The sequence below is a fragment of the Rana temporaria genome, chromosome 10, assembly GCF_905171775.1.
Source record: "Rana temporaria chromosome 10, aRanTem1.1, whole genome shotgun sequence".
Taxonomy (NCBI): Eukaryota; Metazoa; Chordata; class Amphibia; order Anura; family Ranidae; genus Rana; species Rana temporaria.
In genome coordinates, this window is record NC_053498.1 from 10,532,685 (window position 1) to 10,676,863 (window position 144,179).

A 144,179-nucleotide genomic window follows, 5' to 3' on the forward strand; every position below is an offset into this window, starting at 1 on the left:
GGTGTGAACCAGGCCTGATTGACAATTACGCTGTCATGCAACACTGTATCCTATGCAGTGTTGCCTGCAATGATCAGAATACAAAAAATTCCATATAGCAGGCATTTAAAGTGTAACAGTTCTGTTAACTTAAAGCGGAGCTCCACCCTAAAGTGGAACTCGCGCTGATCGGAACCCTCCCCCCCTCCGGTGTCACATTTGACACCTTTCAGGGGGGAGGGGGGTGCAGATACCTGTCTAAAGACAGGTATTTGCACCCACTTCCGGCCCAGCATTCACGGGCAAAAGACGGGCATTGCATCACATCCCATCACCCCCCCGTTGTGTGCTGGGAACACTCCGCTCCCAGCACACAGCGGGAGCCAATCGGCGGGCACAGAGCGACTCGCGCATGCGCCATAGGGAACCAGGCAGTGAAGCCGGAGCGCTTCACTTCCTGGTTCCCTCACAGTGGATGGCGGGGGGGGCAGCAGAGTGACGAGCGATCGCTCGTCCTCTGCTGCGCACGGCGCTGGACTCCAGGACAGGTAAGTGTCCTAATATTAAAAGTCAGCAGCTGCAGTATTTGTAGCTGCTGGCTTTTAATTATTTTTTTTGGCCGCACATCCGCTTTAAGACCAACAAAAATAAATAAAAAAAATAATACGCTCTATACATTGCTTAGGTTTTAGAAAACTTTGTTTTTGTTGCAAATTCTTACCTTTTCCACTCTGAAGATGTTGGTTATGTCTTTTCTCAACCTTGATTCCTGAATGGGAGGTTCTGCCCTCATTGTTCCCACCTGGAGCAATCTGCAGGGTCTGTAATCCTTAACCACTTCAGCCCCGGAAGAATTTACCAGAGCATTTTTTTTTTTTGCGATTCGGCACTGCGTCACTTTAACTGACAATTGCGCGGTCGTGCAATGTTTCACCCAAACAAAATTTACGCCCTTTTTTCCCCACAAATAGAGCTTTCTTTTGGTGGTATTTGATCACCTCTGCAGTTTTTATTTTTTGCGCTATAAACAAAAAAAGACCAATTGTTTTTTTTTTAAAAATGCTATTTTCTTTGCTATAATAAATAACCCCCAAAAATATATAAAAAAATTAATTTTTTCCCCTCTAGCGTTTTATAGCTTCAGGCTTTAGGCTACAAAACGCTCAGGTGTGAATGCAGCCTAAATGTCACTGGCGGGGGATCACTGAAGGGGTTAAACACTAGGGGGGGGCGATCAAGGGGTTTAGTGTGTTCCCCCAGTGTTCTAACTGTAGGGGGGGGATGGGCTCACTAGGACATGACAGAGATCACTGCTCCCGATGACAGGGAACAGTAGATCCATGTCATGTCACTAGGCAGAACAGGGAAATGCCTTTACATCGAATCGTCCGCGGGACCCGCAGACACGTGCCGTGGCGTGCGCGCCCACTAGCCTTCAATGACGGAGGGACGTACGGGTACGCCCATTTGCGCACATGCTAAGCACCAAGGGAGATTGTAATTGTCAGATTCTGCCTCGCTATTACGGGGCGGGTTGTGGGTGTTTTGAAACCTTTTGTGTGTATTTTAACCCGCCCTTAGACACAGCTAAAAAAAACGCCATGTAACACACTCAAGCCGCCGTTCAACAGACAGAAAACACGCCGTTCAATACAGCCGAAACCCGCCGCGCAACAGAATCTGACACTTTCATTCTCTCTCGGCGGTTAGCAGATTGTCAGATACTGCCTCCAACGATCTGCGCATGCACTGTGTTGACGTCATGCCAGCGGATCAACATATCAGCCGGAGTGACGCTGCGTACTGCGCATGTGCAGACCCTTTTTTTCGACGGAGGGCATTTCTCAATAGACCGCTGGCTTGGGAGCGAGCCCGCACGAGTGCCCCATTAGCAGTTTGCTATGGGGGCACTCGGCAGGGGGGGGGGGGAAGCAGCCTCAGGCGGGGACCCGAGAAGAGGAGGATTGGGGCTGCTCTGTGCAAAACCATTACACAGAGCAGGTAAGTTAACATGATTGTTATTTTAATTAAAAAAATGAGCCTTTAAAATCACTTTAGATTGGATGCATCTTGCTTTTGAATCTATAATCTCAGAGAGAGATTGGAGACTGAGGAAATTATTCCTTCTGCCTGCAGCATACTGATGGCATTATCTCAGCCTCAGTTTTTTTTTTTTATGTTTATGCTGTTGCTGTATTTAAAATTAAATGGAAAAAAATAATACAAATTTGAATCCGCCTGATGACACAGCCCAGCCATTTTTCCATCCGCAACTGAAATATTGGTTGTGGTGAGACGGAGCTGAAGGTGGCAAAAAGCCGTGAATGTCCCTTTCTGAGCGTTGTTTCTCTTTGTGTCGGTCGGCGTGGCGCTCTCATTTCACAGTGAATTGATCTTCCTCCTGGCATGAAAGCTCCGCGTCCAGATCCTTTCTTCCATCACTCAGCTGCACTTTGCTGCCTCTTATGTTTGCTCTTCTATTTTTACATCTGATACGGAGGTCAGCCTGCGCTCAGGACTCCGAGCTCAGCCTACCGATAAGAGGACGAGCCCGACAACCCCAAACCAGCGGCTGAACCGACCGGGATGAAGGGACAATCAGGGATAGTAAAGGGAACCTGTCTTCAGATATATATAAATATATAAAAGTCTTTTTAACCACTTAAAGGGGTTGTAAAGGTAATTTCCCCCCCCCCCTAAATATCTTCCTTTCCCTTAGTGCAGTCCTCCTTCACTTACCTCATCTTTCCATTTTGCTTTTAAATGTCCTTATTTCTTCTGAGAAATCCTCACTTCCTGTTCTTCTGTCTGTAACTCCACACAGTAATGCCAGGCTTTCTCCCTGGTGTGGAGTGTCGTGCTCGCCCCCTCCCTTGGACTGCAGGAGAGTCAGGACGCCCACCAACACACAGCTCCTTTCTCTATCTGCAACGTAGAGAGCGTCCAGACTCTCCTGTAGTCCAAGGGGAAAAAAAACACTTTTTTTTAATAAAAAAAAAAAAGACAACAGTAAATTTAGCCCAAGTTTTTTTTTTTTATAATGTGAAAGACGATGTTACAACGAGTAAATTGATACCCAACATAATTTTATATATTTTGGGGGATATTTATTATAGCAAAAAGTAAAAAATATTGCATTTGTTTCAAAATTGTCGCTCTATTTTTGTTTATAGCGCAAAAAATATAAACCGCAGAGGTGATCAAATACCACCAAATGAAAGCTCTATTTGTGGGAAAAAAAGAACGGCAATTTTGTTTGGGAGCCACGTCGCACGGCCGCGCAATTGTCAGTTAAAGCGACGCAGTGCCGAATCGCAAAAACTGTCCGGGTCCTTTACCTGCCTAAAGGTCCGGGTCTTAAGTGGTTAAAAAAAAACAAAAAAAAACACATTGGCCCGGATTCACATAAATATTTATGCCGGCGTAGCGTATCTTTTTTACGCTACACCGACGCAGCACAGAGAGGCAAGCACTGGATTCACAAAGCCAGTGCTGCCAAATCTGTGCTGGGTTTCTTAGGCGCAAGTCGTCGTAAGTGGAAGTGGGCGTGAGCCATGCTAATGAGGCGTGACCCCATGCAAATGATGGGCCGAGCGCCAGATAGATACGAATAACGAACGGCGCATGCGCCGCCCCTTGGACGCATTCCCAGTGCGCATGCTTAGAATAATGTCGGAACGAATGCCTAAGGCCTTGTACACACGAGGAGACATGTCCGCTGAAAGCGGTCCGCGGACCGTTTTCATCCGACATGTCTGCTGGGAGCTTTTGGTCTGATGTGTGTACACACCATCAGACCAAAATCCCCGTGGACAGAGAACGCGGTGACGTAGAAGACACCGACGTTCTCTAACACGGAAGTTCAATGCTTCCATGCATGCGTCGAATCAATTCGACGCATGCGCGGGATTTCGGGATTATACGTCATAACCAGTGGACATGTCCGATGAGTCGTACTAACCATCGGACATGTTTCCAGCGGACAAGTTTCTTAGCATGCTAAGAAACTTTTGTCCGCTGGAAACCTGTCCGCTAGGCCGGAAAACTGTCCGCTAGGCCCTACACACGACAAAACATGTCCAATGAAACTGGTCCGTGGACCAGTTTCAGCGGACATGTTCGGTCGTGTGTACGGGGCCTAAGATACGACGGATCACTGCCTACAGCGTGAACGTAACCTACGCCCAGCCATATTCACGTACAACGTAAACAATGTAAAATCCGACGGCTTGTGTTCCCTGGTCCATACGTTTGCATGGGTTGCGCCTTATATATGGGGAATAACTTTACGCCGGATGTACGCCTTACGCGTACAAGTCGTAGCCTGCGTTGGATGGACGGACGGACGTTCGTGAATCAGCGTATATCTCCCTCATTTGCATATGTGAATAGAAAATCAATGGGAGCGGCAAATGCGCCCAGCGTAAATATGCGCCCACGATACGCCGGCGTAGGCAAGTTACATCGGTCGGATGAAGCCTATTTTTAGGCGTATCTTAGTTTGTGGGTCGGCGCATAGATACGACGGCGCACATTTGTACTTACGACGGCGGCACAAGTGCTTTGTGAATCCGGGCCTTTATCTCCCATGCCAGGAATTGAACCCACAGCCTCAGTTCTGCAAGAGAAGACTTCTAACTACTAAAGCATCACACTTTCATCATGCAGGTGATGGCGTCTCTTCTGCTATTCATTTGTGAACATTTTGCTGATTTCAGGGGAGTGAAGCGCAGATGTGTCCTGAAAAGAACAATGAGACAATGAAGATGAGTTTTATATTCCTTCTCTGTGAGTTATGACAGGAGCAGTTAGCGTGTCCTTTCATAATACCATCACACTAATTAATTTTCTATTTTCATTTTCAAAGCTTTGCTGCTGCACGGTCCAAGTCTCCCCTGACTGAGTCTAGACTCCGCGCCTCTTCCCTCCGCCCCCCCCCCCCAGCCTGCCGCTGGCATTTAGGATGAAATTATCCCCCAAACATCATAGGCTTAAAGGGGCTTTCCGCATTTAAATGACATTTTGGGTTGCCCTTGCTGTCCCGGAACTAGGGTGACCACGTGTCCCGGATTGCCCGGGACAGTCCCGCATTTTGCAGGTCTGTCCCGGGCACATTCATTCCAGGACAATACAGTGTCCCGCAATGAACCTGACACAGCCAACCCCCCCGGGCCAATCTGATGCTCCCAAAAAAGGCCGCCACATCACCGCTTTACACACTGACAGTACTTGTCCTGCCCGGGATTGCCTGGGGGAGCACAATCCCGCCCCCTGCTTGTGATTGAAGAAATCATAAATCCCGCCTCTTGTGTCCAATCACTGCGCTGTGATTCGTTACAGCAGAAGCTGATTTTTGGGAAGGGAGGGTGTCCCTGAATGGTAGTTTAAAAATGTGGTCACCCTACCCGGAACATCTGTTAATGCCTTGTTTTTATTTTATAGCAGGGTTTGCTCGGAATCTGGGAGCCAGCTAAAAAAGTTAGGAGCCAGAAAACGCGCCCCGTCCCGCCAAGCTCGTGCGCAGAAGCGAACGCATACGTGAGCAGCGCCCGTATATGTAAACGGTGTTCAAACCACACATGTGAGGTATCGTCGCGGTCGGTAGAGCGAGAGCAATAATTCTAGCCCTAGACCTCCTCTGTAACTCAAAACATGCGAGATGCCCCTGTTGAAGTCCCCTCGGATGAAATGCGTAGGGCTTTGGTACACCTACACTCCATATTGCTTTTGTCCATTTTTATTCGTTCAAGTGATCACTTTTATGTCATTTTTTACTTGGTTTTTATTATATTTTTTGACCTGCACCATTGGGATCCCTGTTTTCTTTTTCTTTGCATGTCCTGCTGGATCAAGTTTTTTGGGAGTTCCATCCTCGTTCCTCACTTTGTGAGTGTTGGTTCTTTTTATTTGCATTACCTGCCGGAAAGAAAAGAGCTATTACGGTTCTCCTGTCCATTCCTGCCATTTGGATTGCCATCTATCCAGTGAGAGGTTTCCAGCGAATGATCGTCGGGTTCCAGTGAGGTCAAGCTTGTGGCCCTTCTGAATCGCCAGACAAGCTTGGGAGCATTCCTGCCTGTACGATCTACTGTCGCTGGCGGTTAGATCCACCAGATCCGGTAAGGGTATTCCATTCATTTCATCTACTCCTAGTAGCGGGAAGGAATGCTGGTTCCATGATGATTCACGCAGCATCTATCTTCCTTTTTACGTTGATGGACACTGTTTCATATCACTTATATATTCACCTGTATGGACTTTTTTGTTCATTGCGTTTATTTGTTTTAGTTACTCAGTTGATTTTGAGTTCTTTATCACTAGTGCTACATTTATACCTACAACTCAAAACATGCAACCTGTAGAATTCTTTAAACGTCGCCTATGGAGATTTTAAAGGGTAAAAGTTTGTCGCCATTCCACGATCGGACGCAATTTTGAAGCGTGACATGTTGGGTATCAATTTACTCGGCGTAACATTATCTTTCACAATATAAAAAAAAATTGGGCTAACTTTACTGTTGTCTTGTTTTTTTAATTAAAAAAAAAAGTGCATTTTTTCCCAAAAAAGTGCGCTTGTAAGACCGCTGCGCAAATACGGTGTGACAGAAAGTATTGCAACGACCGCCATTTTATTCTCTAGGGTGTTAGAATAAAAAATATATATAATGTTTGGGGGTTCCAGTTAGAGGGAAGGAGATGGCAGTGAAAACACTGGGGAAGCTCCATTAGAATTGCTGGTTTACTCGTCATGCCAACGGCCACCACAAGATGGCGCCAGATCACAGAAGGAAGCTTAGGCCTGCAGAAGGCCGCAAAGCCGCTGCCTCAATTACCGCCGGAGCGGCCCGCCGCAATCGCGTGGCAGGGGAGGTGAGGGCGCACGGAGACACAGCTTTCTTCCCCGGGCCGCTAATTCTAGTCGCAATTGCGACCGGGCGCCCGGATTTTGTCAAACCCTGTTTTATAGCTTATTTGTATCCTACTATACTCCCTAGTATATGCATTATGGGAACATGCGGAACAAATTATTTTTGTTTTCATTGACTTCTATGGGGAAACTCGCTTTGATATGCGAGTGCTTTGGATTACGAGCATTCTCCTGGAACGCATTATGCTTCAAGTTCCCACCCCCCTCTCACTGCAGGGAATGTTTTAGGATGGGGCTAGTAAATATGCCATTTACCGGTGCCTTCCTTTTCTAAATGAACACACTCACTCACTGTTTTCATTCGTAGCATAACAAACTGTGGTTACTATACTTCAGTTTGTGAATGAACAGGAAGCCGTTCAGCACAGAGCACTTCCCATTTAGTGCAGCTGAGGATGCAGAGAAAGGCGTGTGTGTTTGAGCTTCCGGGTGCACACCTATGTTAAAATGCAATATAAGCCTTCAGGCCTATATTATGATGTACAGTGGAACCTCGGATTACGAGCATAATTCGTTCCAGGAGAATGCTCGTAATCCAAAGTACTCGTATATCAAAGCGAGTTTTCCCATTGAAATCAATGGAAAATAAAAAAATTAGTTCAGCATTGACTTCAATGGGATGGAATACCGAATGCGGGCAGAGGTGGGGGGCGCCAGAGAGCGCCGAAAATGGCCGAAAAGGCCCTGAGGACACTTTGGCACATTTCTTGCGCCCCCGTACCTCAGGCCAAATTAGGTACTGCAGGCCTATTTTTGGCTCTGCTCGGCTTCTGCGCCCCCGTTCCTAAGGCCTATGTTCGGCTCTGCTCGGCTCCTGCGCCCCCATACCTCAGGCCAAATGAGGTACTGCAGGCCAATGTTTGGCTTTTCTCGGCTCCTGCGCCCCGTACCTCAGGCCAAATGAGGTACTGCAGGCCTATTTTCGGCTTCTGCGCCCCGTACCTCAGGCCAAATGAGGTACTACAGGCCTATGTTCGGCTCTGCTTGGCTCCTGCGCCCCCGTACCTCAGGGCAAATAGGTACTGCAGGCCAATGTTTGGCTTTTCTCGGCTCCTGCGCCCCTGTACCTCAGGCCAAATGAGAGACTGCATGCCTATTTTCGGCTCTGCTCGGCTTCTGCATCCCCCGTTCCTCAGGCCTATGTTCGGCTCTGCTCGGCTCCTGCGCCCCCGTACTTCAGGCCAAATGAGGTACTGCAGGCAAATGTTTGGCTTTTCTCGGCTTCTGCGCCCCCGTACCTCAGGCCAAATGATGTACTGCAGGCCTATGTTTGGCTCTGCTCGGCTCCTGCCCCCCCGTACCTCAGGCCAAATAGGTACTGCAGGCCAATGTTTGGCTTTTCTCCGCTCCTGCGCCCCCGTACCTCAGGCCAAATGAGAGACTGAATGCCTATGTTCGGCTCTGTTCGGCTCCTGCGCCCCTGTACCTCAGGCCAAATGAGTTCAAAAAATAGGGAAGGGAAACAAAAAAGCACTCACATTTGCCAACATCCGAAATATTGAATAGAGGAGAGGTTACTGCTAGGGGCAGTGACAGGGCGGACTTTTAAGGCAAAAACAGGAACATAAGGTTTAGAAAAATATAGACTTTTAATTACAAAAATACAATAAAATACAGAAAATACAAAGTATACGTTCAAGTTCTTTTTCTAAACCTTATGTTCCTGTTTTTGCCTTAAAAGTCCGCCTTGTCACTGCCCCTAGCAGTAACCTCTCCTCTATTCAGGCCAAATGAGGTACTGCAGGCCAATCTTTGGCTTTTCTCGGCTCCTGCGCCCCAGTATCTCAGGCCAAATGAGGTACTGCAGGCCTATTTTCAGCTCTGCTCGGCTTCTGCCCCCCCCCCCCCCGTACCTCAGGCCAAATGAGGTACTGCAGGCCTATTTAGCTTGAATTCTGCTCGTCTCAGAACTTTTTTAAAAAAAAAAATGCTCGCAAATCAAAAGGCTCTCAAATCAAGTTACTCTTAAACCGAGGTTCCACTGTAGTAACAAAAATGTCGGCTCCTCAACTATTGAAAGGCCACTACATTGGGTACTTAAAGCGGAGTTCCACCTAAAAATGGACCTCCGCTTAACCCACTCCTCGCCCCCTTACATGCCACATTTGGCATGTCATTTTTTTGGGGGGGGAGTGGGGGCTTCAGGAGAAGGGGACTTCCTGTCCCACTTCCGCCGAGGGGCTGAAAAGGCGATTAGCTTAATCGCCTTTTCACAGCCCCTCCCTGTAGGCGAGCGCCTGTCCAATCGGACGGCGCCGCGCCGCTCGCGCATGCGCACTGCCACTCGCGCATGCGCAGTGGGTGCCCGGCCGTGAAGCCGAAAGCTGTCACTGCCGGGTGCCCACACTAAGAATGAAGAGGGGGGGGGCGAGGAGCGGAGCCCCGGCCGGCGCGTCGCTGGAGCCGTGGAGCAGGTAAGTGTCAGTTTATTAAAAGCCAGCAGCTACACTTTTTGTAGCTGCTGACTTTTAATAAACTTAAAAAAAAGGTGGAAAACCCCTTTAACCCTATTATACATTGCAGCCTTCAGCAGAGATTCGTGTGACAGAGTGACAACACAGCAGCACAGTTGGGAGACAGTTGTCACCACGTAACAGGAAGGACCTGAACAAAGACCTTCATGGCAGGATCACCAAGGATTTTTCTTTTTCCAGTTTTAAAATAAAAGCAATGGTGATTCTGTACTAACATACAGTATGAGATTTTAATGATTGGGTTTAGATCTACTTGAAGTTACAGAAGGGCTGCTTGACTACCAATTATAATTGCTACAGTGACTTTTTCTTTTCTTTCAAGATGTTCCTGCAGAAGAAATAGCGGCGATTAATGAAATCAGACCTCAGCCCCTGACAGCTCTGTGAGATGACCGCTCCTTTCCGCACTCACAAATTTGTTAGCCATCTGCCGAGGAATACATTATCCCACACGCCGCTGGTCCGGAGTCACCGATCAGAGCAATCTCTGCTTCTATTAGAGTTCCGAAAGCTTCGATACATGTGATAGGAAGAGTCCGTTCAACTGATACCAGAGGGGGAACTTTTCTTCTATCTCCTATTTTGTAAACGCTATAAATTTTGCGCAAACCAATCGATAAACACTTATTGCGATTTTTTTTTTTTTACCAAAAATAGGTAGAAGAATACGTATCGGCCTAAACTGAGAAAAAAAAATTATATCTTTTTTGGGGATATTTATTATAGCAAAAAGTTAAAAATATTGTTTTTTTTTTCAAAATTGTCGCTCTATTTTTGTTTAAAGCGCAAAAAATAAAAAACGCAGAGGTGATCAAATACCACCGAAAGAAATCTCTATTTGTGGAAAAAAAAGGACGCCAATTTTGTTTGGGAGCCACGTGCAATTGTCAGTTAAAGCGACGCAGTGCCGAATCGCAAAAACTGGCCAGGTCCTTTACCTGCATGAAGGTCCGGGTCTTAAGTGGTTAATACCACTTTATTTAGGCTTGCTAAAACAACATACAATGCAGCCACATTAGCTTTGGCTTTTTTATACACTTTGAGCTAGATTCAGGTAGCGTTTACGTCGGCGTATCTATAGATACGCCGCGTAAGTTGAAAGATGCGCCGTCGTATCTATGCGTGCCATTCTGGGAGCTAGATACGCCTGAATTACAGCTTCCCTCCGACCGACGTAAGTGTTAGTACGCCGTCGTATCTAGGGTGCATATTTACGCTGGCCGCTAGGGGCGCTTCCGTAGAATATGTAAATGAGCTCGATACCCCGATTCACGAACGTACTTGCGCCCGCTACGCCGTTTACGTAAGGCTTACGTCCGGCGTAACGTTACCCCTGCTATATGAGGCGCAGCCAATGTTAAGGTATGGACGTCGGAACAGCCGTCGAATTCTACGTCGTTTACGTAAGTGGTACATGAATGAATACGTTCACGTCGAAAGCATTGCGCCGACGTTTCTTAGGGAGTATATGCGACGTGATTCTGAGCATGCGCGCACATGCGCCGTACGACCGACAATTCATTTACATGTGGTCACGGCTAATTTACACGGAGCACGCCCCCTACCTGCCTATTTTGAATTAGGCGGGCTTACGCCGGCCTATTTACACTACGCCGGCGCAACGTACGGCGCCAGATCTTTCTGAATACAGTTCTGGGCTCCCTGATTTACGTTGGCGTAGCGCATATGAGATGCGCTACGCCGGCCAATAGGTACGCCGCTGTACCTGAATCTAGCTCTTTACCTTTTTTCACCTTTCCTCAGCGCAGACATCCAGCAATGTAAATCCGCCATATAGCTCAGACGCTGATGGAATCAGAATCTGCCTACATAGAGAAAAGAATACACTTGATAAGTAAGCAGCGCCTTCCACTGGGGAATTCTTCCCTCTTTCTGATTGACTTCTTCAATTGTCTGAGTGCCCGACACTTCGGTGAACAGTGGAACGTTCTCATAATCACGTTATGCTTGACAGCTGCGCCGGAATACGTATGAAGCCACATATGGATGAACCTCTGGGGTCCTCCGACGAAGACTCCAGAACCGCCATATGTCGCAGATTTGTGGAACTTCTCAGCTGAATCCGAAAAAAAAAAAAAATCAGAAAAAACAAACAAAGATCCAAATGAATCATCTGGAGCCAATGAGACGTGAAAGGCTTTAAAGCAAAATTTTATCTGTGGGTCCCCCCCCATCAATGTGCTAATGACATTTTTAAACAAAACCTTTCTGTTTTGATTTCATACCTTAAAGCGATATTAATCACTTAAACCCCGGACCATTTTGATGCTAAAGGAACGGGCCACTTTTTTTGCAAATCAGCACTGCGTCGCTTTAACTGACAATTGCGCGGTCGTGCGACGTGGTTCCCAAACTAATTTGGCGTCCTTTTTTTCCCACAAATAGAGCTTTCTTTTGGTGGTATTTGATCACCTCTGCGGTTTGAATTTTTTGAGCTATAAACAAAAATAGAGCGACAATTTTGAAAAAAAAAAATCAATATTTTTTACTATAATAAATATCCCCAAAAAATATATAATTTTTTTTCCCTCAGTTTAGACCCATACGTATTCTTCTACATATTTTTGGTTAAAAAAAATGCAATAAGCGTTTATTGATTGGTTTGCACAAAAGGTATCGCGTTATAGATTTGTGGTATTTTATTATTTATGGTTTTTACTAGTAATGGTGGAGATCAGCGATTTTTAGCGGGACAGCGACATTGCGGCGGACAGATCGGACACTTTTTTGAGACCGGTGACATTTATAAAGTGATCAGTGCTATAAATAGCCCCTGATTACTGTGTAAATGTTACTTGCAAGGAAGGGGATAACACTAGGGGGCGATCAAGGGGGTGCATGTGTTCCCTCAGAGTGTTCTAATTGTAGGGGGGGTGGGCTGCCAGGGACGTGACAGAGATCGCTTTTCTCAATCACTGGGAACAGCAGATCTCTGACATGTCTTCTGTCAGAACAGGGAATCGCCTTCTTTACAAAGGCAGTTCTGCCTCAGTAATAGGTGATCGCGGGTCGCCAGCAGACAAGTCTGCCCGACCCAGGGGCACGCTCCCGTAGCGTGTGCGAGCCCATCCGCTATTGCGCACGCGCGAGCCACTGTGCAGCTATTTTTTTTTTTAAGTAACAAACATGTTTTACTTAGACCCCTTTCACACTGAGGAGTTTTTCACAAATTAATTCACGAAACCGTTTTTTTCCCCAAAAAAAAGGTGTTTGAAAAATTATTGCGCAAATACCGTGCGAGATAAAAAGTTGCAATGACTGCCATTTTATTCCCTAGGGTGTCTGCTAAATAAACATATAGGTAGCTGGATTCACAAAGAGTTACGCCGGCGTATCAGTAGATACGCCGTCGTAACTCGGAATCTAAGTCGTCGTATGTTTAAGTGTATTCTCAAACTGAGATACACTTAAACCTAGCTAAGATACGACGGCCTGCGCCGTCGTTTCTTAGCTGTCTAGTTCCGCCGGCCGCTAGGGGCGTGAACGCTGATTTACGCCTAGAATGCGTAAATCAGCGAGATACGCCGATTCACAAACGTACGCTTGCCCGTCGCAGTAAAGATACGCCGTTTACGGAAGGTGAATCCCGTCGTGAAGTTAGTCTAACAAATAGCTGGCCTAGTCAATGTTAAGTATGGCCGTCGTTCCCGTGTCGAAATTTGAAAAATTTACGTCGTTTGCGTAAGTCGTCCGTGAATGGGGCTGGACGTAATTTACGTTCACGTCGAAACCAATACGTCCTTGCGGCGTACTTTGGAGCAATGCACACTGGGATATGTCCACGGACGGCGCATGCGCCGTTCGTAAAAAACGTAAATTTACGTCGGGTCACGAGTAATTTACATAAAACACGCCTCCCTCATCCTCATTTGAATTAGGCGCGCTTACGCCGGCCCATTGACGCTACGCCGCCGTAACTTAGGAGGCAAGTGCTTTGTGAATACAGCACTTGACTTACGGCGGCGTAGCGTATATGCGATATGCTACGCCGCCTCAAAAGTAAGCCGCCCTACCTGAAACCAGCTAATAGTGTTTGTGGGTTCTGAGTAATTTTCTAGCAAAAAAATTATGTAGGAGAGAAGTGCCAAAATAGGCCCGGTAATTTATAGTGCGAAACGAGTTGGATGTTTTACTCCCGTGTTGTGTGCTGTGACTTGTAGTGCATTTTTCCTTTTTTAAATAAAGACAACCATTAAGGTTTTTTGGAGTGCGGCTTTCCATATTTTCTTTCCATTTCAAACATAGTGTGCCGTGGCTACCCTTGGAACTGTGTGTATATATATATATATATATATATATATATATATATATATATATATAAATAAAATTAACCGACAGCTAGAAAATGGCAACAAACTGAATTGCGCGTTAAACATTAAAGCGCGCTCAGCTCAGGCAGAAAATCGATGGCACGATGAACAGAACCTACACAGGACGTCATGGAAAGTGAGTTATGACAGCGTTTCCGAATACATTGGCGAGAGGCGGCTCTGAACCCGCCAGCTGGCTCCTGGAGAATTCACGCGGCTGTCTATGAAACGCTGAAGGCTGTCTTCTGATATGTGCTGCTATGGATCCAGCGAAGGATTAAAATGAACTTTTTTTGAGGCCTTTCTATCGATCCGCCGGCGAGATGTTTGGAGTCTTCTTGTGTTTCCTTCTCTGTGGATCTATAGACACTTAGCAACCAAAACGGCAGGACTCTGCGAACACCTGAACGGGGCCCCGGCGATCGCTGCGCTCCATTGTCTGAGAAAACCGGGGCTGGTTTATTTATAGGATTTTACAAAAAAAAAAATGATATTCTTGTAGAATAAGAAGATTGTGATTGATGGACGATAGTAAAATGTCAACAGTATCATTTATCAAAAAATATCCACTTTTTTTAAAAGAAAAAGCCATTCAGTGACTTTGGGCCAGATTCTGGTACTTTTTCCGCGTCCATAGCGTAAGCCATTTACACTCCGCCGCCCCAACTTACTGGAGCAAATGCCGTATTCCTCAAGCACTTGCTCCGTAGTTTGCGGCGGCGTAGTGTAAAAGGCCCGGCGTATCCCCGCGTATTTCAAAGGGGGCGGCTTATATTTAAATTAAGCGCGTCCCCGTTCCGATCGAACTGCGCATGCGCCGGGCAAAAATAGCCCAGTGCGCATGCTCCAGTTCTCGGCGGAAAACGTCAATGACGCCGACGTGTGCGTCATTGGCGTAAAGTCGTATTCAAGAACGACTTACGAAAACGACGTACCCGACGGGAAAAGATGACGCGGACCCGACGCCATACTTAACATGGCATACGTGGGACTGGCGTAAGGTTACCCCTCATATAGCAGGGGTAACCTTACGCTTAGGCGACGAAGTAAGCGACGGTTACGCAACGCGATTTCGTTCGGGAATCGGCGTATCAGGCTCATTTGCATAAACAATTGAGTCCTGAACGTAAACGCCACCTAGCGGCCGGCGGCGAATTACATTTAAGATCCGACAGTGTAAGTGACTTACACATGTCGGATCCTCAGCGTATCTATGCGAAAATGATTCTAGGAATCACTCGCATAGATACGCGGGTCAAAAAACAGAGATACGACGGAGTTTCCTGAGTTACTCCGTCGTAACTCTTCTGAGAATATGGCCCTATGGCTTTAGATACACCCAGCGTGACCCTATTGCAGAGGCGGCTCTTTAATTAGGCAAATTAGGCGGTCGCCTAAGGCCTCGCACTCACAGGGGTCTTACGGCCTCACACCTAACTTACCCAATGCATTACCCGAGTTTTGAGGGACAGGGAACCTTAACGCTGCCGCTGCTGTGCTCAGACAGTGTTAAGAGCCCTGACCAGGGCTAAACTGGGAAAAAAATTTGGCCCTGGACTTAATCCAGACTGGCCCACTTTGACAGGTCTCTCCCATGGCGGCCGGACAACTTACCACCCCCCCCCCCCCCCGGCTACCCAAGCCCCCTCTCCCCCTTCACTAGCCACTAGCCGTTCTACTTTATTAGAGTAGAACGGCTGGTACTGGTACTCTTATAGGCAGTACCAGTGGGGAAGCTAGACATTATTTCACCCAGGGCAAAGAATCAGCTTGGTGCCCCCCCCCCCCCCCCTTATGGGACAAGATTAGGCAGAAGTGAGAAACTCCCAGGTCATAGCTGTTGAGTCAGCTGTCTGTCCCCTCCCCCATGCTCCTCTGTCGTTTTCCCTGCCCCTCTGGTCCTCCCCCTGCTTCTTTGTCCCCCCCAGGTAAACGCTGCGGGGAGGGAGAGGAGGTGAGAACTGCGGGAAGGGAGAGACAGAGGAGCGGAGGGGGGGGCGGTGGTCCGCTGTCACTGAAGCCGGCCCACTGAGATATCGGCCCACCGGGAAACTCCCTGTAGTCCCAATGGCCAGTCCATCCCTGGCCCTGACTGAGGAGAGGGGCCACCAGCGTCCCTAACAACCAGTGAATATCGGTGACACCATCCCTTGTGACGTCAATGACCCAGCATGCCCTCAGTCAATGAGGTCACAAGGGGGAGGTAGTTATTAAAAAGCAGGATCTGGGGGCCGCCTTGTTAAAGGGGGCTTCCAGATTCCGATAAGCCCCCTGCCCACAGACAACCACCGGCCAGAGTTGTAGGGAAGAGGCTCTTGTTCTTGAATTATTTTTCACATCATGGGTGTAAGAGGGGCCCCCATGTCAAGTTTTGCCTAGGGCCTCACAAAGCCTAGAGCCGCCTTTGCCCTATTGGCCCCCTTCCCCAAGGATCATGTGTTCCATACCATGCACTGATGACAGTCAATACATGTAATTTTTTGTTTTATTTCCTGTTTTTACATCTAAAAACCTTTTGGTTTTCTAAAGTCGTAATGAATAATACAATAGAAGAATATTTCATAAACTGACTAGATGTCCCAGTTGGATAATCTAGGGAAATTAACAGTTTCTCCTCCCCCCCCCTCCTTCCCTCGAGGGGAGAATCGAGCTGTCCCTCTGACAGGCGGCCTGCCTGGTTATTTGTTTATTCTGCATATTGGAAAATCCATTGGGGGGGGCGGGGGGTTGTTGATGCCATCAATAGCCTTTGTTTTGGCTGCAAAGGAATTAGGGAATTCTGCAGGAGAGATCAGAGTATTAGATTGAAATATAAAGGCTACACTGTTAAAATCGCAACGCATGCCACTTTACAGCCACTTCCTATCTTCACAGACTCCAGTAGGGTTGCCACCTGTCCAGGATTCACCCGGACAGTCCGGGTTTGGAATCCCGTGTCCGGGTTTCAGGTGGACTGAAACCCGGACACATTATTCAGACTGGGCTGTGGCTCCCCAAGTAACCAAGATAGTCACACACAAATCTGTTGCTGTGGGGGGCTGTCTGGGGGGGCAGGTTTGGCATCACTGGGAGGCAGGGCGATGATGTCAGTGAGAGCAATTTGGCCACACCCACTGTTCGCTGCAGGACGCTATGCACATCACAATACTATTGTCCTTGGGGCACCCAAAGGTGTCCCAGGCCGCTAAAGTGTTCGGGTTTGGCTTGAAAAAAAGGTGGCAACCCTAGACTCCAGCGATGGCGGCGTGGCATTTCTAAAAGCGGGTTTACAGTGGAACATGTCTGTGTGATTGGGTGTTAAAATGGCCACTTGTAATTTCTCTCAAAAGCTGGTGTTTTTCGGGGTGACAACACATAGCAACTGGGTGACAACACATAGCATCGTTGTCACCCCATAACAGGAAGTTCCCGAATAGGGACCCGTTAGGCAAGCTTATCAGGGGTTGTAAAGTCAGAAGGTTTTATGTCTTAAAGGGGTTGTAGAGGTACAATTTTTTTTTCCCTAAATAGCTTCCTTTATCTTAGTGCAGTCCTCCTTCACTTACCTCATCCTTGCATTTTGCTTTTAAATGTCCTTATTTCTTCTGAGAAATCCTCACTTCCTGTTCTTCTGTCTGTAACTCCACACAGTAATGCGAGGCTTTCTCCCTGGTGTGGAGTGTCGTGCTCGCCCCCTCCCTTAAAATAGAGGAGAGTCAGGACGCCCACTAACACACAGCTCTTTTCTCTATCTGCAACGTAGAGAGCGTCCTGACTCTCCTATAGTCCAAGGGAGGGGGGCGAGCACGACACTCCACACCAGGGAGAAAGCAGTCCTAATCTCCCCCCATAGGCTGCTTTAACTATTATTTATAGGCTGTTCTTCTTAAGAGGAGTTCCCCTTTAATCCTTTGAGACAAGATAACATCTTACTTGTAAAAGCTGGACCATTGATTAACTCTTCTTATTCCTGCTGAGGTGATAAGCTTATTGATTGTCTACACAGCAATACTGATTGTTCTACTTAGGGAAAGGGTCAGGGAAGCCATTGCCTATCACAGCTGACTTCCCTGCACAGCTCTGCGCTCCTCCGTTGCCCATCTCACAGAGGCAGTGCTAGTTCCTGTTCACAGCACGCTTTGCTGGCCCTGATTCTTTAGGCACTTAAGGCATGCAAAGGTGGCCTCTCAATCGACATTATTGTACATCATTTTAATAATAATAATAATTTTAGCATGCCTAGAGTGTTATTTTGCACACCTTAGTGAATTCTCTGCCTTAAAGTGGTTGTAAACCTATACCTAGATTCAGGTAGAGTTAGGAATCTAACTCGGAATCTGCGCCGACCTAAGTTTAAGTGTATTCTCAAACAGAGATACGCTTAAACCTATCTAAGATACGACGGCTTGCGCCGTCCTATCTTAGGGTGCAATATTTAGGCTAGCCGCTAGGTGGCACTTTCATTGCGATCGGCGTAGAATATGTAAAACACTAGATACGTCTATTCACGAACATACACCCGGCCGACGCAGTACAGATACGCCATTTCCGTGAGAGATAGGCCGCCTAAAGATAAAGATGCCCCCTAGGTGGCGTAGCCAATGTTAAAGTATAGCCGCCGTTCCCGCTTCGAAATTCGAAAATTTTATGTCGTTTGCGTAAGTTGCCCCTGAATAGGGATTTAAGTAATTTACGTCCACGTCGAAATCAATAGGACCGCGCGGCGTACTTAGCCGCAATGCACACTGGGAAATGTAGGCGGACGGCGCATGCGCCGTTCCAAAAAAACTTCAATCACGTCAGGTCAAAGCATATTATCATAAAACACGCCCCCTCAGCCTATTTTGAATTAGGCGCGCTTGCGCCCACCGCATTTACGCTATGCCGCCGTAAGTTAGGAGGCAAGTACTTTGAGAATACAGTACTTGCCTCTCTGACTTAAGGCGGCGTCGGGTAAATACGATATGCTACGCCGCCTTAAAGTTGCGGCGCTCTCTGTGAATCTACCTACTAGTTACACCATTTTTACCTACAGGTAAGCCTATAACAAGGCTTGCCTGTAGGTACTGGAAATATCTCCTAAACCTGCATGGTTTAGGACAGTGGTCTCCAAACTGTGGCCCGGGGGGCCAGATGCGGCCCTTTACTTGCCTTTATCAGGCCCTTGGGGCACTGGTCCTCTCACTGATACGAGATGCTATTTCTCTCCAATGATGGGGCACTATTTTTGGTACTGACACCAATGATGGGGCACTATTCCTCCCACTGACACCAATGATGGGACACTATTCCTCCCACTGACACCAATGATGGGACGCTATTCCTCCCACTGACACCAATGATGGGACACTATTCCTCCCACTGATACCAATGATGGGACACTATTACTCCCACTGATACCAATGATGGGACACTATTCCTCTCACTGAAACCAATGATGGGACACTATCCCTTCCACTGATACCAATGATGGGACACTATTCCTCCCACTGACACCAATGATGGGACACTATTCCTTCCACTGATACCAATGATGGGACACTATTCCTCCCACTGATACCAATGATGGGACACTATTCCTCCCACTGAAACCAATGATGGGACACTATTCCTCCCACTGATACCAATGATGGGACACTATTCCTCCCACTGACACCAATGATGGGACACTATTCCTTCCACTGATACCAATGATGGGACACTATTCCTCCCACTGACACCAATGATGGGACACTATTCCTCCCACTGATACCAATGATGGGACACTATTCCTCCCACTGACACCAATGATGGGACACTATTCCTCCCACTGATACCAATGATGGGACACTATTCCTCCCACTGACACCAATGATGGGACACTATTCCTTCCACTGATACCAATGATGGGACACTATTCCTCCCACTCCTCGGCGTAAGCCAGTGTAGGTGGAAGTGGGCGTGAGCCATGCTAATGAGACGTGACCCCATGCAAATGATGGGCCAAGCGTCATAGAAGTACTTAAAACGAACGGCGCATGCACCGTCCCGTGGACGCATCCCAGTGCGCATGCTCAGAATCACAACGGAACTACTCCCTAAGATATGACGGATCACTGCCTATGACGTGAACGTAACCTACGCCCAGCCCTATTCATGTACTACGTAAACGACGTAAAATACAACGGCTGTGTTCCCTGGTCCATACCTTTGCATGAGTTGCGCCTCCTATATGGGGAATAACTTTACGCCGGACGTACGACTTGCGCAAACCGCGTATATTATGCGCCAAGCGCAAGTACGTTTGTGAATCGGCGTATCTCCCTCATTTGCATATGTGCATAGAAAATCTATGGGAGCGGCAAATGCGCCCGGCGTAAATATGGGCCCACGATACGACGGCGTAGGCAAGTTAGGTCGGTCGTAGGAAGCCTATTTTCAGGCGTATCTAGTTTTGTGGGCAGGGCGCACAGATACGACGGCGCATAGTTACACTTACGCGGCGTATCTCGAGATACGTCGGCGTAAGTGCTTTGTGAACCCAGGCCTATAACTTTTGCGCAAACCAATCAATATATGCTTATTGCGATTTTTTTTTTTTTACCAAAAATAGGTAGAAGAATACGTATCGGCCTAAACTGAGGGGAAAAAAACGTTTTTTTATATATTTTTGGGGGATATTTATTATAGCAAAAAGTAAAAAATATTGCTTTTTTTTTTTTTTAATTGTCGCTCTTCTTTTGTTTATAGCGCAAAAAATAAAAACCGCAGAGGTGATCAAATACCACCAGAAGAAAGCTCTATTTGTGGGGAAAAAAGGACGTCAATTTTGTTTGGTTACCACGTCGCACGACCGCGCAATTGTCAGTTAAAACGTCGGAAAAAGTGCTCTGGTCAGGAAGGGGGTAAATCCTTCCAGGGCTGAAGTGGTTAAAAATACTATCACCCTTACCAAAAAAAGTGACCATAAACCTTTCAATGAACCAAAGTGCCAACCGTGGGCACCAATCTGCCCGGCGGCCCCAAATTCTTGGAGGCGGAAAAGGCAATCGATCGAACATTGTACCAGATAACCAGACTGTCGCTGTTTGGGGCAAATGCTGGCCCAAATGACACCATTAAGCGTCATTTCCAACTGTTCGCTGGCGCTCACGTGCGCTAATCGTGTGGTAATCTATGGCACGCTGGCTTCTTGCTGATATAATGCCTTCCAAAAATGCCAGTCTCCTGCTCCCCCTCCACCACACGCAGCACTGCCTCCTCAAGCCTTGGCTGGTCAGTAAATTCTGCCTTTCATCGCCAGCTGTCTGCTTTCGGCAGCGACTCGTTCGCCGCGTGGCTTTGCCGTCTCTTGTCCTCACCGCGCGCGTGCCATACCTCCCACCGATGTCCCATTTTTTTTTTTTCCTCGCATCTCCTGCTCCCCTCTGTCTCTGGTGGGCTCCTGTCCCTCTGCCCCTCCTCCTCCCTCTTTATAAAAACCCCATTGTGTGTGATGTGTGTGTCTTCCCAATCGCATGCTGCTCCAGTCCAGCATCCAAGCACTGATCTGCATATCTTTCCCTGCTGTCACTCCGCTTCCTCCTCCCAGTCACTCTCCTCCGGCTCTCATCCTCTGGAGCTCCATCCAGCAGCATCAGCACCATGCAGGACCGGGGACACTTCCAGGGTCATCTCTCTAAATAGCATCCCAGGTAAGAGACAACGCTACCCCAACTCTTGACAGCCTGGGGGACGTATCTGGGACATGGAGCTTTCTTGTTTTTTTTTCTAACAATTGAAAGGGACATTGAGCTTTCTGGTTGATATCTTTTGTCATTCAACTCATTCATCCTTGATATTGTCTCTAGTTGTCATTCTGAAAACGGAATTATGATTTGACAAAAAGAGTAGTAGAGACGCATGGAGCAAGGCACGAGCAAAGGGGAAACCTAAACTGAAATACGTCTGGGATAAACTCAGATCTGCAATAGATGAGTCGAAATGATTTATTAGAACAGTGTTTCTCAACTCCGACCCTCAAGGCGCCCCAACAGCTCATGTTTTCAGGATTTCCCTCGGATGAAACGGCTATTGCAAATCACCTGTGCAAAATAACGGAGAGCCTGAAAACATGACCTGTTGGGGCGCCTTGAAGACTGCAGTTGAGAAACACTGATTTAGAAAATAACTTAATTGTTTTATTAACTGTCCGTATTATTTTTATTCTTCAATTCTTCATTTGAGAGGTATGGACTCCAGAAAAAGAGAGATATAATTTTGCCCCTGTTCAGATCATTAGTAATGCCGCGTACACACGGTCGGAATTTCCAATGGAAAAAGTCAGATGGAATTTTTTCATCGGATATTCCGACCGTGTGTTTGCCCTATCATACTTTTTTTTCCGTCGGAATTAGAAAGAGAACATGTTCTCTCTTTTTTCGACGGAAAACATTTCCATCGGAAATTACGTTCGTCTGTATGGAATTCCGACGAAGAAAAAAACATGCATGCTCGGAAATAATTTGACGCATGCGCATTGAACTTCATTTTTCTAGGCTCGTCGTAGTGTTGTACGTCCTCTTGTTTTTGACGGTCGGAATTTGGTGTATACAAGAAAGCCTGAGCAGAAATCCATTGGAAAAAAACAGTAGAGTTTATCCCCGACAGAAAAAACAGCCGTGTGTACGCGGCAAAAGAACTCACCTGGAATATGCAGTTCAGTTTTGGGCACCAGTTCTCAAAAAGGATATCGGGGAACTGGAGAAAGTGCAGAGAAGGGCAACCAAACTGATAAGAGGCATGGAGGAGCTCAGCTATGAGGAAAGATTAGAGGAACTGAATTTATTCTCTCTTGAGAAGAGGAGATTAACCCTTTCACGTCGAGCGTACGCATATATGCGTCCTCGGCTTTCGGGGGTTATACCGGGATGATGCCCGCAGCTGCAGGCATCATCCCGGTACCGTTGTTTAGAGCCGACGATTGGCTATCCAGGCATAACAACCGATGTGGCTAAAAGCCGCTCGGTTGTTATGCCGGTGGAGCGGGAGGGGACATACCCCCCCTCCCGCCGCCTCTCGTCGTTCTGACCGGGCCTCCTGTCCCACCGGGAGACCCAATCCTCCATCCGGCACCTCCGGTGTCCATGACGTCACTTCCGGGTTTCTTGGCTGCCAATGGCGCCGGATTAAAAAAAAATACACAGAATTCAGAATTGCCGTTTTCGGTGATCTGAATACTTTGAAGTGCAGAGGAGGGATCGGGGGTCTTTTAGACCCCGATCCCTCCATAAAGAGTACCTGTCACCACCTATTACTGTCACAAGGGATGTTTACATCCGCGATCATCAGAGCGAGAGCAATAATTCTAGCACTAGACCTCCTCTGTAACTCTAACCTGGTAACCGTAAAAAAAAAGTTTAAAGCGTCGCCATTCCACGAGTGCGTGCAATTATAAAGCGTGACCTGTTTGGTATCTATTTACTCGGCGTAACATTATCTTTCACATTATAAAAAAAAAAATTGGGCTAACTTTACTTTTTCATTTTTTTTTTAATTCATGAAAGTACATTTTTCCCAAAAAGTTGCGTTTAAAACACTGATCAAGTTAAACAAGTGTTTTAAACGCAACTTTTTGGGAAAAATGTACTTTCATGAATTTAAAAAAAAAAATGAAAAAGTAAAGTTAGCCCAATTTTTTTTGTATAATGTGAAAGATAATGTTACGCCGAGTAAATACAAATACTGTCCGACATAAAATATTGCAACAATCGCCATTTTATTCTCTAGATTCTCTGCTAAAAAAATTATATATTGTTTGGGGGTTCTAAGTAATTTTCTAGCAAAAAATATGGATTTTAACTTGTAAACACCAAATGTCAGAAATAGGCTTAGGCATGAAAGAGTTAAGGGGGGCATATGATCAACGTGTACACATATATAAGGGGTCCATATCTTGGTGTTGAGTTATTCACTTTACAGTCAACATGAAGAACAAGGGGGGGGGGCACTATTTACGTCTAGAGGAAAAAATATTTAATCTCCAAATACGGAAAGGTTTCTTCACAGCTGTGAAAATGTGGAATAGACTCCCTCTTGATTTTGCAACTTTTTAAATGCATCAAAAAACAGAACAATGAAAGAAAACTTCAGCAAGTTACACCCTTAGAGACTGCGACTTGGCAAAAAAGTGTGGTAACCGTCGCGTCGGGCGCTTTTTTTTTTTTTTTGAGGTTCACCCCTCAAGTTTACTTCATCTCTGCCAAAGCTCCACCAACAATCTCGACGGTTTTGCTTCTCCAGCTGCTTCGCCGCACAGGTTTGAGTTTAATTAATTCAGTTTTTTTTCCCCCGTGGCTAAAAACGGCCGCCGCGTGCAAAGTTAGTTTTATGCGCGGCAGCTGCGAGAGGTGAGAAATGGCATATATCACTGCGTGCGAGTAATGATGTCATCAAAGAAAAATGATATTGTATAATTTAAACAGAGCTTGCTTATGGGAATAGTTATAGGGTATTGCTGGGAAATGTATTTTCTTCGTGGTGTTGTTCATTATCATTATTCATTATTATCTAATATCACATAATATTGTTTATTAAAACTGATCTTTTTCCAATTTGTTTTAATTGATAGATGATTGTAATTAGACTTCAGGCTCCAAATATTCCCTAGATTGCACTAGAACATCCTTTATCAACCAGGGTTATGTGAAAATCTAGGGTTCCTCGAGAAGTTAACAGGGTTCCTTAAAATGTCTACCTTTCAGATGAGTTACTGTTAACCCCAATGATCTTTTCAGCTATCTATAAACTGGAATTCTTGCCATTTACCATCAATATAAGGGAAATTATTTTCACTGACCACCAATGTAAGGAGCATTCTTCCCACTGACCACAAATTTAGGGAGCATTCTTCCCTTTGACCACCAATTTAAGAAGGATTATTTTCACTGACAACCAATGTAAGGGACATTCTTCCCACTGACCACCAATGTAAGGGACATTCTTCCCACTGACCACCAGTTTAAGGGGCATTATTTCCACTGATCACCAATGTAAGGGACATTCTTCTCACTGATCACCAATGTAAGGGACATTCTTCTCACTGATCACCAATGTAAGGGACATTCTTCTCACTGATCACCAATGTAAGGGACATTCTTCCCACTGACCACCAATGTAAGGGACATTCTTCCCACTGACCACCAGTTTAAGGGGCATTATTCCCACTGATCACCAATGTAAGGGACATTCTTCTCACTGATCACCAATGTAAGGGACATTCTTCCCACTGATCACCAATGTAAGGAACATTCTTCCCACTGATCACCAATGTAAGGAACATTCTTCCCACTGATCACCAATGTAAGGAGCAGTCTTCTCACTGACCACCAATGTAAGGGACATTCTTCTCACTGATCACCAATGTAAGGAGCAGTCTTCTCACTGACCACCAATGTAAGGGACATTCTTCCCACTGATCACCAATGTAAGGGACATTCTTCTCACTGATCACCAATGTAAGGGACATTCTTCTCACTGATCACCAATGTAAGGGACATTCTTCTCACTGATCACCAATGTAAGGGACATTCTTCCCACTGATCACCAATGTAAGGAGGATTCTTCTCACTGACCATAACAGTAAGGAGGATTCTGCCCACTGACCACCAATGGAAGAAGCATTCTTCCCACTGACCACCAATATAAGGGACATTCTTCTCACTGATCACCAATGTAAGGGACATTCTTCCCACTGACCACCAATGGAAGAAGCATTCTTCCCACTGACCACCAATATAAGGGACATTCTTCTCACTGACCACCAGTCTAAGGGGCATTCTTCCCACTGACCACCAGTTTATAGGGACATTCTTCCCACTGATCACCAGTGTAAGGGGCATTCTTCCCACTGACCACCAGTGTAAGGGGCATTCTTCCCACTGACCACCAGTGTAAGGGGCATTCTTCCCACTGACCACCAGTGTAAGGGGCATTCTTCCCACTGATCACCAATGCAAGGAGGATTCTTCTCACTGACCATAAATGTAAGGAGGATTCTTCTCATTGACCACCAATGGAAGAAGCATTCTTCCCACTGACCACCAGTGTAAGGGGCATTATTCCCACTGACCACCAATGCAAGGAGGATTCTTCTCACTGACCATAAATGTAAGGAGGATTCTTCTCACTGACCATAAATGTAAGGAGGATTCTTCTCATTGACCACCAATGGAAGAAGCATTCTTCCCACTGACCACCAATATAAGGGACATTCTTCCCACTGACCACCAATGTAAGGGGCATTCTTCCCACTGACCACCAGTGTAAGGGGCATTATTCCAACTGACCACCAATGCAAGGTGGATTCTTCTCACTGACCACCAATGTAAGATGCATTCTCAACACTTTCCCCAATGTATGGGTGGAACCACATGGACCACCAGTGTAATGGACATTCTTCCCAATGACCACCAGGGTAACAGGGCATTCTTTTCAATAACCACCAGCCTAAGTGGGCCATCTTTCAATCATTATCAATTAATGTGGGGCTAATATAAAGCAATTTGTATACAAAATCATTCTAAGCAGGGATCCTTGAGATGTGAACATTATTTCAAGGGTTCCTACGAGGTGAAAAGGTTTAGAAAGGCTAAGATGGGGCATTGCTGTGATTTATTTAGTTTTGTTCTATGTTTTATTTATCATACTTTTATAACATAATTGCGTCCATTATAACTGTCTTTCTCAACCTGTTAACCCCAGAAGGACCCTCAAAATCATTTTCCAGTCTCAGGGAGTCCCTGTTAAAACCAATATATTGAGGGTCAGGGAAGGAAATTGCCCATTACAGTGGTGACCAGTGGGAAGACTGTCTCATATACAGACAGCTAAAAAAATAATTAGAGTCATGCTGCTGGCTCTGCCAAGAAGCGTTGGCTCCGGGAACTATGCAGACACCATCAGATGGGAGGTCAATCAACTCAAGGAACCCCTAACTACCTCTGGAGGACCCCTAGGGTTCCATGGAACTCTGAGAATGGCTGGTCTGAGGGTTTCAGCTTATTTGCAATGCATGATAACCATGTGGGAACTGCAACGTTTTATTAAACAGCTCAGTTCAGACATCTGGGGCTAAATGTGGTGCAGATCCAGGGCTAGATTCAGATAGCCCGCCGTAAGTTTGTGCGGGCGTAGCGTATCTCAGAGACGCTACGCCGCCGTAATTTAGTGAGGCTGGGGCTGAATTCACAAAGAACCTGCGCCCTAAGTTACGGCGGCGTAGCGTAAATCTGCCGGCGCCTAATTCAAATTGTGAAGAGGTGGGCGTGTTTTATGTAAATAAAACATGACCCCGCGTAAATGAACGTAACCCAGTGCGCATGCTCCAAATGAACCCGCAAAAAGCCAATGCTTTCGACGTGAACGTAAATTACGCACAGCCCTATTCGCGAACGACTTACGCAAACGACGGGAAAATTCGACGCTGGCCCGACGTCCATACTTAACATAGGATACGTAGGATAGGATATATAGCAGGGGTAACTTTACGCCGGAAAAAGCCTAACGTAAACGACGTAAGAAAAAAGCGCCGGGCGGACGTACGTTTCTGAATCGGCGTATCTACCTAATTTGCGTATTCCTCGCGTAAATCGACGGAAGCGCCACCTAGCGGCCAGCGTAAATATGCAACTAAGATACGACGGCGTAAGAGACTTACGCCAGTCGGATCTTAGCCAAATTCCGGCGTATCTTGTTTTCTGAATACAGAAAAAAGATACGCCGGAGCATCCTAGAAGTTACGCGGCGTGGGCCAGATTCAGATAGATTAGCGGATCTTTAGATCCGCGTAATCTATCTGATTTACGATCCGCCGGCGCAATTTCGCGAGGCTAGTGCAGTATTCACAAAGCACTTACCTCGAAACTTGCACCGGCAGATCGTAACTCCCCCGGCGGAATTCAAATTCCGCGGCTAGGGGGAGTGTAGTATTTAAATCAGGTGCGTCCCCGCACTGATTTAAATGCGCAGGCGCTGCCGGCTAAATTTCCCGGCGTGCATTGCTCACAATGACGTCGCTAGGACGTCATTGTTTTCGGCGTGAGCCTAACTAGCGTCAGGCCGAATTTTGAATCGACGTACGCAAACAACGTTAACATTTTAAACTCGGCGCGCTAACGACGGGCATACTAAACATAGGATAGGCCGCAGTTACCCCTGCTATACAGGGGGAACTATCCGCCGGAAAAAGCCGAACGCAAACGACGTGAAAAAAAAGCGACGGGCGGGCGTTCGTTTCTGAATCGGCGGTTTTCCTCATTTGCATATTCGTCGCGTAAAAAACCGAAGCGACACCTAGTGGCCGGCGGGAGATTGCAGCCTAAGATCCAACGGTGTAAGTCACTTACACCAGTCGGATCTAAGGGAGATCTATGCGGAATTGATTCTAATGAATCAGTCGCATAGATCCGACCGTCGGATCTCAGAGATACGACGGCGTATCAGGAGATACGCCGTCGTATCTCTTTGTGAATCTGGCCCCGTATCAATAGATACGCCAGCGTAACTTCTTTATGAATCTACCCCCCAAACTCCTGCATGCAGCAGTTTTAATGTACTTTATATAGTTTGATGTTCCTTATTGTATATTTGAAGTGACGTCATGCTAGAACACCCTAAGACCCCTTTCACACTGAGGGGCTTTACAGGCACTTTCATGCTAAAAAAAAAGTGCCTGCACATTTATATGTGCAGTAAAGCATGCTTGTTATACTGACTGTGGAATTTAATGGGTTTATCCTCTGCATTCTGTAAAAAGTAGGGCTGTGGAAATTAACTATTAATACCTCGATTAATCGTTAATTTTTTTGATCGATTAAAATTCTTTCGATCGGTACTCACCTCTGCGCCGGCTTCCGGGTCTTCAGGGAGTTCCTTCGGAGATCCGGTGACGTCACGGACACCGGCGGGGCTTGCCCTGTCCATCTGAAGGGCTCCCACAGCAAAGGAGCCCTTCAGATGGACAGGGCAAGCCCCGCCGGTGTCCGTGACGTCACCGGATCTCCGAAGGAACCTGTCCCACCGGCATATCTGCATGCCAGCGGGACAGGTAAGTGTCAATATATTAAAAGTCAGCAACTGCAGTATTTGTAGCTGCTGACTTTTATTTTTTTTTTTTTTTCAGCGGAACTCCGCTTTAAGATATGTAATGAAAATAGAAAGGTTTTATTAAAAATGTATTTAGCATGTTGATGGGGGGAGGAGGAAGAAGCAGGGAAGGCAAAATATATGCAGATTAAATGTGAGCGTTAAGTAAATCTAGCAGTCGCTCCATAGTAACAACTGAACCCTGTTTACTGTTTCTCAACATCAAATGCCTGCCGGACGTCGCACTGATATCTCCTGCTGCTTTTCTTTGATAAGTAAAAAACCTAAATGGATGACTTAAAGCGCCGGTTTATGAAAGATATTTCTCTTTTGTTGCATTCTAAAAGCTATCTTCCCTTTCTTTGCTATTATTAACCTCTTTACCTACTTATGTCTAATTACTTTACTAATTATCTAGCAGCAGATCTCGGGAATAAAGTCATCTCTCATGCAGGAGGCAGAGATGTCAGTGAGGTCACAACAGTCAACCCAAACTGTCTTCCCCCAGAGGGACCCTAGAGGTTAAAGTGTTCCTATGGTGACAGAAAACACACGTGCCAGTTAGGCTCCATTCACACGGGCGGATTTCATTCCTACGGAGTCCGCCTGCTCCCGCCAGCTCAGCGGGAAATCAGTCCGCAGATCTCCGCTGAGCCGACGGATGACAAGCTCCTCTCTGCTCACTGAGCGGGGAGGGGCTTGTCGGGCACCGCTGTGTCCTATGGAGTGATCTGCTGTCCATTTTCATCAGATCTTACCCGATCCGATCCGCCATGGACGGATGGGGACGTTCCCCCCATACGTCTGTTTTTAGCGGATCGGATGTCAGCGGACATGTCTCCGCTGACATCCAACGGTCCATAGCGATGCATGGAGCGGCCGTTCAGGTCCGTGACAGACGGACCCGAACGGCCCGTCGTGTGAATGAGGCTTTAGGGTGACCACATTTCCAAAACTACCATTCAGGGACACCCTCCCTTCCCAAAAATCCGCTTGTGCTGTAACGAATCACAGCACAGAGATTGGACACAAGAGGCGGGATTTATGATTTCTCCAATCACAAGCAGGGGGCGGGGATTGTGCTCCTCCAGGCATTCCCGGCCAGGACAAGTACTGTCAGTGTGTAAAGCGGTGATGTGTCGGCCTTTTTTGGGGGCATCAGATTGGTTCGGGGGGGCGGGGGGGTTGGCTGTGTCAGTTTTATTCCGGGACACTGTATTGTCCTGGAATGAATGTGCCCGGGACAGACCTGCAAAATGTGGTCAATCCGGGACACGTGGTCACCCTAGTGCCAGTGTTGATGGCCTGCTCATGGAAATGCCGATTGCCTGGCTGCACTTTGGTTTTAATACTTTGTGAGTTTCTGACCTGGAAGAAGAATGAGGCAAGTGCAAAGTGGGATAAAGTTGGTGCTAGTTATCTCTATGCTGGTTCCAGTCCGTGATGCAAGAAGTATTGAAACTAAAGCAAGACAGGCAGAGAACTAGCATTTTCAGATGAAGCGATCAACAGCGGCAGCCTTAAAGTGTTACTAAACCCAGGAGCCTGCATTCACTATATCTGGTATCCCACAGTACACAGAACATGGAAATGCAATAGTTAGTAAATATAAACTGCTAAATACCTTTTCTCATCAGCAGTATATAGCAGTCTTGTGACCAGTGGCAGCTGTCCCTCAATTCTCTTGTGGGGGGTGGCCCGCGGACCCCACTTAGCCAGCCAGCCAATCACCCCCGGCGCTTAATCGATCGCCGCCTTCGCCCCTCCTCCGTCGCTCGATCGATTGTCGCTTCGCTCGTCTGTGTCCCAGCAGCTTACCCCGTGGGCCGCATCAGCATTATGATTGCCCTCAAAAGGGCCGGTTGTATCTGTAAGATTAGATGTCCAGCGCATTCCCCTCCCCATATATTAGATGTCAAGAGCCACCCCACCATCAGCAGTTGAGTCCCGCACTCTCCCTTACATCACAGTGTACACCCCTTTCCTTATGCTGCTGCTGGGAAGAAGCTGGATGCATTGCTTGAAAGCAGAAAGTAAGAGTCTGGAGCTCTCCTGCAGCTGCAGGAGAGGCAAGAGGGCCACATAAAAATGGCCTGGATGGCCGGATTCTGCCCGCGGGCCTTGTGTTTGACACCTGTGACTTAGCCACAGGTCATGGCTTCAGCTGCTTTCCCCCCTGCGTCTGCTCCAGAATCCCGCTGGTTGCTTCTTCTCCTGGCCAATGAGGACTTAGGACTCCCAGGCCAATCGGGTCTCGGGATCCACTTCCTGATTGGCCGGGAGGAGAAACAGGAAGACATTAGCGAATAATGCGGGGGCGCCGGTGACACTCTGTTCCCGAGTGTTTTCGAGCCACTCCGGCGCCCCTGCACCTCTGGCCACATGCAGTACTGCATACACTGGCACCCCCCGCACCTCTGGCCACATGCGGTACTGCATACACCAGCGCCCCTGCACCTCTGGCCACATGCGATACTGCATACACCGGCGCCCCTGCACCTCAGACCACATACAATACTGCATAGACCTGCAGTGGCTGATGAACAGATTATCTGAGTTTCCATTATTTCCTATGGGGAAACTCGCTTTGATATACAAGTGTTTTGGATTACAAGCATGCTTCTGGAACAAATTATGCTCGTATTCCCAGGTATTACTGAATTCTAAATTTAAATCAACAGACAGGGGTTTTAATTATAAAAAAATAAATAAAAAAAGTTTTGGTTTAGGCACTACTTGGCACACCTTAACTGCCATTGATTGATGCTTTAGGGCTGAAGCATCATTTTTGGGTGGACTGGCTCTTTAATCATCCATAGAACATTAATATCTGAAAACCAAATCGCTGATACTCAGCAATAAGGCACTATTCTCTCGCCAGAGCCGGGTTTTTATGTCTCTTTGTGATCTAAAGCATTCATTAATACCAGGAAATCATTCAGTCTCCATTGTACCCTGTTGCAAGCAGCACAGTACAAGAATTATGAATCACGCTTTTATCCGAGAGCCGGAGAGAAGTATGGGGGGGGGGGGGATAACATTATCTCCACTGATATTAGTCAGCAGAGGCCGGTTGCCAAGGCAGAGATCATTTTATTATATTCTAACAGTTATTGAGCTATTTGTTGACAATTAAAGACATGTTCCAGGCATAATGTATTGGCAGGCACGGCTCCCTACGGGGAGAGACCGGATGCATATGAGCTGATTTTCAATACTCTGGATGCACCCGGCGCATCGATTTACAGCGAATGCTTAGGTGGCGGGAGCGAAATACTCAGAGATAAATGCATAAACTTCCATTCAGCCTGAGGGCCCATTCATACCATTGCTGTGCGTTAAAGCATGTGTGTTGACCCACGTTATGCAGTATTTATACAGTGGTAATAGGGAACAATCAATAAGTGGATATTTGTGGCATGCTACTAAATAGACTGATACTACTACTTCTCTATATCCCTGATGCTGGATCAATTCTTCAGATCTAGCGCCATCACCTGGAAGGGTATATTTGTGAAACTTTATCGTTATGGTTAAGAGTTCCACCCACATTTTTCACTCCTCACCATGCAGCACTAATATGCATCCTTAAAATGTTTTAACGTTTTTATTTATTTTTCTGTTCACTTACCTGATTTAAGCCTATATCTAATTTCACTTCCTCCACTAGGGGGCCACGGCCGCGGACGTCATTTCCGGTTTTGCAGTGGCTCCTGGGAGATCTTGGTCAGCTTGGCATGGCACTGCTCCAGTAACATTTAACATTGGCGTCTATAGACATTTTTGGTCAGCTTGGTATGGAACTGCCCATTCTGGGCAAATCCATCACCCCTAGCTCCAAAGTCAAAAGTCTCTGTGTCATCTTCGACTCCTACATGAAAATGGACGCACAAATAGGGTCAGTAGTCAGCAGAGCTCACCATCTGCTGCGCCTACTACACAGACTTATCCCATTTATTCCTAAAGAAGACATAGCAGTCGTGGTGGGAACAATTGTGAACTCCAGACTGGACTATGCAAATGCCCTTTACCTCGGGCTCCCAAAGTACCAGATTGCTTGTCTGTAGGTCGAACAAAATACGGTCGCCAGACTGGTGACTGGGAAAAAAACATGGGAATCAATCTCACCTTCGCTGAGAATCCTTCACTGGTTGCCAGTAAAGAACAGGATTGCTTTTAAAGCACTCTGCCTGACACATAAGTGCATCCATGGGAAGGCTCCGCAATATCTATGCGAAAAGATAAAAGGCCACAAAGCCAATCGCGTCTTGCAATCCACCGACCAAAATATGGTCCAGATACCCAAAGCCAGATACAAATCCAAGGGAGAAAGAAGGTTTGCGGTACAAGGTCCTAAACTATGGAACGCTTTACCAACCAGCATTCGGTTGGAGGAAAACCACCTAGTCTTCAGAAGACGGATCAAAACTCTGCTTTTTTGATGCTCTGGAAAGACAGCAACAACTAGCGCCCAGAGGCGATTCAGTTCGCATGCGCTGCGCTATATAAGTTTTTCATTCATTCATTCATTCACTGCTCCAGTAACATTTAACATTGGCGTCTATTGAAATTCTTGGTCAGCTTGGCATGGCGCAGCTCCAGTAACATTTAACATTGGCGTCTATGGAAATTCTTGTTCAGCTTGGCATGGCATGGCTCCAGTAACATTGGCATCTATGGAAAATCTTGGTCAGCTTGGCATGGCAAGCTGACCAAGATTGCACCGCACTGTACATGCGCAAGATCGGTAGGTGCATGCTGGGTAGCCAGCATACACAGAATCCAGGAAGAAGGACACTGTGGCTTCAGATGCCCACACTGGAGATGGCCGCGCTGTGCAGAAATTTCACAAAGTAGGAAAACAATGCTGCACAGATAAAAAACTGGGCATAGTTTACAGCATACCTTTGTTACATTGCTTGAGGCATGAGTATTCTAGGGGTATTTTTATCTTAAAAGTCATGTTTCAGCCGGAACTCCACATTAAGGCAGACCTGGGCATTTTAGAGGGCCCCCTGGCCACATCCAGACCTTTGGCTGTCCCTGTCTGGCCCGCATGAGGTCAATTGGAAATTAGAAACCCCTGGGTCCAGGCAGGCAGGTCAACAAGAAGGTGGCAGCTGTGCTTCCTCGCTTGTGGTCCACCGGTCACCAAGATGGTAGGGGTCGCATTTCTACCCTTTCAGAACAGCATTGGCTGTGTAGGAGGAGTAGTGCTGCCCATGGAGCAACTGGGACAGATCATGGGAGGTAAGTAACAAGGATATGATGCGGGTGAGGGCGTATGGGGAAGTGTTGCCAGGTCACGCCCTCCATCCCACATGTAATGAGTAAAGCTTAGCCTTGGAAAAAGTCAGATGAGAGCTTTTGGTTGGGAATCCCGACCGTGCGTATGCTCCATCAGACTTTTTCCAATGGAAAAACTGCTGGAAAAAGCAGGTTCTCTATTTTCCCGTCAGGAAAAAAATCAGATCGGAATTTCCTATCGTGTGTACAAATTCCAACGCGCAAAATTCCGATGCATGCTCGGTAACAAATCGACGCATGCTCAGAAGCATAGAACTTAATTATCTCGGCTCATCGTAGGCTTTTACGTCACCGCGTACTTGGCAGTCAAAAGTTCACCAAACTTTTGTGTGACTGTGTGTATGCAAGGCAGGCTTGAGCGGAATTCCGTCGGAAAAAACATCTGTTTTTTTTTTGCGACCGGAAAACCGATCGTGTGTACAGGCACAGGGGCACAGAGGAACAAACAGTGATTACTTCAGAAAAACAAAAGGTAGGAATCTGCAACGAAGTTTGTTAAAATCCTTGTTATGTACATAGATCCAGGGCCGCCATTAGGAATTTTGGGGCCCCTTACACAGCTTCAGGCATGGGCCCCCTGGAGCAGAGAACCGGAGGGGGGTGCTGCCGCCTGAAATTGAGGAGGGGGGGGCCTTTACAAAAAAAAAAGAAATAAAGAAAAATATATATATAAAACAAGGGGGGTAGCCATCCGGGACCTTGGGGACCTCCGGGCCCTTTAATAGAAAAAATATATATAAAAAAAATAAAAATTTATAAAAAATACATAAAAAAAAGGGGGGTTGCCATCCTGGACCCTGGGGTCATCTGGGCCTTTTAATAAAAAATAAAAAAATAAACATTTATAAAAAAGGGGGGGGGGGTTGCCACATGGGGCCCTGGGGACCTCTGAGCCCTTTAATAAAAAAATATATATATATAAAAAAAATATATAATTTTTTTTATAAAAAAGCGGGGGTTGCCATCCGGGCCCCTGGGGACCACCGGGCCCCTTACAGGTGTACTGCCTGTACCCCCCTGATGGCGGCCCTGCATAGATCACCCAGAGGGGAATTTTATTGTTCCCTATTGCCCTCCTTTGATGTAATAAAGGAAACAATGTTGCCTTTTTCATGTATTTTATCCCTGACTTGAGTACAGCTTTAAATAAAGCACAAAGTGGCAGTTGGCAGAGATCACATGACCGTTTTGATGCCTTTGATTGGAATGAACAAGGGGATTTTAAACTGCAGCGTGGAAGCTTTGTTACCTTCTGCTAATCATTAAAATAACCAATATATTCTCTCTTTTTTCTTTTTACTGCTCTGCTAATTTTATTAAAGCGCCATTTACTGCATAGCGTGTCCTATTAGGATATTGGAAGATTTCATTCGTTCGACCTTGGGACTGTCACGTCTTATAGATTACTCGCTGTCTGAATGAGGGTGAGGAAGGAATGGGGGTTTTTATAGCCCTCTTTCATCTTATTTATAATGCATTAATCAATACTGGCCTGCTGGTTTCATCTCATGTCTCTTAAGGCTGGGCTCACTCTATCTTTGCATGCGGCTCACAGCAGGGGTCCGGTACATCCCCGTTCAGCGTTCCAGGTCTGATTTCAGCCCTGAAATGGGCCAAAAGATGCACAAGACTCCTGTGCAAAATCGCACCTGAGTCGCCGCGGATATTTGTGAACCGGCTCCATAGAGAGCCGGTCAAAATCTCCTGCTATTGCGAATTGGATGCAGTGAAACCCACATCCAGTTCGCAATAGTATGAACTCAGCCCTAAGGGAACGTAGAGAGTATTTTGGCAACTGGTGACGCGCCTTTTGTGCCGGGGTAAAGCTTTTGTCATACGTCAATCACTTAGTCTCTGAATAGGAACGCCCACTCCCACGGGATTCACTACCCGGAAGCCGGGGGGAAAATACTTATACTACGGTATGTAAACCGAAAAAAAAAAAAAACAGCATACTGTACATGTCGGGAGTATGCTGGATTGAATGGTATATACTTGTTTTTAGGGTGAACCTCCACTTTAAGCATCATTAAAATCGCTGCTCCAGAATAAAATGACCGTTTTAAAAAAAAAATTTCCATTGATACATGTTCCCTGGGGCAAGACCCCGGGTTCTCAAAGACGTTTTATGACAATAACTTGCATATTAGGCTTTAAAATGAGCACTTTTGAATTCGAACGTTCGAGTCCCATAGACGTCAATGGGGTTCTAAATGTTCGCGCAAACGGTCGGTCCATTCGAAGGTTCTGTGTTCGGCTCATCCCTAGTGGAAAATAGTCAGACTGTTCACTGTGCAAGGGAAGTTTCAATCTGCAAGGGAATTAACCACAAAGCTTAGTGAATGAGGTGAAGCTCTGGTGAGTTCCATCATCCAATCACGTTATCACATGAAAGTAAAAATGCTGTTTTTTTCTTGCACGTTATTGGGTATTCTTTGCAAAGTAAATCTCCATCGCATTCTCTAAGCTCTTGGGGAAAATTCCCTTGGATTGAGAGACATTGTTGCCCATTCTTCTTTGTAAAATATCTCAAGCTCTGTCAGATTGGATAGAGAGCTTCTGTGAACAGCAAATTTTAAGTCTTGATACTCAATGTGATTTAGGTCTGGACTTTGACTGGGCCATTCTAACACATGAATATGCTTTCTAAATATCTAAACCATTCCATTGTAGCTCTGGCTGTATGTTTAGGGTCATTGTCCTGCTGGAAGGTGAACCTCCGCCCCAGTCTCAAGTCTTTTGCAGACTCTAACAGGTTTTCTTCTAAGATTGCCCTGTATTTGGCTCCATCTATCTTCCCATCAACTCTGACCATCTTCCCTGTCCCTGCTGAAGAAAAGAATCCTCCCAACATGATGCTGCCACCGCCATGTTTCACGGTGGGGATGATGTGTTCAGGGTGATGTGCAGTGTTAGTTTTCCACCACACACATAGCATTTTGTTTTTAGGCTAAAAAGTAAAATGTTGGTCTCATTTGACCAGAGCACCTTCTTCCACATGTTTGCTGTGTCCCCCACGTGGCTTCTCACAAACTGCAAATGGAACTTCTTATGGCTATGTCTTGGTAGCTTTACAGTTGTGCCATACTCTTTCCATTTTCGGATGATGGATTAAACAGAAGCTCCGTCAGATGTTCAAAGTTTGGGATATTTTTTATAACCTAACCCTGCTTTATACTTCTCCACAACTTTATCCCTGACCTGTCCGGTGTGTTCTTTGGCCTTTATGATGCTGTTTGTTCACTAAGGTTCTCTCCCAAACCTCTGTGGGCTTCACAGAACAGTTGTATTTATACTGAGATTAAATTACACACAGGTGGACTCTATTAATTAATTAGGTGACTTCTGAAGGCAATTGGTTCCACTAGATTTTAGTTGTTGGTATCGGAGTAATGGGGGCTGAATACAAATGCACGCCCCACTTTTCAGATATTTATTTGTAAAAATAAAAAACAAAAACCATTTATCATTTTCCTTCCACTTCACATATATGTGCCACTTTGTGTTGGTCTATCACATAAAATCCCAATAAAATATTTAGGTTTTTGGTTATAACATGACAAAATGTGTAAGATTTTAAGGGGTAGGAATACTTTTTCAAGAAAATATTGTGTTGCGCTGATAATCAAGTAAAAAATTGCATACATATATATATACACCATATACATAAATGAATAAGTCAAGTGGCTATTGACGATACGCGTGGGGGAGAAGCCGAGTGACGCGATCGACGGTCGAATCCGTCCTTCTGAGGAGATCGTAGCACTGAGCGGCGTTCAATGACTGATTGCAGTTGAGCCTTTTTACCATCGAGGTTCCGTGAGTGCAATCATTGTATTGCAGGGTTCATTTCCCATTTTATTACGTTATTTGCACCATATATCTTTCTTTTCTCCTTATGAGCGGCTGATATCCTGTGTTAATCGTGGAGTCCAGAAGGAAAAGGTTTTATTTATTTATTTATTTTTTGCTATAATGACAGCTGCACACCAAAGGACTGTGGATCTCACACCTGTCTCCTATCAGCCTATGTACTGAACTGTGTTTTTTCCATGAACTATTTTTGCTGGTTCTATTTGAATTTTTTCACATTATAGTTTTTGAGTGGTTTTTGTTTATCTTTTGCACATATACCTCCCTGATTTGAGGTGTAGGGGGTTCTTATTTATGTATATGGTATATATAAATATATATATATATATATGTATGCAATTTTTTACTTGATTATCAGCGCAACACAATATTTTCTTATTTATTCACTTTGGTTTTGTGCACCTCACGTGTCTGCAGCTTATCTTTAGTATATTATATGGTTTTAGTAATAGCGCTGTAGTACCTTTTTACATATTAATACTTTTTCAAGGCACTGTATATAGGCTCTTGGTACGTTTGTAGGCACATATCTTGACAGTCAAGCTGGATTCCGTTAAGGTTCAAAAGAGGATTACAGACAAGGGCCCGGATTCTCGTACGAGTTACGCCGGCGTATCTCCAGATATGCCGTCGTAACTCTGAGTCCGAGCCGTCGTATCTATGCGCCTGATTCTTAGAATCAGTTACGCATAGATTTGTATTAGATCCGACCGGCGTAAGTCTCTTACGCCGACGTATCATAACTGCATATTTACGCTGGCCGCTAGGGGGCGCGTACGCCGATTTACGCCTAGAAATATGTAAATCAGCTAGATACGCCAATTCACGAACGTACGCCCGGCCGACGCAGTACAGATACGCCATTTATGTTAGGCTTTTCCCGGCGTAAAGTTACCCCTGCTATATAAGGTGTACATGAGGCGTACCAATGGTAAATATGGACGTAGGGCCCCCGTGTCGAATTTTTCACGTTTTACGTCGTTTGCGTAAGTCGTTCTCGAATAGGGCTGGGCGTCATCTACGTTCACGTCGAAAGCATTGGCTTCTTGAGGGTTAATTTGGAGCATGCGCACTGGGATACTTTCACGGACGGCGCATGCGCCGTTCGTAAAAAGCGTAATTTACGCGGGGTCACATTAAATGTATATAACACACGCCCACATCTACCACATTTGAATTAGGCGGGCTTACTTTGGTTTGAGAATACGGCACTTGTCAAAGTTGCGGAGGCGTAACGTAAATAGGATACGTTACGCCCGCACAAAGATACGCGGTTCTACGTGAATCCGGGCCAAGGTTTGGGGATGTTGGTCACAAGTGCTGGCAGAACCAGTTCATCGTAGCGTAGGTTTACAATTCAAAGCCTGGTGATAATAGTAGCTAAACCATTGAGGGAACAAGTCCAGTGAAGACCTGCGAAGGAATAAACCTTACCCCTCTCTACTTAAACCCAAACAAATAAATTTTAAATTGAGTTACACCTTGCAATAAAATGGTAAAACTCTGATAATGGAAAAGAGTATGTGCCCTTGCTGTCAAAGTTAAAATCTGGTTGCTATGGACAGCACGGACCCTTTCCTTTCATCCCCTCTATACAGTAGGTATGATAATATCTTTATCAGAAGACACGGAGATCTGAGCATTACCTACACCAAACCTCCGGCATCAAGCACTGCGCAGGAATACTAATGCCTTCAGAAGTCTAATTAATCACCTGGATTCAACATTCTAGATGAATTGGTTTTTACTCGTACTTGTTATTTATTGGCTACTCACCCGAAGTATAATAAGAACCGATAAAACAACAGCAAATCAATTAAAGTCATCAGAGCAATGCAAATGCCCAGGCTACGTGTTCCACAGCTGGGATCAAAGGAGACGTGTCAGAATGTTAGTACCCGACCACATTTCTTGTGTTCTGTATACATCCAAAAGTAGTCCATATTACTTGACCCTGCTATATTGTAATAGCTAATTGGTCCAGTGATGATGCTTCGCCTATATTCCAACAGTTGCTGTATGCAGAAGAGCACCCAATTTCTTGTAATCTGTGATGTGTTACAGCTGTATTCCAAATTATTTTTCAGTGTGGGACCACCAGGAAAATCTCTACTCCTGAACTCATAGGGCCAAATTCACATACAATTGCGTTACGCTGCGGCGGCGTAACGTATCCCATTTACGTTACACCGACGCAAGTTTACAGCGTAAGTGCTTGATTCACAAAGCACTCACCTGTAAACTTGCGGCGGCGTAGCGTAAATCCGCCCGGCGCAAGCCCGCCTAATTCAAATGGGGCGGGGACCATTTAAATTAGGCGCGTTCCCGCGCCGAACGTACTGCGCATGCTCCGTCCCTAAAATTTCCCGACGTGCATTGCGCTAAATGACGTTGCAAGGACGTCATTGGTTTCGACGTTAACGTAAATGGTGTCCAGCGCCATTCACGGACGACTTACGCAAACGACGTGAAATTAAAAAATTCAACGCGGGAACGACGGCCATACTTAACATTGGTTAGACCAACTAGAGGGCATGCTTAGTTTTACGCGACGCATCTCTACGGAAACAACGTAAATTTAGATCGACGGGCAAAGCGGACGTTCGTGAATCGCCGTAACTAGTCATTTGCATATTCTACGCCAACCGCAATGGAATCGCCACCTAGCGTCCGGCCTAGAATTGCAGCCTAAGATCCGACAGTGTAACACAGTTACACCTGTCGGATCTTAGGGCTATCTATGCGTAACCTGATTCTATGAATCAGGCGCATAGATACGACAATCGTATCTCAGAGATACGACGGCGTATCAGGAGATACGCCGTCGTATCTCTTTTGTGAATCTGGCCCATAGTTTTTGCAGCCAATTCTCAACGCCATATGTCCTGCAGCCAATGCTGTAGCCCATAGCTCCTGTAGCCTATTCTGGATTTAATAGTTCCTGCAGCCTATGTTGGACTCCATAGTTCCTGCAGCCTATGTTGGACTCCATAGTTCCTGCAGCCTATGTTGGACTCCATAGTTCCTGCAGCCTATGTTGGACTCCATAGTTCATGCAGCCTATGTTGGACTCCATAGTTCCTGCAGCCTATGTTGGACTCCATAGTTCTGGCAGCCTATGTTGGACTCCATAGTTCCTGCAGCCTATGTTGGACTCCATAGTTCCTTCAGCCCATCATGGACCCCATAGTTCCTCCAGCCCATCATGGACCCCATAGATCCTCCAGCTCATGATGGACCCCATAGTTCCTCCAGCCCATCATGGACCCCATAGTTCAAGCAGCTTATGATGGACCCCATAGTTCCTGCAGCCCATCCTAGACCCCATAGTTTTTGCAGCCAATTTTGGACCCTGTACGTCCTGCAGCCCATCTTGCACTCCATAGTTCCTGCAGCCCATGATAGACCCCATAGTTCCAGCAGCCCATCATGGACCCCATAGTTCAAGCAGCTGATAGAGGACCCCATAGTTCCTGAAGCCTATCCTAGACCCACGTAGTTTTTGCAGCCAATTTTAGACCGCATATGTCCTGCAGCCAATGCTGTACTCCATAGTTCCTGCAGCCCATTGTGGACCCCACACTTCCTGTATCCCATCGTGGACCCCACAGTTCCTGCATCCCATCGTGGACCCCACAGTTCCTACATCCCTTTGTGGACCCCATAGGTCCTGCAGCCCATATTGGACCCCAGAGTCCCTGCAGTCAATCTCGGGAAAACCCTATCAACTTGACTGAAACCATGACTCTAAAATGCCTCTCTGTAGAATATGGTAACTAACTATCTTTCTACACTGCACAACAAGACATTCCAAAGACATGGGAACAACAACTTCTTCTAGTACCATACTGTATTTCTGCAAAGTTATTATAGCAAGCAAACCTGTTATTATAGAAAAAAAAAAAAACATTAGCATATAAGCTCCTAATATTCCCTAAAAGCCTACATTAATTATTTTTCCATTAATAATCTAAAGCAATAGGGCCACTTGTTCCATCTTTAAAGCGGGGGTTCACCCTATAAACCCCAAAAAAAAATTTCTTCTACCATAAAATCAGGCATTGTAGCACGAGCTACAGTATGCCTGTCCCGATTTTTTTATCCCCGTACTCACCGTGTACTCGTACATCGAAGATACCGACTCCCCTCGGGGAATGGGCGTGCCTATGGAGACGGAGGATGATTGACGGCCGGCTCTGGCGCGTCACGCTTCTCCGGAAATAGCCGAAATAGGCTTGGCTCTTCACGGCGCCTGCGCATAGCCTGTGCGCAGGCGCCGTTAAGAGCCGAGACCTACTCCGGCTGTCTTCGGGGAGAGTGACGTGCCAGGGCCGGCCGTCAATCATCCTCCCTCTCCATAGGCACGCCCATTCCCCGCGGGAGCCGAAATCTATAATGTACGAGTACACAGTGAGTACGGGGGTAAAAAAATCGGGACAGGCATACTGTAGCTCGCGCTACAATGCATGTCTCGATGGAAAAATCATGTCAGTGAGGGTGAACTACCGCTTTAACCATATAAAAGGGAATTTCTATCAAAAGATATCCTTACATTTTTCTGTCAATAGGACAGGAAGTGAAGGAAATCTCCCCAATCAAACTCATAAGTAGGAAAGAAAACCTTACAGGGTACAGAGGTTTTAACTATTCTCTACTCCACTCAAAATAAAGAAAAAGTTTTGATGATATACAGTATATACTGTAAGTAGGAACCCCAATGTGCTGGGGAATAAAATCAAATATTTGACAATCCACCCATGGGTAGGTGCCAGTTCATGTAGGTGGGAGCTGACTTTGGCCTTTTTGCCTTGGCTGCCTAAGCATCTTGTCCCAGCACAGTTTACAATTACTAAGAAGCCATGTAAGCTGCATTGTTGGCAAAGGAATGCGATCTATACAGTCGCAATTTGCATTTTAACTGTGTACCGCATTAACATGATCTCATGTTGCGCCTATGCTTTTGCCAGTAGCACATGTTTCCATATCGAAGAAGAAAAATGAAATAAGAACACACAAACATATTTTAATCTGCCATAAATTCCTCCCTGTTCGATCTTCTTGTTTTTTTTCTCAGGGAATCATTTTTCATGTTGTGCCCATCTGTCATTCTCATTGATGGCCGCAGCTTTTGAGCATGAAATGCGGAAGGAAAAAAAAAAAACACATGAAAGAAACTCTAATCAAAAGAGAACAAGCGTCTCTGTGCGCCCATACGTTATATTACAGAGGCGCTCCTCAGTGTATCCTATCTTCCCTGAGGGAAGCCCGCTGGAGCTTCACTGGTGCCAAGATTCAATGGGAAGACGGAGAATAAACCCGGCAGCGTGGCGGTGGGTGTACACAAAGCTGAATCTACAGGAAATAAAAGAAAACAGACTGCAAAAAAATGCATGCTGTGAACAATGACTACGGCGTCTGTAAAGTTGATGATAGACTAATGAATTTTTTCTTAATTGGAAAAAAGTGTATTTATTATTTTAGTTACTTTTATTGTGCCAACACTTCCTGCAGCTTGTAGGCCCCATACACACTATTAGATTTTCTGCAAATTATTGTCTTCAGATTTACCAAAACCATGTAATATGAGGTCAAACCTTAAAGGGGTTGTCAGGCCTCGTACACACGACCGTTTTCCTCGATAGAATCCATCAAGAAACTTGGTGGCAGAGCTTTTTTGCCGAGGAAAAACGGTCGTGTGTACGTTTTTCATCGAGAAAACTGTCGAGGAACTCGACGAGGAAAAAAGAGAACAAGTTCTCATTTTCCTCAACGGGAGTCTCAATTTCCTCGTCGTGTTCCTCGTCGGGCTGGTTTTCGACGAGAAACGCGAGCGTGTGTATGCTAAGAAACCCGCGCATGCTCAGAATAAAGTATGAGACGGGAGCGCACCTTCGGTAAAAGTAGCGTTTGCAATGGAGATAGCACATTTGTCACGCTGTAACAGACTGAAAAGTGCAAATCGTCTCTTACCAAACTTTTACTTAACACGCAGTAACATAAGATTAGCAAAAGCAGCCCCAAGGGTTGTGCCAGTGGAATCGAACTTTCCCTGCCATTGTATGTGTTGTACGTCACCGCGTTTGAGAACGAGGAGATTTTGTCTTGACCGTGTGTACGCAAAGCAAGCTTGTCGAGTTCCTCAACAAGCCCAACAAGGAGCTCGTCGAGGAAAACGATGTGTCTTTTCCGACGAGTTCCTCGGTCGTGTGTACGAGGCCTAAAGGTAAAAGTTTTTTCACCTTAATGCAATCATGCATTAAGGTGAAAAAAACATCTGCGGATTAGCGCATCAACCCCCCCCCCCCCCCCCGTTTACTTACCTGACCCCTCGAAAGTCCCACACCATGAATGTGCTTGCTTGTATCTCCTGTATCACAGGAGTGCACCCGCAAGAACTCATCACTATGCGAGCTTGCTTGCGTGAAGGTGATGAGTTCTTGCGAGGGGGAGCCAAGACAGCCACCGAGGGACCCCAGAAGACCAGGTTCGGGGCCACTGTGTGCAAAACGAGCTGCACAGTGGAGGTAAGTATAACATGTTTGTTATCTAAAAAAAAAATCTTTTAAGAGTTTCAAGTTGTATGCAATCAAGCAGTCCCTTGCACTACATGGTTTTGGTAAATCTGAAGACAAAACTCTGCAGAAAATCCAATAGTGTGTATGGTAAGGTGACCAGATTTTTAAAATGAAATCCGGTGTCGCGGGTGAGGCATGGTGACCTGATTAAGGAGGGATCCACTACATTGAAATCCTTGCAGTTTGCCGGTTTGGCTTAAAGGCTCTTCTACTGCATGGCTAGAGGTTCGTGGCTTTAAAATCCTGTGGCAGAGGATTCCTGGACGCATCCAAGTTCATCCAAAAGGTCTGTGGCAGAGACCAAGTGCATTCAAAAGGTCTGTGGCAGAGACCAAGTCCATTCCACAACAGTCTGTGGCAGTGGCTGTCTAGTTCGTGCATCATCCCGGCTGCTGGGCCATTTGAGAGGGGACTATCCGGGTGAGCAATACCCACACAACAGTTGAGAGTGGAGACTCAGACTGATGGGGGGGGGTAGACAGCCACAGAGAGAGGGAAGAAGGGGTGGTAAGATAATAGAATCAGGTAGCAATGTTTCATTTTTCTGTGCAGGTGGGTGGCTGAATCTCCCAGAATGACACAACACCGGAGCGGGATGTGATTTGCACAGAGTCATTCATTGATTTCGTAGGCTGAGATGAGAGCTGTAAATATTACACATGTCACTTCTCCCTGTAATTTCACCCTGCTGATGATGTGACGTGCAGACAGCGGCATCCGCAGCCTCCAGCATTACCATAGCTCTCTCTTTTTTTTAAATTGCCTAAGAAAGAAATCTATTTATCTGCAAGGTGTGAATCAGGACAACAACAGCTGTGCTCTGTCTTGTCATTGTGGAACTACACAAGGCACAATGGAAAAAAGACACAAGTCTATCTAGTTCAACACAGAAAAAGATAAATAAATAGAAAGCCTTCATATACAGAATCACAGTTGATCCAGAGGAAGGTAAAAAAAAATCTCCTATGAAGTTTGGTCCAATTTTCTCAAATGTCATCACATTACACCACATATGAACCGCCCAGGAACACGCAGCGCGTGACCCTAAATATTAGTACTGTTTAACCCCATCCAACCGCAACAGCTCTCAGTCTCTCCTAGAGTTTACCAGGCTGCCAGCGGTTGGGGCGGGGAAAGTGCGCCTCAACCCCAGAGGCTCATGCACCTAATGTGCACGGGGGGCCTTGGGCTTCAGAGGCTTGAGTCTGGGTTCATACTGACGCAATGCATCACATTGCATGTGATTTGCACAGAAATCACACCACATTCCTGTGCAAATCACATGCGATTCTGTGTGGCGCCATTTGAGCCCATCATTTTTTTTATGGCTCAAATCGCACCACTTCCGAGAGAAAGGTGCAGGGGCCTTTTTTTTTTTTTTTTTGCCGTACTAGTGTTCATTCTAGGGATCGACCGACTATAGGTGCGGCTGATTATCGGTCTGCCGATTATTCACTTTTTTGGAAGTTTCGTTCACAAACATACCCGATATTACCGATATTGCTTCAAGGGGTTTTACCAGGGAGCTGCAGCTGCATGCATCACACCGGTACCGTTCTTTAAAGCGGACGGTGTCCTTTATTGTAATAACAACCAATGCGGCTCAACCGTTAGGCTGTTATTACAAGCAGTGGGAGGGGACGTTCCCCCCGCAACCTTCTGCCGCTCGCTCAGGCTCTCTAGTCCCATCGGGAGGCCCGAGCAACCAACCGGCGCGTCCCCTGGCTGGCCGAAGACCAGGTATTGGATTAGGGTTGCAACCTTTTCATCAAGCCAAACCCAAACACTTTAGCAGCAATTTTTTTATTTGTTTTTGCATTTAACACTATAGGACTGTAAGAGACCTGGAGCAGCTTTGGGTGCCCCAAGAAGAGTAGTATTGCAGACCATGTAGCGTCCCGTGATGGGGGTGTGGCCAAATTGGGTTAATAATGGGAAAAGTTTAAGGAACATAGTTAAATCAAACAAGGTCAGTCTGTCCCCCAGTACAGTCTCCCCCCCCAGGTCAGTCTGTACCCCAGTACATCCCCCCCAAGTCAGTCTGTCTTCCAGTACAATCCCTCCTTGGTCAGTCTGTCCCCCAGTACATCCCCCCAGGTCAGTCTGTACCCCAGTACATCCCCCCCAAGTCGGTCTGTCTTCCAGTACAATCTCTCCTTGGTCAGTCTGTCCCCCAGTACATCCCCCCAGGTCAGTCTGTCCCCCAGTACATCCCCCCCCCCCCCAAGTCAGTGTGTCTTTCAGTATAATTCCTCCTTGGTCAGTCTGTACCCCAGTATAATTCCACCAGGCCAGTCTGTACCCCAGTTAAAGCACCCCCCCCCCACCAATATAATTAAAAACACTGGAAGCCGATGGGAGGGGAGAGGGGGATAAGAGGACTGGTGCTGCAGGGCTGCCACTGATGTGTCCGGGTTTCAGGTGGACTGAAAACTGGACACAGGATCTAAAACCCGAACTGTCCAGACAGGTGGCAATCTAGTAACCCAGAAGGGATGTCATGACATCACTTCCCAGATTACTGGCATCTTAAAGGCCTAATCCTCCTTGTACCAGCAACAACTGTGATAAAAAATAAACAAAAATGTAAAAGGACAGTGTAAAAATAAAAATATTAAATGTACAGAATATCGGCCTGAGAGGTGGCTGAAATATTGGTATCGTATCGGCACCGAAAAAACGATGCCGCTCAATCCCTAGTTCATACCCATGCGATTTAAATTGCGCAAACGCACTGCGCTCTGTGACCTGTTTTGGGTTGTCGTTTTAACTGACACCCGCAGCAGATCGCATGGACACAGTGCGATTGCGATACGGGGGAAACGCAGCGATTCCTGTGCGTTTTCCGCATCAGTGCGAACCGAGCCTGAAGATGTTTTTTTTTTTTTGGTTAGACTCGATGGATATGTATCTTTTCAACAACACTTACAAAGTAACAATGTTGCGGCTTTATAGGAACAGAATTATAATTTTAGTTGCTGAAGCTAATATTTCCGTGGCCGTGGGGATCCATATTGGGGGCGTTTGTGAATCTGATGCTTCAAACTGGGTGACTTAAACAAAAAAAAGAAAAGAAATAAAAACATAATTACAGGGTGAGTTTTCCTTAATATCGTCTCCAACACATAATCCTCTGGTTTTATTATCCCTTGTAATAACACCGGGTTTACATTATTACAGCGGTTTGCAGTTTATAGACCCGTAACCAATTAGAAAGGGAAGTTTCTATTGTGATTAAGCAAATGTTTCTTTATACAGCCTTCTTATGCCACTGGCTCTTAAAGCAGAACTAGTACTAGCAAGGTGTACCTAATAAAGTGTCCAGTAAGTGTATTTACTAATGCTAGCAGCATAGGCGTGCGCACATAGGCCCAGATTCTCAAAGGCGTTACGACGGCGCAACACCATTTGCACCGTCGTAAGTCCTAATCTGGCCCCGGGTATCTATGCGACTGATTCTTAGAATCAGTTACGCATAAATACCCATTAGATCTGACAGGCGTAAGGCTCTTACGCTGTCAGATCTTAAATGCAATTTTGAGGCGCAGCCAATGTTAAGTATGGCCGTCGTTCCCGTGTCGAATTTTAAAAAATCGACGTCGTTTGCGTAAGACGTCTGTGAATGGCGCTGGACGTCATTTACGTTAACGTCTAAGCAAATGATGTCGGTGCGACGTCATTTAGCACAATGCACGTCGGTTAATTTACCCGACGGGACATGCGCAGTACGCTCGGCGCGGGAACGCGCCTAATTTAAATGGTGCCCGCCCCATTTGAATGGGGCGGGCTTGCGCCGAGTGCTTTTACAATACACCGCCGCAAGTTTACAGGTAAGTGTTCTGAGAATCAGGCACTAACGCTGTAAACCTGCGGCGGTGTAACTGCCCAGGAGCAACGTAATTATATGTGAATCTGGGCCATAGGGTGTAAGGTGTGCGCCTGGGCACACCCTAATCACCCTGTACTGTGCAGATTCCACCTGCTGCCTGGCTGTAAAGAAAGGGACTGGGGAATCTCTGTCCTCAGTCCCTTTCTCTGTCTTAAAAGTTAGACATCAGGGGTCTGTTTAGACCACTGATATTTCACCAAAGCCCCCAAACAGGGCTCCTAAAAAAATAAAAAAAATAATATAAAAAAAAAATAATAAAAAAAAATAATAATAATACAAATAAAGGTAAACTACTGACACCGATCTCTGCCCTGCTGACAAAGCCCTACTGACTTGCCCACTGCCATATATGGTATATTACACATGCATGTGTGTTTGAGCTTTGGTGTGCACACCCTAATGCAATAGGCTGCGCACACCTATGGCTAGCAGGATTAAAGGGGTTGTAAAGGTACGATTTTTTTCCCTAAATAGCTTCCTTTACCTTAGTGCAGCCCTCCTTCACTTACCTCATCCTTCCATTTTGCTTTTAAATGTCCTTATTACTTCTCAGAAATCCTCACTTCCTGTTCTTCTGTCTGTAACTCCACACAGTAATGCGAAGCTTTCTCCCTGGTGTGGAGTGTCGTGCTCGCCCCCTCCCTTGGACTACAGGAGTGTCAGGACGACCACTAACACACAGCTCCTTTCTCTATCTGCAAAGTAGAGAGTGTCCTGACCTGCCTGCTCGCCCCCTCCCCCCTCAAGAGGCTTTCTCCACACCAGGGAGAAAGCCTCGCATTACTGTGTGGAGTTACAGACAGAAGAACAGGAAGTGAGGATTTCTCAGAAGAAATAAGGACATTTAAAAGCAAAATGGAAGGATGAGGTAAGTGAAGGAGGACTGCACTAAGGTAAAGGAAGCTATTTAGGAAAAAAAATTGTACCTTTACAACCCCTTTAAAAATAGTTCATGTGTGGCCTTTACCTTTTGTCCATGCAGGACAAAATAAGAGGGTCACTTTACTACCCCACTCCCCAGCAGCATATACTCATATTTATTCACTCCCTGCTACTCCTAAACCTGGGTAAAGGAAGCCCCAAGGTATAAGCACCAAAACAACTTTGTCCTGAGTTGGTCCCAGCCTCTTGCTGGTACAGCAGAGCTCGGATTAGTAGAAGCAGCACAAGAAACCAATCTGTTGTGCTGCAGTGCAAGGAACATGCTGATAGGAGAGAGCAGAGTAAAAGAGATGAGTTCATAAGTCTGCCGCTTCTCCTTTTACTACCCAGTGAAAGAGTGGGAGTGAGGAGGGGGCTTGTGAGTAGGGTTGCCACCTTTTCTTCAAGCCAAACACTTTAGCGGCACAGGGCACATTTTTTTCCCTATACACTGTGGCCCGGATTCAGGTAGATTTGCCCCTTAGTTACGGAGGCGCAGGGCAGCGTTTTTGCCCTGCGCCCCCGCAAATTTCCTGCGCTACCCACGATTCACGGAGCAGTAGCTCCGTAAATTGCATGTGCGCTGTGTAAACTTGCCCTGCGTAAGGGCGCCTAATGTAAATGATCCCGTAGGGGGCGGGAATAATTTAAATTAGGCGCGCTCCCGCGCCGAGCGTAGAGCGCATGCTCCTTCGGGGAAACTTTCCCGACGTGCATTGCGGCAAATGACGTCGCAAGGACGTCATTTGCTTCAAAGTGAACGTGAATGGCATCCAGCGCCATTCACGAATCACTTACGCAAATTACGTAAAATTCGAACGTCGCGACGCGGGAACGACGGGTATACTTTAGCATTGGCTGCCCCTGCTATTAGAAGGGGCAGCCTTACGCTAAACACGCCGTACGGAAACGACGTAAATTGCGTACGCAGGGCTCGCGCAACATTGTGAATCGGTGTTAGTATGCAATTTGCATACTATACACTGAGCACAATGGGAGCGCCCCCTAGCGGCCATCGCAAGAATGCAGCCTAAGATATGCGTGGCATAAGAGCCTTATGCCACGCAGATTTTAGGCTGCAGTCGGCGTTACGATGTTCCTGAATCAGGAGCATTCGTAACGCCGGGGCAAGTAAGCAATTGCGCTGTGTAACCTATGGTTACACAGGCGCAATTGCTTCTTGAATCCGGGCCTGTAACATTATAAAAGACCTGGGACACCTTTGGCTGCCCCAAAGAGAGTGGTGATGCAGCGCGCTGAGGCAAACAGTGGGCGTGGCCAAACTGCTCTTGCTGACATAATGCCCCCCCCCCCCCCCCAGTGATGCCAAACCTGCCTCCAGCTACCGAATGGCAACAGATTTTTGTGCGACTATCTCAGTTACTTGGGGAGCCACAGCCCAGTCTAAATAATGTGTCTGGATTTCAGGCAGACTGAAACCCGGACACAAGATTCCAAACCCGAACTGTCCAGGTGAATCCCGGACAAGTGGCAACCCTACTTGTGAGTGAAACTGCAGCAGAGGAAGGTTAGTCCCAGACCAGTCCCGACCCAACCCCCCCCCCATCTTACTAGAGCAGGGTCCTCAAACTGGTGGCCCTCCCACTGTTGCGGAACTATCATCATTTCTCTGTCTGTGGGAGTCATGCTTGTAACTGTCAGCCTTGCAATGCCTCATGGGACTTGTAGTTCCCCAACAGCTGGAGGGCAGCCAGTTTGAGACCCCTGCACTATAGAGAACTGTGTAAATCTCAGGACTAGATGATCAGCAATAGAAAGGTATAACAGCTCCCTAATATGTATGTTTTCATTGTCTTGTCATTCTCTCTGCGGTTTCCTCTCCGGCTTCTGCGAAATGCATTGAGAACACAAAGTAGCTCCTCAGGATTCTGTAGGCTTGCCATGTTTTGGATGCATTTCATTACCCGTCAATCCCTCCAGGAATTCCATGGAGGATCCCCGCAGCCAAGGCAGAGCATCTTAAACGTATCGTATTGATTCCGATGTCATTTAATTTATTGGTGCGTAACATTTCCATTTCAATTTCTTTGTTATCTGGACCGCCACAGGGCCTGACCTCGGCAGGAACTAAAAGATAATGATCTCCCAGGATGGCTGCAATTTCAGCTAAGTCAAGTGTTCAGTTTGAATACACAATATCGAGGTGGTTGGGGGAGACATCGCTGCACAGTGCACTGTGGGTAACCAGGGCCATTTTGAAGTGATGGTCCGCATCATACATCAGCCGAATTCCGTGTTCCACACATCTCTTTAGATAAGGCATCCTGTTCTTTTCTGTGATGGGTTGGAATAGATGGTCTACACCAGGGCTCGACAAATCCCGGGGCGCCAGGTCGCCATGGCGACTAGAAATAGGGTCCTGGCGACTTGGCTTGGAAGGGGGGGGGGGGCTGGCGCCATCTGGTGGTGAGCCGTTGGTATTACAAGTTATTACCACCAGATGTGTAAGCTGGCGCCATCTGGTGGTGGCCGTTGGTATTACAAGTTAAGCATTACAAGTTAAACAGCAATTCTAATGCAATTTTTCACTATTTTCACTGCCATCTTCTTCCCTCTAATTAGAACCCCCAAACATTATATATATTTTTTATCCTAACACCCTAGAGAATAAAATGGCGATCGTTGCAATACTTTCTGTCACGCCATATTTGCGTAGCGGTCTTGCAAGCGCACTTTTTTTGGGAAAAAATTACAATTTTTTTGGGAAAAAATATACACTTTTTTTGGGAAAAAATTACACTTTTTTGGGGAAAAAAATACACTTTTTTAAATAAAAAAATAAGACAACAGTAAAGTTATCCCCATTTTTTTTAATATTATGAAAGATAATGTTACGCCGAGTAAATTGATACCCAACATGTCACGCTTCAAAATTACGTCCGCTCGTGGAATGGCGTCAAACTTTTACCCTTTAAAATCTCCATAGGCGACGTTTAAAAAACTCTACAGGTTGCATGTTTTGAGTTACAGAGGAGGTCTAGAGCTAGAATTATTGCTCTCGCTCTACCAATCGCGGCGATACCTCACATGTGTGGTTTGAACACCGTTTACATATGCGGTCGCTGCTCACGTATGTGTTCGCTTCTGTGCGCAAGCTCGTCGGGACAGGGCGCGTTTTCTGGCTCCTAACTTTTTTAGCTGGCTCCTAGATTGCAAGCAAATTTGTCAACCCCTGGTCTACACCCCTCTATAAATTCTAGTTTTGAAAGAAATTGGGAAAGGTTATACAATGTTGATAGTTTTTTTTTTCTGTCTGTGAAGATTTTTCCTTACTTCCTGTCACTGTGACACCCATACAAGAAAAGGAGTGACTGTTCCTCTTTTGAATAGGAAGGCACAACTTTGGCAGGAATTGGGATTTAAGGTACCCAAAGACGTCGAATCGGGAGATGACAATGAATATCGGCAATTTGGCGTTAGATTCTCGTGTGCACCTGTGACCTCAAACACCACGGGCCTTTCACTCTAGGTCAGTGGTTCTCAACCTGGGTTCCGTGGAATTCTAGGGTTCCTCCAGAGGTTGCTAAGGGTTCCTTCCCACTGATCATCACACAAATGTATCACGAGTTGTAGATTTCTAATTTTTAGCAGGGGTTCCCTGAGACCGGAGAACTATTTCAAGGGTTCCTCTGTGTTGAAAAGGTTGAGAAAGGGTGCTCTAGGTGAAAATGATCATTCTGACAGGGTAGGATTGGGAGCATTGAGCACCAATAAGGTTAGCATTAGGGTTACAGCTAGGGATAGAAGTACCGGTAGGGTTAGCATTATTGTTAGAGCTAGGGTTAAGAATACCATTAGGGTTAGGGTTAGACCCAGGGTTAGGAGTAATAATTGGGTTAGCATTAATGTTAGAGCTAGGGTTAAGAATACCATTAGTGTTACACCTAGGGTTAGAAGTACCATTAGGGTTACACCTAGGGTTAGAAGTACCAATAGGGTTACAGCTAGGGTTAGGAGTACCATTAGGGATCAGAGCTAGAGTTGGGAATACCAATAGGGTTAACATTTAGGTTACCATCCAGGGTTAGGAGTACCGTTAGGCTTAGAGCTAGGGCTAGGAGTACCGACAGGTTTAGCAATAATGTTAAAGCTAGGGTTAAGAATGCCATTAGGATTAGACCTAGGGATAGAAGTACCAATAGGGTTAGCATTAGTGATAGAGCTAGGGTTAGGCTTAGCATTAAGGATCAGAGCTAGTGTTAGAAATACCAATAGGGTTAGCATTTAGGTTAGACCCAGGGTTAGGCGTACCATTAAGGTTAGGAGTACCAATAGGGTTGGCATTAGTGTTAGATCTAGGGTTAGGGGTACCATTAAGATTAGGGCTAGGGTTAGGAGTACCATTAGGATTAGGGCTAGGGTTAGGAGTACCATTTATATGAGAGCTAGTGTTAGGCGTACCATTAGGGTTAGCTATAGGGTTACAGGTAGGGTTAGGAGTACCATTTATATGAGGGCTAGTGTTAGGCGTACCATTAGGGTTAGCTATAGGGTTACAGATAGGGTTAGGAGTACCATTAGGGTTAAAGCTAGGTTTAGGAGTACCAATAGGCTTAGTATTAGTGTAAGAGCAAGGTTAGGAGTACCATTAAGGATCAGAGCTAGAGTTAGGCATATCAATAGAGTTAGCATTAGGGTTTGATATAGGGTTAGGAGTAGCAATAGGGGGGTAGATTGTTAGCATTAGGGTTAGATATAGGGTTAGGAGTACCAATAGAGTTAGCATTAGGGTTTGATATAGGGTTAGGACTAGCCTTAGGGTTAGAGCTAGGGTTAGGAGTACCAATAGGGTGAGCATTAGGGTTAGATATAGGGTTAGGAGTACCCTTAGGGTTAGAAGTACCAATAGGGTTAGTATTAGGGTTAGCGCTATAGCAAGGGTTAGCATTTTGGTCAGCAATAGGGTTGCTTTTAGATTAAGAGTCTGCATTTGTTTGGTACAGGAATAGATACAGGATAAAAATGAGCATCTCTAACCCATAAGAGCCATTTAAAGTCCGCTGCACCCAAACCACCAGAAAACACCATAATATCATCTTCCTTGTTGATTCCAATATGTTTGGCCAGAATGGGGAATTTTGACCAAATGTTAAAGTTTTTGCCGAAATTTCAGCCAAGCAATAACTCCCAGTTTCGCTCATGCCTATTACCTTTCTGGTGGAGTGAGCAAGTTGAGAACCTTTTAGTAGAGCTGCTCGTAGTCTTTAGAGATCTGATTGTTTCTACATGTTGGATTGCTCTTTAAAGTCTCTGGCTGGCCTCAAGGATGACCTGTACCCCTTTCAATATTTTTAGGCATACATAATTCCTATTCATGTTTTTGCATTTTTCTAATAAAAGATAGGACGTTAATTAAAGGTACCGGCAATTAATAATGCATCCGGAAGTAATTTTTGAATCCCATATCAATTAGCAAATATGCAAAGTGTGTGCAGGCGTACCTGCTAATGAATTTGTTGTGGGACGAAGGTTACCGGGTTGGCAATTAAAAACCACAAGAGCCACAAACTGGCAAATTTGCTTTGTGCTGGGATTCAAAAAGAATAAAATGAACCATCTATAGTGAAACAGAAGACTCAGAAAAGCAAAAGAAGATTTTGTTTGCAGGTAACGTGGAAAGGGAGGACTTTGTGTAGAGATCAGCACTGTATTCCTTATATTGATTTACTGTTGAAGTATCTGCCTTGCACAGCAAAGGCTAATGTTCCCACACGAATAGGATCTGTCAGAACACGAGTAAATTATTAATGCCGAAACCTGACTTAGGAGATTCAATAGTCAATGGCTGCAGATAAAAATTAATATATTCAATTATTTCTTTCAGTATTCACACTGATATGTGTATACTGTATGTGTAGGATGTGTTATTCATGGTTCTGCAGACTCAGATTTCCCAAGTCTCTCTTAGCAATAATGTTACAAGCATGTTGATGTAGTGATTGCTTGGTGATCAAAGTTTTTAAAGCAGAACCAGCCAGCAGTTGGTATTTGTAAGAATCAACATCTCCATTCCTAAACTGTAAAAATAGTTCAGCTTTACCTCTCAGGGATAACTGTGTGTGCTGTTATTCACTTGTATTCACCCCTTGTCTGAATAGACATGTCAGCTCAAGGCTAGACTGTAAGGCATGAACTATAAGCAGGGCTGCTGTTAGAAATCAGGGGGCCCCATACAGCCTACCTGACATGAACATCCCCTGGTCAAAAGTGACTGAGGACATAGATTTATCAGTCCCTTTCTCTGCAGCATTATATGCACAGATGAATGAATAGGAAGTGCTCTGAGGTTTCTTGCTCGTTCACAAATTGAAGCATAGTAAACACAGTGAAACATCTGCTCCGGTGGGAGAGGAGAGAAGCCGGAAGCACTGTGGGGGAAAGGGACACACTCGTGGCCCAGACAGAAGATAGAAGGGCCGCATGTGCTAGAACAAATACCCCTGCAGTGCAGCCAGAGGGAGAAAGAGGAAAAGAAGCTGGCAACGCAGAATTAAGGAATTAGGATTAATGTCTGCAATTAGACAGTACAGCCTGCTCAACAGGTGTCCGAGTCCCCATGTTGTACTGATTGGGCTCAGGCCCAGCACAGGACAGCTGGCTTATCAGTGGTCCTGTCTATAAGCATGTTGATATAGTGACTGCTCAGTCATCAAAGATTTTAAAGGAGAACCATAAAGTAATGGGTGTTTGTAAGAATGTGGATATCCAACTTAAATTGTGAGCTATTATTCTCTCTTTGCCAAAGTAGACTTGTCAGCTCAAGGCCAGGTTGTAAGGTTCCCATTGAGGCTGACTTGTCTCCTACCCAAGCTCAAGGCAGGTACCTGACTCTCTGTAATGTAGTGACTGTCCTGTGATCACAAGTATTAAGAGCAAACCATTTGGGATTGGGCTATTATAAGAATCAGAATCTCTGCTCCTAATTTGTTACCATAACGCAGTCTTACTATTCAGGGATAGCTGTGTGTGCTTTCATTTACTTGTATTTTCTTCCTGTCAGAGAAGACATGTCAGTTCAGTGTTAGGCTGTAAGGCTTTCTTTGAAGCTGGCCTGGCACCTTCCTGCAGAGCTCTACCCAAAAGGGGAAGATCCAGTTTTCTGCCTCCTACCCCCCTTCACTGACACATTTGTCACCTTTTGGGGGAGGGGAATGGGTACCTGGTTTTGACAGGTACCTACTCCAACTTCCAGCTCAGTTCACTGCGTCAAATTGAGCTGGAAATTTGCCCCTCCTTCCCCCCGCAGTCAGCCCATTGACAAAGCATAGCGCAATTCACACATGCGCAGTAGGAAGCCGCAAAGCTTCAATGACAGGTTCCCTTAGCCAAGATGGTGGTGCCAGCACCCGGGAGCCGATTCAAGAATCGGCTCTGGTGGGGACACTGCTGGATAGTATAATTCAGCAGCTACAGTATTTGTATCTACTAACTTTCATTTTTTTTTTTTTGGGGGGGGGGGACTCCACTTTAAATAAAGAATAAACATCTAGTAATTTCTGAGGGGTAAAACTCCCATAGGGGAGTTATTATACAATATAAAGCTCTTAAGGCTGTGCATGGATGTGTCTGCAGGTAATAAGGAGTGTGACAACAGTTTATTTAGCCAATAAATCTGTTGACTAGAGGTGACTGCTACAGCTCCTACTGGCTTTTGGGTGCTAGTGAAGGGACCACAGTGGAGACGCTTACCATGAGCTCTCTCCCTACTGTAAGCTCCTCTAAGTAGTTCTGTGTTCCACCCATACGTTGGCAGACCATCATCCAGTCTCCTACTACAGCCTGATTTCAGCACAAGATAGTCTGAAAATCACAGCACAGGTTGATGGAAGGCAGTGGGTATGAAAAGCTGTGACCCATCGTCTAGCATCACAATCACCTGTGTGGTTTGGGCTTTTTTCTCAAAGCTATATATAAATTACTTATATAATCCCTGCAAGAGTCCATCCCACATTGCATTCCCTGACTTTGATGGATATGTTACATTGGCTGCAATGAGAATGATTTATTGCGGAGTCATTTGTTTTTAGTTGAGTTTTCTAATCCCTGTTGTGTATTTAACTACAGTGTAGATGAGCGGTTTCTGTCCTGTTCTATCAACCATTCATCTTATTAAGCATTCTTCATTCCTTCGTTTCTCCATCCCTGTTCCCCTTTCTTCCTTCCATTCTCCCAATTTTCTCCCCTCCTTCCATCCTTCTTTCTTACCTCCCCTTCCCTTCCTTTATTTCTTCCTTCCATTCCCCTAATTTCCATTACTTCTTTCTTTCCTTCCATCTTGCTTTCCTACTCCCATTCTCCATTATTTCCTTCCTTTCTGTCTTTACTTCTTTCTTTCTTCCTTCCTTCCTTTGTTCCTCCCTGGTTCCCTTTATTCCTTCCATTCCCCTCATTTGCTTTCTTTCTTTACTTCTTTCTTTCCTCCCATCTTGCTTTCCTCCTCTATCCCATTCTCTTTTATTTCCTTCCTTTCTGTCTTTATTTCTTTGTTTCGGACTGTCTTTCTTCCTTCCCTTGTTCCCTTCATTTCTTCCATTCTCCTCTATATCCTTCCATCTTGCCCTCCTTCCTTCCCTCCTTCATTTCTTTCTTCCTTCCATACAGATCAGACACTTACAAACTCTCTTTTTCCCCTATAATCTTCTTGACCCCATGTCACAGTTCACATGATGATAATTCTGCCAGTAATTGTCCTTGTTACCGACAGATTCATTAGAATAATTTCCTTCTCATTGATTTCCGTAGCGACTTTATTTGCTCTGTCTGCGGAAATTGCCTTTAAATTGTAATTTTTAAATCCTGGCTGTTGAAGTATTGATTGGACCTGGCTTAAAGGACAATTGTTTGTACATTTCTGTTACCACGGCTTTCTTAATCACAAAAGAACAAAGCCTAATTTTATAAGGGTCCTGTTAATGGAATGAAGAAAAGACGGGGGAGAAATAGAAGGTAGGCAGGAAGGAGGAGAGATAGGAAGGAAGGAAGAAGGGATGGAGGCGGGAAAGAATAAAGAAAGGGGGGAAGGATGACGGAAAGAAAGAGGCAGGGAGATCGGAAGAAGGAAGGTGACAGAAAGGGGAGTGCAAAAGAAGGAAATAGTTGAGGAAGGAAGGAAATAAGTGAGAAGAGAAGGAAGGAAAGAACAAAAATAGGGAGGGAAGGAAGGAAATAGGTGAGGAAGGAAGAAAGGAAGGAAGGAAATAAGGAAATAGCTGACAATAGAAGAAAGGAAGTAAGGAAATAGGTGAGGAAGAAGGAAAGAAATAGATGAGTATAGAAGGAAGTAAGGAAGGAAAGAAGGAAATAGGAAAAGAAGGAAATAGGTGAGAATTGAAGGAAGAAAGAAAGGAAAGAAGGAAATAGGGAAGGAAGGAAATAGGCGAGAATAGAAAGGGAAAAAAGACAAGAAATTAAATAGGTCAAAATAAATGAAATGATGGAAATAGGTGAGAATGGAAGGCTGGAAGAAAATAGGTGAAAATGGAAAGAAATGACAAAAATAGGTGAAAATTGAGGGAAGGAAATAGGTTGGAAAGGAAGGAAATAAGTGAGAATAAAAGAAAGGAAGGAAGGAAGGAAATGGGTGAGAAAAGAAGGAAGGAAATAGATCAGAGAAGAAAGAAAGGAAATAAATAGGTGAGAGTAGAAGGAAGAAATAAATAAAAGAAAGGAAGGAAATAAATAGGTAAAAATAGAAGGGATGAAGGAAGAAGGTATGGAGGCATAAAGGAAGAAAGCAAGGGAGAGGGGGGTGGGGGCGGAGGAAGTAAGTGGAAGGATGGAAGTACGGAACAAAGGAAGGAAGGAAGAAAATAAATATATAGATGAGAATAGAAAAAAGAAAGGGAAGAATGGAGGTGGAAGGAAGGGAAAAGGGAAGGAAGGAAGAAATGAAGGAGAGATAAAGGCAGTAAGGAAGAGAGCAGGGGAAATGGATGCAGGAAGCAGATGAGAAGGGAAGGAAGGAAGGAAGTGGGCACTGTTTGGGCAGCTACACAACAAATGAGGTTTACTGTTGGTAATTGCAGTTATGAACCTGGGGCTAAAAACGTGACAGCATCATACAACCTAGAGGAGTAAAACTAGATGAGTCAATGAAGATTTGGATTCAGCTTCCTGAGTAAGCAAGATGTTTTCTTGTACAAAAAGAGACACAGATTCAAGAGAGACATAATCTTAGAAAAAAAATGACTCAGTAAAGCTGTTGTATAAAACGGAGAAACTTGCTGAATCAAATACTGAACAAACCAGAACAGAAACGTTTTATAAGAAAAAAAACATTATATCAATTTGAAAATATGTTTTTCTTGTTCTCATCGGAATCCCTTAAAAATGATCTTTACAGATTTGTAAAAGTCAGAGCTGGCAAAGCTTTGTCATTGACAAAATTACAAAATGACTTAATTTGGCCTACAAAATGCAACAAAATCCATTATCTAGAAATGTTTGGACCACAATTTGATTTATGTTTTCCCCTTTAATATTAGAGTAACAACATATCATCTCAGAAGGCTCCAAGAGTCATTATTTTTAGGTGCCTCAGGGCCGGTTTGTACTGAAAGTTCTTTTTGGAAGACGGGATTTATCGTACCACCCCTTGGATGCAGTGAGTGGTAAAATGCAGATTTATCAGAGCCGAGTCTCCCTGTTCTGGTTCATCACCCATTACTAAAAGTCCCAAAATTATTATTCCAGAACATCCAGTTCTAGAGAAAAACAGAGATGCTGCTCTGGCTCGGCTTCTACAAGTTTCACACAAACATCTGGTCTATAAATAACAAAGCAATTGGGGAAAGGGGAGACAGAATGATTAGGCGCTCAGTCATGGATATGTTTTCCTGGATTGACTGCCACCGAGATTTTACTACAGCTATTGGCTACAGAATGGAGCGTTCGCTTCATCATTCTCTTAATTGGTCTTAATTTGCTCAGTTAATATTGTGCAAATTGTCACTGTTCTGTCTTGTAGTTCAAAATTTTAATTATATATATATATATATATATATATATATATATATATATATATATATATTATTATTATTGTTGTTTTTTGCTTTACTTTTTTTTATTTCGCTATTAAGAAATTAATATTTTTTGTGTTTTTTTTATTTTATTTGTTTCAGTGTCTCCATTTTTGCTCTAATATTGTTCAAAGGAGATAAGAATATCATGAAATTTAAATGTATATCATTATTATTATTAATAATAATAATAATGATAATGTCATGACATTTCAACTTTATATTATTATTATTATTATTACTATTATCATTATTAACAAAATTAATACACAGCTTTAAATTCATGATATATTAATGAATTGTATTAATATAAAATGTCAAATTCATGAAATAATAATAGTAATAATAATAATAATAATAATAATAATAATAAGACTAAAATTGTATTATTAAATATTTTTAATATTAATTCATTTGTTTTTGTTTTAATGTTGTTCAAAGGAAATAGTAATAATAACATGAAATGTACACTGTATATTATTATTATTAATAATAATAATAATAATAATAATAATAATAATAATAGTAATATACAGTGTACATTTAGTGTTATTATTATTATTTCCTTTGAACAACATTAAAACAAAAATATGAAATAATAATAATACTATCATGACATTTAAACTGCATGATATTATTATTTATTTTAATTGTGTATGATATTATCATTAATAATAATAATAATAATAATAATAATAATAATAATAATAATATCATGAAATTAAAATAGTATATTATTATTATTATTATTATAAATATCTGCAATACTAATGTCATTTTTATGTTTTGCCTGTTGTTTAGTTAATTTACTAAAAGAATAGCAGCTGTTCACTTTACAAATTGATTGAATACGCAATCATATAAGAGAAGTTTAAAGGAAAGGGACATTTTTGCTATCATATGACTGGATATTCAGAGTTAAATCAATATTTATTCATAATAATAATAATAATCATCATATTATTATTATTTTTTTAGCATTCCAATAATCATATTATTATTATTTGTATATGAATATTGTTATCAATAATAATATTATTAATGTTGTTATTATTATTATTATACTACAGTATATGGGGACAGATCCACAAAGAAGTTACGACGGCGTATCTTTGTTTTGTATCCACAAAACAAGATACGCCTGAAGCTGGGCTAGATCCGACTGGCGTACGTCTTAGTACGCCGTCGGATCTAAGGTGCATATTTACGCTGGCCGCTAGGTGGCGCTTCCGTCGATTTCCGCGTCGAGTATGCAAATTGGATAGATACGCCCATCCACAAACGTACGTCCGGCCGGCGCATTTTTTTACGTCGTTTCCGTAAGGCTTTTTCCTGCTATATGAGGTGTACTCAATGTTAAGTATGGACGTTGTTCCCGCGTCAAATTTTGAAAATTTTACGTCGTTTGCGTAAGTCGTTCGCGAATAGGGCTTTGCGTAGAATTACATTCACGTCGAAAGCATTGGCTTGTTGCGGGTTAATTTGGAGCATGTGCACTGGGATACCCCCACGGAAGGGGCGCATGCGCCGTTAAAAAAAACCGTCATTTACGTTGGGTCAAGACGTATTAACATAAAACACGCCCCCATCTCATCCATTTGAATTGCGCGCCCTTACACCGACACAGTTACACTACACCGCCGTAACTTACAGCGCAAATTCTTTGAGGATACAGAAAATACGCTGTAAGTTACGGCGGCGTAGTGTATCAGAGATACGCTACGCCGGACGGAAAGATGCGCTGAGGTACGTGGATCTGGGCCTTTATGTTTATTTTTTGGTGTGAAAATAGAAGTCTATCACCTATGGTCCAACCCATCCCCTGCACAGTCACACCTATTGCTGATTGGACAGAATTGGTTGGGACTATGTTGGGGGCAGGTCAGACCACTGGACACAACTCTCTGTTTTCACACAGAGGGCATCAGTCATGACCCTTACCATTTGGGCCGGCACGGGAAAACAATCTAAGAGAAAGAAAAGAGAAGCCATTTAAAAGATTATGTTTTTATGCACCTTGCTTTGATATTTTATGTTTTTAAGAAAGCTACAACTGGGCTTTAAATTATATTGTTTTTATTTTATTTTTAATTATTGGTATTATTGTAATAATACTATTTTATTTTGTTTTTATGTTTTGTTAAGTAGTAGTAATATGTATTGCCTTTGTTCTTATATTATTTGACATTTTTTTTTCTTTTTGCGCTTTATTATATTTTGTTTGTTATTGTTTTTAATGTGGTTAATGTTTTTTTATTTTTTATTCTATTTTATCCTTTCCACTCTTGCTGGTGACAATGATAAATTACTATGTCTCCCTCATTATTGTGATGTATGTCTACAGAAATCTAAATTATTCAATATCGATGTGCCCTCCGGAGTTTTTCTTTGGTTTCCATTCACTTCAGATTTATAGCAAGTGTCATTGTAGGGTCTTAGGCCTTCGCATAGCTGGGAGCCCCCGAGAGACAAACTCTTCCCTGAGAAGGAGAATTGTGTACGAGGACGCTGTAACATCTTTAACATAAATCCTCTTCACAAACATATCACAATAAAAGACCTATATAACTTACTAAGACTTCAATTACTGGGATGTCACTGCACAATGTGAGCTTCCCATAATGTGCATTAGAAACTGCAGCAAGTCAGATGGAGCCGGCCTCATTTCCTGGCTGGAGGACGTTCAGCATCATCTAGCTCTTTGCTCCCCAGCCTGCCTGTCCCTGTCCCATCCATTTCATTAATTAAACTTTAGTAAGGTTTGCAAGGTTTTATTTAAAAATGTTATTAGCATGTTGATGAGGGCAAAACAAAAAATAACCTTAACCACTTGCCGCCCGCCAATGACAGATTGACGGCGGCAAAGTGGTTGTAGAATCCTTACTGGACGTCACACAACGTCCTCAGGATTTTGAGCCGCTGCGCGCCCCCGGGGGCGCGCATCGCGGCGATCGTTGTTGCAGGGTGTCAGTCTGACACCCCGCAACACCGATCAAGGCAAAGAGTCTCTCACAGAGACTATATACCACGTGATCAGCCGCGTCCAATCACGGCTGATCACGATGTAAATAGGAAGAGCCTGTAATCGGCTTTTCCTCACTCACGTCTGTCAGACGCGAGTAGAGGAGAGCCGATCGGCTGCTCCTGTGACAGGGGGGGGTTTGTGCTGATCGATTATCAGCACAGCCCCCCCCCCCCCCCCCCGAGGATGCCCACTGGACCACCAGGGATGGCCACCAGACCACCATGAATTAAAAAAAAAAAAAAAGTATGCCACCCTAGACCACCAGGGATGAGAAGGACACAAAAAATGGATGTCAATCAGTGCCGCAATGGATGCCAATCAGTGCCCACAATGGGCATCACTGATTGGCAGGCATTGTTTGGCACTGATTGGCATCCATTAGTACAACACATACGATAGTGCCCATCTATGCCCATCCGTGCTACCTATCAGTGCCCATCCATGCCGCCTATCAGTGCCCATCCGTGCCGCCTATCTGTGCCCAGCCGTGCCGCCTATCCGTGCCGCCTATCTGTGCCGCCTATCCAAGCCCATCCATGCTGCCTATCCGTGCCGCCTATCAGTGCCCATCCGTGCCGCCCATCAGTGCCGCATATTAGTGCCCATCAATGCCACCACATCAGTGCCCCCTCATCGGTGCCCATCAGTGCCGCCTTATCAGTGGCCGTCAATGCAGTACCATCAGTGCCCATCAGTGAAGGAGAAAACGTACTTATTTACAATGTTTTATAACAGAAACCAAAAAATACGTTTTTTTTTTCTTCTAAATTTTCGGTCATTTTTTTTGCAGAAAATAAATATCCCAGAAGTGATCAAATACCACCAAAAGAAAGCTCTATTTGTGGGAAGAAAATGATAAAAATTTAGTTTGGGTACAGTGTAGCACGACCGCGCAATTGTCATTCAAAGTGCAACAGCGCTGAAAGCTAAAAATTGGTCTGGGCGGGAAGGTGTATAAGTGCCCTGTATGGAAGTGGTTAAAGTTCAGATTTGAAAAATTTCCCCTGTGTGATTGAGGAGGTCCTAGGTAAATATGTGATACTGGTCTTCACGCTCTGGGCGCAAAGGTATATTATTGTTAACTTATACATCCCTCCCCCGTTTTCATCTGCTCTGTTATATGATGTGATTGAGAAGATCGCGCCTTTTTGCCCGGGGAAGGTTTTAATGCCATTCTGTCACCGGACCTGGATAGACCAAAGCCTCAAAACAAGATACGACGGCATCTGGGTTAGATCCGACAGGCGTACCTCTTCGTACGCCTTCGGATCTAAAATGCAATTTTTCGGCGTCCGCTGGGTGGCGTTCACGTCGTTTTTCCGCGTCGAGTATGCAAATTAGCTATTTCCGACGATCCACGAACGTACGAGCGGCCGTTGCATTCTTTTACGTCGTCTCTAGTCGGCTTTTTCCGGCGTATAGTTAAAGCTGCTGTTTCGTGGCGTATAGTTAAACCTGATATGTTAAGTATGGCCGTCGTTCCCGCATTTAATTTGAATTTTTTTTTTTCGTTTGCGTAAGTCGTCCGTGAATTGCGGGATGGACGTAATTTACGTCCAAGTCAAAACAATGACGTCCTTGCGACATCATTTCGCGCAATGCACGGCGGGAAATTTAAATGAAACACGCCCCCTACCCGACCAATTTGAATTCCGCGCCCTTACGCCGCGAGAGATACACTACGCCGCTGTAACTTACGGCGCAAATTCTTTCTGGATTCGAACTAAAGAGAAGTAAGTTACGGCGGCGTAGCGTAGCGCCGGGGCAGATCTTTGTGGATCTGCCCCTATAATTTTTGCGCAAACCAATCGATAAACGCTTATTGCGATTTTTTTACCAAAAATATGTAGAATATGTATCGGCCTAAACTGAGGGAAAAAATCTTTTTTTTTTATATATTTTTGGGGGATATTTATTATAGCAAAAAGGAAAAAATATTGCTTTTTTTTTCAAAATTGTCGCTCTATTTTTGTTTATAGCGCAAAAAAATAAAAACCGCAGAGGTGATCAAATACCACCAAAAGAAAGCTCTCTTTGTGGGGAAAAAAGGACGTCAATTTTGTTTGGGAGCCACATCGCACGACCGCGCAATTGTCAGTTAAATCGACGCAGTGCCCAATCGCAAAAAGTGGCCCGGTCGTTTGGCAGCCGAACGGTCCGGGGCTGAAGTGGTTAAATTAAAGGTTGGCTATGAACATACCCACCCCTTGAAGTGACCCAATAATTGCTTGCGCTAACTGAACGACCCAAGGACATTTTGTTCTCTGGCTGTCGCGCGGCCCGTCTTCCCTTTACACACACTCCAGTGCTCGTTGGTGGAAAAAACATAAACACAGTTTAAATCGGAATCCGGCTCCTTGGAGGATTGCGCTGTTCCTTCAGCTGCACTGATGCAGCACTATTACAAGCCGCTCTTCTCCCTGGCAGGATTTTTTTTGTCCAGCTCTCGCTGTCAGCCTACGTTTGCGGGAGAAGACTGTGGATTTGATCTTGATGCGTCGTGTCTCCTCTACGAGCCTCCCCTACGGACGCCGGTGACTCCTGTCAGCTGCTCTCAGTTTTAACAAGTCTTGTTTAAGGGATCGAGCCGCGGCGCTCTTATAAGACGTGCATGAATACGCCGCGGAGCATTTCGACGACGTTAATTGGAGCAGACGGACTAAGGGAACATCTGGAGGTTTAAGGAGATGGGGGGGGGGGGGTCGAGCGTATGAGACGCTTATCCTTTACGGAGTAATGAGTTTTATGACGGTTCAGCCGGTTTATTAACTAGATTCAAATGGAGGAACGTTAATGGAGTTTCTTTTTTATTGCTGAAAGTTGTTGATTGGTTGATGAAAATTAACAAAAATATATTTTTTTTTCATAAAATAAGCTCGTCGTTTTTTTACTTTTTTTCTCCAGTCCGCAGCGGGAAAAGACAAATATTCAGCTTATAACTGGCGGCTGTTTATGATTCTCATTGATCGACCTGGCAAAGGCAATAAAGAGACTTTTCCTGCTACACAGTTATGTTCCTTATCTCCCTCTGCCAAATCCATAAGTAGGAGCTTTATTTTATGCTGAATGTCTTTTAATTGAATGCTGGACACTTTTTGTTGTTTTGGCGAGCATTCAGGAATGCGCAGCGGCTAGTTGCTGAGTAGCGGCGCGGGGAAAGCGGCCATCTGTGCGCCATCATCTGTTATTTTTAATCATTTATAACTTAAGGGCAATGCCACCTGCTGCAGGCTTGATGTTCAGCTGGGAGCAGTTATGAAGTTAGGGCAGTGCCAGCCGATACCAACATGGGCCGACCCTGAGGGCCTGGAGGACAAAAGATCCTTAAAGTGGCATTAGCAGACCCTGAGGGCCTGAAGGACAAAAGATCCTTAAAGTGGCATGGGCGGACCCTGAGGGTCTGGAGGAAAAAAGATCATTAAATTGACATGGGCGGACCCTGAGGGCCTGGAGGACAAAAGATCCTAAAAGTGGCATGGGACGGACCCTGGGGGCCTTGAGGACTAAAGATCCTTAAAGTGGCATTAGCAAACCCTGAGGGCCTGAAGGACAAAAGATCCTTAAAGTGGCATGGGAGGGACCCTGGGGGCCTTGAGGACTAAAGATCCTTAAAGTGGCATGGGTGGACCCTGAGGGCCTGGAGGACAAAAGATCCTTAAAGTGGCATGGGTGGACCCTGGACAAAAGATCCTTAAAGTGACATGGACAGTCCCTGAGGGCCTGGAGGACAAAAGATGCTAAAAGTGGCATGGGACGGACCCTGGGGGTCTTGAGGACTAAAGATCCTTAAAGTGGCATGGGCGGACCCTGAGGGCCTGGAGGACAAAAGATCCTTAAAGTGGCATGGGCGGACCCTGGGGGCCTGGGGGACAAAAGATCCTTAAAGTGGCATGGGTGGACCCTGAGGACAAAAGATCCTTAAAGTGGCATGGACAGTCCCTGAGGGCCTGGAGGACAAAAGATCCTAAAAGTGGCATGGGACGGACCCTGGGGTCCTTGAGGACTAAAGATCCTAAAGTGGCATGGGCGGACCCTGAGGGCCTGGAGGACAAAAGATCCTTAATATGGCATGGGAAAACCCTGAGGGCCTGGGGGACTAAAGATCCTTAAAGTGGCATTGGCAGACCCTGAGGGCCTGAAGGACAAAAGATCCTTAGAGTGGCATGGGCAGACCCTGAGGGCCTGGAGGAAAAAAGATCCTTAAATTGACATGGGCGGACCCTGAGGACAAAAGATCCTTAAAGTGGCATGGACAGTCCCTGAGGGCCTGGAGGACAAATGATCCTGAAAGTGGCATGGGACGGACCCTGGGGGCCTTGAGGACTAAAGATCCTAAAGTGGCATGGGCGGACCCTAAGGGCCTGGAGGACAAAAGATCCTTAATAAGGCATGGGCAAACCCTAAGGGCCTGGAGGACTAAAGATCCTTAAAGTGGCATGGGCGGACCCTGAGGGCCTGGGGGACTAAAGATCCTTAAAGTGGCATTGGCAGACCCTGAGGGCCTGAAGGACAAAAGATCCTTAGAGTGGCATGGGCGGACCCTGAGGGCCTTGAGGACTAAAGATCCTTAAAGTGGCATTGGCAGACCCTGAGGGCCTGAAGGACAAAAGATCCTTAATATGGCATGGGCAAACCCTGAGGGCCTGGAGGACTAAAGATCCTTAAAGTGGCATGGGCGGACCCTGAGGGCCTGGAGGACAAAAGATCCTTAAAGTGGCATGGGCGGACCCTGGAGGACAAAAGATCCTCAAAGTGGCATAGGCAGGCCCTGAGAACCTGGAGGACAAAAGGTCATTAAAGTGGCATGGGCGGATACGGAGGACAAAATGTCCTTAAAGTGACATGGGCAGACTCTGAGGGCCTGGAGGACAAAAGATCCTTAAAGTGGCATGGGCGGACCCTGGGGGCCTGGAGGACAAAAGATCCTCAAAGTGGCATGGACGGACCCTGAGGACCTGGAGGAAAAAAGATCCTTAAAGTGGCATGGGGCGGGCCCTGAGGACAAAAGATCCTTCAAGTGGCATGGGACAGACCCTGAGGGCCTGGAGGACAAAAGGTCCTTAAAGTGGCATGGGTGGATCCTGAGGGCCTGGAGGACAAACCATACTTCAAGTGGAGCACCACAAACCAAAAACACTATTTAATTTGTATTTAATATTCAACTTTCTTGAGAAATTACTTTAAAAAACACCCCCTAGCATTTCTAGCTGCAGCAATCTTAAGGAAGGGCAGATGATTTATGTAGTACTTACTTGCTGGAATCCATCTGCCCTTGGCGCAGGCATTTAGGCAGGAGGGTGTGCTGAGAAAGCCCTTTCCCACCCTTCTCCAAAAGAAGGAAAAAAAATGGCGACCAGTTTACGCAGGAGGTCTGGTGCTAGAATTATTGCTCCTGCTCTGACATTTGCAGTGATGTGTGTGGTGTGATTACCGTTTATATATGCGTGCGTGTTCACCTTTTGTGTGTGAGCATAGGGGCACTTTTAAATTATTATAATTTTTTTATTTAAAGTGGAGGTTCACCCTATAAAAAAATTCTAACACTACATCCAGCACCGTGCTGCATATAAAATGACACTGACCTTTATTTATTTTTTGCCGTAGATATCGTTTAGCCGTGGAATTCACCGCGGCTTCCGGGTAGGGAATTCCGCGGGAGTGGGTGTTCCTATTGTCATGCCAACGACATGCCGGACGTACGTTCGTGGATCGCCGTATCTAGCTAATTTGCATACTCGACGCGGAATTCGATGGAAACGCCACCTAGCGGCCAGCGTTAATATGCACCTACGATCCGACGGCGTACTAAGACGTACGCCAGTCGGATCGAGCCCAGATTCAGTCGTATCTTGTTTTGTGGATACAAAACAAAGATACGACGGGGCATTTTAAAAATTACGCGGCGTATCCATAGATACGCCGGCGTAATTGGTTTGTGTATCTGGCCCCTATTTTACTTCTTTAAGGTTGATTGTTTTGGGAGCACTTGTGAGTGATTTTTACTCCCTGTGTGGCCTGATCCCCACTCGTGCCTCTGCAATCAGTCATCCCGAACATTTCTACTTGCAGAGCCCATACACGAGTTCACAGCGCATGAAAATGTAATAAAGACAATTACCACGCGTCGTAAATTTCTAATGCAGAGTAGAGGGGGAGCGCCTGGCCTGCTCCTGGATACATTCCTGTATTTAATTATTTACGTTGCTTAAATATTTAAATTAATTAAATGTACAGGCCCTCGCTGCCTAATTTATGTGTCTTGTATGATTAACCAGCAGTCGATGAAAGACATTCTTTAATCTTTTAAAAGATCTGGAATTTAAATATTACCTTTTTATAAGGGGAAAAGATGTGTAGATAATTTTTTCATTAGTTTGTATGTAGCAAAAAATACAGCAGTAAGACTGCTGTGCAGCAATGTGCCCCGACTATTAAAAGAGAAGTATGGGATTCCTGAAAATAAAAATAAAAAAATGATACTTACCTTAGTGGATGCAGCCATCGTTCTAATGCTGCATCTGTCCCCAGCCGGCCCCAGAACGAGAACTGAGCAATCAAACATGGTTGATCGCTCAGCTCTCGGTCCTCGGCCTGAATTTACCAGCTCCCTGCTCTGCCCCTCGGGCGCTCACTGGAATGCTGGGCTATACAGTGGGGAGAGCAGCTGGCTCAGACTTGTCGCTCTTTTTTTGTTTATAGCGCAAAAAATAAAAACCGCAGAGGTGATCAAATACCACCAAAAGAAAGCTCTATTTGTGGGGGAAAAAGGACGTCAATTTTGTTTGGGCGCCACGTAGCATGACAGTGCAATTGTCAGTTAAATTGATGAAGTGTAGATGACTAATATACAACTACAACTAGAATGGCATTTTAGTCAAAAGACTATGACTAAAACTAAATCTAAATTTGACGATATTAAAAGCAGCTGGTCCTATTACAAAACACCTCTGAGAGTCTCTGCCTATGAGGAGAGGGGGTGTGTGCCCTTCCTCCAATCAGCAATTGTAGCTATCTTGGCTGTATGCCCAGACATCACACTCTGTGTTAACCAGGAAGAGAAAATTTCCTAACAGGATCTGAACTTTCTAAACAGTATAAAAAAAGGGGAGACTGCAGATATACATGTCAAACTTATGTAGGGAGATTTGGTTCATCTCTGTGTATCATCTAAAGGTTGTTCACTTCACTGGGTGTATGGAGGGTTCACATCCACTTTAAAGCGGGGGTTCTGCAGGTTTTCGTTTTTTTTTTTTTTGCAATGCTTCTGAAATAAGCACCCGTGTCTCCCAGTTTTTCTGCCCGCAGCATTGCACTTGTCCAGAAAACCAGATGTTTTAAAATCTAAAGATGGACGTTTCCATCTTTACTGTGGGCACTGTGAAGCCCGGCAGCTCGTCCCAGCATTCACCGCTCTATCCCGCGCATGTGCAGTGTTGACGGCGAGCGTCGCCGTCAACACTGCACTGTTGCCATTTTTCCCTTTGTTAAAATGGCGAATTAGTATCCGCCCTCGTCACATGACGCACTTTGCGAGTCATGTGACCCGCTCCCACTTCACGTGACACTCGTGCTAGCGCGAGAATACACGCCTAGCTAATCAGATGGTCTCCTGTGAGTTGTGAAACGTCACTCCCGGGAGACCTTGTGCCCAGATCACATTACGCCGAGAGTCGTCGGGGGAAAAGGAGCGACACGCCCACTCCCCGCAAGGAAGAAGACCCGGAAGTCAGCAAGAATACAGGTAAGTGTACACATATGCCAAAAAATGACAACGCAGCAGTGATTTACTAAGGCTGGAGACAGGCTAGCTACAATGTTCAATTTTAGGGTGAACCTCCGCTTTAAGCCTTTAGAACAGGAGTGTCCAAACTTTTGAAGAGCAAGGGCCACTTAAGCAACTTGGTAACCGGTCGCGGGCCACAATGAGTGCAGTGGAGCGGACACTGGCACAGCCCACTATTCTTTTTTTTTTTAGCAGATCAGATTGGAGGTAGGACACAAATCGGTTTATGATTTAATAACAGTATTCTATTCTATTCCATCCCAGAGCAGGAGGTTGCGGGCCACATTAGAGGGCTCCACGGGCCACATGTGGCACCCTGGACACTGGTTGGGCACACTTGCTTTAGAACCACTTTAACACTGGTCTCCACAGGGGGTTAGAGGAGACCTGGAGCTAGGGTTGGGCTTGAAACACACACCAAAAAAAATTGTCGATAGTTTTTTCACGGATGGCTTACTAAACATCTCCCACAATTCAATCCGTCACAAAACTGTAATTTCAATTAGTGTCTTGGAATTGTTTGCAAGCATTTTTGTCATGAATAATTCTCTTGAATGAAGCCAGAATTCGCCTTCTCCAGAACCTCGTTGGGTGAAATATATTCGAGGCAATGGAGCATAATCATGTAATTAATGTACAATCTCTATGTGAGCTTGTTCCTTCTTAGCTCAGTAAATGAAATCATGTGGAGCATTCCAACATCGTTCCAAAAACAATGCAAATGCACACATCTGCTTAATTTAATTAGAAATAAATGCATTCAGCACTTAATTTAAATTATGTTTAATATTTTTTGTGCTGGTATGTTAATTCTTGAGACGGGGGGAGGGGGGTTAGTATTTTATTTGTGAACCTTGGTAATTTGATATGAATGCTGCATAGCTGTAGAGAAAAATCTAATGTGCTCTCTTCGATGCGTGACCTTTCTTCTCTCTATTCAGGTCAGGAGTGACGGTGCTCCACGCGTGGTCGAGTCAAGATGAATACATGCAAGTTTTTAGATCAGGACATTGAGGGCAGGGGAGTAAAGGTGCCCAAGCAAGTACAGAACTCGTCGTTGGTGGCCACAAACCGTACTATAGTCATGGCGGAGCCGGAAAAGAAGCGACGGCAGAGGTATGTGGAGAAAGACGGAAAGTGTAATGTCCACCACGGAAATGTCAGAGAAAGGTACAGATACTTGACGGACATATTCACCACCTTGGTAGACCTCAAATGGAGATTTAATTTACTGGTGTTCACCATGGTCTATACAACCACTTGGATTTTCTTTGGATTCATTTGGTGGCTTATTGCCTATATCCGTGGGGACTTTGACCATATAGATGATTCGACGTGGACACCGTGTGTGGACAAGTTAAACGGGTTTGTGTCAGCCTTTCTTTTTTCTATTGAGACAGAGACCACCATTGGGTATGGATACAGGGTCATCACGGACAAGTGCCCAGAAGGAATTATTCTCTTGTTGGTACAGGCCATTCTTGGCTCCATTGTTAATGCGTTCATGGTGGGCTGCATGTTTGTTAAGATCTCCCAGCCAAAGAAACGAGCGGAGACCCTTATGTTCTCCAATATGGCCGTCATCTCTGTGAGGGACAGCAAACTCTGTTTGATGTTCAGGGTTGGAGATCTGAGGAATTCGCATATCGTGGAGGCATCTATAAGGGCCAAACTGATCAAATCCAAACAAACCAAGGAGGGCGAGTTTATCCCTCTTAATCAGACAGACATCAATGTGGGTTTTGACACCGGGGATGACCGCCTCTTCTTGGTTTCTCCGCTAATCATCTGCCACGAGTTCAATGAACATAGCCCCTTTTGGGAAACCTCCAAAGAGCAGTTGGGGAAAGAAGAATTCGAGATTGTAGTTATTTTGGAAGGGATGGTCGAAGCCACGGGTAAGGCATTGTATTAAAACACTTGGCATGGCAATACAGTATAACCAGATCCAGAAGTCTGGAACTACTTGGAAATAAAAAATGCTAATAAAAAAGTAAAAAAAAGCAAAGAAAATGGTTACTACTTATCCCTCCCGCTGCCCACACACCCAATCTTTGCTGTTTTTATGAGAAATGCTGGATGTAAAAGACCCGGGTGTCCAGGGAAAAATCTTCAGTGCCCGGGTGTGTCAGGTGCCTGGCACTTTGGTTTTATCACCTGGCCTCTGCGACTTCACAGGACAAAGTGGTGAAGTAGGGGCTGATGGAGGAGACACAGCGCTCAGTTGGGGACCGGACCTCAAACACACACCGGCAGTGTCAACTGCAGAAGATTATTCATCCAACGTATCTAGTAGACAGCAAAGATTGGTTTCATTTCATTTAATACAAGTGCATGCGCAACACCAGTGTCACAGAGCATTATGGGTTTTGTGCTGTTGTTTGTTTGCTATTGTTTATTATTTTTGTTAATGCTGAAGTTTAGTTATGCATATGTTTGCATGGATGAGAAACTAAGACATCTATTAGTAAAAGCAGCACACTTTAACCATATTACACATACACTATACAGTGGAACCTCAGATTACGAGCGAGTATCAAAGCGAGTTTCCTCAAGTCAATGGAAACAAAAATAATTTATTTCACATTGACTTCTATGGCATGCAATATCACATGTTGCCAGAGGTGGGGGGGCGCCGGAGAGCCTCGGAAAGGGTCGGGGACAGCTCGGCTGAACTTGGAAAGGCTCGGGAACTGAGTATTTCCAAACGGTTCCAATCAACTCCGGCGCCCCCGCACCTCAGGCCAAATGCGGTACTGCACACTGCTGCGGCTTGAATCCTGCTTGTTTTGCGAGACAACACTCGCAAACCGAATCAGGATTTAAAGGAAAAAAAAAAGTGCTCGTTTTTCAAAACGCTTGTTAACCGCGTTTCTCGCGATCCGAGGTTTCACTGTATTACCAAAAGTATTGGGACGCCGGCCTTTACACGCACATGAACTTTAATGGTCTCCCAGCCTTAGACTGTAGGGTTCAATATTGAGTTGGCCCACCCTTTGCAGCTATAACAGCTTCAAATCTTCTGGGAAGGCCGTCCACAAGGTTTAGGAGTGTGTCTATGGGAATGTTTGACCATTTTTCCAGAAGCGCAGTCGTGAGGTCAGGTATTGATGAGAATGAGAAGGCCTGGCCTCGCAGTCTCCACTCGAATTCATTCGGGTTGAGGTCAGGACTCTGTGCAGGCCAGTCAAGTTCCTCCACCCCACACTCGCTCATCCATGTCTTTATCGACCTTGCTTTGTGCACTGGTGCGTAGTCATGTTGGAACAGGAAGGGACCGTCCCCAAAATGAAAGAGCATAAAATTGTCAAAAATATCTTGGTATGCCGACGACTTAAAAGTTCCCTTCACTGGAACTAAGGGGCCAAGCCCAACCCCTGAAATATAAACCCCCCTCCCCCAAATGATTTGGACCATTAGTAGTATTAAAAAATAAAAAACAAATCAAGTATATATACTGTAGTTTGTAGGCGCTCTAACTTTCGCGCTAAATTAGTATACATTTATTTTTTATCAAAGTTCTCCTTAACCACTTGCTTACTGGGCACATATACCCCCTTCCTGCCCAGGCGAAATTTCAGCTTTCAGCACTGTCACGCTTTGAATGACAATTGCGCGGTCGTGCGACGTGCCTCCCAAACAAAATTGATGTCCTTTTTTTCCCACAAATAGAGCTTTCTTTTGGTGGTATTTGATCATCTCTGCTGTTTTTATTTTTTGCGATATAAACAAAAATAGAGCGTAAATTTTGAAAAAAAAACTAAATGTTTTACTTTCTGCTATAATAAATATCCAATAATAATAATAAAAAAAATACGATACGTATTCTTCTACATATTTTTGGAGAAAAAAAAATCGCAATAACCGTATAGTGATTGGTTTGCGCAAACGTTATAGCGCCTACAAAATAGGGGATAGAATTATGACATTTTTTTTTTTATTATTATTATAATTTTTTTACTAGTAATGATGGTGATCTGCGATTTTTGTCAGGACTTGCGATATTGCGGCGGACACATCGGACACTTTTGACAAATTTGTGGGACCATTCACATTTATACAGCGAACAGTGCTATAAGTATGCACTGATTACTGTATAAATGTGACTGGCAGGGAAGGGGTTAACACTAGGGGGCGAGGAAGGGGTTAATGTGTGCCCTTCTTGGATGATTCTTACTGTGGGGGGAGGGGACTGACTGGGGGGAGGTGACCGATGGTTATCCCTATATACATGGGACACACCATCGGTCTCCTCTCCCTGACAGGACGTGGATCCCTGGGCCAGATTCTCAAAGAATTACGCCGGCGTATCTGTAGATACGCCGACGTAACTCCGAATCTAAGCCCGTCGTATGTTTAAGTGTATTCTCAAACTGAGATACACTTAAACATGCCTAAGATACGACGGCCTGCGCCGTCGTATCTTAGGGTGCAATATTTACGCTGGCCGCTAGGTGGCGCTTCCATTGCGGTCGGCGTAGAATATGCAAATGAGTCGTTACGCCGATTCACGAACGTACGCTTGCCCGTCGCAGTAAATTTACGCCGTTTCCGTAAGAGATACGCGGCGTAAAGATAAAGCTGCCCCCTAGGTGGCGTATCCAATGTTAAGTATGGCCGTCGTTCCCGCGTCGCAAGTCGTCCGTGAATGGGGCTGGACGCCATTTACGTTCACGTCGAAACCAATGACGTCCTTGCGACGTCATTTACCGCAATGCACATCGGGAAATTTTAGGGACGGCGCATGTGCAGTACGTTCGGCGCGGGAACGCGCCTAATTTAAATGACCCACGCCCCCTACCCGGATCATTTGAATTAGGCGGGCTTGCGCCGAGGGGATTTACGCTACGCCGCCGCAACTTTACAGGCAAGTGCTTTGTGAATCAAGCACTTGCCCGTAAAACTTGCGGCGGCGGCGTAATGTAAATGCGATAAGTTACGCCGCCACAGATCTACGTGAATCTGGCCCTACGTGTTTACAATGGTCACTGATGGGGCTGTACTGATAATCAGGACACTGATGGGGCTGCACTGATTGTCAGGACACTGATGGGGCTGCACTGATTGTCAGGACACTGATGGGGCTGCATGTGATAATCAGGACACTGATGGGGCTGCATGTGATAATCAGGACATTGATGGGGCTGCACTGATAATCAGGACACTGACAATCGGTGCCCTGATTATCAGTGTAAACAATGTGCTAACAGGCTTGTCGGTTATGGACAGTCCTTTCTTCACACAGACATAGAACATGAGGAAAGGACTGCAAAAATAGGGGATAACTTGGACAGCCGCACTCCAAAAAATGTTCCTTTTATTAAAACTGGTCACAAAAAATACATGCCACAGCAAAAATTAGAACAGAAGCTGACGCGTTTAACACCGTTACACAGTGCTTAATCATAGCTATGATTAAAGCGGGAGTTCACCCATTAATATATTTTTTTAAACAATCCCCTTAGATTCCTGCTCGTTTTGTCTAGGGGAATCGGCTAGTTGTTTTAAAATATGATCTGTACTTACCGTTTTCGAGATGCATCTTCTCCATCGCTTCCGGGTATGGGTCTTCGGGAGCGGGCGTTCCTTCTTGATTGACAGTCTTCCGAGAGGCTTCCGACGGTCGCATCCATCGCGTCACTAGTAGCCGAAAGAAGCCGAACGTCGGTGCGGCTCTATACTGCGCCTGCGCACCGACGTTCGGCTTCTTTCGGAAAATCGTGACGCGATGGATGCGACCGTCGGAAGCCTCTCGGAAGACTGTCAATCAAAATAGGAACGCCCAGTCCCACAGCCCATACCCGGAAGCGGCGGAGAAGATGCATCTCGTAAACCGTAAGTACAGATCATATTTTAAAACAACTAGCCGATTCCCCTAGACAAAACGAGCATGAAGCTAAGGGGAAAAGGTATATTGTACCGGTGAACCTCCGCTTTAAGCACCGTGTAACGGTGTGAAACGCGTCAGATTCTGTTCCAATTTTTGCTGTGGCATGTATTTTTTGTGACCAGTTTTAATAAAAGGAACGTTTTTTGGAGTGCGGCTGTCCAAGTTATCCCCTATTTTTGCATTACTATTGCATTGCCGGCAGCCATGGTTTGGATCCAGTGAGAAGGCTCTTAGGTTAATTTGAGCGGTTACTCTTTCCTCTATGAGGAAAGGACTGCCGATAACCAGCAAGACTGTTTACGTCAGGGGTCTCAAACTCAAATTACCTGAGGGCCACAAGACAAGTTTTCATATGCCATGGGGGGCCGCATGCAAACTTTCAAACTTCAAAAACAACAGTACTGGTGTCAGCGAACACATTATTAACCCCCAGCACTGGTGTCAGCGAGCGCATTATTACCACCAGCACTGGTGTAAGTCAGGGTTTGACAAATTTGCTTGGAATCTAGGAGCCAGCTAAAAAAGTTAGGAGCCAGAAAACGCACCCCGTCCCGACGAGCTTGCGCGCAGAAGCGAACACATACGCGAGCAGCGCCCGCATATGTAAACGGTGTTCAAACCACACATGTGAGGTATCACCGCGATTGGTAGAGCGAGAGCAATAATTCTAGCACTAGACCTCCTCTGTAACTTAAAACATGCAACCTGTAGATTTTTTTAAACGTCGCCTATGAAGATTTTAAAGGGTAAAAAAGTTTGTCGGCATTCCACAAGCGGACGCAATTTTGAAGCGTGACATGTTGGGTATGAATTTACTCGGCGTAACATTATCTTTCATAATATTAAAAAAAATGGGGATAACTTTACTGTTGTCTTATTTTTTTATTAAAAAAAGTGTAATTTTTTCCCAAAAAAGTGTGCTTGTAAGACCGCTGCGCAAATACGGCGTAACAGAAAGTATTTCAACGATCGCCATTTTATTCTCTAGGGTGTTAGGATAAAAAATATATATAATGTTTGGGGGTTCTAATTAGAGGGAAGAAGATGGCAGTGAAAATAGTGTAAAATGACATTAGAATTGCTGTTTAACTTGTAATGCTTAACTTGTAATACCAACGGCCACCACCAGATGGCGCCAGCTCACATCTGGTGGTAATAACTTGTAATACCAACGGCTCACCACCAGATGACGCCAGCTCACAAAAAAAAAAATTTTTTTCCTCTTTGCTCCCCCCACTTCCGCCCTGCCTGCGGGCCATTTATAACTGGTCCGCGGGCCGCAAATGGCCCGCGGGCCGGTACTTTGAGACCACTGGTTTACGTGAACAGCTATGATTGGACACAGCTGATCGCATGGTAAAGGGCCACTGTGATTGGCCCTTTACCCCAACCTGTGATCTTCTGTGTCACAGAGCACGCCCCGATGCGCACCACAAAAGGCTGCAGGGTTCTGGGAGGATGTCTATAGTACCGCGCTGTAGCTGTCTTTTGGCTATAGGGCGGTACTAAAGTGTTTAAAAACTGCCTGGGTTGTTTTACAAGGTGAGGGTTTACATACCTCAGAATTTATATCTACACAGGAAGCGTAGACACCTTAATCCAATCACCATGCAATGTGTCAGACTGAAGCAACCATCCCTGAATAGGGTTGGGGGCCTTTGACACCATCTGTCTTTCACATAAAAATAGGCATTTTTTGTACTCACCGTAAAATCCTTTTCTCTGTCGTCCATGGACAGACACAGCTCCTTAAGTCTTGACAAGTGGGTTATGTTCCTGTTCACAGGAGAGCTCTCCTGTGAACAGGGAACATAACCCACTTGTCAAGATTTAAGGAGCTGTGTCCCTCCATGGACGATAAGAGAAATACAGTTTTAACACCTCCAACCCTGGTGATCCGACAACAATTCACACATGTAGCCATGTGAATCGAAGAATTAACACCTATGCAGACTTCCTGACACCAAAGATAGGATGATGTAACGGAAATAGATTAGTTCCACAACTTTCACACCTCCCACCCTGTTCTTGGACAATCAATATCTGCCGTGACACATTTCATGGTTTGTAGATTAGGGTGTTTGTGTTACCTGTGTTGAAATCAATGTTGGGTATGTTCCTGACACTCAAAGGAATTGGAGAAGCTATGAAATGTCTTCAACTTTAACCACTTAAGACCCGGACCTTTAGGCAGCTAAAGGACCCGGCCAGTTTTTGCGATTCGGCACTGCGTCGCTTTAACTGACAATTGCGTCAGTCGTGCGACGTGGCTCCCAAACAAAATTGGCGTCCTTTTTTTCCCCACAAATAGAGCTTTTTTTTGGTGGTATTTGATCACCTCTGCGGTTTTTATTTTTTGCGCTATAAACAAAAATAGAGCGACAATTTAGAAAAAAATTCAATATTTTTTACTTTTTGCTATAATAAATATCCCCCAAAAATATTTAAAAAAAAAAGAAAATTTCCCTCAGTTTAGGCCGATACGCATTCTTCTATATATTTTTGGTATAAAAAAAATCGCAATAAGCGTTTATCGGTTGGTTTGCGCAAAATTTATAGCGTTTACAAAATAGGGGATAATTTTATTGCATTTTTATTAATTATGTTTTTTTACTACTAATGGCGGCGATCAGCGATTTTTTTTCGTGACTGCGACATTATGGCGAACACTTCGGACAATTTTGACACATTTTTTGGGACCATTGGCATTTTCACAGCAAAAAATGCATTTAAAATGCATTGTTTACTGTGAAAATGACAATTGCAGTTTGGGAGTTAACCACCAGGGGGCGCTGAAGGGGTTATGTATGACCTCATCTGTGTTTCTAACTGTAGGGGGGTGTGGCTGTAGGTGTGACGTCATTGACTGCGATTCCCTATATAAGGGAACACATGATCGATGACGGTGCCACAGTGAAGAACGGGGAAGCTGTGTTTACACACAGCTCTCCCCATTCTTCAGCTCCGAGGACCGATCGTGGGACTCCAGCGGCGATCGGGTCCGCAGGTCCCGCGGTCACGGAGCTTCGGACCAGGTCGCGGGCGCGCGACCCACGGCTGGGCACTTAAAGAGGACGTACCTGTACGTGCTTGTGCCCAGCCGTGCCATTCTGCCGACGTATATGTGCAGGAGGCGGTCCTTAAGTGGTTAAAGAATAAGTCCAGGTAAATGTGACTACAACTAGCATTTCTAAAGCCTTATACACACGATCGGATTTTTTGCGGACAAATCGTAGGACTTTTGTCCGAAGGGCGTTAGCCAAGAACTTGTCTTGCATACAAGACGGCAAAAAAAAAAGGGGGCCAGCAAACACGAAACTACGTGGGTTTTTTTTCCAACTCTTTAGCGCCACCCTTTGGGCAACTTCTGCTAATGTTGTGTTATGGTGAGCATTGCTTCTAAGCATGCGTGTTCGTACTTTGGAGTTTTGTACATGATTGTGTAAACACATTTGTTGGCAGACAATTTGAAAGCATGGTATTGAGCATTTGTCAGCGGAAAATCCGACAGCAATTGTCCGATGGAGCGTACAAAATGGGCGGATTTTCCGATCATCACACAATTCCCGTCGGATAATCCGATTGTGTGTATGAGGTTTGATCGGACACTCTGCCCCTAGTGAGAGCGAGCTACCAATCAGTAACACAGCTGAGCGGATACTAGCAAAACAATAAAGAGCTACAGAATAACCCTATACACAGCCAAAAGCCACCCATTACCCTCTAGTCACCACCATATAACCTATCATTTGTGCACTGTATATATATATAATATATATATATAATTTTTTATAATATTGTCAGTGTTGACAACCTACCAGATTGAAATTTACTGACAAGTTTTTACTGGCATTTCCAAAAGTTTTAAAGGGGTTGTAAAGGTAAATGTTTTTTTTACCTTAATGCATCCTATGCATTAAGGTGAAAAAACATCCGACAGCCCCGAGCCCCCGTTTTACTTACCTCACCCCTCGAAAGTCCCGCGCTCGTCCCAGTCATCCTCTTCGGTTCCCAGCCTGGCCGTTGATTGGCTAGGTTGGAAGGATTGATAGCAGCGCAAGCCATTGGCTGGCGCTGCTCTCAATCACATCCAATGACAGGTGCCACCCATACACACTGTAGCAGGAACTCCAATGGTCTCAGCTGACTCTGGATGCGCAGTTCTGAGCGGAGCATCAGAGACATATTTCTTTACTGACAACCTGTTCCTGTCACTGGCGGGAGAAATGTGCCTGTTTTTTACTGGCTGTCAGTAAAAATACTGATGGTTGGCAACACTGATCACTGTATATAAAAAGAAAAAATTGTATATAGATCAAGCACTTTGGAAAAAATTATGCAGCACCTACATCCCTATAGAACAGGGATATGCAATTAGCGGACCTCCAGCTGTTGCAGAACTACAAATCCCATGAGGCAAAGCAAGACTCTGACAGCCACAAGCATGACACCCAGAGGCAGAGGCATGATGGAACTTGTAGTTTTGCAACAGCTGGAGGTCCGCTAATTGCATATGCCTGCTATAGAAGAATATGTATAGAAACCCCGTATCCGGGGAGATGCATCGGATTTTAAGGGTGCTTATTTATATTTTTGCAGTATCAGACAAGAAGTAGAACGAAATCTCATTAAAAAAATATCCATTTTTATTCGTGAAGTACATGACATTAAAATATATATGGAAAAGGAATACAACGCAGTGCACTCTTTCCTTAAAAAGTCACAAACTTGCGGTCCTACACGTTTCGCCTAGATTAGGCCTCTTCAGGGACGCGTAGGGACCTTCATTTATCTAAAATAGATATAAAGGTCCAGATTCAGAGAGATCGGCGACGTAACATTGAGAAGCAAAGCATTTTCTCCCATATTTACGCCGGCGTAACGTAAATGGGCCGGCGTAAGCCTGCGTAATTCAAAGTAGCAAGGCAGTGGGCGTGTTGTATTCTAATGAAGCGTGACCCCATGTAAATGCATGGCCGAACGAACGGCGCTTGCGCGCGCATGCTCAGAGTCACGTCGAATTTACTCCCTAAGATACGCCGGGTCCATTCATGCGACGTGAACGTAACCTACGCTCAGCCCCATTCACGTACGTTTTACTTAAACGACGTAAAATACGACGGCTGTTCCGACATCCATACCTTTGCATTACTTGCGCCTCATAAAGCAGGGGTAACTTTACGCCGGACGTACGCCTTACGTAAACTTAAAGCGACGGGCGCAAGTACGTTTGTGAATCGGCGTATCTAGGTCATTTGCATATTCGACACGTAAATCTACGGAAGCGCCCCTTGCGGCCAGCGTAAATATGCACCCAAGATACGACGGCGTAGGAGACTTACTTCGGTCGTATCTTGGCAAAATTCAGGCGTATCTGATTTCCAGAATACGCGTATAGATACGACGGCGCACATTTGGACTTACGAGGGCGTATCAGGAGATACGTCGTCGTAAGTCCTTTCTGAATCCGACCCAAATAGTTTATAGATACATAATTATAAAAAGAAATGCATGCCGGTGAGTGCCATGTATAGTTAGATTCCCCATCCAACAGTGACATCTGCTGTTGATTTTGAGAATTACAATTTTAAAAAAAAAAACTCAATAAGCGTTTTTACAAAAGTTATTGCGTCTACAAAATAGGGGATATATTTATGATATTTAAAAAAAAAAAAAATTCTTACAAAATTTACGTCCTTTTTCCCCCCCACAAATAGAGCTTTCTTTTGGTGGTATTTTATCACCTGCAGTTTTTTTTAAACTAGTTATGGCGGTGATCTGTGATTTTTATCGTGACTGCAACATTGCGGCAGACAGATCGGACACTTTTGACACTATTTTGGGACCATTAGCATTTATACAGCGATCAGTGCTATGAAAATGCACCGATTACTGTGTAAATGTCACTGGCAGGGAAAGGGGTTAAGCACAAGATGGCGATCAAGGGGTTACCTGTGTTTCCCTCAGTGTGTTCTAACTGTAGGGGGGATGGGCTCATTAGAAAATGGCAGAGATCACTGCACCAGATCACTGGGAGCAGTAGATCCCTGTCATGTCACTAGGCAGAACAGGGAAATGCCTTGTTTACATAGTCTTGTTTTCTGCCTCTCCGTGCGCCCGCTAGCCGCCGATGACACAGCGACGTATGGATAGGTCGTTTTGCGCACCTGTGTCACTTTGCCAAAGTATATCAGCGTGAGCCGGTCGGTAAATGGTTAATAAAAAAAATTGTATAATGTATGGCCAGCCTAACATTCACACAGACCAAATAATCAAAGTGACTGGTATCTAAAGTCATTATTTTTTTTTCTTCTTAGGAGTCTGCAGAGCATTGCACCTGCAATCAGCCGATCGTGGGTGCAATGCCAGGCTCCTGCAGACTCTCTGCCTGTACGGGCAGACAGTTACTAGAGAGCAGGAATAATCAATGAACTACAAGAGCGCTCATCAGCACCATCGCAGTGTATTGAGAACTACAAGAAGTTTGCTGCAATGGAAGACGGTACTTGTAGTTCATTCATTCACAGAACTGTAAATGAATAATGCGGCTGTGTGTGGGGGGGGGGGGGGAGGGAGCCTCGCATCGGCCACACGGTTTTCAAATTGTGACAGCGTGTGCATGGAGAGGACCCCCCCGCTGTTACTATGAGGTGGGCAGGGATCAGTGGTGTGAGGGAAGGTCGCTGAAGATGTTACCTTAAATAAGGGTATAATATATAACATGTTCAGAAAGGTGAACTTATCATTTAACCCTTTCATGACTAAGCCTATTTCTGACATTTGTTTTAATCTGTATTTTTTGCTATAAAATTACTTAGAACCCCAAACATTATATATATATATATATATATATATATATATATATATATATATATATATATTTTTTTAGCAGAGAATCTAGACATAAATATGGTGACTGTTGCAATATTTGATGTCACACTGCATTTGTGTAGCAGTCTTTTAAACACAACTTTTGGGGGAAAAATACACTTTCATGAATTAAAAAAAAATGAAGCCGTGAAGTTAGCGCAATTTTTTTTTTTATAATGTGAAAGAAGATGATACGCCAAATAAATAGATACCAAACATGTCACGCTTTAAAATTGCGCACGGTTGTGGAATGGTGACAAACTATGGTACCTAAAATTCTCCATAGGTGACACTTTAAAAAAAAAAAAAAAAAAAAATGAACGGTTACCAGGTTAGAGTTACAGAGGAAGTCTAGTACTAGAATTATTGCTCGTTGGTAGGACAAGACAACCAGCAATGCTAATGGAGCTTCCCTGCCTGTTTCCATTTCCTTCCCTTTACTTAGAAGTTAGAACCCCCAAACATCATATATATTATTTATTCTAACACCCTAGAGAATGAAATGGCGGTCATTGCAATACTTTCTGTCACACCATATTTGCGCAGCGGTCTTGCATGCACACTTTTTTGGGAAAAAATACACTTTTTTTTAATTAAAAAAATAAGACAACAGTAAAGTTAGCCCAATGTATTTTATATTGTGAAAGATAATGTTACGCCAAGTAAATTGATACCCAACATGTCACGCTTCAAAATTGCGTCCGCTCGTGGAATGGCGACAAACTTTCACCCTCTAAAATCTCCATAGGCAACGTTTAAAAAAACCTACAGGTTGCATGTTTTGAATTACAGAGGGGGTCTAGGGCTAAAATTATTGCTCTCGCTCTACCAATCGCGGCGATACCTCACATGTGTGGTTTGAACACCGCTTTCATATGCGGGCGCTACTCATGTATGCGTTCGCTTCTGCACGCGAGCTCGTCGGGACGGGGCGCGTTCCTGGATCCTAACTTTTTTAGCTTTTCCTAGATTCCAAGCAAATTTGTCAAAGCCCTGCTGTACAGCCCGCACTAGCATCTGTGTTTCAGGCACTTGCAGAGTGGCCCTATTTAGTGCCGGTTCACACTGGTGGCGGCTTCAAAGTCTTCTGACTCTGAAGTCGCCCCCCGCACAGCACGACCTCAGCATGGCTTGCAAACGACTTCTTTAATAGAAGTCAATGCAAGCCGCTCTGAAGTCGCCTCAAAGTAGTACAGGAACCTTTTTCTAAGTCGGAGTGACTTGAGACGCTCCCATTAAAACGGTTCCATTGCACTGCATAAAGCGCAACTTGTCAGGCGGCTACGTCGCCCCAGTGTGAATCGGCACTTAGCGTAGCGCCTTCTGAAAGCGACAGTAATTCCTGCCGCGGCATGTGTACGCCTCCAACCACTGCCTCTAAAACTAAAGGGGGAGCCGTTGGGGGGCAGTAAAAAAAAAAAAAATCGATTAAAGCGGAGCTCCACCCTAAAGTGGAACTCACGCTGATCGGAACCCTCCCCCCCTCCGGTGTCACATTTGACACCTTTCAGGGGGAGGGGGGGTGCAGATACCTGTCTAAAGACAGGTATTTGCACCCACTTCCGGCCACACATTCTCGGGCAGACTGCGGGCAGAACGTCACCTCCCCCCCCCCTCTCCCCCCCCCCGTTGTGCCCTGGGAACACTCGGCTCCCAGAGCACACCGGGAGCCAATCAGCGGAGCAGCGCAACTCACGCATGCGCCATAGGGAACCGGGTAGTGAAGCCGGAGCGCTTCACTTCCTGGTTCCCTCACGGAGGATGGCGGGGGGCAGCAGAGTGACGAGCGATCGCTCGTCCTCTGCTGCGGACGGCGCTGGACTCCAGGACAGGTAAGTGTCCTAATATTAAAAGTCAGCAGCTGCAGTATTTGTAGCTGCTGGCTTTTAATATTTTTTTTTCATGGCACATCCGCTTTAACTCATATTAAATACTATCTATCCTCTTTCCTTTTTTTTTGTTCTCTCTAGCAATCAATGATAAACTGTAAGCAAACATTCTGACACATCTCAAGTGGTAATCTATACATACTACAAATCTGGCAACGTAAAATTCACAGGTTCTCTTTATGCTCTGTTTATTCTTTAGGGATGACATGCCAAGCCCGCAGCTCCTACGTGGAAAGAGAGGTCCTATGGGGCCATCGGTTCATGCCTGTCCTGACTCTAGAAGAAGGTTTCTACGAAGTGGACTACGACACCTTCCACAACACCGACGAAACACCCACCCCTACCTGCAGTGCCAAAGAGCTGGCAGAACTCAACGAGAAAGGCGAGGCCCTGCAGCTTACCTCCATCAACAGCAAGGGCAACCAGACCATGGACAACGACATACAGGAAGGCCCAGAGGATGAGGTCCTCCCAGCCATGGCCAACGGGGACGTTAGTAAAACAAAACTGGACGGCTGTGAGTGAACAGTAGTGGATTCCCACAAATGTATGGAATATTTGCCAGCAATACAAAGATGGCGCCATCTTCCTGAAGCGCTGTGGTTGACCTCTTCGAGGACATAATCCTTAAAGCAGTGAAGGGCATTAAAGTGGTAGAATATACAATTTGAACTAATGGTTGTAGGCCACAGTCAGTATTATTACAGTACCAGAGATGTTAAAGGAGTCTTGGCAGAGACAGTGAATTATTTTGGCTTTATTGTAATGAACTCTAAGGAAGCCAAACATAGAATGACCAGGCAGCATGTAAGCTGAGACAAGAGCATTCTAGTCCTTCTTGCACGGTACAAGCTAACCATCATTCACATGTCTACAGTCTTCAGTATCTATATGTAGCCTTCCCCTTCATCCCTTGTGCTTATATTATCTGCTTGAAGCAATGAAAAGTAATCATCAGCTACAGAGACCTATGTAACCAATAACGATGTAACAAACGGCAGCAATCATCTGAACAGCATTATGAGCAATTAAAGTCCATCCATTAGCTCCAATAGCAATTCATGAAGGAATCCGCAATTTGATCATTTTTATTTCTTGGTTATTAAGTGGGCAAGTTTAAAGCAAAAAAATTATATATATCGTATATACTCGAGTATAAGCAGAGTTTTTCAGCACATTTTTTGGCTTATACGCGAGTCACCTTTTTGCACCTGATCTCCTGGACTTTGGGGACCCGGTACCGGCCGTCCATAGGTCAAACTTGGCACATGTATAGCCTCACTCTTCCTCTACAAGTGTGCAAAGTTTGTTGTCCGGGGGACCTACGGCCGGGGAGCACCGATTTATCAAAGCTGGGCACCCGTTCCATAGACTCCAATGTTAAACGGTCATTTCTCTGGTGAATTTGGGGACCCGGTACCATCCGGTCGTAGGTCCCCTGGATCCAGAACTTGGCACACACGTAGCCCCATTTCTCCTCTACAAGTGTGCGAAGTTTGTTGTCTGGAGAACCTACGGCTGGGGAGCACCGATTTTTCAAAGCTGGGCACCTGTTCCATAGACACCAATGTTAAACGGTAATTTCTCCGATGAATTTGGGGACCCGGTACCATCCGGTCGTAGGTCCCCTGGACCCAGAACTTGGCACACACGTAGCCCCAGTTTTCCTCTACAAGTGTGCAAAGTTTGTTGTATGGAGAACCTACGGCTGGGGAGCACCGACTTTTCAAAGCCGGGCATGTTAAAAACGTCAGTCTAGGCATGGCCACAGTGAGGCATGCACATGGACACCCTAGGCTTATACTCGAGTCAATACGTTTTCCCATTTTTTTTGTGGTAAAATTAGGTGCCTCGGCTTATATTCGGGCCGGCTTATACTCGAGTATATATGGTATATATATTTTTTTTTTTCATTCTTTATACCCTCCGCCATAGAAATGCTGTGAGCTGCACAATGCATGGCTAACCATTATGTCAGGATAACTCCAGAGACCTAACATTCTGCACACACATTGGGGTTGATTTACTAAAGGCAAATAGACTGTGCAATTTGCAAGTGCACAAGGCATTTGCTCCAAAGCTTAGTAAATGTGAAGAAGCTTCACTTTGCAAAGAATACCCAATCATATGCAAGGAAGATAAAAAAAAGCATTGATGCTTGCACATGATTGGATGATAGGAGTCAGCAGAGCTTCCCCCCCCCCCCCCCCACTTAACAATCTCTGGAGCAAATGCCCTTGCAGAGTGCAACTGCCCTTGCAAAGTACACAGTCTCTGGGGGTTGATGTACTAAAACTGGAGAGTGCAAAATCTGGTGCAGCTCTGCTAAGAACCCATCTTCCAATATTTTTTTTTGTCAATGCTTAATTGAACAATTAACCACTTGCCGACCATGTATGTCAACAGAATGGCACGGGCAGGCAGATTGGCGTACAGGTACGTCCCTTTAAATCTGCCGCCCAGCGGGCGCATGCGCCGTGTCCCTCACGAGTGCGGCCACGGGTCCCAGGAACTCGATGTGCGGTCGGCAAGGGCAGAACAGGGGAATGCCTTTGTAAACAAAGCATTCCCTTATTCTGCCTAGTGACACCATCACTGATGACCGTTCCGTGATCGGGAACGGTCATCAGTGACGTGTCACATGTAGCCACGCCCCCTAACAGTAAGAATCACTTAACCCCTGCAGAGCCACCTAGTGGTTAACCCCTTCACTGCCAGTGTCATTTTTACAGTTATCAGTGCATTTTTATAGCACTGATCGCTGTATAAATGACAATGGTCCCAAAATGGTGTCAAAAGTGTCCGCCATAATGTCGCAGTCACGATAAAAAAACTAGTTAAAAAAAAAAAAAAAAAAAAAATCGCAGGTGATAAAATACCACCAAAAAAAAGCTTGTCAATTTTGTTTGGGAGCCACGTCGCACGACCGCGCAATTGTCAGTTAAAGCAACGCAATCGCAAAAAAGTGCCCTGGTCTTTGACCACGGCTGGCTGAAGAGGTTAAAAAGGAACTTTTTTGTCTGGAATTTTAAAACTGCTGCTCCTTAGCCATTGCCTAGGCAAAAGATCACATGGTCTCTGGTTACCAGTAGAACTATGAGCATTTCATATCAACAGAGACTGCAGACAGTCTAATGTTTACCAATCAGACCTTGTCTGTTGCAGTAAGAATAGAGGATCAGCAAGGAACAATCACTGTGAAGCACTACTAAGCAGGAAGCACAGCCTGCAAATGTAATGAACAAGAAAATCTTTCCCTCGTGTACATATATCATTACAAACTAGACATTGATCACACTCGCTAATAAGATTTACATTAACCACTTGACAACTGGGCACTTAAACCCACTTAAAGCGGGGGTTCACCCTATCGACAGGAAAAAAAAAAAAAAATTTTCTTTTACCTTTAAATCAGGCACTGTAGCGCGAGCTACAGTATGCCTGTCCCGAATTTTTTCCCCCCATACTCACCTTGTAGTCGTCCATCGAAGATACCGGGGAATGGGCGTGCCTCTGGAGACGGAGGATGATTGACGGCCGGCTCTGGCGCGTCACGCTTCTCCGGAAATAGCCGAAATAGGCTTGGTCTTCACGACGCGTGCGCATAGCCTGTGCGCACGCGCCGTGAAGAGCCGAGACCTACTCCGGCTGTCTTCGGGGAGAGTGACGTGCCAGGGCCGGCCGTCAATCATCCTCCCTCTCCATAGGCACGCCCATTCCCCGCGGGAGCCGAAATCTACGATGGACGACTACGAGGTGAGTACGGGGTTAAAAAAATCGGGACAGGCATACTGTAGCTCGCGCTACAATGCCTGTCTCGATGGTAACATCATGTGGGTCAGGGTGAACTACCGCTTTAATAACCAGACCAATTTTCAGCTTTCGGTGCTCTCACATTTTGAATGACAATAACTCAGTCATACAACACTGTAACCAAATGAAATTTTTGTCCTTTTTTTCCCACAAATAGAGCTTTCTTTTGGTGGTATTTGATCACCTCTGCGGTTTTTATTTTTTTCGCTATAAATGAAAAAAGAACGAAAATTTTGTAAAAAAATGAATTTTTCTTCATTTCTATTATAAGATTTTGCAAAAAATGAATTTTTCTTCATAAATTTGGCCTAAAATGTATACTGCTACATATCTTTGGTAAAAAAAAAAAAAAAAAATTTGGATATTATTTAGTCTGGGTGAAAGTTATAGGGTCTACAAGCTATGGTACCAATTACTGAAAATTGATCAATTTGATCACATCTGATGTACTGACAGCCTCTCTCATTTCTTGAGACCCTAACATGCCAGAAAAGTACAAATACCCCCTAAATGACCCCTTTTTGGAAAGAAGACATTCCAAGGTATTTAGAAAGAGGCATGGTGAGTTTTTTGAAGTTGTCATTTTTTCCCACAATTCTTTGCAAAATCAAGGTTTTTTTTTTTTTTTTTTTTTTCCCACAAAAGTTTCATATTAGCAGGTTATTTCTCACACACAGCATATGCATACCACAAATTACACCCCAAAACACATTCTGCTATTCCTCCCGAGTATGGCGATACCACATGTGTGAGACTTTTACACAGCGTGGCCACATACAGAGGCCCAACATGCAGGGAGCACCATCAGGCGTTCTGGAGCACCCAGACCAGTTCTGACATTTCTCTCCTACATGTAAAAATCATCATTTATTTGCTAGAAAATTACATAGAACCCCAAAACATTATATATGCTTTTTTAGCAAAGACCCTAGAGAATACAATGGCGGTCGTTGCAACTTTTTATCGCGCATGGTATTTGCACAGCCATTTTTCGAACGCATTTTTTTGGGAAATAAAACAGTTTTGTGCTTTTTAAAAAAAAAAACATTAAAGTTAGCCCAATGTTTTTGCATAATATGAAAGACGAAGTTACGCCGAGTAAATAGATACCCAACATGTCACCCTTCAATATTGCACACGCTTGTGGAATGGCGCCAAACTTCGCTACTTAAAAATCCCCATAGGTGACGTTTTAAATGTTTTTACTGGTTACATGTTTTTAGTTACAGAGGAGGTCTGGGGCCAAAATGATTGCTCTCGCTCTAACGTTCGCAGCGATACCCCACATGTGTGGTTTGAACACCGTTTTCATATGTGGGCGGGACTTACGTACACATTCGCTTCTGTATACGAGCACGCGGGAACAGGGGCGCTTTAAATATTTTTTTTTATTTTTATTGTTCATTTTACTTAATTTATTTTAGTTTGACACGTTTTTCCCCAAAAATAAATGTTTTGATCACTTTTATTCCAATTACAAGGAATGGAAACATCCCTTGTAATAGGAATATAGCATGACAGGTCCTCTTTACAGTGAGATATGGGGTCAATAAGACCCCACATCTCACCTCTAGGCTGGGAAGCCTGAAAAAAAACAAGAAAAAAAACGATCCTGGCTTCGATCGCAGCGGTGAGTCAGAAGAAGCACCGGAGGGCGAAGGGAGTGGGGACGTCCCTTTTTGCCTCCCGTAAGAACGATCAAGAGGCGGAACAGCCGCCATGATTGTTCTTATGGTGTAGAGAATCGCCGGCTGAAAAAAATGATATCTGAATGATGCCTGTAGCTGCAGGCATCATTTAGATATCCCTGCACAAAGTAAAGGAGCTCATATGACGTGGGCGGGAAGTGGTTAAAACACATTTTTTTCCCCAGAGTATTTTCTGGGTATTGCAAAGTATTGGCCGGGGTATTGCAAAGTATTGGTGCGGGGGTATTGCAGAGTATTGGTGTGGGGGTATTGCAGAGTATTGTGCGGGGGTATTGCAGAGTATTGTGTGGGGGGTATTGCAGAGTATGGTGCGGGGGTATTGCAGAGTATTGGTGCGGGGGTATTGCAGAGTATGGTGGGGGGGTATTGCAGAGTATTGTGTGGGGGGTATTGCAGAGTATTGGTGCGGGGGTATTGCAGAGTATTGTGTGGGGGGTATTGCAGAGTATTGTGTGGGGGGTATTGCAGAGTATTGTGTGGGGGGTATTGCAGAGTATGGTGCGGGGGTATTGCAGAGTATTGTGTGGGGGGTATTGCAGAGTATTGTGCGGGGGGTATTGCAGAGTATTGTGCGTGGGGTATTGCAGAGTATTGTGCGTGGGTATTGCAGAGTATTGCGCGGGGGTATTGCAGAGTATTGTGCGGGGGTACTGCAGAGTATTGCTCAAGGGGTACTGCAGAGTACTGGCAGGGGGTACTGCAGAGTACTGGCAGGGGGTACTGCAGAGTATTGCGCGGGGGTATTGCAGAGTATTGCGCGGAGGTATTGCAGAGTATTGCGCGGGGGTATTGCAGAGTATTGCGCTGGGGTATTGCAGAGTATTGCGCGGGGGTATTGCAGAGTATTGCGCGGGTGTTTTGCAGAGTATTGCGCGGGTGTTTTGCAGAGTATTGCGCGGGTGTTTTGCAGAGTATTGCGCGGGTGTTTTGCAGAGTATTGCGCGGGTGTTTTGCAGAGTATTGCGCGGGTGTTTTGCAGAGTATTGCGCGGGTGTTTTGCAGAGTATTGCGCGGGTGTTTTGCAGAGTAATTGCGCAGGGAAGGCAGAGCATTGCAGAGTATTGTGCAGGGAAGGCAGAGTATTGCAGGGGTTAATGCAGAGTATTGCACAGGGAAGGCAGAGTATTGCAGGGGTTAATGCAGAGTATTGCACAGGGAAGGCAGAGTATTGCAGGGGTTAATGCAGAGTATTGCACAGGGAAGGCAGAGTATTGCAGGGGGTTAATGCAGAGTATTGCACAGGGAAGGCAGAGTATTGCAGGGGTTAATGCAGGGATGGCTGAGCAGGGATGGATGGATCTGTGACTGCAATAGTCACAGATCCATCCCACACTGCTGCTGCCATCCGCGCTCTCCTCTCACACTGTACCGATCGGTACAGCGAGAGGAGGGAGGAACCGGCGTCATCAAATGACGCCGGTTTGTTTACCTGTGATCGCGCCGTCATTGGACGGCGCGATCACATGGTAAAAGACCGCCGTTGCCGGTCAATTACCGTGATCTGTGTAGCGCCGGGTCTCATAGACCCGGCGCGCACAGAATTTTCTGTGTGCGCGCCCGAGGCGGCGCGCATTACTGCTTCTGGTGGGCGCCGTTTCAGAACGGCGACCCCCAGTTAAGCAACCACCTTGCCGCCGTTTGTAGACGGCGGCTGGTGGTTAAGTGGTTAAGCTGACCATAATCATGTAAAACTTAAAGCAAAATTTCAGTTATTTTTTTAAAACTTTCCATTAAATCTTCTCCCGTTGTCGTTTTAACTTTGGGTAGTAAAACATTTTTTTTTCTGCCAGTAAATACCTTATACAGCCCACTTCCTATTTCCTCCTGTCTGGTCATTAGCCTAGGCTTATAAAATCACACACAGCTCTCTCTCACTCTTCTGAGTTTGCCAGGAAGGGAGGGGGTGAGTCATAATAGGGGCAATGAGAGCTGCGGGGCTGCAGAGCACAGAACACAATAGCACTACGGTAGGGATTCCCACATCAACACTGATAATGTTGATGGGGGGAATCTAGCAAATTCCTTTCCTGCATCCCGCAGTTGTAGGAAAGAAAATTGCATCATCTATGGCTTGCTTAAGGTTACAAGAACATGGACAATCTTGCCAAGTCTTAAACCCCTCTGCAGTTTTTACACAAGGTGGAGGTGTGCCTCAGTGTGTCTGTGTAAATCCAGGAAGTGAACAGGCAGCAGTTTTAGCTGCCCACAGTTAAAATGGCTGCAGCCAGACTCAGTGGAGTGAGATTTCTGCAGCATATTTGGCAAGTACAGAATCACAGTATATATGTATATATGTGTGTATATATATATATATATATATATATAAATAAAATAATATGCAAAGTGGTTGGAGGGAAGCTTAAGAATGGCAAAGATGTTTTTATCACAAATTATGTGAGCATACTGCAGTTCCTCTTTAAGCATTTAAAAATAAAAAAACAATCATACAATGCAAGCTCTTAAGCATGCAAGTTTCTCTGGGGGCGGTCTCAGAAGGTCACCCCTATATATAGTAAAGCCTGAGCAAATCCTGCACTCTCCAAATAGTATTGGTGTAGAAAGGGGTATACCAGCCAGTGGGTATATACTTAGCATTTATTAAGTACACGTGTTCCTTAGCCCACTATCCTACCAGTGCTTGCATTATCATAGGTTATCAATCACAAGGCAGCCTAGGGCCCAATGGCTATCCAGGCCCAGCTACAAAATTCATACTCCTGCTGTATACCAGGATTATAGTGCAATTGGTCAAAGCTTTGCATCCGCTTGTCCCTTCATGAGGGAGGATGGACTTGTAGGCAGTTGGTGACTTATGGGGCCATGCCAGCTTGTATATTGCATATGGGGCACCTTCTCTGCCTATTGCATCTCATATTGTCACTCGAAGGGACATGGAGCCCAAAGCGGTCACCTTGCCTACAGACCCATTTTGCCTGAAATCAGTCTGTTTCCTGGGGCCTGGACCTGTGTTTGCAATCATCTTTGCTGTAAAAACAGTATTTCCGGACACCACTAGAGGGCACTCTGTAAAGACAGGAAAACCTGCATTGTGGAGCCGACTTTTTGGCGCACAGATGGAAGTACTGAGAGCCAATAGGCTGCAATCAGCTGAAAACAGGACTCCCCTTAAAGATGAACTCCGGCTTCCCTTCAGTCTAGAACAGTTGTACCGGCTCCTCTCCTAGAGACTGAAACCAATGTCTCTAAATTTGACTGCATACTGTGAGCTTCTCAGAATGTGCATTAGAACCTGCAAAAAGTCGGATAGAGCCCACCTCATTTCCTGGCTGAAAGACACTCATCTAGCTCTTTTCCTACAGAGCCTGACCGGCCTCTTTCATTCATTCCAGTTATTTCAATCACAAAGGTTTAAGCCAGCCATAGATGGATCGATTCTCAGTTGGGTCACAAGGGACCACCCAAGTTTTTTCTTTTTTTTAAAGTGTATTTTTGTGCGTGTACTCGAGAGAGGAGCCGGACTGCAGGAGTTGGGAGTAGGCAGGCCTCCTCCAGAGGCAATCTGCCACCTTTCTCCATGCCCCGGGTGGCAATGGCGGGTGTGTGAGGGGGTCTTCCCACACAGCCCGCCCTATCTGCTCCGCTTTAAAGCCCAACGGGGCAGAGGGACTCCCTATAAGGGAGTGAGAGGATCTAGCCCGCTCAACCAGCCCAGTTAGTCCTTCGCCTCTCTTTTTAGAGACCGCGTGGTCAAAGTGCGTGCATGTTAACCCAATTTCGAGTGCGTGTAAGTGTGGTGGTTTTTGTGGGAGGGGGGTGGGCGTACTAAGCTTACCTCGCATAGCACACCCACCGGGAGCCGGGCTGAGACCACCAAACTCAATTCACATGTAGTTGACACCGGGATCCGAACCCCTAGCTGCAGAGGTGAATGGCTTGTCAGCGCAGTGCCAATCGCGTTGAGCCACCGCAGCTCCCCTACCACCCAAGTTTTGATCCATCTATGGGCAGGCTAGTTATACCAACGTCAATCCATAGACCAACTGCAGTACAACCGTCTGTCAATTTTTTTTTTTGCGCATGTAATCACTGCTGGTGGCTACAGCCGTCAGTAGTGATCATTGTGTTCGGCCAGACGGGAAGGTTCCCCACCGGCAGAACACAATAGCACTACGGTAGGGATTCAGTGACACTGGACACTGGAATCAAGCAAATTTCTTTCCAGGAAGAAAATTGCACCATCTATGGCGGGGATATGCAATTAGCGGACCTCCAGCTGTTGCAGAACTACGATTCCCATGAGGCATAGCAAGACTCTGACAGCCACAAGCATGACGGGACTTGTAGTTTCGCAACAGCTGGAGGTTCGCTAATTGCATATCCCTGATCTATGGGTTGCTTGAGGTTACAAGAACATGAACCATCTTGCCAAATCTTAAACCCCTCTGCAGTTTTCACACAGGGTGGCAGTAACGTTCACCTAAAGAGTAACTCCACTTTTCCTGAAAAAAACAAAACAAAAAACAAACACTCCCCCTCTGGGTGATTAATGTACATTGCATGGATTTAACAAATTCTACTGCAGAGTCCTCTACCTGCTACTGCTCTGAAGAAAATGCTGTAAGAATCTGAATGGGAGCAACGTTTTCATTATTAATCAGTTGATGCACTTGCAGGGCTCCAAGGAAGAAAGTTGCCCTTTGGGAGTCGCTCACCAAAATTTATATTTTTGTTGCAGAGGATGCCTAAAAATCTGATTTGTATTATAGTGAATACTGCTGGGAAAATTATCAGCGAGTCAATTACACAAGCAGAAAATTATATTTCTGGGTAAGTTCTGTGTACAGAAGGCGTAAGGGCTAAGGGGACCCCAAAGGCCCAGAGAACCAAAAAGTTAAGGGGTCTTCTGGGCCTTTGGGGTGCCCTTAGCCCTTACTCTATTCGAAATTGACTTCTAGGATGATGGTACTATCATTTTTTTTTCTATAGTTTACACTAAGAGGCTTATATTTAAATCATGGTGTACAGAAGGCCTCTATATTGCATCGTGATTTTTTTTTTATTAAAAAAGATAAATAAATCAGGACTTTACACCATAAATCACATTACTGCAGATTGAAAAGGATGTTTTAATTACATTTAGTTACAATATGACTTGTGTCAATGGAGTATGCTATATTTTTTTTCCCCCATGAAAAGTGGAATTACCCTTTAAGGCTGCACCAGGAAAGCATTGGAACGATGGATGGAATTAATTTCCAATCACCAACCTGAAGAAGGTGTCCGCCTGTTGCAGCGAGATAAATGACAGCGGAGATGTAACTGGCTGACCGCTTCTCTGCCTCATACTGTTGCATTCCTTCAACCAGCCATTCTATTCTAATATCGATGCACTGTGAATATAAATATACCTGTTAAAGCGCACATCAACAGTCTGCGATACTTATGTGCCATGTATGTTATTATCATCTGCCGTTTTCCAATAAACAGTTACTAGAACACCGAATTATTCTTTTGCCATGTGCCCAGTGAAAACGGATTACATTCTCATGTGCAATAAAACAATTGGGAGGAGAACAGCAAGCATTTCTCCTTGTCCATGTGCTGGGGCTTCGCTAGAATGGCCACCCAACGCATTCACACCACATCGGGTGCAAATATACCCTCAAAGTAGAACTATAGGCAAAACGTTGTTCATATTGGATATAGCCCTTGTAAGATTTTTTTTTTTTTCCCTGCTATCTTTTTACCATTGCAGAGATTTCCCATCGCTTTATGTCTGAAAACCAAACAGGAAGTGAGAAAACATCCCTGCAAATTAAGGTGTCCGTTTATGAAGCAGTGAACAGCGATGATCCCAAGGACCACCACTGATCACAGCCCATAAACAGTTTACGAGACAGATAATCGGAGAAGTGTTTGAACTTGTTCTCCCACCGATTATCTCCACACACAGAGAATCCTCATTGAATGTCACAGTAACGGCCAGTTTATGAAGCTGTGATCTGAGCGCTTCACTGGTGATCTGTGTCAGAATTCACACTCCCCAATCCCGGGGGATCTGAGGAGGAAGGAGGAAGATTTTTTAGTTCCTCCTACCTCGTTCAGACCCCCCAACACTGTAACCATGTCCCCCTGTTTCTGGTACTGTAATCTCGTAGAGTCTCACGAGATTCCAGTATCAGGGGCCATTCTCCACTGTTTGAAGCATTGGTAGATCACTTCACTCCTTCAAGGGTGAAGGGATCTTCTCGGCTTCATAAACTGGCACACAGAAAAATCTCCTTCGTGAATGCCAGAGAAAGAAGCAGTGAATAGATTTCACTGCTTCATAAAAGGACACCAAAAGTGGTTGCAAGGCTTTACTTTTTTTTTTTAATTAACAAACATGTCATACTTGCCTCCACTGTGCAGCTCGTTTTGCAGAGTGGCCCGATCCTCGTCTTTTGGGGTCCCTCGGCGGCTGTCTCAGCTCCTCCCCGCATCAGCTAACCCCCTCTGGGAAGCGCTCTCCCAAGGGGGTTAGCTTGCAGGCACGCTCCCGAGTCCTGTATCCGGCGGCTATGAGCCCCCGAATACAGACTTTGCCCCACCCCCGCATAATTGGAGTTGATTGACAGCAACACAAGCCAACGGCTGCGCTGCTATCAATCTATCCAATGAAGAGCCGAGAAAACCGGACCAACATAAAGCGCGTTCCACGCGGGACTTTCGAGGGCTCAGGTAAGTAAACGGGGATGGGGGGCCGGCAAACGCTGAATGTTTTCCCACTTCAATGCATAGGATTAAGGTGAAAAAAAACACATGAATCTTTACAACCCCTTTAGGGGAACACACACACCCCAACACTGAAGCCAATCTGAATAATTTTCATGTTTTATTGACATAGAAATAAAAAGTTACTGGATGCTCCTCCAATGATTTACAACGGAAGCAAAATTTAGATGGACAAATCCAGCTGAAACATCAGGTCCGGCGTGAACATTCAAGATTACAGGAATCAACTTCACAAGTCCTTCAGATTTTGGCCGGAAATGTGCCTGCATCTCTCTGGTCATCCCACTTCTCCACCTGCAGCAAATAAACAACAGATCAGGAAACATTGACACCGTTTTATACTTACAGGACCAGCAAATATCTAAATGCATGAATGCTAAAAGGAAAAGTTCACCTTTTGGAAAAAATAAATGCACACATTTTTGCAGAAAAAAATTAAAATTGAATTTTTCCTCTAAGGAGCCTGGAAAGCATTGTACCAGTGATCAGGGGTGCAATGTCAGCCTCCTGCAGACAAGTCCTGCAGCTTTCAGTTCACAACTGCATATGGGCTGACTGATTACAAGCTGCAGGACTTGTGGCTGAACTACAAAAATGCTCTTCAGTGACCTCACACTCCATTCACAACTACAAGCCATCAGCAGGTGTAGTTCATCCATTCACAAGAAACGATGAATGAATGACGTGACCGCGTAGTTTTAAAATAGTGACATCAGGGACGGGGAGGAGATCCCACAGATGCTGGAATACGTTACGTGTTCCAGAATGCGAACTTATCCTTTAGGCTCCATTCACACCTAGGTGTTTTTACGCCCGACGCCATTGCAGCCTGAAATACGCTGGAGGGGCGATTTAACATTGTCGGCTATGGAGATTGTTCACATCTCCACGCCGAAACGCCGTACGCCTGAAGCTCAAAACAAGTCCCGGACCTTTTTTTCAGGCGGCTTCGGCGTTCGACATAGCCAACAATGTTTAATCACCCCTCCGGCGTATTTTAGGCTAAAAAAGGCAGCGGCAAATCGCGGTACAATACGCCGCGTTCAGGTGTGAATGCAGCCTGAAATATAGCAGATAAAGCCCAACTCCAACCACACCGCAGATATTTTTTCACAAGCAATTACATTTTTGCTCGCATTGACTAAGATTAACTAAAACTGGTGCAATCAGAATCTAGTGTGCTGTGCATAGTAACCAATCGGCTTCTAACTTCAGCTTGTTCAATTAAGCTTTAAAAAACAAACAAAAAAAAAAAAAAAAAAAACACTGGAAGCCGATTCAGCTGTATCAGATTTTTTCACCCCACACACACACACACACACACACACACACACACACACACACACACCTTTATTGCATTTTGTTTTGTATTTATGCTGCTACTATTGAGAGTTGTGTGGTCATGGAGAACTTTTCTACTAGCCAAGTTAATCAAACGCAAATTGACCTCTAGGAATCCTTCGGAGGTCTTTGGTTCTGGTGAGTGTACATCTAGATCCTTGGTGGAGGTGTCAAACAACAGCACTCAGATTTGATTTGTTCATTATTGAATGTTTTATAATCATTGATGCTTTTCAACCTCGTGTTTTGAGGTCACAACATCTGGTTGAGTGAGGATATTGGAAGTACACAATAGGATCACCTTTCATGACCTGTATGGTGCACCAACAGTCTCACTACTAGCGCTGCAACTTGGTTATAGCAATTGGAAAAAGATCATATTAGTTAATCCTGACCTTCAGTATTTTTTTCAACTTTCAATGTATTAAATCTTCTGTCCTCCTTGTTTTAACTTTGGATAGTAAAACATTTTTTTTCTGCCAATAAATGCCTTAGGTTTCTTGTCTGGTAAAAAGCCTAGGCTTATGACATTATGCACTCTCTCACTCAAATGAGAGTTTGCCACCAAGGGAGGGGGGGGCGTGTCATAAGAAAGCCAATGAGAGCTGCAGGTGTGCCTATGTGTAAATCCAGGAAGTGAACAGGCATGAGCTTCAGCTGCCCACAGTTAAAATGGTTGCAGCCAGACTCAGTGTAGGGACACTAAAAAGGAGCTCACGTTAAGTCATCAGCTACAAATATTGTAGCTCCCGACTTACCAGGCTAGCAATCCGGCACTCATCACCCGGGCTGGTTCTTCACCGGGTACCAGACACCACCATCTTGCTTGTGGAAAGCTGGCTCCGATTTCAGCCCTCCACCATGCATGCACAAGCCGTGCTGCACTTTCTAAAATGGACCTGCGAGCAGGAAGAAGGGGTGCCAAACTTACGCTCAGTTTGCCTAAGCGAGCCAAGCAAAAGTGGGAGCAGGAACCTGCCATAAAATAAGTACACAATTCCAGGAAGAATTATTTTTTTTAATCCAATACAGGTAGAAGAGGAGCAGAAATACACTTTTTAGGTGTTCGACGAAAAAAAAAATATATATAACAATACCCATACTAAAGCAATTGACATTCTGGGATTTGTGGTTCCATTGCAGCCAAACTATACTCGTTCACATGAGCGTACACCCACCCAAAGGCCATGTTTGACTGTGCAGGCAGTTGGATTTAATTTCACTTGCATAATTGTGAGCAGTGTCTGTGCAGATGCTGCATCCCCACTGACATGAATAGGACTGCCTGCACAGGTGTGTGTGTGTGTGTGTGTGTGTGTGTGTGTGTGTGTGTGTGTGTGTGTGTGTGTGTGTGTGTGTGTGTGTGTGTGTGTCCAGGAGAAGATCCAGGGACTTACCCAGGAGTTGGGGCACATGGACTGGTATACTTTCTTATACCACTGACATGGGTAGGGATCCTGTTCCTTGGCAGTCAAAGACTTCTCACATCGATGGAAATCTACAAGGAAAACGATCAAATTCAATAGACTGGTAATAATTGCAGGTCATCTTATTCACAATGCAAAAAAAGGAACAAAAACAGCCAATGCAATACACTAGCGTAAAAAAAGAGAAAACAGACAGCAAGCAAAACTGTAATGTGAAAAATAACATTCCTGATTGGTTGCTCGTGTTAGTGCATATATAGTGTATAAATGAAACCCGCACTATTTTTTTTTTATAAACAGATCTTAGAACTGGATCGCCCACCCTTAACCTAACCACGGAAATAACCTTTTTAAATCCAAAAAACGTGTCCCTGAATAAAACATAAAAGACGAGTTTAAAAAAAAAAAAAAAAAAAGTCCATTGAGTCCAGCGCTGTCTTACTTGTAGGGAGACGTCACCCTACATTGCTTCTCTCTGGCCCAGTCATCTTGCACTCGTATCTGATGCAAACAGAGACCTGCTGCAGGGATCTTCGCCAGGTTTACCCGCCATGTGTCTGCGCTTGCACCAACCCAGTGCACATGTGCAGCCACACCATGGGCCCTGCCATTAAACTGGAAGAGATCCAGTGCTGCCTCTGCCCATGTGCAAGATACAGAGATGGGATGAGTCTTGTAGAAATCCCAGGAGGCAGCTTGCAGGACTGTGTGCATGCAATGAAATGTCGCAACAGTTCCTGCGCATGAGTGGGGTCTGCGGGTCAGAGTAGGTCATCTTCTCCTAGGTGAGAATGACGGACCTGATCTTTAGAGAGGAAAAAAAAAAAAAAAAAAAACACACACACATAGTGGCTATAAAGCTTACACACCCCTGTTAAATAAAAAAAAAACGAAGGGTGCACACCCTCTTATAACTGGGGATGTAGCCGTGTTCAGAATTAAGCAATCGCATTCAAACTCATGTTAAATAGGAGTCAGTACACACCTGCCATCATTTAAAGTGCCTCTGATTAACCCCAAATAAAGTTCAACTGTTCTAGTAGGTCTTTCCTGACATTTTCTTAGTCGCATCCTACAGAAAAAGCCATGGCCTGCAGAGCTTCCAAGGCATCAGTGGGATCTCATTGTTAAAAAAGGTATCAGGTCAGGAGAAGGGTACAAAAGAATTTCCAAGGCATTAGATATACCATGGAACACAGTGAAAACCGTCATCAAATGGAGAAAATATGGCACAACAGGGACATTACCAAGAACTGGACGTCCCTCCAAAATTGATGAAAATGTAGATAAGTTAATACTTTATGTAGAGTAAAACTATTCAGTTTGTCTTCTCAATGCTCGTGGAGTCTATACTTGGAATGTTAGTATTTTAGTATGTTAGTATTTTATACAATAAAACTTGATAAAAAAAAAAAAAAAATGATGAAGACGTGAAGAAAAACTGGTCAGAGAGGCCACCAAGAGTACTACAGCAACATTAAAGGAGCTGCAGGAATATCTGGCAAGTACTGGCTGTGTGGTCCATGTGACAACAATCTCCCGTATCCTTCATATGTCTGGGCTATGGGGTAGAGCGGTGAGACGGAAGCCTTTTCTAATGAAGAACATCCAAGTCTGGCTAAATTTTGCAAACACACATCTCAAGTCTTCTAAAAGCATGTGGGGAAATGTGTTTTGGTCTGATGAAACCAAGGTTGAACTTTTTGGCCATAATTTCAAAAGATATGTTTGGCACAAAAAACACTGCACATCACCAAAAGAACACCATACCTACTGTTAGAGGGCAACATGGTCTAATGTTATATTTCTAAAGTTTCTACACATTTGTTTTTACAACCAAGATCAGCCATGCTGACACTTGCAGTCCCAAGATTTTAAAAAAGGTACAGAAGAATGTGGCCCCAAACAGAATCTGCATAGCAAAATGGCTCGTCTCCAGCTCACCTGGGGTGCTAGAAGCTTCAAAGAGATAGACGACAAAGACGGCCCAGGGTGCATGAACTGCAATACTGCCCCCAAAGGCCAAGTATGGTAGGACAGTCAGTAATTATAAGGAGGATTATAAGGAGGATTGTCATGTGAACATTGATTTGTCCAAACCAAATGGGACTGGCAATGGGGGGGGGGGGGTTGAATGAGTGATGACTGAGTTTTGTAAAAAGGATTGTTTGAGAGAGCTCTGTCTCTTTTCGCTACAAAGCCTTGTCATAAGGCTGTCTCTCTGCTATCTTAGGACTTTGCTCTGACTGATGGCTTGGGCCTAAACTCAATGCGGCCCAGACTAGCTCTTTTCCATCTGAGCTCAGCCAGCAAGGTTTACCTAGAGGAGGGGATAAGCATCTCATTATCATCATAGGCTTCATAGATATCCGTTAAGAATATGAAATTCCTATTTAAAGCAAATAAATGTAACATTGTGTACTAAGAAAATGTGTCTGTCTTCATAGCAAACATATCATTAGGCCTAGCATACTCGGATAGATTAGTCTAGCAATAAAAGGGACATACAAATTAATACACATATGCAACAGCTATATTGGTTACAGAGTGAATATTATTGCAAATTTGTGCTTCAGCCACTGTGAAGCATGGTGGTGACATAATCATGCTTTGGGGCCGTTTTTCTTCAGCTTGAACAGGGGCCTTAGTCATAGAATTATGAACAGTTCCTAAAACCAGTCAATATTGGCACAAAACCCTCAGTCTTCTGCTAGAAAGCTGAACATGAAGAGAAACTTCATCTTTCAGCATGACAATGACCCAAAACATACATCCAAATAAACAAAGGAATGGCTTCACCAGAAGAAGATTAACGTTTTGGAATGGCCCAGCCAGAGTCCAGACCCGAATCCTATTGAAAATCTGTGGGGTGATCTGAAAAGGGCTGTGCACAGGAGATGCCCTCGCAATCTGACAGATTTGGAGCATTTTTGCAAAGAAGAGCGGCCAAATATTGCCAAGTCAAGATGTGCCATGCTGATAGACCTATACCCAAAAAAGACTGAGCGCTGTAATAAAATAAAAAGGTGCTTCAAAGTATTAGTTTAAGGGTGTGCACAAGCATATTATTTGCTGCAATGTACAGTAGAGTGTACAGCTTGTAAACAAGTGTAAATTTGCTGTCCCCACAAAATACAACAGCCATTAATGTCTAAACTGCTGGCAACAAGAGTACACCCCCCAAGTGAAAATGCCCAAATTGTATACAATTAGCCATTTTCCCTCCCCGGTGTCACGCGTTACAAGGTCTCACACAATATTAGATTTTCTGCAGATTTTTGTCTTCAGATTTACCAAAACCATGTAGTGGAAGGACCTGCTTGATTGCATACAAAATTTAAACTCTTAAAGGTTTGACCTCATATTAGACGGTTTTGGTAAATCTGAAAACAAAAATCTGCATAAAATCCAATAGTGTGTATGGGGCCTAAAAGTGAACATGTTCTGGGCTCTGACACCTCTAATATTTGTCACAAAGTGTTGACATCCCCCAGTATAGCACTTGTATTGGGTCCATGGATGTGTTAATACTCCAGTATACCCTAGGTGTTGTACGTATACCAATTTTCTATAATCAAAACCCTCTGTTCAATGTTTATTTTGTTCAATGTAAATAAACGCCTTTTTATTTATACTCGGGCCCCTTTCACACGGTCGGACCGTTCAGGCCCACCTGTCAGTTTTGACGGCGGACCTGAACGGCCGCTCCATGCATGCCTAAGGAGCGTTGGATGTCAGCGGAGACATGTCTGCCGACATCCGACCCACCAATATCAGACGGATGGCGATACGTCCCTATCCGTCCATGGCGGATCAGATTTCTCCATAGGAGGCAGGGGCGCTGCACAGGCCCCTCCCCGCTCAGTAAGCAGAAAGGACTTGTCATCCGCCGGCTCAGCGGAGAGATCTCCCGTTGAGCCGGCGGGAGCTGGCAGACTCCGTAGCAATGGGTTCCGCCTCGTGTGGAAGAGGCCTCACTTGAATATACTTGATAGACACGTGTGTGGCTTCATACACAGATGTCTATTGAAGTCGCACCTGAAATTGGCAAAAGTAGTGCAGGAACTACTTTTGCAAATCAGTGGCACTGCGATTGGAACAGTGCCATTGCCGCCAATAGAATGCGGCTTGTCATGCAATTTGATCTCTCAAATCGCTCCAATGTGAACCTAGGCCAAGATCTAACAACAACAGCAGCTTACCCAGGTAGTTCTGGAAACAATGTTTGGTCTGGTTCTGGTTAGGAAAACGAGCATCAAATGGTGCGGTTTTGTAGTTCTCAATCTTGGTACGAATGTTGTCTGCCATTTTACCTGCTGAAAAGGAGTAACAAATTAGACAGCTGCAATCCAAAAAAATATTACCAACCGATTACTGGGTACATTAAAGCGATATTAAACCCAAACATGTCATATTGCAGCTTACCAAATACTGGATGTGGTGGCTGCATTCGTTTTTTGTTTTTCCACCTGGTGATCTATCCAGTAAGGCTCGATTCATATTTATGCATGTTTCTTTTGAGCATTTCGTATCTATTTTTTTTTGGGGGGGTTGTTGCTGGACAGATTTAAACATGCAAATCATGGCAAAATCGCGGTACAAACGCACTACATACCATATTTATCAGGGGAAAATCGTGGGTGCGCGTTATACGCCTCTCCCCGCTTTCTGAGCGCCGACATATACCGAGTGCAGTACACTCGGATGGGTTCGGCGAGCCGAGCAAGGCCGAGCCCAGCCGAGGGTAACCGAGTGTATTGCACTCAGTATATGTCGGCTTTTTTGAGCGCCGCCGCCGACATATACCGAGTGCAGAGGAGCAGAGCGTGGCCAAGCGTACCCGAGTGTACTGCACTCAGTATATGTCGGCGGCGTTCAAAAACAGCGCGGGAGAAAACCACGAATGCCGCAGAAGGACGCTGGACCGGACAAGGCCGCCGGGCAACTATATTTCTTTTTTTCCCCCAGGATTCTCCTCTAGGTTTGGGGTGCTGGCTATACGCCGGAGCACGCTATAGGGCGATAAATACGTTAATTTTGCAGCAGCAAACCGAGCGTATTGCACTCGGTATATGTCGGCTTTCTGAGCGCCGCCACTGACATATACCGAGTGCAGAGGAGCCGAGCGTGGCCAAGCGTACCCGAGTGTACTGCACTCGGTATATGTCGGTGGCGTTCAAAAGCAGCGCGGGAGAAGCGGGGAGGACACCACGAATGCTGCAGAAGGACGCTGGACCGGACAAAGCCGCCAATGGACGCCAGCAAATGTATTTCTTTTTTTTTTCCCCTAGGATTCTCCTCTAGGTTTGGAGTGCGCGCTATACGCCGGTGCGCACTATAGGGCGATAAATACGTTACTTTTGCAGCAGCTTCTCCATTGACGTCTATTGAACCAAAAAAATGGACCATTTTGCTGTCTAAAAAGTCCCTGACCCTTTCCAAACACAGGAGACACAGAAATGCATTGATGTGAACATGTTGTATAGGAACCCATGTTGGGGGGGGGATAAAAAAATAAAAATCATTCACATTGGTGTGAATAGAGTCCAACACGCCTCCTGTATTAGAGCGCCCCCACTCTGGATGAAAGAGCACAGGGGCCACCCATGAACAGCAGCATTGCCAGCCTGGGAGGAGGGGCGTGTTAGAGGGACTAGCAGGTTTGCATTCACTAACTGAAGCCAAACTTCAGCTAATACTTTCTAAGCAGTCACAGCACTGAGGACATCTACATGTTATCAAATGAAAGCCAACATCTGGTTGTGACGCTGCCTTAGGACAGCCACAGATGGTCCCATTTCAAGTGATCACATTTGCTGCAGCAATGAGCAGATCATCCGGGGTGACGGTCCGCGTCAGGTCAGGAGCAATATGGGAAACTCCAGTGAATGTGTCACTTCACCCATATAGGGCCAGGGGCCATCCCAACAGGAGACAGGCCACACCCAAATTGCAGGCGGCCCCCTTTCCCTGATAGGAGACAGGCCACCTCCCACATTGGAGCCCCAACCTCTATCCCTCTCCCCCATAAGAGACAGGCCAGTCATAACCCTCCCCCACCCCATCAAGAGATAACCCCCTTCCACCCTAGAGCAACAGGCCACCTCCCAGACTCCCCCCCCCCCCCCCCTCCAGAGACCGCACCCAACCCCCTCCCCCATCCCTTCACCAGAAGACAGGCTACTCCTGGGCATCCCCCCTCAACCACACCCTTCCACTATTGGAGCCAGCCCCCTGATGGCAGAAACCTCTGCCCCCCTTTTCACCTTACCTATTCAAGCCCCCCCCCCCCTTAAAGAACACTGGCTACTTCCCAGACTCCTCCCCCATCAAGAGACAGCCCCTGTCCTGATGTGGGAAGTGAACTGGTATCCTATTAACCGATAGGAAATCAGCCAACACCCTCCCCCCCATTCCCTCAATAGGAGAGGGGTCCCCATTCAGCCCCCCATTTAGGAACAGGCCTCTCCCTAGACTGCTCTCCCATAATGAGACACCAACCCCCCACAGAAGACAGGCTACTCCTAGGACTCCCCATCCCTCCTCCCTGCCCCATTGGAGGCTCCCCCCCCTCATAGAACACAGGTACTCCTCAGATTCCTCCCCATCAGAAAAGCCCCCCCCAAGGCAGCCACTTCCATCCATAGAAGGTAGGCTACTTCTCAAACTACAATTCCCTAGGAGATGAGCCCCCCCCCCCCAAACAGGTGACTGGCACCACCACAAAACAACCCCCCCTCCCCCCAATAGGTGACCCCCACCACCGACAGGAGACGAGCCCCCCCCCCCCAACAGGTGACCGGCACCACAAGACAGCCCATAGGCGACTCCCCCCCCACCAACAGGAGATGTGCCCTTCCCCCCAATAGGTGAACCCCCCCCCCCCAATGGAAGACAGTCCCCCTTCCCCTCCCCCCAATAGTTGACAGGTAACCCCCCCCCCCCCACCAACATAAGACAGTCCTCCCCAATAGTTGACAAGTAACCCCCTAGCACCAACAGAAGACAGCCCCCCCTTCCCCCCCCCCCCAATAGTTGAGAGGTAATCCCCTCCCACCAACAGAAGACAGTCCCCCTTCCCATAGTTGACAGGTAAATCCCCCCCCCACCACCAACAGATGACAGTCCCCCCCAATAGTTGACAGGTAACCCCCAACAGAAGACAGTCCCCCCCAATAGTTGACAGGTAACCCCCCCCCCCCCCAATAGTTGACAGGTAACCCCCCACCCCCCAACAGAAGACAGTCCCCCTTCCCCCCAACAGAAGACAGTCCCCCTTCCCCCCAACAGAAGACAGTCCCCCTTCCCCCCAACAGAAGACAGTCCCCCTTCCCCCCAACAGAACAGTCCCCCTTCCCCCCAATAGTTGACAGGTAACCCCCCCCACCAAAAGAAGACAGTCCCCCCCTCCCCCCCCAATAGTTGACAGGTAACCCCCCCTCCCCACCAACAGAAGACAGTCCCCCCTCCCCCCAATAGTTGACAGGTAACCCCCCCCCCCACACCAACAAAAGACAGTCCTCCCCAATAGTTGACAGGTAACCCCCTCCCACCAACAGAAGACAGTCCCCCTTCCCATAGTTGACAGGTAAATCCCCCCCCCCCACCACCAACAGATGACAGTCCCCCCCCCCCAATAGTTGACAGGTAACCCCCCCCAAAAGAAGACAGTCCCCCCCCCCCCAATAGTTGACAGGTAACCCCCTCCCCAACCCAACAGATGACAGTCCCCCCCCCCCCAATAGTTGACAGGTAACCCCCCCCCCCAACAGAAGACAGTCCCCCTTCCCCCCAATAGTTGATAGGTAACCCCCCCCCAACAGAAGACAGTCCCCTTCCCCCTCCCCCCAATAGTTGACAGGTAACCCCCCCCCCCCCCACACCAACAAAAGACAGTCCTCCCCAATAGTTGACAGGTAACCCCCTCCCACCAACAGAAGACAGTCCCCCTTCCCATAGTTGACAGGTAAATCCCCCCCCCCACCACCAACAGATGAGTCCCCCCCCCCCCAATAGTTGACAGGTAACCCCCCCCAACAGAAGACAGTCCCCCCCCCCCCCAATAGTTGACAGGTAACCCCCCCAACAGAAGACAGTCCCCCTTCCCCCCAATAGTTGATAGGTAACCCCCCCAACAGAAGACAGTCCCCTTCCCCCCCCCCCCCGATAGTTGACAGGTAACCCCCCCCAAAAGAAGACAGTCCCCCCCGATAGTTGACAGGCAACCCCCCCCCCCCCCAACAGAAGACCATCCCCCTTCCCCCATAGTTGACAGGTAACCCCCTCCCCAACCCAACAGAAGACAGTCCCCCCCCCCCCCCAATAGTTGACAGGTAAACCCCCCCCAACAGAAGACAGTCCCCTTCCCCCCAATAGGTGACAGGTAACCCCCCCCCACCGACAGAAGACAGTCCCTCTCCCCCCCAACAGAAGACAGTCCCCCTTCCCCCAATAGGTGACAGGTAACCCCCCCTTCCACCAATAGGTGACAGGTGAGGGGTAGAAGGTCACATGCTCTCCCATACCCGGAAGTACCAGACATTTCCTTGACCTCCGACAAACCCTCCACCACCAGGGGGCGCTATAAAGAGAACATGTCACTTCTTTGATGGACACGGCTCCATTATAAATTCACACATTTCCTCTGAGGTGCAAATCAATCGAATGATCACTGATTCTGACTGACCCGGTACGAGGGGGAGGGGGGGGGGTTGGGTGGATGAGGCGCTCTGCCTTCACTTGCAGCATGCTCGTCCGGGGTGAGTGTCCGGAGAACCAGCTTGTCAGAAGTGTCCCTCAGTCAGGGGGGAGGGGAAAGTGTGTACAAATGTCACCTGCCCGGTTGCTATGACAGCACAGACAGGAAAAAAGACAGGCATAGCCCCCCCCCCCCCATCATAGATTTCCCTGTATAGACACAATTATATATATTTTGTCAAAATAGTGACGTAATGACTATATTATTATTTCTATATAACGTATTTCCTCCTAGTTCCCGTCCCTTTTCTTACGGTCCCCCCCCCCCGCTTCACGCCCCGGGCCTCTCACCTCAGCCTCGCAGTCCGCACACCCCGCTTCAATGTCACTTCTCACAGAGACCGGAAGTGCAGCAAGAGCCCGCCGGAAACACGTCACGATCCGCTAAGGGCATGGTAGAAGGGCAACACCGCACTTTACGTACGGACGTCCCTTACGTCCCCCTTCAGCAGCTTACTGCAGTCAGAACGCGCGCGCGCCCCGGTGGCCTCCGATAGGCTGCGCGTCCGTGCGTGAGGCGGGGCTTAGCCCGGGCGGCGGCTCCCATTGGCCCGGGCGGGCTCTGTTACTAGGGCGAATTGGTCAGGCGCCATTTTGTATGTGTAGAAAGTCACATCTCTGAGGGCGAGGAGGGGCCGTGAGGGGAATGTCGGCCCTGGGCACTCCCTCAGTGATTCCTCCGAGTCTGCTGATTTTAGTCCACACTGAAAAAGCAGGGGAATCATTACCTGTAATCCATGAAGAGAACGCTACAAGGGGCAGGAGCCATTTTGTAGCCCAATAAAGATATTAAGTGAAGTGAAGGAAAAACTAAGAGTTAATAAAAATGTTAAAAGACCCCAGCCCCACTCAAAAAACACACCTAAGGAATGCATACGTAAAATAAACGTGCAACATATATTAGGTCTCATGCACACGGCGGCTGCAAAAAAATGTGGCGTCTTTATCAGTCATTTGTTTCATTTTTATGGATGTGGATGCAGGAGGTGTATTCATGCACTGTGTTCAGATCCATAAAAAAGTAGAAAATCCTCATCTGAGGTCCTGTGTATGGGCCATATTTTACACTACACGTATGTAAGCATTTGTGCAAAAGTATTCTATAGGAATACGAGAGTTGCCTGCGTCCTAGTAATGGAGGGCGCCTGGTGGCAATGGCCGCCTGCATCCTAGCAACAGAGAGTGCAAGGCAACAATAAGAATGGGGTCCTAGCGATGGAAGATGCTAGATGGCAATAGTAACAGAGGAGGCTGGGCGGCAACAGCAATGAAGGACACTAGGCTTTAATAACAGAGAACACTAGGCAGCAATAGAAATTGGGTTCTAGCAATGGAAGATGCCAAACAGCAAAAGCAATGGAGCATAGTAGGTGGCAATGGAAATTACTAAATGGCAAAAGCAATGGAGGATGATAGGGGGCAATAGCAACAAAATACCCTAGGCGGCAATGGAGCATGCCACGTGATAATAGCAATGGAGCACGCTAGGCAATAGCAATGGAGGATGCTATGTGGCAATAGCAATGGAGGATGCTAGGTGACAATAGCAATGGAATGGAGGACGCTAGGTGGCAATAGCAATAGAGGATGCTAGGTGACAATAGCAATGGGGGATGCTAGGTGACAATAGCAGAGGAATGGAGGACGCTAGGTGGCAATAGCAATGGAGGATGCTATGTGGCAATAGCAATGGAGGATGCTAGGCGGCAATAGCAATGGAGGATGCTATGTGGCAATAGCAATGGATGATGCTAGGTGACAATAGCAATGGAATGGAGGACGCTAGGTGGCAATAGCAATGGAGGATGCTAGGCAACAATAGAAACAAAGTCTTATCAATGAAATTTGCCAAACGGCAATAGCATTGGAGCGTGCTAGGTAACAAAGGAGGATGCTAAATGGCAAAAGCAATGGAGGATGATAGGGGGGGCTTCAGCAGCAAAGAACCCTAGGCGGCAATAGCAATGGAGCATGCTATGTGGCAATAGCAATGGAGGATGCTAGGCGGCAATAGCAACAGGACATGCTGGGCGGCAACAGCAATGGAGGACACTAGGCTTTAATAACAACAACAGAGAAAGCTAGGCAGCAATAGAAACTGAGGCCTATCAATAGAGGATGCCAAACGGCAATAACAATAGAACATACTAGGTGTCAATGGAGAATGCTAAATGGCAAAAGCAAGGCAGGATAATAGGGGGCAATAGCAACAGAGGACCCTAGGTGGCACTAGCAATGGAGGATGCTAGGTGGCAATAGCAATGGAGGATGCTAGGTGGCAATATCAATGGAGGATGCTAGGTGGCAATAGCAGCAGGACATGCTGGGTGGCAACAGCAATGGAGGACACTAGCCATTAATAACAACAGAGAATGCTAGGCAGCAATTAAAACTGAGTCCTAGTAATGGGTGATGCCAAAGGGCAATAGCAATAGAGCATGCTAGGCACTAGGCAGCAAAGGAAGATGCTAAACAGCAAAAGCAATGGAGGATGATAGGGGGAAATAGCAACAGAGGACCCTAGGTGGCAATAGCAATGGAAGATGCTAGGCGGCAATAGCAAAAGAAGATGCTAGACAGCAACAGCAATGGAGGACACTAGGCAACATAAACAATTGAGGATGATAGGCAGTAATGACCGCCTCTGTCCTAGCAATGAAGAACAATAAGCAATAATGGCAACAGTGAACACTAGGCAGCAAAAGAAATTGGGTCCTAGCAATGGAAGATGCCAGACAGCATACTAGGTGGCAATGGAGGATGCAATGGAGGATGCTAAATGGCAAAAGTAATGGAATATAATAGGCGGCAATAGCAATAGCTATTTTTAGCTTTACCGTCGGAATTGCAGCGGTATTTGGCCGCTAGCGGTGCAGTTTTACCCCCGCTAGCGCCCGAAAAAGGGTTAATACCGCCCGCAATGCGCCTTGCCGGCGGTATAGCTGCGATTTCCCATTGCTTTCAATGGGAAGAAGCGGTGGAGGAGCAGTAAACACATCGCTCCTTCACTGCTTCAAAGATGTGGCTAGCAGGACTTTTGGAGCGGTCCTGCTAGCACACCGCTTCAGTGTGAAAGCCTTTCGGCTTTCACACTGGAGAAACAGCAGCCGCCAGGTCGGTTTGCAGGCGCTTTTTTTAGCGCAATAGCGCCTGCAAACAGCCCCAGTGTGAAAGGGGCCTTAGATAGTGATCTCCAAACTGCGGCCTGGGGGCCAGATGCAGCCTTTTGCTTGCCCTTATCCGGCCCTTAGGGGGTACTGTTCTATCCACTGACACCAACAATGGGGCATAATTCCTCCCACTGACACCATCAAAAGGACATGATTCCTTCCACTGATATCAATGATGGGGCACTATTCCTCCCACTGATACCAATGATGGGGCACTATTCCTCCCACTGACACCAATGATGGGGCACTATTCCTCCCCACTGATACCAATGATGGGACACTATTCCTCCCCACTGATACCAATGATGGGACACTATTCCTCCCACTGACACCAATGATGGGACACTATTCCTCCCACTGATACCAATGACAGGGCACTATTCCTCCCACTGACACCAATGATGGGACACTATTCCTCCCACTGATACCAATGATGGGGCACTATTCCTCCCACTGACACCAATGATGGGACACTATTCCTCCCACTGACACCAATGATGGGACACTATTCCTCCCACTGATACCAACAAAAGGGCACAATTTCTACCACTGATACCAGCTATGGGGCAAAGTTCCATCTATTGACACCAAAAATGGGGCACAATTCCTTCCATTAGCATCAGCGATGGGGCACTATTTCTCCCACTGAGACCAAGATGGGGCATTATTCCTGCCGCTGTGCTGACACCAACAAAAGGGCACAATTCCTTCCACTGACATCAACAATGGGGCGCTATTCCTCTACTAATACTAAAGATGGGGCACTATTTACTCCCACTGGACACCAGGACATTTGCTACTCCTATTGGGCACCGTCCGGCCCCCCTAAAGTCTGAAGGAGACCCCCTGCTCTAAGAAAAAAAGCCCCGCTAAAAAGTATTACTTAACTTTATATAATGAGCCACTTTCTAATGGGGAAACATTTTTCTGGTGACAACTGTCTAATGCCTCGTACACACGATCGGTTTTCCCAACAGGAAAACTGCCATTTTGGTCAGGAAAACTGGCCGTGTGTATGCTCCATAGCAGTTTTCCCAACAGGAAAACTGCGAGCAAAAAAGTGAGAACTTGTTCTTTTTTTTCCCGTTGCGATTCTCTGTGTTTTTTTGCTCTGCAGTTTTTCTATGGGAAACACTGCAGTGGAGCATACACACGGCCGGTTTTCCCTACCAAAGCTGTCATGGCAGTTTTCCTGTCGGGAAAACCGGCCGTGTATACGGGGAAAAGCAGGTTCTCTGTTTTCCCCTTGGTTTTCCCGGCGGACTTTTGACCGATGGGAAAACCAATCGTGTGTACGAGGCATACAAAGGGATATCCCCTTGCTACTTTCTGCTGTGTCTCAGGAAAGGAAATCTTACCAAAAGAGACACAGGGAAAAAAACAGACGGGTATCCAACTACTAAAAAATAAATTAAAAGTTTTGCCTATACATACTGGATTACATAAAGTAGAATTGGAAGTATAGAACAGAATACAATAGAAATAGATTTCATACAAACCAAATTCTAACCGGCGGTGTTCTACTTCTGAGACAGCAGGTGGCGCACAAGCACCATGATTATCGCTGCAGAGGTTTTATATGGTTCCAACTAGTGCGGAGAGGAAATACAAAATCTGCCATTGCTGATTGCCTTCCAAAAATGCTATTTGCCTGGCTGTACCCAAAACAAGTGTGCTGATTAGAAAAGTTGCAGTGAAGTTAGAACTCCTAACCTTACAAGCTCCTCTCTAGGGGGTCCCCGCGGTCCTTAAAAAATTCTACCCTCAATTCTCCAGGCTGTGTTGGCGCTGCAATACGGAGCCTGGCACGCTCCTTCACATCTTTTGGTATTGCTCCAAACTGAAACAATTCTGTATGGGAGTGAAGAGTGTGGGTCTCACAATTGACCTTTGCTGATCTTGTCATTGACCCCCTGGGATACCTCTTACACCTTAACCTGGTGCCGCTACGCTGTTACAAAAAGTCGTTGATATTACATTTACTGAACAATGCCCGAGCATGCATCCCCGACTTATGGAGACAAATCTCTCCCCTGACCCTAATGGCCCGCACACACGATCTGAAAATCGGACAACAGATCGTCTGTTTTTCCTTGCATGCCACTCGCATATCGAAAATGAAGAGTTTTCTAAAGTGACGAAAAATTCTCATACGGCTCTCAAAAACCATGTACTATAGAACAGATTATCGTAGGACCACATCAAAAGCAGTATTTTTTCCCCTTCCCGTTGACATGAGCTGGCAATTCTTCCCCTTCCCATTGACATGGGCTGGCATTTCCTCCCCTTCCCATTGACATGGGCTGGCATTTCCTCCCCTTCCCATTGACATGGGCTGGCATTGTCTCCCCTTTCAGTTGACATAGGCTGGCATTGTCTCCCCTTTCAGTTGACATAGGCTGGCATTGTCTCCTCTTCCTGTTGACATGAGCTTGCATTCCCTCCCCTTCCTATTGACATGAGCTGGCATTTTCTCCCCTTCCTGTTGACATGAGCTTGCATTCCCTCCCCTTCCTGTTAACATGGACTGGCATTCCCTCCCCTTCCCATTGACACGAGCTGGCATTCCATCCCCTCTTCGTTGACATGGGCTGGCATTCCCTCCTCTTTCCATTGACATGGGCTGGTATTCCCTCCCCTTACCGTTGACATGAGCTGGCATTCCCTCCTTTTCCCATTGACATGAGCTGGCATTCCCTCCCCTTCCCATTGACATGAGCTGGCATTCCCTTCCCTTCCCGTTGACATGGGCTGGCATTCCCTCCCTTTCCCGTTGACATGAGCTGGCATTCCCTCCCCTTCCCATTGACATGAGCTGGCATTCCCTCCCCTTCCCGTTGACATGAGCTGGCATTCCCTCCCCTTCCTGTTGACATGGGCTGGCATTCCCTCCCCTTCACGTTGACATGGGCTGGCATTCCCTCCCCTTCCCGTTGACATGGGCCTTTATTCTATGAGTCCTAAAATATCATTCTGCTTTTTCAGGAGGACTTCTCGCAGACTGGCCCACTTTGACAGGTCTCTCCCATGGCGGCCAGACAACTCCCGCACCCCCCCCCCCCCCCCCGGCCACCCAAGCTCCCTCTCCCCCTTCACTAGCCACTAGCCGTTCTACTTTATTAGAGTAGAACGGCTGGTACTGGTACTCTTATAGGCAGTACCAGTGGGGAAGCTAGACACCCGGCCACCCAAGCCCCCTCTCCCTCTTCACTAGCCATTCTACTTTATTAGTCACTGAAGCCGGCCCACTGAGCCATTGGCCCACCGGGAAACTCCCTGTAGTCCCAATGGCCAGTCCATCCCTGAGTATTAGTAAATAGATAGGAAGGTAAATTATATTTAATTTGCGTTAACCTTTTTTATTTTTTTTTATTTTTTCAGTTAGCTCCTGGTTTCCATGCCTAGGCAAATTATGTCATACAAACCAGGACTCTTCAGGAGGGGAGGAGGAACTCTCTCAGCTGAAAACATCCACCTGCTTTCATGACTGAGCTAGGGGCAGATGAATTCCATTAAGTAAATGTTACACGAATCATCTTCCCTTACTCAAGGTGTCCACGACCAGAAAGGCTAGGGGGACGTTTTGCAAAGTGATTTCTCAACAGCAGGTGGGGGTTCTTCTCCCCGCACCTGCTGTCACCTTTTGAAATATGCGCTCTGCCCATTGCTCTAGTATTCTCCTATGATATACAGGTGACAGAAAACAAGGTGGCGGTTTCTGGGATGTTCAGAATGTTAGAAATTTAGCTTTGGTAATCCAAAAAATAAATAAAAAATAAAATCTGCTCCATTTCAAGAAGTGACACGAGTTATCTCTTCACTTTCCAACAATCACGTTCACGCTTCGCATACTCCAGCTATATTTAGCGCTGTACGGGGAGGTCAGGCAAAGGACACGGAGTTCGGTATAAGTGCGCCAACTGTCAGTCGTAGAGCTTGCTATGCAGAAAATGCCAGTCCTGCTAATATAGGCTGCAGATCAGAGCGTGTGATATACAACATTGATTGCAAAGTACTTATCACCTTCCCATGTATGGGATCCTGTGTTCCCCTGGGAAGGTGCAGCAATTTTTACATTCCCTGGTTATCTTTATATATGCACTTAAAGCGACTCGAAACGCAAAAACCCTTTCGCTGCCAGAGCCGGTGTTTCTTTCTTTTTTTACATACGATTAAAAAAATCATTTTGGGCCTGAAGATTAGGTAAAACCCCCAAACACGATGTTTCCTAAAAGCAAACACCCTAGGGAATAAAATAGAGATAGTCCCAATTTTCTATGTCACACGATAACGGTGCCGCAACGGTTTATAAATTGCAAAATTTTAGTCCAAAATACGGGAAATGTGGCGGGAGCACACTTAGGGCCAGATCCACAGAAGAATTACGCCGGCGTATCTATTGATACGCTGCGTAATTTCAAAGTTCCCGCGTCGTATCTTTGTTTTGTATCTACAAAACAAGATATGACTGCATCTGGGCTTGATCCGACAGGCGTACGTCTTAGTACGCCGTCGGATCTTAGGTGCATTTTTCCGCTGGCCGCTAGGTGGCGTTTCCGTCGAATTCCGCGTCGCGTATGCAAATTAGCTAGATACAGCGATCCGTGAACGTACGTCCGGCCGGTGCATTTTTTTACGTCGTTTGCGTTTGACTTTTTCCGGCGTATAGTTACCCCTGCTATATGAGGCGTATCCTATGTTAAGTATGGCCGTCCCTTCGTCGAATTTTGAGAATGTTACGTCGTTTGCGTAAGTCATTCGCGAATAGGGCTTTGCGTAGAATGACGTCACCATCGTAAACATTGGCTTGTTTCGGTTTAATTTCGAGCATGCGCACTGGGATACCCCCACGGACGGCGCATACGCAGTTGAAAAAAAACGTAATTTACGTCGGGTCAAGACGTATTTACATAAAACACGCCCCCATCACATCCATTTGAATTGCACGCCCTTACGCCGCCAAAGATACACTACGCCGCCGTAACTTACGGCGCGCATTCTTTGAGGTACGCTACGCCCGACGGAAATATGCGCCAGGGTACGTGGATCTGGCCCGGTACACACGGGCAAACATGCACCGTTTTCACCGTACATGCCTGCCAGAGGGCTTCTGTACGATGGCTGTACTAACCATCGTACAGAAGTCCGCGCGTAAACAATATGCGGGGCATGTCCGCGTCGTCGCCGCGACGATGATGCGACGATGACGCGGCGACGTGGGCGGGCCTGCCATTTAAAGGCTTCCACGCATGCGTCGAAGTCATTCGATGCATGCGAGGGACGGCGGGCGCTCGGACATGTACGGTAGGTCTGTACTGACGACCGTACATGTCCGAGCGGGCAGGATTCCAGCGGACGGTTTTAAAACACGTCCAGGAATATTTGTCTGCTGGGAAAAGGCCCGGCGGGCAAACGTTTGCTGGAATTCGGCCCGCTCGCGCCTACACACGACCGAACATGTATGCTGAAACTGGTCCGCGGATCAGTTTCAGCATACATGTTTGGTCGTGTGTACGGGGCCTTAGAGGGCAGTAAAAGGGGTGTTTGAAGGAGATCCAGGGACTGCAAAGGCTTTCATTTGAACCCTCCCCCACCCCTAGCCGCGACTGATGTATGACTATGGCTGTAAAAGGGTTAAAGGATGTGTCCAGGCATTACTCAGATTTACCCACAAACTAGATATGTGCAATTACCGGTAGTTTTGTTCCAAATTCGTTTTTTAATGAATTTGGGCAAATTAGTTGACTTGGAAATATCAGAATTAACAAAACCCGTTTAACAAATTTTTCGGAATATTCGTAAATTCGGATATTGGAAAATTCCTAAATTCGGAAAATGCGGAAATTCTAAATTTGAAAAATTCGAAAATCTGAAATAATAACTACCGTAACTAATAATAACTTAAAGCGGGGGTTCACCCTTAGAGGGCACTTTTCCCCCTTAGATTCCTGCTCGTTATTACTAGGGGAATCGGCTATTTATTTTAAAATATGTGCAGTACTTACCCGTTTACGAGACGCATCCTCTCCGTCGCTTCCGGGTATGGGCTTCGGGAATGGGCGTTCCTTCTTGATTGACAGGTTTCCGAGAGGCTTCCGACGGTCGCATCCATCGCGTCACGATTTTCCGAAAGAAGCCGAACGTCGGTGCGCAGGCGCAGTATAGAGCCGCACCGACGTTCGGCTTCTTTCGGCTACGAGTGACGCGATGGATGCGACCGTCGGAAGCCTCTCGGAAGAATGTCAATCAAGAAGGAACGCCCGCTCCCGAAGACCCATACCCGGAAGCGACGGAAGAAGATGCAGCTCGAAAACGGGTAAGTACTGCACATATTTTAATATAAATAGCCGATTCCCCTAGACCGAACGAGCAGGAAGCTAAGATTTTTTTTTTTTTTTTAAATGGGTGAACTCCCGCTTTAACTATTACCTACTATTACATTATAGGTATTGGGATTTCCTTTCCTAAATTTGGCTGTTAGTGAACGTAACGAATACGAGTTACGAGTTTATCCGAAGTTACGAATTATCGGAAATAACGAATGCCGTATCTAAACGAATAATAGTACGTCCTGAATAATTTTTTTTTTTTAAAGGTACATTTTTTTTTTTTTTTACGTTCAAAACAAACACACATACTGGGCGAACATCGCCCGTTACATTATTTTACAAAACTCTGGTAGCTGGTACACATTGAACATATTCATAGAAACATATACAAAAAAAGGGGGGGGGGGAGACGTACCGAATTAATAATAATAAATAACAATAATATTAATAAAAAAAAGTTATTATTATTATTTATTATTAATTTGTTCCGTTTCATTCCTTTGGATGCGGCATTCGTTATTTTAGATAATTCGTAACTTTGGATCAATTTGTATTCGTTAAGTTCACTAACTGCCAAAATTTCAAGGAACTTCCAATACTTAGTTATTATTAATTAGTTAGTTACTTTATTTAAATTTTAAAATTTTCTTTTTTATATTCTGATTTTCCCCTTTTTTAAATTGACAAATTTAAAAATGTACAAATTTACTAATTCACAAATTTTCGAATGAACGAATTTACAAATTGCGATCATGACGAATAAACCGCAAAATGAAAAAAAAAAAAAAACAGAATGAAACGGAAACTAAAACAAACAAATTTTTCGGCAGTGCACATGTCTACCACAAACCTCCCACTACCACTCTAGATTTAGAATTTTGTTTTCTGTATCAAGAAATAGGCATATCCCCAGAACTACATCTCACAAGAGTCCTTTCTCTACACTTTAGTGCATAGGCAAGCTCTTAGGAGTCAAGGCAGCAGAATAGTTTTAGTGGGAAAGAAAGCAATGTATAGATATTTTGGTCGCCATTGTGAAACACACTCTACATGTGGGAGTACTCTCTGTTGATCTGAGTTAAAATTTTTGGATAGAGTAAGGGAGGGTAAAACTTTTTTTTTGCGCCATCTGTGTCCCATTGCAGAGATTTCACTTCACTTCCTGTCCCACAGCCAAACAGGAAGTGAGAGGAAATCCCTGCACATTAAGTAAATTCCTTGGGGGCTCCCCAGGTCACCTGACCTAGTGTCCCCATTGGAATATTTCTCCCCTATTACTTTTTCTGGGGACAACCCAAAATTTGGGATTTTCTTTTACTTTCACTTTAAAGTGGAGGTTCACCCAAAATATACATTTTTAACATTAGATTTAAGCTAATTAAGGGGAGCAGAAACGGGTATTCTTTTTAAAATTAATGCCGTACTTACCGTTGTAGAGATAGATGTTCTCCCACCGCTTCCGGTTATGGGCTGCGGGACTGGGCGTTCCTATTTGATTGACAGGCTTCCGACGGTCGCATCCAGCGCGTCACGAGTTTCCGAAAGTAGCCGAACGTCGGTGCGCAGGCGCAGTATAGAGCCGCACCGGCTTCTTTCGGGCACCTGATGACGCGCTGTATGCGACCGTCGGAAGGCTGTCAATTAAATAGGAACGCCCAGTCCCGAAGAACATCGATCTCTAAAACGGTAAGTACGGCATTGATTTAAAAAAAAATACCCGTTTCTGCTCCCCTTAATTAGCCTCAATCTAATGTTATTTTTTATTTTTTTTCCGGGTGAACTCCTGCTTTAAAAGATCTAAACAGGACAAATAGAGAGGGGGGATGTTTCTAACAAGGGCACAGACAGCAATAAAAACTGACCAGGGTTTTAATCCCTCCCCACTCCATCCAAAACCCCCAAAAAAGTTTTGCCTTTAGTTACTGTATACTTTAAGTGTGAGGTGCAAAGCTCAAATAACATTGGTTTGGTCTTGACAGTGGGCACTTGCCCCCCCCCCCCCCCCAGCCGGGCCGGGGTGGAGCTTATCTGGCCTGGCTTCCTCAGTGTTCTGGAATTTATATTCATTTTTTGAAGTGTCATTTTAATTGTATATGTGAACATTCGAGGTCGAAGGTCCTGAGGAAACAGGTGATGCCACGAAACTCGTTGACCTAGAACATTGGACCAAGTTGGTTGATGTTATGATTTCTTCGCTCTCCCCATATGCCCCCAATACAAACCCCCCCCCCCCAAAAAAAAGAAAACCCTCCTAACACTAATCCTCTACCCCTCAAATTTCCACTCCAAGCACAAATCCCCCCCACTCCAACACAAATTCCCCTCCCCCTATCCCCCACCCAGCACAAATCTCCCCCCCCCACTCCAAATCCTCCCTTCCAATTGCAAATTTACGAAAACTGGAGAACTCAGAATCTGGTGCAGCTCTGCATGGTAGCCAGTCAGGGCCGGACTGGGACAACACTTTGGCCCTGGACTTCATCCAGACCGGCCCACTTTAATTCAATAAAATGCTGCCCCCCACCCCCCCCCCCAAAAAAATCACATCCACCAAAAGGCCCCTACATCCAATATTGTATATCATGAGAGGGTGAGAGAAAGGGGAATGAGAGAGAGAGGGAGGGTTGAGGGAAAGGGGGTGAGAGGGGGTGGGTGAGAGAGGGGGTGAGTGTAAGACAGAGGAGGGGGCTGAGAGACAGAGGGGGGGCTGAGAGACAGAGGAGGGGGCTGAGAGACAGTGGGGGGGCTGAGAGACAGAGGAGGGGGCTGAGAGACAGTGGGGGGCTGAGAGAAAGAGGAGGGGGCTGAAAGACAGTGGGGGATTGAGAGACATAGGAGGGGTCTGAAAGACAGAGGAGGGTCGGAGAGATAGAGGGGGGGTGAGAGACAGAGGAGGGGGCTGAGAGACATAGGAGAGGTCTGAAAGACAGAGGAGGGGTCTGAAAGACAGAGGGGGGTCTGAGAGATAGAGGGGGGCTGAGAGACAGAGGAGGGGGCTGAGAGACAGAGGAGGGGGCTGAGAGACAGAGGAGGGGGCTGAGAGACAGTGGGGGGCTGAGAGACATAGGAGGGGTCTGAAAGACAGAGGAGGGGTCTGAGAGACAGAGGGAGGTCCCAGAGACAGAGTGGGGTCTGAGAGACAGAGGGGGGTCTGAGAGACAGAGGGGGGTCGGAGAGATAGAGGGGGGCTGAGAGACAGAGGAGGGGGCTGAGAGACAGTGGGGGGCTGAGAGACATAGGAGGGGTCTGAAAGACATAGGAGGGGTCTGAGAGACAGAGGGGGGCCTGAGAGACAGAGGGGGGTCTGAGAGATAGAGGGGGTCTGAGAGACAGAGGAGGGGGCTGAAAGAGGGGGGGACTGAGAGACCCAGGGACTGAGAGACAGAGGGGGGGACTGAGAGACATAGGGGGGTCCTGAGAGACATAGGGGGGTCTGAGAGACAGAGGGGGGTCTGAGAGACAGAGTGTCAGTGAATGCCGAGTGTATGACACAGGAGGGCGCCCGCAAGGTAACCCCCTCAGGAGAGAGCTTCCCAGAGGGGGTTATGTATTGTGGGGAGGAGCTGCAAGAGCCGCCGTGTCACCTCAGAAGAGGAGGATCGGGGCCACTCTGTGCAAAACGAACTGCACAGTGGAGATAAGTATAACATGTTTGTTATTTAAAAAAAAAATAAAAATCAAAGCTTTAGTGTCACTTTAACCACTTGCCGACCGCCTCAAGCCGTTGTACATCGGAAAAAATGGCACGGGCAGACACATTGGCGTACCTGTACGTCACTTTAAATTTGCCGCACAGCCTCGTCGTGAGTGCGCTCGTGGGTTCCGGAAACTCGATGTTCCCAGGCGGCCCGCGATTGCGGTCGGCAAACACAGAACAGGGGGGTGCCTTTGTAAACAAGGCATTCCACTATTCTGCCTATTGACACTGTCACTGACTGTTCCCCGTGATCAAGAATGGTCATCAGTGACGTGTCACTCGTAGCCGCACCCCCTAACAGTAAGGGCTCTTTCACACGTCCGTTCCGTTCGTCCGTTTTTTTGGACGTCCGTTAACGGACCGCAATGATTCCCTATGGGCTAGCGTCCGTTAGCGGATGAGCATCCGCTAACGTCCGTTAGCATCCGTCTGCGTTAAGGTCCGTTTTTTTGGACGGAAGAAAACCCTATTTTTCTTCCGTCCAAAAAACGGACCGGACGAAAAACGGACGTTAACGGATGATCCGTTTATCATCCGTTCCGCTAACGTCCGTTTTTCACCAAAATATGTAAAAAATACAAATTCACCAAACTTTAATATGTATGCAATATGCATACATAACAATAACCTTTCACCCAGATAGTGTTTTTATTCCCAAGTCACATGTTCCCAGCACATGCTGCCCAGTTCCTGGACATTAGAGCAATTCCCTGTGTGTGATTGTCCTCCTTAATTAATAAAATGGCAAAGGATGTTAGCCAAGAAGAGCTAATACACCTGGTACAGGATCGCCCTGCAATATGGGATAAGAGGTGTGGAGACTATAGCAACCGCTATGTCTCTAACAACAAATGGGAGGAAGTCTTTCAGGCGGTGACACCGAACTGGCAGACACTAAAAAAAAATGAAAAATTTGAACGTGGCAAGTAGTTTGTGGGTTATGGGGGGGTGGGTTGTTATCTTGTAGTCCATCCATATGTCAACATCCATATCCACCGGCCACGTCACCTGCCACAAGTTGTGAATTGGCCACTGGCCAACTGCCACGCCACCTGCCACGCCACCTGCCACAAGTTGTGAATTGGCCACTGGCCACGCCACCTGCCACGTCACCTGCCACAAGTTGTGAATTGGCCACTGGCCAACTGCCACGCCACCTGCCACAAGTTGTGAATTGGCCACTGGCCACGCCACCTGCCACGTCACCTGCCACAAGTTGTGAATTGGCCACTGGCCAACTGCCACGCCACCTGCCACGCCACCTGCCACAAGTTGTGAATTGGCCACTGGCCACGCCACCTGCCACGTCACCTGCCACAAGTTGTGAATTGGCCACTGGCCACGCCACCTGCCACGTCACCTGCCACAAGTTGTGAATTGGCCACTGGCCAACTGCCACATCACCTGCCACATCACCTGCCACGCCACCTGCCACAAGTTGTGAATTGGCCACTGGTCAACTGCCACGCCACCTGCCACGCCACCTGCCACAAGTTGTGAATTGGCCACTGGCCACGCCACCTGCCACGTCACCTGCCACAAGTTGTGAATTGGCCACTGGCCACGTCACCTGCCTCAAGACCCAGGGCAGCACAAAATCTAATTACACCACTGCTATCATGGCACAACTGTTCTCCAAGTATGTGTTGTTTTAAATAGTATACGTACATTTAGTAGTTCTATGGGTGTATTTTATTTTCTGTTTCTTCATAGGAGAGAGTATCGTCACCCGCTGGCGCTCATTGAGAGACCGTTATAGGAGAGATTTGAAGGAGGAGACAATGTCCCGCAGTGGAGCTGGAGCCTCCAAGTACAAAAAGGGTGCATTTTTTGAAATGCTGGATTTCCTGCGCAACGTGATGAGCCTAAGAAGGTACCTAGCCACTTTATAACATTATTTGACCAAGTAAACTACAAATAATAAACTTGATCCACACATATAAATATCTGAATTAACAGAAATGCATAATGACCTAGTATGCATATCATAGTAGCTCATTATTAATGAATTGATTCCCTGAGATGAAAGTCCCCGTATAGGTCTTCTTTCCCCTCATTCATTGCTGCCATCACTCCTTGAGTGTCTGGTAGGTATTGGGGGTCATTTACTAATGGCAAATCAACTTTGCACTGCAAGAGCACTTGTAAGTACCGTCACTGTAGATCTGAGGGGAAGATCTGAAATGAGGGGAAGCACTGTTGATTTTATCATCCAATCACGTGGACGTTAAAATACTCTTTTTTACTTTCCTTGCATGTCCCTCTCAGATCTACAGCGACTGGACTTCCAAATGCTCTGATAGTGCACTGGTAGTGCAAAGTGGATTTCCCTTTAGTAAATAACCCCGACTGTGTTTCAGGGGGTGTTGATAGGTAACAGTCAGACAACTTTGTCTATTTTTTTTATGCAAATATGTTCAAACCAAGTATTCAAAAAGTGGTATGTAGGGTTGACCACAGCAGTATACACACACATGGATCTATGTATTGTTGAAACAAGTCTGGATTGACCTTTAACCCATCTACGAACCAATATTTTACAGTACAGCCACTAACATCAGTGAAACGGAGGAGGAAACAGATATTGAATTTTCGCAGCCAGATCCCATGGGAGAAACTGGAGTGACAGAAAGTGAGGCAGCTGAAGATGCCACTAGAGCTGCAAGACCGATTCCACCAACCCCAAGTGTGCCTGTAAGTATCGAACATAAAATGCCTACTTTTTTAAATATTGTCAAAAGATAATGTGCTAATAGATATGTGTTCCACCCCTCAGATTCGTTCAGTTGGTTCAACTGTGAGAAAGCGTCCACAAAAAAACAAATTAGATAACGCCATGCTGAGCTTCATGGAGGAGATGAAAGCAAGAAGACCTGACTCCAACGATCCTTTTTTGGACCCTAACAACGAGGACGCTTGCTTCCTAAGAAGCCAGTACCACCTGCTACAAAAAATGAATCCGGATCGAAAACTAGATATGCGCCTGGCAATTGGCCAGTATATCGGTACTTGTCTGAAGGCTTCTATGTCAGGAGACCCTGTGCCCCAAGTTATCTCCCCTCCCCAACGCCAATTCTACCCCGATCACCCACCACCAGCTCCCTACACTCACCGATTCCAACCCAGCCCTATCCCCCATCATTACCGTGCCCCTGCCTCCACTGCCCAAAATTTTCCAGTCCCACCCCAGGCACCCAACTATGATCCCTCTCCTTCCCAGGGGACTTCACGATCTGATTCCTCCCTTTTCCCCACCCCTTATTACCAAGATCTATAATTTTATTTTTTTTGGAAATTTTTGATACGATACTTTAATAAATTGATTTTTGCCCCTTTTTGTGATGTGTATTTCATTTTTTTTTATCTTTTACTATAAGTTACAATCTACATGTTGCGTTCATAAAGTTCAATGAAAAATAGTAGACTGCATGAAAATGATTTTTTTTTGGTATTTTATGTGAAAAGAAACAAACTGATATATCATAGGGACATAATGACAATTGAAGCATGAAAGCATACACTTGTAGAAATCTTAAATGTAGAAATTAACTGGCGTTTTCACTATGACAAGAAAGACCATGCAAATTAACTAAAAGGGGCGAAACATGTTACTAGCAAGGTGCACATGATAAAGTTCCTCGTGACTGTTTTTACACATACTGATACTGCCACGGAACCTCTCCTTCTGGGGACATAAAAAAATTAGTAAAATTGTCACGCATGGTAATGGCAGAATTGTTGGGTCGCAGTCCGGAAAAGCGCACAGATGGTAGGTCTACCTCGTCCTCTTCCTCAACAGAAATCCCTTCCTTCTCGCGGATGACATTGTGGAGGACACAGCAGGCTTGGATTGCCAGTTGGGCATTCTCCACGCTAAGTTGTATAGCGCTATGAAATATGCGCCATTTGCCGCTCAAAATGCCAAAGGTGCATTCAATAAGGCGCCTTGCACGACTCAAGCGGTAGTTGAAAATTTTCTTTGGGGTCGTTAAATTCTGCCTGGCATAAGGCCTTAAAAGATGATGAGAAAGTCCAAATGCCTCATCAGCAACTAGAACATGTGGCAAATCTGGTCCTACAGTTGATGGTAGTGGTTGATCTGCTGGGAAATTAAAGTGTCCCTCCAGTATTCTTCTCCCCATTACTGATGATGAAAATACTCTTGCGTCGGCATTCGATCCATAGGCTCCTATATCAACGGCTATAAATTTGTAGTTACTGTCGCAAATTGCCATTAGCACTAGGGAAAAATATTTTTTATAATTGAAAAATTGCGAGCCAGATCCTGGTGGCATCTGGATTCTGACATGTTTCCCATCCAGAGCTCCAACACAATTGGGGAATTGAGTTTTTTTCCAAAAGCCAGTCGCAATTTCCTGCCACATGGTAGCATCAGGAACCGGCATTGCAGAAGAACGAAGCTCCTCCCATATTGCTTCACAGGTCTCATGCACTATCACTGATATGGTTGATATTCCCAATAAAAAAAAATGGTTTAGTGACGTATAAGACACTCCAGATGCAAGAAACCTAGGAAGAGTAGAAGAGTAGAAGAAATTACGAAAGGAATCCAACATTACACTGGACATAATCAAGCTAAATGGCTGGCTGGCTGGCTTACCTGAGGGTAATGAGAAGTCGCTCCTCTGGAGGCACAGCAAGTCGCATGTCTGTGTTTGTCCGGTATAGTCTGGGATGTAACTTTTCAAGCAAATAATCAAACGTTGGGATCGTCATTCTAGTGAAATTAAAAAATTTAGGAGGGTAACGTCGCAAATCTGCATATTGCAGCGCAAAGAAACCCTCACTTGGCCTTTTGAGGAGCATGGGATGTGCCCAGTACCTGCGTCCCCTAGCAGACATCTTCCTGGTCAAGCTTTTTTTTCTCCACACATAGTACAGCATGACAAATGATGTCACATTCTGATAATAATTCCCCAAATCCATCGTAATCAGCAGTAAAGTACAGTGAAATACAGCAATGGATCAGGAACAAAACAGCCGGCTGTTAACATACAGGAAGAGGAAAGCACAATGCACACTGGGGGAAACAAAGAATCATGGGAAAATTCTTGAAAAGATGATTAATAAAGTTCTAAAACCAAAAAAATAAAAAAAACGGATCAAAAAACGGATCGAAAAAACGGATGAAAAACGGACCAAAAACGGACGTCAACGGACGGAAAACGGAACGGAAACGGATGTAAACGGATGGAAAACGGACGAAAAACTGATGAAAAAACGGATCAACTGAAGGGAAAAAAAATAATGTAAAAACTGAACGGACATGTGAAAGAGCCCTAAGAATCACTCCCTAGTACTGACTTAACCCCTTCCCTGCCAGTGTCATTTTCACAGTAATCACTGCATTTTTATAGCACTGATCGCCGTAACAATGACAATGGTCCCAAAAATGTGTCAAAAGTGTCCGATGCGTCCGCCATAATGTCGCAGTCACGATAAAAATCGCTGATCGCCGCCATTACTAGTAAACAAAAATTATTAATAAAAATGCTATAAAACTATCCCCTATTTTGTAAACGCTATAACTTTTGCGCAAACCAATCAATAAACGCTTATTGCGATTTTTTTTTACCAAAAATATGTAGAAGAATACGTATCGGCCTAAACTGAGGAAAAAATATGTTTTTTTATATTTTTTTGTTGGGGATATTTATTATAGCAAAAAGTAAAAAATATTGAATTTTTTTTTTAAATTGTCGCTCTATTTTTGTTTATAGCGCAAAAAATAAAAACCGCAGAGGTGATCAAATACCACCAAAAGAAAGCTCTATTTGTGGGATAAAAAGGACAGCAATTTTGTTTGAGAGCCACGTCTCACGCACGTGCAATTGTCAGTTAAAGTGACGCAGTGCCGAATCGCAAAAAGTGGCCGGGTCTTTGACCAGCAAAATGGGGCGGGGCTTAAGTGGTTAAGCTTTTTTTCTATGCAGAGCTGCACCAGATTTTGCATGCTCCAGTTATAGTAAATCAAACCCTTTATCTCAATTAGCCAATCAGATTTTATATTTTTATTTTCAAAGCTGTGTGCAAAAAAAATGAAAAATAGAAGCTGATTGGTTGCTATAAGGCAATGGCATCAGTTGAAAATGAATTTGTTATAGACACTTTTTATCCATTCGCCCCCCATGAGTGTCAGTGTAGAAGAATGATGCAACAATGACACATTTGCAAATGTAACCATGGATGGTAGATATGGGTTATAAAAGAACTGGAAACAGAAGGGATCAGCAATAAGTACTAGCAGCCACCAGAGGGCACCATAGTCCAGAAAAATAAAAATAAAAAGAAGGGAACTATTAGTAGAGAAAACTAAGGTCAAATACTGACAACTGGGAGATATAAAATTCTAAAATTTACTGCAGAAATAAATTTGTCCGTTAATATAGAAATATAAGTTTGTCTACATTTTTTTAAATAATAATTGATTTATGGTTGGAGTATGATAAGTTAAAAAAGGTGTAATTCTCAGTCAGGGCCGCCATCAGGGGGGTACAGGCAGTACACATGTAAGGGGCCCGGAGGTCCCCAGGGCCCCGGAAGACAACCCCCTTTTTTTATAAAAAAAAATATTTTATATATATATATATATATATATATATATATATATATATATATTTATATATATATATATATATATATATATATATATATATATATATATATATATATATATATTATTATTATTATTATTATTATTATTAAGAAAGGGCCCAGAGGTCCCCAGGGCCCCGGATGGCAACCCCCCTTTTTTATAAAAAAAAATGTTTTATATATTATTTTATTTATTTTTTCTTTTTCTTTTTTTAATAAATGTTTATTTTTTTATTTTTGTTTATATATATTTTTTATTTTTTATTAAAGGGCCCAGAGGTCCACAGGGCCCTGGATGGCAACCCCCCTTTTCTTTTCTTTTTTTTATAAATGTTTCTTTTTATTTTTTATATATATATATATATATATATATATATATATATATATATATATATATATTTTTTTTAATAAAGGGCCCAGAGCGTTCTTTATTTTTATTAAAGGGCCCAGAGGTCCTGGATGTCAACCCCCCTTTTTTTGTTATTTCTTTTTATATATATACCTATATTTATATATATATATATATATATATATATATATATATATATTTTATATATATTTTTTATTTTTTTATTTTTATTAAAGGGCCCAGAGGTCCCCAGGGCCCCGGATGGCTACCCCCCTTTTTTTATATATATTCTTGTTTATTTCCCCCGCTTCTCAATTTGCGGCAGTCCCCCCCGCTTCTCAATTCCAGGCGATAGCACCCCCCCCCCCCCCGGTGCTCCAGGGGGCGAATGCCTGAAGCTGTGTAAGGGGCCCCATAATTCCTGATTCCTGAAGTGCGGCGGGGCTGTGTGGGCGGAAGTGGGGCGATTTCTATGCTCGCTGCCGCACCTCAGCACAGACTTGGCGGACCGCCAGTAAACAGGCTGCGGCCCGGGGGTTGGAGACTCCTGGTTTACAGCACAAAATATTATTGCGATTTTGTTTTTACCACAAATATGTAGAAGAATACATATCAGCCTAAACTGAGAAAGAGATGTGTTTTTTTATATATTTTGGGGGGATATTTATCAAAGCAAACAGTGAATCCCTGTGATCTGGAGCAGTGATCTCTGTCATGTTTCAGTGAGCCCATCCCCCCTACAGTTAGAACACACTGAGGGAACACAGTTAACCCCTTGATCGCCCCCCTAGTGTTTAACCCCTTCCCTGCCAGTGACATTTACACAGTAATCAGTGCATTTTTATAGCACTGATCGCTCTGTAAATGTCAATGGTCCCAAAGTAGTGTCAAAAGTGTCCGATGCGTCCGCCGCAATGTCGCAGTCCCGATAAAAATCGCAGATCGCCGCCATTAGTAAGAAAAAAAATAATAATAATTAAAATGCCATAAATCTATCTATCTATTGTGTCAGACACCTGGCCCTAGGACGTACTGTTGCTCTATCCAGCAACAGGTTTCATCTCCATCAGTTGCGGCTTTTGCAACACATCTGCCGTTCACCTGCCTCGTTGCACTTGGGTCCTAGGGCCCTCTTAATTTTACTTATTTTTACCTTTTAAAAACACACAGTTAGTCCCCCTTGGCCGCCATGGGAGAGTTTTCTCCGCGGTCGGCTACGACTTCAGAGCGAGTGGGTGTTCTTAGTAGAATTCTCCTGACGAAGCAACTTTGTTGCGAAACTAGTTGAGATCCTGCCTTGCGCGACTCCCTCTCTTCACCGTGATCCTTATTTAGGGTCGATTCTAGCTCAGTGACCTGTATGGTTGGTCCGGCAATATGCTTACTGTTATATATTATTGCTGTGATGTATTTTATGTTTATGTTTGTCTTTTTTTGATACAATGTTAATAAACTGATATATATCTTTTATTTCTACTACTCGGCAAATTTATTTTTCTCTATCCAGTACCGATATAGTCCTCCTGCCCCCTCCCTCCTATGGTCTATTGGGCCTTTGGGGTCCCTTTAGCCCTAGTTCTATTCTAACTGACTTTTTAGGATGATGGTACTACTATTACTTTACTATTTGTATTAAGAGGCTCTCATTTAAATATTTTGTAGACGCAATAACTTTTGCGCAAACCAATAAATATACGCTTATTGCAATTTTTTTATTACCAAAAATATGTAGGAGAATACGTATCGGCCTAAACTGAGGAAAAAATAGATTTTTTTTATATATTTTTTGGGGATATTGGGGTAGATTCAGATAGATTAGCGGATCTTTAGATCCGCGTAATTTATCTATCTGATTTACGATCTGCCGGCGCAAGTTTTTGAGGCCAGTGCTGTATTCAGAAAGCACTTACCTCAAAACTTGCGGCGGCGTATCGTAAATCCCCCGGCGGAATTCAAATTCCGCGGCTAGGGGGAGTGTACTATTTAAATCAGGCGCGTCCCCGCGCCGATTTAACTGCGCATGCAGCGCCGGCTAAATTTCCCAGCGTGCATTGCTCCAAATGACGTCGCTAGGACGTCATTGGTTTCGGCGTGAGCGTAACTTGCGTCCGGCCGTATTCTGAATCGACTTACGCAAACGACGTAAAAATTCAAAACTCGGCGCGGGAACGACGGCCATACTTAACATAGGATACCCCTCACATAGCAGGGGTAACTATACGCCGGAAAAAGCCGAACGCAAGCGACGTAAAAAAAAAGCGACGGGCGGGCGTTCGTTTCTGAATCGGCGGAACTCCTCATTTGCATATTCGTCGCGTACAAAAAAACGAAACGCCACCTAGCGGCCAGCGGGAGATTGCAGCCTAAGATCCGACGGTGTAAGTCACTTACACCTGTCGGATCTTAGGGGGATCTATGCGGAACCTGATTCTATGAATCAGCCGCAAAGATCCGACCGTCGGAACTCAGAGATACGACGGCGTATCAGGAGATACGACGGCGTATCAGGAGATACGACGGCGTATCAGGAGATACGCCGTCGTATCTCTATCTGGATCCGGGCCAGTTATTATAGCAAAAAGTAAGAAATAATATTATTTTTTCGAAATTGTCGCTGTTCTTTTGTTTATAGCGCAAAAAATAAAAACCACAGAGGTGATCAAATACCACCAAAAGAAAGCTCTATTTTTGGGGAAAAAATTACGCAAATTTTGTTTGGGTACAACGTCGCACGACCGCGCAATTGTCAGTTAAAGCGACGCAGTGTCAAATTGTAAAAAGTGTTCTGGTCAGGAAAGGGGTAAAATCTTCCTGGGCTGAAGTGGTTAAACCATGAAGGACTGTCCTGCCTCAGCCAAGGTGACCTTGATTGCATCAGAATGTGCGTTCTCTTGATTGGGACTCCACTCAGCGGTCAGTCAAGGAGTTCATGTGTGAACCGGTTATACATAGCATCAAGACAGACAGACTAGTGCTACATGTGTCAGAGGTGAAGTGTTATAAATACAGCCTTTCGAAGTATGAAGCGGTTCCTGGCATCCCTCCCTCTTTGTGACCCGCTAAGTGACAGACAGAGCGTGCCAAGAACATTCTATAACTGGAGAGGGCCTGCTATGTCTCCTCCGCCGACGGAGACCTGTGGAGAACATTGTCATCGCGAGATGTGTCAAGACTTTGAAAGATCAAATTGATTTGGAGATCAAATCCTCTCCTTCGTTTCTAGAAGGATCGAACTGAAAGAATGAAAGATCGGACTTCTAAAACCTTAAATGTGCCGGGGTGACACCACACCCTACAACAGCGTGGCTAAAGGGCTTTCTCTTTCTGACATACTTTTTGAGGAGCCTACTAAGCCTGTAGAACCGCCATGGAGGTCTTTCGCCAGCTTTTCGTCATTAACCATTTTCCATCCCAGCCAGTCATATGACGTCCGCACGAGGGATCTCCCATCCTGGCTGGGCGTCATATGATGTCCTGGGCAGGCGTCATATGAAGTCCTTGGCGGGCATCATATGACGTCCTGGGCAGGCATCATATGACGTCCTGGGTGGGCGTCATATAACGTCCTGGGCGGGCGTCATATGACGTCCTGGGCGGGCATCATATGACGTCCTGGGCGGGCGTCTTATGACATCCTGGGTGGGCATCATATGTCGTCCTGAGTGGACGTCATATGACATCCTGGGCATCCTTGCCGTCTAGGGGGCCCGTCGCATCACTCCTGGGCGGGCGCCATATGATGTCCTGGGTGGGCGTCATATGACGTCTTTGGCGGGCGTCATATGACGTCCTGGGCAGGCATCATATGACATCCTGGGCGGGTGTCATATGACGTCCTTGGCGGGCGTAATATGATGTCCTGGGCAGGCATCATATGACGTCCTGAGCGGGTGTCATATGACGTCCTGGGCAGGCATCATATGACATCCTGGGCGGGCGTCATATGACGTCCTTGGCGGGCATCATATGACATCCTTGGCGGGTGTCATATGATGTCATGGGCAGGCATCATATGACGTCCTGGGTGGGCATCATATGACGTCCTGGGCAGGCATCATATGACGTGCTGGGCGCGCGCGTCGGGACCAGGGGCGAGCCGCGTGGCTGATTCGCGAGGTAACATAGATCTACGTGACCTCGCGCAGGGGAGCCGACCTGCCGCCGTATAACTGCGGCGGCTGGTCGGCAAGTAGTTAACCACTTCATTACCCGCCCATAGTCATATGAAGTCCACAGTCCCCCTCCCGCTGCCATCCGGTGCTTCTCCAGGCTCTCCCGTGCCATCGGGGGCCCGAAGAAAATCAATCGGCCGGCGTCACCTGAGAATCATAAAGATTTCCGGTGACCAGAAGGTCACCGGTCATCTCTATGACCGTTGGAGGCCCGGGCACGATGTTATGATGCCACGCCCAGGTTCCCGGAAGTAAACAAAGCGCGATTGCGGCTAGTAAGCATGAGATCTGTGATTTATTTTTCACGATCTCATGCTTTCCAGCATGGAGGAGAGATGGGGAGTCTTATTGACCCCGCATCTCTTCATGAAGAGGACCTGTCCCACACCATTCCTATTACAAGGGATGTTTACTTTCCTTGTAATAAGAATAAAAGTAATCAAAAAAAATAAAATGGAAAAAAAAGCGTAAAAAAAAAAAAAAAAAAAGTAAAATAAACAACAAATAATAAAACAAAATTTAAAACACCCCTGTCCCAGAAAGCTCGCGCTCAGAAGCGAACGCACGCGTATGTCCCACCCACATATGTAAACGCCGTTCAAACCACACATGCGATTCAGTTCGCATGTGTTGCGCTATATACGTTTTTCACTCACTCATGTGAGGTATCGCCGCGTGCGTTAGAGTGTGTGCAACAATTCTAGCACTAGACCTCCTCTGTAACTCTAAACTGGTTACCTGTAAAAATGTTCAAAGTGTCGAACTTTGGAGATTTTTAAGTACCGAAGTTTGGCGCCATTCCATGAGTGTGCGCAATTTTAAAGCGTGACATGTTGGGTATCTGTTTACTCGGCATAACATCATCATTCATATTTTACAAAAAAATTGTGCTAACTTTACTGTTTTGTTATTTTTTAATTCATGAAACCATTTTTTTTTTAAAAAAAAGGCATTTGAAAAATTATTGTGCAAGCAGCGCAAATACCGTGCAAGATAAAAAGTTGCAATGACCCTCATTTTATACCCTAGGGTCTCTGCTCAAAAAAAAACATATATAATGTTTGAGGGTTCTGAGTAATTTTCTAGCAAAAGAATGATGATTTGTACATGTAGGAGAGAAGTGCCAGAATAGGCCCGGTATTGAGGTGGCATAAAAGCCCTGTATTGAAGTGGTTTTAACCACTTAAGACCCGGACCAAAATGCAGGAAAAGGACCCGGACAGTTTTTGCGATTCGGCACTGCGTCGATTTAACTGACAATTGCGCGGTCGTGCGACGTGGCTCCCAAACAAAATTGGCGTCCTTTTTTCCCACAAATAGAGCTTTCTTTTGGTGGTATTTGATCACCTCTGCGTTTTTTGCGCTATAAACAAAAATAGAGCGAAATTTTGAAAAAAATTCTATATTTTTTCTTTTTTGCTATAATAAATATCCCCCAAAAATATATAAAAAAAAATGTTTTTCCTCAGTTTAGGCCGATACGTATTCTTCTACATATTTTTGGTAAAAAAAATTGCAATAAGCGTTTATCAGTTGGTTTGCGCAACATTTATAGTGTTTACAAAATAGGGGATAGTTTTATTGCATTTTTATTAATAATTTTTTTTTACTACTAATGGCGGCGATCAGCGATTTTTTTCGTGACCGCGACATTATGGCGGACACATCGGAAAATGTTGACACATTTTTAGGACAATTGTCATTTTCACAGCATTTTTTTTTATAAAAATGCATTGTTTAATGTGAAAATGACAATTGCAGTTTGGGAGTTAACCACTAGGGGGCGCTGAAGGTGTTAAGTGTGACCTCATATGTGTTTCTAACTGTAGGGGGCGGGGCTGGACGTGAGACATCATTGATCGTGTTTCCCTATATCAGGGAACACACGATCAATGACAGCGCCACAGTGAAGAACGGGGAAGCTGTGTTTACACACAGCTCTCCTCGTTCTTCAGATCCAGGGACCGATCGCGGGACTCTGGCGGCGATCGGGTCTGCTGGTCCTTGCGGCCGCGGAGTTTCGGACCGGGTCGCGTGCACGCGCGACCCCACAGCTGGGCTTAAAGGGCCACGTACAGGTACGTGGATGTGCCCAGCCGTGCCATTCTGCCAACGTATATCGGCGTGAAGGGGTCCTTAAGTGGTTAATTGTGTTCCCTAGTGTGTGTTCTAACTGTAGGGGGATGGGACTGACCTAGAGGAAATGATAGATCGTGGTTCCTAGCTATTAGGAGCTCACAATCTGTCTTTCCTCAGCTCACAGAACAGGGATATATGTGCTTACACTCACACGTCCCTGTTCTGCCTTTCGTGCATGTGACTGACGGTCATGATCAATGGACCCCCTCCCCCGATGCAGCAGGCCCACTTAATCACTTAAGGACCGCCTCCTGCACATTTACGTCGGCAGAATGGCACGGCTGGGCACATGCACGTATAGGTACGTCCTGTGCTAGTACCCAGGCATGGGTCGTGGGCGCGCGCGCCCGCGACCCGGTCCGAAGCTCCGGGACCGTGGGACACGCTTGAGTCCCGCGATCGGTCCCCGGGGGTGAAGTAAACACAGCTTCCCCGTTCTTCACTGTGTCGATCGTGTGATCCCTTTTATAGGGATACACAATCGATGACGTCACACCTACAGCCACACCCCCCTACAGTTGTAAACACAGATGAGGTCACACATAACCCCATCAGAGCCCCCTTGTGGTTAACTCCCAAACTGCAATTGTCATTTTCACAGTAAACAATGCATTTCAAATGCATTTTTTGCTGTGAAAATGACAATGGTCCCAAAAATGTGTCAAAATTGTCCGAAGTGTCCGCCATAATGTTGCAATCACGAAAAAAATCGTTGATCGCCGTCATTAGTAGTAAAAAATTTTTTTTTTATAAAAATGCAATAAAACTATCCCCTATTTTGTAAACGCTATAAATTTTGCGCAAACCAACCGATAAACGCTTATTGCGTTTTTTTATTTTTTACCAAAAATAGGTAGAAGAATACGTATCGGTCTAAACTGAGGAAAAATTTTTTTTTTTTTATATATTTTTGGGGGATATTTATTATAGCAAAAAGTAAAAAATATAGAATTTTTTTCAAAATTGTCGCTCTATTTTTGTTTATAGCGCAAAAAATAAAAACCGCAGAGGTGATCAAATACCACCAAAAGAAATCTCTATTTGTGGGAAAATAAGGACGCCAATTTTGTTTGGGAGCCACGTCGCACGGCCGCGCAATTGTCTGTTAAAGCGAAGCAGTGCCAAATCGCAAAACCTGGCCGGGTCCTTTAGCTGCCTAAAGATCCGGGTCTTAAGTGGTTAAAGCGACCCGACGTACAGCTACGAGGGTTCGCGCAGCGGAGCCAACCTACCATACTGCGGCGGCTGGTCCGTAAGCGGTGAAGCAGCTTCAGGCATAAACACCCATGTCTGGGGTTTCCTGAGTATGCATGTTTTTTACTTTTGGAATGGGGAGAAGAGATCAAAACTAGATACCCCACCTCTGGTTTATTTTGGAGAAAAAGATTGGTCTACTGTACGTTTTCTTCTGGGCCTCATATACATCAAACGGTTCCTTGGATCAGCCAAGGGACATCTGTTCCCAGTTGGCCAGTTGGGTTGTACAACTGTCCCTTTGTTGGCCTCTAGATGACCGCCCAGCAACTGCTAGAGGGGTTTTGAGGTTTGTTCAGGAACAACAGGTTGTATCAGAAGACTGCTAAACCATTCCATGTGTCCCAGAACGTCCGCGCAGCTGTTGCCACGCAATTTGTTTACCTCTGTTTATCCCGTAAACAGGACCACACTGTCCAGCCATAAACTCTGGGATTGCACCATTATTCCGAGGATGCCCACTTTATACACTCAGATTTCATCTCTCCTCTTTCACTGAAAGCGTTTCCAACTGACTCTGTCGAGGCCGGTGATCTGACGATATGGTTCCAGCTATCGAGATGGTTCCTGTAAGGACTGCGCAGGCGCAATCCTTGCCGACGGAAGTCTCCGAACCTCGGCTGGCATCCAGGGCCAACGTGGAATTTGAGGAAAGTGGCCAGTCGGCCTCACGTCCTCGCTTTGCCCGGACGGCTCGCTCGGCCTCCTGGCTCTTTTTTTAACATCCTCCAATCCACGGGGATGTTAAGGAATGAGCCTGGATGCCGGCCGAGGTTCGGAGATTTCCGTCGGCAAGTTTGCGCCTGCGCAGTCCTTACAGGAACCATTTCGATAGGGGAACCTTAACGACAAGTCACCGGAAATTTCTACCTCCGCCCTGTATATTTTATCATGTGATGGTGGCCATACATGGAACAATAACTGTACTTTCATTTTCTCTATAAGCTCCTCCCCCACAGCTATTACCTCTTGTATCACTTGAACCCCCCCCCCCCCTTTTAGATTGTAAGCTCTAACAATATATTTTGACTATACACTTAACCACTTCAGCCCCAGAAGATTTTACCCCCTTCCTGACCAGAGCCCTTTTTTGCGATTCGGCACTGCGTCGCTTTAACTGACAATTGCGTGGTCGCGCGAAGTGGCTCCCAAACAAAATTGACGTCCTTTTTCCCCCACAAAGATAGCTTTCTTTTGGTGGTATTTGATTATCTCTGCGGTTTTTATTTTTGTGCGCTATAAACAAAAAAAGAGCGACAATTTTGAAAAAAAAGCAATATTTTTTAAATATCCCCAAAAATCTATAAAAAAAACATATGTTTTCCTCAGTTTCCTCACAGACGATTTACGCCGACATATCTATTGATACGCGGCGTAAGTTCTGAGATGCTCTGTCGTATCTATGCGCCCTATTCAGGGAACAAGATACGCCTGAATTTTGCCAAGATACGACCGACGTAAGTCTCCTACGCCGTCATATCTTGGGTGCATATTTACACTGGCTGCTAGGGGCGCTTCCGTAGATTTACGCCTAGAATATGCAAATTACCTAGATACGCCGATTCACGAATGTACTTGCGCCTGCTACGCCATTTACATAAGGCTTACGTCCAGGGTAAAGTTACCCCTGCTATATGAGGCGCAGGTAATGCAAAGAATGGACGTCGGAACAAGCGTATGTTTTTACGTAGTTTACGTAAGTCGTACGTGAATGGGGCTGTGAGTTAGTTACGTTCACGTCACAGGCATTAAGCCGGCGTATCTTAGGGCGTAGATAAGACGTGATACTGAGCATGCGCGCGCATGCGCCGTTCGTTCGGCGCTTCATTTACATGGGGTCACGATTCATTTCCATACAACACGCCCACTACCAGCCTACTATGAATTACGCGGGCTTACGCCGGCCCATTTACGCTACGCCGCCGTAAATTAGGGAGCAAGTGCTTTGTGAATACAGTACTTGCCTCACTAAGTTACATCGGCGTAGCGCATATGAGATGCGCTACGCCAGACTAAAGATAAGCCACTGTACGTGAATCTGGCCCATTGCGACTACAAAATAGGGGATAGATTTATGGCATTTTTTTTATTAGTAATGGTGACGATCTGCGATTTTTATCGTGACTGGCGGGTGCCCACTATGCCGCGATTTAAAGGGGACGTACTGGTACGTCCCTTTGCGCAGCCGTGCCGTTCTGCCGACGTACATAGTCGTGCGGCGGTAGGCAAGCGGTTAAAGCGGAACCTTCAGTCAGGGCACCTAAATAGGGGGTGGCAGTCAGGGGTCGGGCACCTGAATAGGGGGTGGCAGTGGTGACCATAGATAAATTCATGCAATGCATCTATTGGTGATAGAGAGGTGGCAGGGGAGAGGGGGCGGCACCTGTGTGCCCCCCCCCTTGTGGACGCACCACCACTGGTCCACCTAATGCCTGCACTGTTCTGCCCCCTATTGTTTGATCTGAGGTAATCATCCCCATAGAAGCCTGTTGGGTTTTTCCAACTTTCAGCACACCGCAGAGCACAGGGACCAGGAACGTTTGGGGACAACCGGTGACTTGTCCTAAAGGTTCCCCTAACGGGGAAGTTCCTTCAAGGACTGCGCAGGCGCAAACTTGCCGACGGAAATCTCCGAACCTCGCCCGGCATCCAGGCTCATTCTTTAACATCCCCGTGGATTGGAGGATGTTAAAAAAAGAGCCAGGATTGGGAGCTGCGGTGGCTCAACGCGATTGGCACTGCGCTGACAAGCCATTCACCTCTGCAGCTAGGGGTTCGGATCCCGGTCTCGGCTTCATGTGAATTGAGTTTGGTGGTCTCAGCCCGGCTCCCGGTGGGTGTGCTATGCAAGGTAAGCCTGCGCTTAGTACGCCCACCCCCCTCCCACAAAAACCACCACACCTACACACGCACTCTAAATTGGGTTAACACACGCACTTTGACCACGCGGTCTCTAAAAGAGAGGCGAAGGACTAATGGGGCTGGTTGAGCGGGCTAATCCTCTCACTCCCTTATAGGGAGTCCCTCTGCCCCGTTGGGCTTCAAAGCGGAGCAGGTAGGGCGGGCTGTGTGGGAGGACCCCCTCACACACCCGCCATTGCCACCCGGGGCATGGAGAAAGGTGGCAGATTGCCTCTGGGGGAGGCCTGCCTACTCCCAACTCCTGCAGTCCGGCTCCTCTCTCGAGTACACGCACAAAAATACACTTTAAAAAAAAAAAAAAAAAAAAAAAAAAAGAGCCAGGAGGCCGAGCGAGCGAAGCGCGAGGACTTGAGGCCGACTGGCCACTTACCTGGAAATCCACGTCGCCCTGGATGCCGGCTGAGGTTCGGAGATTTCCGTCGGCAAGTTTGCGCCTGCGCAGTCCTTGAAGGAACTTTCCCGTTAGCCGGAACCATCTTGGCAGATCAGATTGCGCCTGCGCAGGAACTTCCACGATAGCTGGAACCAGCTCGGCAGATCACCGGGACAAAGATGGCCCCAACGGTACTCAACAAGACCAACTTCAAGTTCTTCTTTAGCGGTAAACCGGGTGGATTATTTTTTTGGCAATGTTCACTGATTGATGTCACTTGATGTCACTGATTAGAGCAAATAATATAGTTAAACGACATTGTAAAAGAAGCAATAGACAATGGTCCTCCAAGATCGTTGAAGATGGAAGCGCTGCAGTACAAGGGACCCCTGTGTACACCCCCCCACCCCCCCTCGAGGGATATATAAAATCCCACTTAAGCTATGACACGGTTTTAATTGGCCGCATTGTCCCTTTTGATCTTTTTCTATTTCTTTATTGCAGATTTCAGCTGCTCTCCATTATATTTTATGAGGGTTAGCCCTAGGGTTATTGGGGGTCATGTGATGCTTTTTCACGGCAATATCTGTGCAGCGTTTTAATAAAACACGCTGTTGCTTACGGTTACAATGATATGATTACCCAACTGCAATATTTGGAGCCGAGGTCCCGTGCTCCAGTCTCTGACCTCTGTTTCCCCTCGTCATATGATCTTTAGAACTGAGGTCTAATCAGCGGTGTAATGGCTTTCCTCTCCAGTCTCATGATAGTTTCCTTGTGTTTATCTGGCAATCGGACCTCCAAGATTGCTCCAACCCCAGCATCGTGCAGGGAACAGGTGGTGAGAATACTTGTACGCTGCTACATAGAGTTATCTTAGGTTCTGTAGACCTATAACAGCTCACTAGTCACAAGGGAAGGTGTTTGAGGATCCTCTAGGGCAGTGATGGCGAACCTTGGCACCCCAGATGTTTTGGAACTACATTTCCCATGATGCTTAAGCATCATGGGAAATGTAGATCCAAAATATCTGGGGTGCCAAGGTTCGCCATCACTGCTTCTATGGTCTGTGTGCACACCCCAACATCAGGGATGCATGCCAATGCATGCTAGCGCTTACAGGTGTAAACATCCCCAGGAGTAGTCATTGTCCAGACAATGGTCGAGGCAGGCAGCAGGCAAGAGTAGTCAGTGTCCAGGTCAAGGTCAAGGCAGGTGCCAGCCACGAGAAGTCAGTATCCAGGCAGGGGTCGAGACAGGCAACAGTAGTCAGTGTCCAGACAGGGGTCAAGACAGATGGCAGTCAAGAGTAGTCAATGTCCAAGCAGGGTCGAGGCAGGCAACAGGCAAAAGTAGTCAGTGTCCAGGTTAAGGTCAAGGCAGGTGTCAGCCAAGAGAAGTCAGTATCCAGGCAGGGGTCGAGACAGGCAACAGTAGTCAGTGTCCAGGCAGGGGTCAAGACAGATGGCAGGCAAGAGGAGTCAGTATCCAGGCAGGGGTCGAGACAGGCAACAGTAGTCAGTGTCCAGGCAGGGGTCAAGACAGATGGCAGGCAAGAGTAGTCAATGTCCAAGCAGGGTCAAGGCAGGCAACAGGCAAAAGTAGTCAGTGTCCAGGTCAAGGTCAAGGCAGATGTCAGCCAAGAGAAGTCAATATCCAGGCAGGGGTCAAGACAGGCAAGAGTAGTCAGTGTCCAGGCAGGGGTCAAGACAAATGGCAGGCAAAAGTAGTCAATGTCAAAGCAGGATCAAGGCAGGCAACAGGCAAAGGTAGTCAAGGGTAGTCAGTGTCCAGGCAGGGGTCAAGATGGGTGGCAGGCAAGAGTAGTCAGTATCCAGACAGAAGCAGAGGCAGGCAGCAAACCTGGGTAGTCAGTGTTCAGGCAGGGGTCGAGGCAGGCGACAGGCCAGAGTAGTCAATGTCCAGGCAGAGGTTGATGCAGACATCAGGCAAGAGTAGACATTGTCCAGGTCAGGTTCAAGGCAGGCGGTAGCCAAGAGTGGTCAGTGTCCAGGCAGGGGTCGAAACAGGCAGAAGGCAAGAGTAGTCAGTGTCCAGGCAGGGGTCAAGACAGGTGGCAGGCAAGAGTAGTCAGTGTCCAGAGAGAGGTTGAGGCAGGTGGCAGACCAGAGTAGTCAGTGTCCAGGCAGGGGTCGAGGCAGGCAGGCCAGAGTGGTCATTGTCTGGGCAGGGATCAAGGCAGGGTGGCAGGCAAGGGTAGCCAATGTCCAGGCCAGGGTAGAGGCAGGCGGCAGACCACAGTCATCAGTGTCCAGGCAGGGGTTAAGGCAGGCGGCAGGCCAGAGCAGTCATTCTACGGGCAGGGATCGAGGCAGGGGGCAGGCAATAGTAGTCAATGTCCAGGGCAGGGTAGAGGCAGGCGGCAGACCAGAGTAGTCAGTGTCCAGGCAGGGGTCGAGACAGATGGCAGGCAAGAGTAGTCAATGTCCAAGCAGGGTCAAGGCAGGCAACAGGCAAAAGTAGTCAGTGTCCAGGTCAAGGTCAAGGCAGGTGTCAGCCAAGAGAAGTCAATATCCAGGCAGGGGTCAAGACAGGCAAGAGTAGTCAGTGTCCAGGCAGGGGTCAAGACAAATGGCAGGCAAAAGTAGTCAATGTCAAAGCAGGATCAAGGCAGGCAACAGGCAAAGGTAGTCAAGGGTAGTCAGTGTCCAGGCAGGGGTCAAGATGGGTGGCAGGCAAGAGTAGTCAGTATCCAGACAGAAGCAGAGGCAGGCAGCAAACCTGGGTAGTCAGTGTTCAGGCAGGGGTCGAGGCAGGCGACAGGCCAGAGTAGTCAATGTCCAGGCAGAGGTTGATGCAGACATCAGGCAAGAGTAGACATTGTCCAGGTCAGGTTCAAGGCAGGCGGTAGCCAAGAGTGGTCAGTGTCCAGGCAGGGGTCGAAACAGGCAGAAGGCAAGAGTAGTCAGTGTCCAGGCAGGGGTCAAGACAGGTGGCAGGCAAGAGTAGTCAGTGTCCAGAGAGAGGTTGAGGCAGGTGGCAGACCAGAGTGGTCAGTGTCCAGGCAGGGGTCGAGGCAGGCAGGCCAGAGTGGTCATTGTCCAGGCAGGGATCAAGGCAGGGTGGGAGGCTATGTCCAGGCCAGGGTAGAGGCAGGCGGCAGACCAGAGTCATCAGTGTCCAGGCAGGGGTTAAGGCAGGCGGCAGGCCAGAGCAGTCATTCTACGGGCAGGGATCGAGGCAGGGGGCAGGCAATAGTAGTCAATGTCCAGGGCAGGGTAGAGGCAGGCGGCAGACCAGAGTAGTCAGTGTCCAGGCAGGGGTCGAGGCAGGCCAGAGTAGTCATTGTCCAGGCAGGGATCAAGGCAGGGTGGCAGGCAAGAGTAGTCAATATCCTGGCAAATCACACCCAATGTCAGGGATGCATGCCAATGCCAACGCTTAATTTTCTTCTACTTTCCGGGGATATCATGGAACTTTTTTCTTTTAATCTTCACCCCCAAAAGCAAAGAGCAGGCACAGGAAAATAATATTTTCAATGGCTTTTTTTTGCTGTGTGTGT

At 45.7% G+C, this 144,179-nt stretch overlaps 3 protein-coding genes across 4 annotated transcripts; 2 read left to right on the top strand and 1 right to left on the bottom strand.

Moving 5' to 3' along the window:
* The first annotated feature begins 20,962 nt into the window (after positions 1-20,962).
* On the top strand, positions 20,963-86,906 carry LOC120916297 (G protein-activated inward rectifier potassium channel 4-like). The gene is made up of 3 exons (XM_040327188.1): positions 20,963-21,364; positions 72,147-73,103; positions 86,054-86,906. Exons 2-3 carry the CDS (start codon positions 72,185-72,187, stop codon positions 86,377-86,379), a joined length of 1,245 nt encoding a protein of 414 aa, XP_040183122.1. The 5' UTR covers positions 20,963-21,364; positions 72,147-72,184; the 3' UTR covers positions 86,380-86,906.
* An 11,283-nt stretch (positions 86,907-98,189) lies between these two features.
* On the bottom strand, positions 98,190-110,039 carry LOC120916298 (cytochrome c oxidase subunit 6B1). 2 transcript variants are annotated; one of them, XM_040327190.1, is made up of 4 exons: positions 109,928-110,039; positions 105,082-105,195; positions 100,850-100,950; positions 98,190-98,405 (listed from the first exon to the last, which is right to left on the bottom strand). In XM_040327190.1, the coding sequence occupies exons 2-4, from the start codon at positions 105,185-105,187 to the stop codon at positions 98,352-98,354; spliced, it is 261 nt and encodes an 86-aa protein (XP_040183124.1). In that variant the 5' UTR covers positions 105,188-105,195; positions 109,928-110,039; the 3' UTR covers positions 98,190-98,351. The 2 variants fall into 2 exon arrangements, with proteins under 2 accessions (XP_040183124.1, XP_040183125.1); XM_040327191.1 differs by having other exon boundaries at positions 105,082-105,192; positions 109,928-110,031.
* Positions 110,040-124,372: 14,333 nt separating this feature from the next.
* On the top strand, positions 124,373-126,167 carry LOC120916299. The gene is made up of 3 exons (XM_040327192.1): positions 124,373-124,705; positions 125,376-125,526; positions 125,609-126,167. Exons 1-3 carry the CDS (start codon positions 124,614-124,616, stop codon positions 126,107-126,109), a joined length of 744 nt encoding a protein of 247 aa, XP_040183126.1. The 5' UTR covers positions 124,373-124,613; the 3' UTR covers positions 126,110-126,167.
* The last annotated feature ends 18,012 nt before the right edge of the window (positions 126,168-144,179 follow it).

Coding starts and splice junctions, on each gene's coding strand:
- LOC120916297 (XM_040327188.1), top strand. CDS start 72,185: ATGAATACATGCAAGTTTTTAGATCAGGACATTGAGGGCAGGGGAGTA. Junction 73,104..86,053: donor AGGGATGGTCGAAGCCACGG/GTAAGGCATTGT, acceptor TTTATTCTTTAG/GGATGACATGCCAAGCCCGC.
- LOC120916299 (XM_040327192.1), top strand. CDS start 124,614: ATGTCCCGCAGTGGAGCTGGAGCCTCCAAGTACAAAAAGGGTGCATTT. Junction 124,706..125,375: donor AACGTGATGAGCCTAAGAAG/GTACCTAGCCAC, acceptor AATATTTTACAG/TACAGCCACTAACATCAGTG. Junction 125,527..125,608: donor CACCAACCCCAAGTGTGCCT/GTAAGTATCGAA, acceptor TCCACCCCTCAG/ATTCGTTCAGTTGGTTCAAC.
- LOC120916298 (XM_040327190.1), bottom strand. CDS start 105,187: ATGGCAGACAACATTCGTACCAAGATTGAGAACTACAAAACCGCACCA. Junction 100,951..105,081: donor TTGTTTCCAGAACTACCTGG/GTAAGCTGCTGT, acceptor TTTTCCTTGTAG/ATTTCCATCGATGTGAGAAG. Junction 98,406..100,849: donor CCATGTGCCCCAACTCCTGG/GTAAGTCCCTGG, acceptor TATTTGCTGCAG/GTGGAGAAGTGGGATGACCA.